Below are 144,179 nucleotides of genomic sequence, written 5' to 3' on the forward strand. Positions count from 1 at the left end.
TTCAGGTACAAATATGACTATATCGATCCTGCCATCAATAGTACGTGTTCTCTGAAGTGTGTTCTTCCTGTAGTTGAGAGGAAAGTGCGGTTGGTCTCTCATTCTAGCACCAATGGCAATATGGATAATGAAGAAGCAGGAAGCAGAGCTCAGTTTACTGGCTCATGTGAGCATCATAGAAAATAGAAATAAAACAGAGACACTGATGGGAAAAGATGAAATTATTCCTTTCACTCTATACTATGTGCTTCTTGAGGACAGGGACTGTATTTTAATTATCTCTGTGTTCCTAGAACCTGGCACAGTGTGGGGGCCTATCTTTTCCCCAAGTGTAAAGTGAGAAAGTTACATGATCTAGAAGGTCACTTTTGGTTCCAGCCTAACATCATGACTCTGCACATGTCCTCCCCTCTACTCGCAATGCCTTTTCTGTTATCACCTTCTCTATGTACCTTACCATCTCATTTTCACATCTCAAGTGTTACCTCCTCTGAGTACCTTTCCCTGACTCCTCTAGTGACACCAAAGTTCTCCTTTCCTTATACTCCAAGTATACTCCAAGTAAATATACGTCCAAATGATATAAGGGAAAGTTAACAAGTCTGAGAAACAACTGAGCGGGTTTTGAATTCTGGTTCTACAATTAACATTCAGAAAGTCTGATGTCTCTCTAGATTTCAGTCCCCTCAGCTATAAAGAAGGGGTTTGGTTTAGTTGACCTCTAAGATGCAGCACTGTCAAGCTGAGAAGGGACTGGGGTAGAACGGTCCATATCCAAGGTGAGAACCATTAGGAGTTCTGGTCAGGTGACAACTTGCATAGCGTCTTATTGGTGCACCTTTGGCCCTAGTTCTAGTTCCTTCTCATTTGACTGAGGGGTGATTCTTTTAAGGATAAAAGATTCTCATGACTCATTTCCAAGTTAGTCACTCTAACGCTTTGTTACCATCAACCCAAAGAACACTTCCAGTTCCCAAGGGGTCTAAAAATTAGTAGACAAGGTAAAGCAAACAGCCATAATGGGGGTGCTCCTTTATCTTCTATGGTCAAAAGCAGATAGCTTTAAGTAGAGGAAACCATCAGATGAATTTAGAAGACTTATAGCACTAGTAATCTTTCTCTACCTTGTCAGGCTGCCCCAGTTGCTACAGAGATTGGAGAGTTTACACTAATATTACATAACTAACTCTTTAGAATAGGTATCTGAACGCTTATCTCTCCCACTCTTGGGTGTTGCCTCCTAAATTGTAATCAGGTTTGGCAGGGCTTAGGGAGTCTCAACATTCCACAAAGAAATCTTACTTATTCATTTATTTACTTAAAAATGCCTACAGAGTACCTACCTTATCTAATATTTGTGCCAGGTACTAAGGATATAATGGTATATCCAGCATAGGCCACACTATTGAATTGCTCATACTTCCAGAAAAGAAAGTCAGCAAAGGGTTGAGAGACCCTCCAATTCTTTGTTTCTAGCTAGTCCATATAGGTTTTATCACCCCTTACTAGAGGACTCTCAGTGGTTAAAGGGTAAAAGAGCTCTCCTATATAAGTGCATGCACGCACACAGGCACACAAGTCAAAAACAACTCTCTCCTACCATTATTCTTTTTTTTTTTTTTTTTTTTTTTTGTCGTTTTTTCGTGACCGGCACTCAGCCAGTGAGTGCACTGGTCAGCCTTATATAGGATCCGAACCCGCGGCGGGAGCGTCACCGCGCTCCCAGCGCAGCACTCTACCGAGTGCGCCACGGGCTCGGCCCCTACCATTATTCTTGATACAAGCTACTTTTAGACCAAGAAGAGACTTTCCTTCAAGTTACCACACTTCATCTCTACATTTTGATGGAAGAAGAGAAAACAGTCACTACACACACAAAAAACCAATTTGGTACAAAATAATGGATTGAAATCTGTAATTTACTTTAGAGAAAACAAATAATGAGTGATGCTTCCAAATTGTACATCCGAATAATCTCCTGCCTGGCCCCTTCAGGATTCTACAAAGTTGCAGTTTTCAGCAGAGTGAAAAACCTAATAGTCCATTAGAAAAGTATGGAAGGGTTAAAGAACAATGCATAGAGAACTGAAAAGGAAATAATATTACTATTTCTATATCAGTAGCTTTTCTCAAGGTACCTATCTGTATCTGCAAGGCTGCTCTAAAAAGCGCCACAATCACAACAAACTACAGGTTTGCTCAGCCCAGTGCTGAGTATAGCATAGATGCAAAGTAAAGCAGATTCTTAATATCAGAACAAAACCTATTAGGATAGCCCCAGCCTGAATCTTGCACCATAAAAACAAGAAGAACACCAAACAAAAATCACTAATATTGAAACCAAATATTTTGAGTACTCCCATTATCAATTATTCATTAAAAAACCATTACATTTTTTTCTTTAGTAAAGCAATGTTGTAAATGGAAAAGAAAAAGGAATTTGAAATCAGACAAATATAGATTCAAATACTATTTCACCACTAAGTGGTGTGTGACCTGAAGCTAACTATTTGAATTATCTGAGCATTGATTCTTCCCTATGTTAAAGTGGATATTATAATAGTTTTGTTGCTTCACTGGGATATTATAAAATTTATATGAGATAGTGCATGTAAAAGCGGGCCACTAGTAAATATATTTGTAACTGATATTCTGTGTACATAGCTGGTACAATCAATGTGTAGTTATATAGTTCCCAAATTATATTTTTTAAAAAGTAAGCCTTATATTAGTCAGGGTTCTTCACATACACACACACACACACACACACACATATATATATATATAGGGGGGAGAGAGAGAGAGATTTATTATGACTTGGCTCACATGTCTATGGAGGCTGAGAAGTCCCATGACCTGCTGTCTGCAAGATGGAGACCCAGAAGAACTGATGGTGTAAGTTCTAGTCTGAATCTGAAGGGCTGAGAACCAGAGAGCCAACGATGTAAGTTCCAGTCCATGCCTGAAGTTCTGAAAACCAGAAGCACTGATGGTATCAGTCCCAGTCCTAGGACAAGAGAGACTGATATCCCAACTCAGTCAGGCAGAGAGAGAATTCTCCTTTACTTTGTCTTTTTGTTCTATTCAGGCTCTCAGTTGATTGGACAATACACACCCCTCAGTCTACCCTTCAAATGTTAATCTCATCCATAAACATGCTTACAGACACACCGATGGTCATATTTAACTAAATATCTGTGCACCCAGTGGTCCAGTCAATTTGACACATAAAATTAACCATTATAGGCCCCATCTAAGCTTTAAGGTTAAATGGAATTGAAGTCTTTACTGTGTGAGTGCTTTGTGGAATGTATTAATTTGGGGAAGATGATCATTTTGTTCTTATTGCATCATTTATTATGTAAACATTATAGGTCTGTTTGGCATTTGCCTAGACTCTGAAATCAGCCCACTGTAACTCACAGGAATTCCTCATACTTCTTGTCATTGATGTCCTATTTCCTCCAGGATCCGAGGCTTTGTCTCTTTATTAGTGCTTTATTCCAGGCTTTTATCTTCAAGGCTTGGCAGACTTCATACAGGAGACCGAGCCCAGCAGTCAGTGAAAGTAGAAAGCTAAGGAAAGCCGCACTGATTAAGGAATGGATCCAAGATATGAAGGTCAACAGAGATGACGGTTTCTCTGAGATTAAAAAATAAGCAGAATAAGGATTGAGAGTCAAGAGAGGAAGATAAACAGTCAATACAAGAATTTTCAAGGAACTGCATTCCATTTATGGAATACTTGTTAGGTGTAAGGATTATGGCAGACATTTATTATCATTATTGAACTTAGCAACCAACCTATGAGGGAAGTACTGTCATTATGTATCTGCAATCTTCTCATTTAGCAAATAACCTTTCATAACAGAGCACCAGTCTGTAGATAAATCAAAAGGCAGAACACAGACATAGTGTAATAAAATGCAAAGAACAATGGGCTTTTCGGGAGACCTGAGTTTTATTGCCAGTTTCATCGTGTTTGCTGCTACAGTGTTATTTTGGACAAGTCCTTAACCTCTCTGAACTTTAGGTTTCTCATCTGGAGAACCCGAATAATAAGTCCTATTTACCTCACACTGCTTCTGTGGATTCTATCAAGGTGAAATGCTGCTAGACTGGTTAAAGCTGTGGGCTCTAGGGCATGGGGCTTATCTTCCAAACATGGATAATTAATTGTGTAACCCTTCAGTCTCCTAGGTTTAGACAGAGTCTAGTTTCTACTGTTCTATGTACTCATCTTGTAGTAACTCATTTAGCTAGTAGGGAAAGAATATTTTAAAGAGGATACTACATACTGTACAGGTGTAAGGGAGTCTTCTTATTAAAAATTAAGCTACATTTTATGTATTTCATTCATGAGTGATATTCTTCTCTGTAGTATCTTATAAAGATGATTCATATACACAATAATGATTATTTGGTACACTGAGTGACCTACCTTCCCAATTTTATATGTGAAAAACACCACCCCTACCCTGGCACACACAAATATGAATTTACTCAAATGTGTCATTACATGAATGTAGTAGATACCATCGCATAGTCTTTTCTACCTAGCTGAATCCTGCCCATTCTTTGGGACTGAGTGATGTGCTAGGTAGAAGGCAAATAAGGAAAGACTAATCAGGGCCTTAAAGTCTTATCCAGAACCTGTGGAAAAGATGGTGACATAATGGCATACTGACAATACCTCTTCCCACACTGATAAAATGAACAAAATAAATAAATCTGCAAAGAGACCAGAAAAAATCACGTTTGTACTATAAACTTTAGCTAATACTGTCAGATGCAATACAATGTAGGCCAGAAGGAGAGAGGATACCACTATTCAGGCTCTCCAGCTTTTGAATGCCATGGAATACTTTTATGCAGTAAATACATGGAAGAAGTCCTTACGATTTCCACTGGTAGCCCTCAGCTTGGAGGGCTGGGGACCGGAGGCAAGAGCAAATTATAAGAGATACTGGCACAGCTCACTTGCATTTTATTCCTTGACCTCAGCTCTTTACAATGAAGGCAGAGCTAGAGGAGCAACGACATGGCTAAATGCATCACTTTTTTTTTTCACTTCTCAGCTTTCTAAATGGAAATGAAGTCTTGAGGCAACATCTTTAGAGCTACAGGTCAAAGGAAAATATGCACTGACCCATATAGAAATCGATGATTATGGGATATATGTACACACACACACACACACACACACACACACACACACACACAAATACATAAAGGGAATTCAAAAATTTGTGGGAAAATGGAATTTAATGATAAAACAAATCCTTCCATGACCTTTTTGAAGACCCCTCATGTATGTGTATATGTGTGTGTATACTTGAAAAATGATCAAAATATTTTATAAATAATTACAACTTATACAGTGTGGCCAATATCCCCAAAATTTCAAATAAAAAAATAGATTGTGGAAGAGTATGGAGGAACAAGTGTGAATAAATGTACACGGGCAGCTATTCTTTCCTCCTTTCTTCTGGCTATATTGGAGGATATGCCTCTCTAAAGTATGCACTGAATTCCTGTTGTCTTCCATCTTCTAAGAGAATTAACTTTTTAAATATCCACTCTTTTTATCTCTAGTTACATCATTGATCTGTCCCATCTACATATAATTATGTTAACCTATTTTCCATCTTAACATTTGCCTCCTTCCAAATCCCACCAGGTACTTCCCTATATCTGTCTTCTGCCTGAGCTGCAAAGCACTCCACAGCCAGCTTCACACTGTAATTGGAATTCTGTTCTTACCAATCCTCTGAAACTGTTCTCCTAAGTTCATCAATACTATTTTTATATTTCTTGGTCTTCTGATCTATGGCCACTTCTCATTGCGCTCTGAGCAAACAAAGCCACTCTGATGGATTCAACTGCCATCAGTGAAATAATTCCTCCATAAGAGTCCTTAAAGGAATTATCAGACAATCCAGAAGTGCATAGTGTGGGAGAACGTTTAGTTTGAAAACACATATTACAAATGACAATTAGTGTTTAATATAGACTATTGAATCTAAACACTAAAAAATATTGATTAGTGAGGAAACAGGGAAGATAAAGAAAACATTGCAAGAATTATATGTTTAGAAAGGGTGAAAAACACTAATATTAATGAAAAAGAATCCCAAATCTGTATCACCATTTAGACCATTCTCTTAACCTCCAGCTCTCAGACTGAACTGCCTAGTAAACATATACTTGAAAATCTCACTGGCCCTTCCAACTCAGTTGTTCAACATGAACTCGTCTTCTTCCCTGGATCTGGCTTCTTCTCCCATGTTTCTTAATACAATGAATTTCAAGACTCTACGCCCCAATTACTCAAGCCAGAACTTACCTTGGATATTATGATAGTGTTCTTACTCCCTTCTCTCACACATGAAATCACCAAATCTATCATTTCTTTACTTTTTTCTAATAAACTGTTTTCTATACTTTTTTGACTTTAACAGTTGTATTGAAGTATAATTAATATACCATAAAGTCACCAATTGTAGGTAAACAATTCAATTATATTTTGTAACTTTGTACAGTTGTGCAACAATCACAAAAATTCAGTTTTAGAACATTTTTATTACCCCCAAAAGAGTCCTTGTACCAGTTTTCAGTTAATCTCAGTTGTTTCTTTCCCCAGGCCCAAGCAAAAACTAATCTTCTTTTAATCTTTATAGATTTTTATTTTCTGTACATTTCATATAAATGGAATCATGTGATATATAATATTTTGAGTCTGGATACTTTCACTTACATTAACGTTTTTGAAGTACTTTTATGTTGTATCATGTGTCAGTCTAGCTAAAATTTTACCAATTTTTAAAATCTTTTCAAACAATCAACTTTTGGTTTCATTGATTTTCTCTGTTGTTTTTTTTTTTTTTTTTTTGGTTTGCTATTTCATTGATTTGTTTTAATCTTTATTACTTTTTCCTTTGTTTTTTACTTGATTTGGGTTTAATTTTCTTTTTCCGGTTTTGTATGGTAGAAGCTGAAATGAATGCATGTAGGAATTAATTAATAAAGAGACAAACAGGAAAATCTGACTCAGTAATATTGAAAGCAATATGTCAAATAAGGTTCTACCAAGCAAATGCAAAGTAAAAGACAATGGTGATAGGTAAAATTAAGATGAAGAATATTAAAAGATACAGAAAAGGACAATTTATAATGATAAAGGCCTCAGATTCATCATTGCAAATTTATCATTTCTTTGTGATGTAAGCATTTGAGCTCCTCTCTTCTAGCCAAATGAGAACACACAATAAATTATTGCTAATTATAGGTTACAAATACTACTGTACACCACTAGAACTAAGTTTTCATATCTGTAATTTTGTGATGAATTTGATAAATACACTGATTTGATCATTGCACATTGTATACATGTACTGAAATGTAACTGCTGTACCCCATAAATAGGTACAATCAATAGGCTTCAATTAAAAAGTAAAAAAGGATTAGAAACAGTTTGCATTCACTTGGAGCCCTCAACAATATACATTTTTAAAAAGTTTTCAGAAGAAGCAAAACCGGAATAGAGGAGCTTGAATATTATAATCACAAAGAAATGATATATGTTTGGGTGACTATTCTGGTAAGATCATTATACAATGTATGCATGTATTGAAACAACAAATTGTACACTGTAAGCAAGTACAATAACAAAAATTAAATGAAAATTTAAAAATGAGGTGATAAATGCCATAACAGTCTTATGCAAAGCAATGTTAAATCAAAATATGTGAGGTGAACCATGTTCGAAATATAATGAAAAGTGATTCAAAACAGTAGTTTAATATTTTAAGTACATCACTCATATTTTGAGATGCTAAAGTAGACACAGAATAGTTAATAATATAGGCCATCTAAATAAACAAATAATGTTTTAATTACTTGATACACACACATATGTGAGATGCTTGCACAGAGGATATACCTCCCAATCTTCCACCATGAATCAATCTATGGAACATTTAAAATATCAGCATAATTTAAGCCACAAATTACACTTAGTGCCTTTCAAAGCACTGTAGTAGAAACCATATTTTATGCCCACAATGCAATAAAACTAAAAATAGAAAGCGGCTCACAAGGGAATAGAGGAAGAAGAGCTAGGCTTTTCTTTCCTCAACAAATATAACATACTCAGAAACAATTCATGGACAAATTCTCTTTGTGAGAAACCCAAAAGCTAATTGAAAAGCTCCTTCACTTAGGGTGAATGTGAAACCAGACTTACTGAAGCTGGGATGGAGATTTGGGACAACCCCTTACCAGTATCCCTACCCCAGGCACAGTGGCATATAATCAGAAAGAGACCCCTTAGCTCCCACCCAGTGATTTATGTATCCAGTGCCCCACCTTTGCTAAGGGGGCTTCTCAGAGGACTGGTTTCTGTCTCGCTAGTCTTGGAACTCAGGCAGGACCAGCACAGTATAGCTGCTTGAGGAAGAATGGAGATTAAAATTTGGGCAGGTAGAAGCTATAGATCCTCCTTCTTGCTCTGCACAGAGCGAATTTACAAAAAATTCCAGCTGTCACCTAATACTTGAGGAGAAAAAGAGTTGATCCGTGTGTTCAGCACTCCAGCATCTCAGATGAACAATTAAATAATCTGGCCTGGAAATGATACATGTCATGTCATCTCCAGTTATAATTTATTTACTTGAAGTAATCACATGGTCCCACACAACCTCAGTAAATATAATTTTGTTACATCCCCAAGAAGTCTGAGAGCTGAAAATATTAGGCGAATAGAACTACAAGCTTGTGATTATGTGTTAAATATGTATGCATACAGTCTAAAATAAAAATAAATATACGGAAAATATTAAAATAGTGTTGTCATTGTGGGATTATGGTTAATATTTTTTCTTAAATTCCTTGAATAGTCTTTGGTATTTTGGTAATAAATTTTATGTATGCATTTTCCATTACAAATATAATGCATTCTCAGAGAAAACTTTGGGAAATTCAGTAAAGTACAAGAAGAAAATTCACACATATTCCCAACAACAGCTACTGTTAATATCTCGATCTGTGCACCTGTCTATGATTATTAAGACATTAATGATAAATATGTGTGTTAATGATGGGAAGAAATACAGAAAACAATTAAGAAATAGTTATATGGTCATAGTGGGATTACGGTTAATTATTTTTCTTAGTTTCCTTGAGTGATCTTCATCACAGCACTTGGCAGTCCAATTTTATTACATATATTTCCATTATATACACAGTACATATTCATTTATAGAAACTTTGAAGTTGTGGAAATGTAGAAGAGGAACTCACCCATGTATTTGCCATCCAAAGACTGCGGTTACAGTCTGGGTATATTTTATCTTGTTTCTGTGCACAGGTTTTGGTTTGCTAATATTGTTATTGGCCATTCTATCTATCTGTTATAGTGTCAACAATAAAAATAAGGTTAAAAATTTTTAAAAAATTAACTAAAAAATTGCGTGTGTGTAGACACCATATTCAAAATACCACTAGGCAGGACTAAAGAGGAAGTGAACAATGAAAAGGTAGGAAGGAGACTGGACTCCATTCTATCTTTAATGTCTTATTTTTGACAAAAGTAATGGGAAGCCTGAGTGAAATATGGCAACGTACTAAGATTTCTCAAACTGGATGGTAGGTACATAGGTACTCATTTTATTACTCTACATAATTGTCTGTGTGCTGGGACCACTTATAAGTTTTAATATATGAAAAGGAAATTAAAATATAAAAAATAGTTATATTAAAGAAAGAAAAAGAATATATTTAGAAAAAGAGGGACAAATTAACTTCAGGTACAGAAATCATTGAAATAATTATAGGAGGATACATTGTACAATTCCACTATGTTTTAAAACCAAATAACAAAAATCGGAAATGAAAAAGGGGATATCACAACTGATATGACAAAAATACAAAGAATCATTAGAGATTATTATGAACAACTATACACCAACAAATTTGAAAACCAGGAGGAAATGGATTAATTTCTGGACACATATAAACTACCCAGATTGAATCAAGAAGACAGAAAAACTGAACAGACCAATAATGAGCAACAAGATTGAAGCAGTAATCAGAAATATTACAACAAAGAAAAGCCCAGGACCAGATAGATTCACTGCTGAATTCGACCAAACTTTTAAAGAGGAATTAATACCATTTTTTGCCAAACTATTCCAAAAAATTGAAACAAAAACCATTCTTCCAAACTCATTCTATGAAGCTGACGTCACCCTGACACCAAAACCAGACAAAAATACAACAAAAAAAGAAAACTACAGGTCAATATCCTTCTTGAACTTAGACACAAAAATCCTCAACAAAATATTAATGAACAGCAACACATGAAAAAGATTATACACCATGATCAGGTAGGATTCATCCCTGGAGTTCAAGGATGGTCCAACATATGCAAGTCAAAAAATGTAATACACCACATCAGCAAAGTCAGTAACAAAAACCATATGATCATCTCAATAGATGCAGAAAAAGCATTTGATAGAATTCAACAGTCTTTCATGATAAAGAATCTCAACAAATGAGGTATAATAGGATGGTATCTCAACATAGCAAAAGCCATGTATGATAAACCCACTGACAATATCATCCTGAATGGTGAAAACCAGAAAATTTCCCCTTAAGATCAGGAACAAGACAAGGATGCCCACTCTCACCACTCCTATTTAACATAGTATTGGAAATACTTGCCAGAGGAATTAGACAAGAGAAAGAAATAAAGGGCATCCAAACAGGAAAAGATGAAATCAAATTGTCCTTGTTCGCAGATGACGTGATTCTATATATAGAAAACCTGAGAGACTCTACCAAAAAATCCTAGAGCTGATAAAAGAATTCAGTAAGGTTGCAAGTTACAAAATCAATATACAAAAACCAGTAGTGTTTTTATACTCCAACAACAAACTAAAAGAAAAAGAGATCAAGAAAGCAAGATCATTTACAATAGTCATTAAAAAAATAAAATACCTAGAAATAAATCTAACCAAGTAGGTGAAAGCTGTCTGATATAAGAACTACAAATTGCTACTGAAAGAAGTTAAAGAAGAAACCAAAAGATGGAAAGACATTCCTTGTTCATGGCTTGGAAGAATCAATGTAGTAAAAATGTCCATACTATCCAATGTCATCTACAGATTCAATGTGATCCTCATCAAAATATCAAGGACATTCTTCACAGAAATAGAAAAAGCAATACTAACATTCATATTGAACAACAAAAGACCCCAAATAGCCAAAGCAATCCTGAACAAAAAAAAGTAAAGCCAGAGTCATTACACTTCCGGACTTTGAACTGTTTTACAAATCTACAGTGACGAAAACAGCATGGTACTGGCATAAAAAGAGACACATGGACCAATGGGACAGAACAGATAAACAAGAAATCAACCCAACTATTTACAGCCAGCTGATCTTTGACAAAGCTACCAAGAATATACGTTGAGGAAAAGACTGCCAGTTCAATAAATGGTGCTGGAAAAACTGGATATTCATATGTAGAAGAATGAAACTTGATTCGTACTTCTCACCATATACCAAAATCACCTCAAAATAGATTATAGACTTAAATATAAGACTTGAAACTTTAAAACTCCTAGAAGAAAACATAGTGGAAACACTCCAGGATTTAGGACTGGGCAAAGACTTTATGAAAAACACTCCAAATGCACAGGCAATAAAAGAAAAAGAAATGGGATTATATCAAACTAAAGAGCTTCTGCACAGCAGAAGAAACTATTAACAGTGTGAAAAGACAACCTACAGAATGACAGAAAACGTTGGCAAACTACACATCTGACAAAGGATTAATATCCAGAATACACAAAGAACTCAAACAACTTTACAGAAAAAAACAAAACAAAACAAAAAACAAATAATCAAATTTAAAAATGGGAAAAGGAGCTAAATAGACATTTCTCAAAGGAAGACATACAAATGGCCAACAGGTATATGAAAAAAGTGTTCAACATCACTTATCATCAGGGAATTGCAAATTAAAACCACTTTAAGGTATCACCTCACCCCTATCAGACTGGCTATTATAAAAAAGATAGAAAATAACAAATGCTGGTGAGGATGTGGAGAAAGACGAACCCTTCTGCACTGTTGGTGGGACTGTAAATTCATACAGCCATTATGGAGAACAGTATGGAGGTTCCTCAAACAACTATAGATAGAACTACCATATGATCCAGCAATCCCACTACTGGTGATATACCCAGAGGATTGGAAATCATCATGTCAAAGGGATACCTACACTCCCATATTTACGGCAGCTCTATTTACAATAGCCAGGTGGTGGAACCAACCTAAATGTCCATCACGGGATGACTGGATAAAGAAATTGTGGTATATATATATATATATATATATATATATATATACACAATGGAATACTACTCAGCCATAAAAATGAATGAAATTCTACCATATGCAGCAACATGGATGAGCCTGGAGGAGATTATCCTAAGTGAAACAATCCAGGTATAGAAAGAGAAATGCTGTATATTCTCCCTCATAACCTGGAGCTGAATCCAAAATAAACAAATAAGCAATAAAGAGAGAAAGAGAGAGAGAAAGAAACAAACAACAATCACAGTAATACATTGAACTTTTAGAAAGAGAGAAAACCGTGGTTACTAGAAGTGGAAAAGGGGAGGGTTAGAGGGAGTAGGAGAGGGGCTAATGAGGAAACAGTTAATGGATATGAAGAATGATTGCGTATTGTAATGATGAATAAGCTAACTATCCTGATCTAACCATCATGTATTGTACACAATTATTGAAAATCAGCGCTGTACCCCACATGTATGTATAACAAATTATCTTTAAAAAAGTATAAAGAGTAAACAAAATAAAAAATTACCCTGGCCGAAATGGGTCCTTTTCTAAAAAAACAAATTCCCAAAATGACTCCCAGAGACAGAAAGCAAAAATTGACTAATAATGATGATAGAAATTAATAGAGATATCAAAGAGCTACATTTTCTTCTTCACCAAATTGTCAGGACCAAATGGTTTCACAGATGAAATTTTCCATACTTTGAGTACTTGATAATAAGACGTTCACTCATTCAGTACCATTGAAAGACGTATGCTAAGTTGTTTACATTCTCTTCAGACTTCTTCCAAAAAGACTATTCCATGCAATTTATTGTTATGGCCATTTTATAAATGTTGAAACAAACAGTAGGTAGAGCCAGATTTTGAATCCCTCTCTCTCTCCCACTAGATACAGAGATAATTCCTTTAACCACTATACTTGCTGTAAAACTTTTACACATTTTAAATTATTTCAGAGCATGAAATGACAAGAAAACTTCTACAATTATTCTGTTAAGGCAGGATAATACTAATACCTAAACTGAACCTGATAAAGAGTACATACAATAAAAACTACTGAAAAACATTGAAAGTCCTAACACAAAAATAGGAAATAAAATAATACAAAATGATAAAGTGGGAGATATACTAGGAATGCAAAGAGTTCAATAACAGAATTCCCATAATGAATTACATAAATATAATTCACAATATAAATAAGTATAATGGGAGTGGGGGAAGTGGCCATTCTGGTAAATGCCAATGAAAGAATTTATAAAATTCAACCTTCATTAAAACATGAATGATTCCTTAAAAAGTATAAAATATGACTCGAATGAAATGCCTTATGTATAGGTGTAAAAACAAAAATTGAAAAGATTGAAAGCAACTTCACAAACCAAATTTGGATGCTGCTTTCTTTACTGTTATTTCAAATTGCTTTAAAACTGCTATATAATGCATTTAGACAAAAGAACAAAACTAAATTTTACATATTTGATATAAAAGCGATGGTAAAATTAATATGCAATGATTAATATCTTCCTTTTATACCAACAAAAAAAGTTAAAATGTAATGGAAAAAGCCATTTACATAAGCAGTAACAAATAAAATTAAAATAAAATTTTATAAGCAATGCCTAAGTACTAAATGAAAGAAACTACCATATAAAATTTTACTGAGAGAAATTAAAAGAAAAAGATCTGAATAAAAGTAAAGAAACACAGAAAAGACAATAATTTAAAGATATAAATTCTCCTTGTGTCTAAGAAGTGGAGATTAAGATGAGATATTTTTGGCCCTTAAGGTTGATAACAAAGAAAAATATTAACAAAAAAGAAAGAACAGGAGGAAGCCCACTGTCAGGAAAAGCGTGGGATGTGGGCATATTCATGCATAATGTTGCAAATCCAAATTGTTCCCACTCTTTGGATGGGCAATCAGCACTGTGCTTTTTTAACAAATTAATTATACATATGACTCAAAGTAAAAGCTCCGTGTTTAATCATAAACATTTTTTAAAAAAATCTAAATTAATTCCAGGAACAAGAGAAGCATGCTTGCTACTATTTAAAATCCCTCTGAGGGTACTACGTAATGCTTTGGAAAAGACAACAAAATAACTTTTTTTTTTTTTTTTTTAACATATCAGAAATAAAAGTAAATGATTGCAAAATTAGTATACCGTTAATAATACCTTTCTTTTAAACAAACAAATTTTAAATATTATCGAATGGGTTTCTTTCTATGTGTGTGGATTTTGATGCAGTGATTCCAAAGTTTATCTGGAGAAAAACATGGAAGATTAGCCAGGTAAATCCTGGGTAAGAAGAGCAATTGCAGAGGACTTGCCATGCCAGATATTAAATGCTATTCTAATGCTATTGCCATGGAAATCATGTTATGGAAATACATAGACAGAAAAATGTAACAGATTAGAGGGTTTAGACATATCTAATCATATAGTGTAATTAAGTATATAATGAAAGTAGCACTTTCAACCTTTGGAAAAAGGTGGACTAATCAGTAAATCATTTTGGGGAAACTGGTTATTTACTTAGAATAGTAGTAGTAATAAGACTAAGTTCAGCTAATGTTAATTGTATGCTTACTATGTTCTAAGTTTTCTTATAAATTCTTTGAATACATTATTTAATTTTTATCACAAACTGATGAGTTATGGAGTATGATTACTGCTTTTCACAGATGAAGACATAGGCTTCAAGGAGTTAAGTGATTTTCTCAAGGTCACCTGGCTATTAAGTTGTGGAGCTCAAACCTTAATGCAAGTCTTTCTTATCATAAAGCCTAAGCACTAGCTGCTAAGCTTGACTACTAGGTCACTCCAAAGCCCTCAAATAAATTCCAGATAGATCAAATATTTAAATGTTAAAAATTAAATTGTAGCTGAAGGAGATATGTGTGAATGCTTTTTATAATCTTGATGTCGACCATGCCTTTCGTAGCCTCACTAGCACACCAAGAAGCTATTAAAAATTGATAAATATGATGACACAAAAATGTGAAGCTTCTTTTTATCTAGAAATACCATATGAAAGTTAAAAGACAATCTGGCAGGAAGTATTTGTAACACATTTGACAGACTAATTTCCTTAATATTCAGGAAGCTTGCATAAATCAAAACCAAAATGATGAACGCCATTATTTAAAAATGGCCAAAGAACATGAAAAGCCAATTCAAAAATAAGAATTGAAAATGGTTATTAAAAATGAAAGATGCTCACCTTCACAAGTTATTAAAAATATAGATTAAAATGAGATATTTTTCACCCTTTATATTAGCAATGATGGAAAATATTAACAAAAAAAGAAAGCATGAGGACTCCCACAGTTGGGAAAGGCATGTGATGTGGATGTATTCCTGCATAACATGCAAATTGTTCCAGCCTTTTGGGAAGAGCTATTAGCATTGTGGCTCAAAAGTTTGGAAATTAAATATTCTTTGACTCGGCAGATTTTCTAGGAATATTTCCTAAGATGACAGCAAAAAATGTATAAAGGTGTATACACATGCATAATCGTCACAGCATTGTTTTAAATGGGGAGCATTTGGTAACAAAATACCTAAATGTTTATCAGGAAGTACACTGTTGGTAGGAAGGCAAATTACTGCAGCCATTATAAAAAACTGTATGAAGGTATTTATTCAAAGGAAAGGAAATTAGCATTCAAAAGAGATATCTGCACCCCCATGTTTATTGCAGTGCTATTCATCATAGACAAGATATGGAATCAGCCTAGGTGCTCATCAAAAGATGATCATATGAAGAAAATGCGGTATATAGACACTGAACTTCTGGCAAGATGGCAGACTAGAGATGCCCAGAGGGCGTTCCTCCCACAGATCAAAATAGGCTCACTGCCACCACTGCTGCAGTTGTTGGTGCCATTGTCTGGTCCAAGAACTGTCCCACATCACAGAGGAGCTCCCTGCAGAGCAGCAGTTGTGAGGGTGGCCCATGACTGCAGACAAGGACTCCACAGATACAAGAGAGATGGATGGAACCACTGAAGCCATTGCCACTGATGTGACTTAACCCCACTGTCACAGGGCATCGCAGTTGTGAGGGAGACAGCTGCAGCTTCTGGCACCACTGCTGCTGCAGTGAAATAACCATACTACTACTACCATGAGATAACCCTGCTGCCACCAAGGGCACTGCAGATGCAAGGGAGGCAGTTGAAGCTGCTGGCACTGCTACTGTTACCATGAGGAAACTCCACTGCTGCTATGGACACCGCAGACGCAATAGAGGCTGTTGCAACTACTGGGACCACTGTTGCTGGCACTACTGCCACTCCCATGAGGTTATTCCACTGCTGCTGCAGACATTGCAGATGCCAGGGAGGTGGTTGCAGCCTCCAATGCCACTGCCACAACCACAAAATAACCCTGATGCTGCCAATTTCACTGTAGATACCAGGGAGGCAGTTGCAGCAACAGATGCCAATGCCACTGATGCAAGGTAATCCCACTGCTGCTGCAGACACTGTACCTGCATGGGCCACTGCTGCAGAAGCAAATGCCAAGCAAACAGCTGCTGAAACTTCCACTGCTGCAGTTGCTGCCACCACTGGTGTCACCAGGCAGCCATCATCTTTGTGCAAGCACCCAGCTACCACTGGAGCCACTGCTGCCATGTGGGCAGCCTGCCAACGCCACCACCACTGCCACCACTGCCAGAAGGGCAGCCTGCTAGTACACCAGAAGCCACAGCAGTCACTACTGCTATACAGAGGGACCATAGACCACTCAACTGTATTGACATAAGGAGGGTCACCAGTGGAGTCCAGGGAAGGAGAATAATAGAAGCAACTGCTCTACTCCATAACTAGACATCAACTTAAAAATACTAGAAATACAAAAAAAAACAGTTAATATGAATCCACCAAAGGAATACAATTACCAGACCCCATAGAGCAGGAAACCCTTGAAATGACTGAAAAGGAATTATGAGTAATAATCTTAAGGAAATGCAATGAGATAAAAGAAGATGCAGTTAGATGACACAAAAAACTGAGCAAAACAATCCAGGATGTGAAGGAGGAAATTTACAGAGATTAATACTTTAAAAAAGAATGTAGCAGAATTAATGGAACTGAAGGAGTCATTCAACGAAATTAAAAACAAACCACAAAACACATCTGAGAGTTTAAGCAGGAGGCTAGAACAAGCACAGGAAAGAATTTCCAGTCTTGAAGATAGTCTCTTTGATATAACTTGGAATACAAAAAAACAAAGAGAATTTTTTTAAGTGAAGAAAATTTAAGAGAGATGGCAAACAGGATTAAGTGTACAAACATCCAAATCATGGGTATTCCTGAAGAGGAGAAGATAGGAAAAGGCATTGAGGACATAATCAAAGAAATAATAGTGTAAAACTTCCCAGGTATAGGGAGAGACACAGATCTTCAGATTCAGGAAGCTCAAATATCTCCAAATTGATTCAATTCAAAAAGATCCTCTCTGAGTTATAGTCAAACTGGTAAAACTCACAGATAAATAACAAGAGAAAAGCATAAGTCACCCATATGGGAGTCCCCATCAGACTATTAGCAGACTACTCAACAGGAACTCTGCAGGCCAAAAGAGAATGGCATGATGTATGCAAAATACTAAAAAGAAAAAAAAAACCTGCCAGCGAAAAATAATGTATCCAGCAAGGAAGGCTATTCTTCAGAAATGAAGGAGAAATAGTGTATTTCCCAAACAAAAATTGCAGAAGTTCACCACACTACCAGCTCTTCCATGAAATCCTCAAGGGATTCCTGCATCTGGAGTCCAAAAAATGATAATCACTACCATGAATAAGCAAGAAAGAACAAACCACTGGTAGGACAAAAATGCAAATGAGAAAGAGAAAAAAAGTTTACCTTACCACCACCAAAAACCAACAAACACTGAAGACAATAGTAAAAGAAAAATAAAGAAACAAAACATATTTAAAATATCCAAATGAAAATTGATAAAATGGCAGGAGTAAGACAATACCTTTCAGTAACAACCCTAAATGTAAATGGATTAAATCCTGCACTCAAAACTATCAGATTGGCTAATTAGAATAAAAAGCTAGACCCAGCTATACACTGTCTAAAAAAGACTCATCTCACCTGTAAAGACACACATAGACTAAGAATGAAGGGATGGAAAAAGGTAAAATATGCAAATGGAAATCAAAAATGAGCAGAAGTAGCTATTCTTACATTGGATAAATAGACTTTAAACCAAAGACCATAAAAAGAGACAAAGAAGGCCATTATATAATGATAAATTGATCCATCAAGCAAGAAGACATAACAATCATTAATATATATGGACTCAACTGTGGAGCACCCAGATATACAAAACAAACACTATTAGACATAAGGAAAGAGATAGAGCCAAAAAACAATACCAGTTGGGGACCTGAACACCCCTCTCAACATTGAAAAGATCACGTAGGCAAAAACACAAAAGACGAGCATAGGATTTAAAACACACTATAGACCAAATGGATTTTGCGGATATCTACAAAACAATTCATCCAAATAATATGCATTCTTCTCATCAGTGTATGGAATGCTGTCCAGGACAGACCACATGATAGGTCACAAATTAAGTCTCAACAAATTTTTAAAAATTAAATCATTTCACAATGGATTAAAACCAGAAATCAATAATATGCTTATTATTGGAATATGGAAACTAAAGAAACCTATGGAAATTAAAAAACATGCCCTTGAACAACTTATGGTTTCAAGAAGAAATTAAACTGGAAGTCAAAAAATTCTTGAAACTAATGAAAATGAGCACACATCATACCAAAACCTGTGGGATCCAGCTAAAGCAATACTAAGAGGGAAGTTTATTGCAATAAATGCTTGTATAAAAAGAATAGAAAGAAGTCAAATAAACAACTTAATCCTAAAACTCAAAGAACTAGAAAACAAGAACAGTCCAATCCCAAAACTAGTAAATGGAAAGAAATAATTAAGATCAGAGAAAAACTAAATGAAACAGAAACCTAAAAAATGATACAAAATATAAATGAAATAAAAATTTGGCATTTTGAGAAGATAAACAAAATAAACAAACCATTAGATAGGCTAACTACAAACAGAGAGAAGATCTAAATAACGGAAATCAGAAATGAAAAAGGAGACATTACAACCAATACCACAGAAATACAAGGATCAATTACAGACTATTATAAACAACTATACTCCAACAAATTTGAAAACCTGGAGAAAATGGACAAATTTCTGGACACATACAAATTACCAAGACTGAATCAAGAAGAAATAGCCTACCTAAACAGGCTAATAATAAACAATGAGATTGAAGCAGTAATCAGCAGTCTCCCAACAAAGAAAAGCCCAGAACTAGATGGCTTTACTGCTGAATTCTATTAAGCCTTAATAGATGAATTAATACCAATTCTCCTCAAATTATTCCAAGAAATTGAAACAAGAGGTCATTCTCTCAAACACAGTCTATGAGGCCAGTATCATCCTGATACCAAAACCCAAAGATATGACAAAAAAAGAAAACTATGGGCCAATATCTTTGATTAAAAAATCCTCTATAAAATATTAGCAAATAGAATACAGTAACACATGAAGAAAAATTATACACCATCATAAAGTTGGATTCATTCCAAGGATGCAAGGATGGTTCAAACTATGCAAGTCAACATATGTGATACACCACATCAACAAAATTAAGGACAAAAAACATATGATTATATAGAGAGGCAGAGAAAGCATTTTACAAAATTCAACATCTATTCATGACAAATACTCACAGCAAATTATGTATAGAAGGAAAATATCTCAACACAATGAAACCCACATATAATAATTCCACCACCAATATCATCCTGAATGGGGAAAAGCCAGCTTTTCCCTTAAGAATAGGATCAAGACAAGGATGCCCATTCTCACCACTCCTGTTTAACATGGTTTTGGAAGTACTAGCCAGAGCAATTAGACAAGAGAAAGAAATAAAAAAGGCATCCAGATTGGAAAAGACAAAGGCAAATTGTTCATGTTTACAGATAACATTGTCCTATATATAGAAGCACCTTAAGACTCAAAAAAAATGTTAAAAACTCTTAGAGTTGACAAATGATTTCAGTAACATTGCAGGATACAAAATCAACATGCAAGACTCAGTAGCATTTTTATACTCCAACAATGATCTGGAATAAAAGAAATCAAGAAAGTTAGCTCATTTACAATAGTCACTGAAAGGAAAAGAAAAGATACCTAGTAATCAATTTAATCGAGGAGATGAAAGATCTCTACAACAAGAACTACAAATCACTGCTGAAAGAAATTAGAGACACAAAATGATTGAAAGACATTCCATGCACTTGGATAGGAATAATCAACACTGTGAAAATGTCCATACTACCCAAAGTGATCTGCAGATTCAATGTAATCCCTATCAAAATACCAATGACATTCTTCACAGAAATAGATAAAAACAATTCTGACATTCACATGGAACAACAAAAGACCCCAAGTAGCCAAATCAATCCTGAACATAAAAAATCAAGCTGGAGGCATAAAACTACCTGACTTCAAATTATACTACAAAGTTATAGTAACCAAAACAGCATGATATTAGCACAGAAACAGATACTCAGACCAATGGCACAAAATACAGAATCCAGAAATCAACCCACATACTTTACAGACAACTGATCTTTGACAAAGGCAACAAGATCATACATTGGTGTAGTGGATTGAATTATGTCCCCCAGAACTCACTGAAGCTTGAATTGTAACCCCCAAATTTTATGTATTAGAAAATTTGCCCCCACTATTACTGTTGAGAGGGTGGGAAATCCTATTATGGTAATTGAAAGGTGGAGCCTTGAAGAGGTGATTAGTTTGTAGGACTCTACAGTAGTAAATGGATTAAAAATGGTGGTCCGGGGCATGATTCTGAGGGCTTTAAATGAAGAGAGAAGAGAGTCTGTCTCTCTCTCTCTTCTCTCTCTGCTTCCACCATCTTGCCATGTGAGATCACTGGGTCACTGTTACCACCACCAGATGGACTTTGGAATTTCCTGCCTCAGAAACTGTAAGCAATAAATTTCCTTTTTCTTTATAAAGTACCCAGTTTCAGTTATTTTGTTATAAGCAACACAGAATCTGACTAATACAATTGGGGAAAAGACTTCCTCCTCAATAAATGCTGCTGGGAAATCTGGAACTCCATATGTAGAAGAATGAATCTAGACCCATACCTCTCACCATATACCAAAATCAATTCAAAATGGATTGAAGACTTAAATATATGACCTGAAACTATAAAACTACTAAAGGAAAACATAGGGGAAACACTTCAGGAAGTAAGACTGGGCAAAGACTTTATGAATTTGACCCCAAAAGGACAGGCAACAAAAGGAAAAAGTAAACAAACGGGATTATATCAAACTAAAAAGCCTCTCCATAGCACAAGGCACAATTAATAGAGTGAAAAGAAAAACTAAAAATAGTAGAAAATATTTGCAAACTGTTCTTCCAACAAAGGATTAATATGCAGAATATCGAAGGAACTCAAACAACTTAACAGCAATAAATAAATAAATAACCTAATTTAAAAATTGTCAAAGGAGCTGAATAAGCATTTCTCAAACGAAGATATACAAATGGCCAATAGGTACATGAAAAAAATGCTCAATATCACGGAAATGCAAATCAAAACCACACTGAGATATCTCACCCTGGTTAGACTATTACTAAAATGACAGAGAGTAATAAATGCTAACGAGGATGTGGAGAAAGGGGAACCCTCCTACACTGTTGGTGGGACTGTGAATTGGTGCAGCCATTATAGAAAATAGTATGGAGTTTCCTCAATAGCTACAGATAGAACTGCCATATAATCTAGCAATCTCACTGCTGGGTATATACCCAAAGAAATGGAGTTGCAGGGATAACTGCCATCCAATGTTTATCACACAGCTCTATTTACAATAGCCAAGAGCTAGAACCAATCTAAATGTCCATGGGCGGATGACTGGATAAGGAAAATGTGGTACATTTACAAAATGGAATACTACTCTCCCATATAAAAGAATGAAATTCTGCCACTCACAGCAACATGGATGAGCTTAGAGAAAATTATAAGTGAAATGATGTTAAATTGATATTCAACTCTGTATCCCACACATACGTACAAGCAACTACGTTGCAATAAAAAAAGAAAAAAGAAAAGAAAATGTGGTATGTTTACATATACATAAATTATATATTTATATAATATATAAAATATAAATTATATATAAATATATAAATTATACATATATATATATGTATAAATTGGAATTCTACTCAGCTATGAAAAAGAATTAAATCCTTTCATTTGTGACAACATGGATGGGCCTGGAAGATATCATGTGAAGTGAAATAAATCAGAAGTGAAATAAGGCACAGAAAGATAAATACCACAAGTTGTCACTCATTTATGGAAGCTAAAAGAAAATAAGTTGAACTTTCAGATGTAGAATGTACAATCGTTGTTACTATGGGCTGGGAAGGAGAGGGGGACAGTTATAGGGAGAGGTTGATTAAGGGACACAAAATTACAGCTAGACAGAAAAGGTAAGATCTAGTGGTGTATAGTAGTGCTGGGAATCTATAATTAACAATAATTTATTGAATGTTTTCAAATTGCTCGAAAAGGGGAGCTCAAATGTTCTCATCACAAAGAAATGATAAATTTTTGTGATTATGAAAATGCTAATTATCCTGATTTGATCATTACACATTGCATACACGAATTGGAATATAACTCTGTACCCCATAAATATGTACAATCAATACATTTCAATTAAAAAAAATAAATTCTTAAAAAAGTACATTTCTGGGGAAAAAAAGAAAAAGAAAAGAGTGGTTTAGTAAAGCGCTATAAAGCCATGAAAGAGTACTCAGCACTCATGAAAACTGTGACATGAATGGACACGATAAGGGATTTACAATACACTGATGAGTGAGAAAAGCAAGACAACAGATAGCATATATGCTGACCTTACTTGTATAAAAGTGTATGTAATTGTGCACACATGTGAATTATGCATATATATGAATTCTGTCTAAAAGATATTTGACCTTCTTATTGTCTCACTAAGGCCTATTTCCACAGGGTATCTCGTTCAAATAAACAACAATATATCATATCAAATAAAAATATTCAAAAAGCAACTTTAATCTTTATATCTTACTCTTGAAAATTACTGCAGTAAAAAATGCATCTATAATGCACAGAAAAATTTATTAAACACCGTCCTCTTCTGTCTTTCTTTATCTGTGTCTCCATAGAGTTCTCCAATTCTTATCCAATTTATTTCATTGGAAGCACAGCCTTAGAAATCGCTGGTGCATTGTATGTTATAGATTTAGCAGCCACAGAGAAAGAGAGAATAGATTTTCATTCTCCATGTCTTTCCCCAAATTTCCAGGGACCAAGCTCATATTGAATTAACATGACAGCTCTTCTATTACTCAAGCACGGAGTGAGGGAGAGAAATTAGAAAAAAAAAGGCTGTGGGCAGATACAACTATGAAGATAACTACAAAGATAAATATATTTTTTTAACCAAGTTTTGTGGTCATTTCTCAAGAAAAAAAAATAGATTAATTTGGGTGTATTGCAAGGCTCTCCAATTTACAATGTTCTTAATACCAAAAATTGATTCTGTACCATTAGAAAAAAGATTCTAGCACTTTATTGTAAGCTTTTCCTACATGTACTGTAAGAACTTATGGAATGTTAATGATCTGTGATTTCTTATAGAATTGCTTGAATTACATGTGGACATTTTTACATTTTACCTGCTTTTAGACTAGATGAGAATTTCTCAACATTGGCATTATTGACAACTTGGGCTGGATAATTCCTCCTCCTTGTGTGCGTGTATGTGTGTGTGGGGGGGGTGTGGGTGTGAGACCTGTTCATTGTACAGTCTTTGGCAGCATCAGTGGCCTCTACCTATTAGATGCCAGTATGATCTCTCCCCATCTCCTCTCACCTCAGGTTGTGAATATCAAAAGGTCTCCAAACATTGCCAGATCTGCCACAGGGGCAAAATCACACCTCATTGATAACCAATGGAATTGACACATTATATATATGTATAGAACTTTTGCATCATCCTTTAAATTTTGTGTTTCTAATTTGTGGCATAAAAGTGGATTATGTTAAAGGTAAGAAGAATAATGTTGAAGCTAATGTAATAAATACACATTTATTTATACATTTTTTGAAATACTGATCAGATAAAAAAAATAATGAGAAAAAATGTCATAAGAAAAAACAGCTCTGATAAAAATGTGATATAGAACTGAAAAATGCAATAATCAGGTGTGAGGAACAAATAGAGTTCAGCTAAAATCTAGAGTTATTTTACAGGGTAAATGGAGGGCTACCCGAATTTATGTTTTAATCATTTTGTTATTTCTTCCTTCAAGGCAGAATACACTTAAGCTCATACTGGGCTTGTTTCTGTATAATTTTAGAATGATGGAATGAATCAGAGAATTCCATAAACTCCCTGGTGAATTCGCCATCTGCCCATGCCCTTTGAATATTTTCTATGACTAAACTCACTGAACAAGTAAAGGTGAAGGCATAGCTGAATAAAAAGCAGCAATGAGAATATAAAAGAGAACACTCAAACATCAAAACACTTGCCAGTTTAGAAGCTCACACCACAAATTTGCCTTGAGAGAATTTGTTAATGTGTCCAAAGCTTCTTGTTGCTTTCAGAAAAATTTTTACTGTGGTGAAAATCTTTGGTGATATATTAGTATCAGATTCATCTTCAGCATTAGTTGTTACCAGAATTAAACAACTGCAAACAAACAAACAAGTCCTAGAGTCATGTTCGCATTGGTGGAAATGGCCAAACTAAGCGTAATGAAAGCTTACAGTTCACAGACCCAGAGTTAAATCTTAGTTCAAATGCTGGCTTTGACAGTGATTTTCAGGACACTTTCCTGGGACGGTTACAGAATCTAATCAAATACCTCTAACAGGACATTTGTTCCATCTACCATCTGCAGAAATGCTTGAGAACTCTTAATTCTCCTCTGCTTCCTATCCTTTGTAAAATATTTTCTTACAGGCAAGAAGTCACATTGGAGATCTCTGTGCGTTTCAGAAGAACAATATTTTTGATAACTTAAAATGTAATCCAATGCAGATTTTGATGTATGTCAATACATTGGTTGGGATGCTGTGGGTGGTATATACAATTAGTTCGTATGCTAAAGATACATTAAAATTAGAACAAATAGACAGGAGTAGGATCTTAAATCTGTCCTATTATGTAACTATTACATAACTTTTATTGATTAAAGTTTTATCTCTATCACGTTTGTATATAGTCATATATTTAAATAGCTAGTGCCGTTCTTCATAAGCTGCAGCCCAAAGCCAGCCCATTTATTTCTCCAAGTTCTCAGCTTAATCCAGACTTTTTAAAAAAGATTAAAGCACATAGAAAAAAAACAAAAACAAAGCAAACAAACAAACTCTGCTTCCGGAGACAGACATCTTTAGGCTAGGCATGCACAAATTAGTTCTTGACAATTAGTTCAAACGGGAAAGGGAAGGTTGTAGAACTGATACACACAAAATTCTTTATTGCTGCATAGAACAGGGGTCTTCAAACTAAGTTCTATGGGCCAATAGCCTGTTTTGTAAATAGAGTTTTACCTGAATGCTGCCATGCCAATTCATCTAAGTATTGTCGTCAGCTGCTTTTGCTTTGTAAAGACAAAATTGAGTAGTTGTAACGGAGACATTGTTGCCTGAAAAGTCTAAAATATTCACCATCTGGCTCTTTGCAGAAAATAGTTCCCTCGATACATAGACTATCAAAGGGAGGGTATTTTTAAAATAATCCAACTCTCTTATTTTAAGGAGGGGAAAAAAGCTGAGCCCTAGTTGGAGTACATGGCTTGTCCAAAGTCCCATGACTCATCAACAGCAGAGTAAATAGTAGAAACCAGGTTTCCTGATGCCCTTTGGGACAAATGAGTACTACCTCCAACAACTTTAACTAAGGTCCACAGTTATTCAGTGTTCATATTTCAGCTTACTAGACGTTGCAAATGTCTTTGGATTTTCTTTTTCTTTTTTTATTGAAACAATGGATTATACATATTTGTGGGGAACAGAGTTGACTATCAATACTTGTGTACAATAATTGACGGTCAAATCAGGATAACTAGCTTATTCATCATTACATTATGTAATCATTCTGTGTCCATTAACTAATTTCTCGCTTACCACCCTTCCTCTCCCCCTTTCCCACCTCTAGTAACCCTAGTTCAGTTCTATCTTTCTGAAAGTTCAGTGTATTATTGTGATCTTTCTCTTTTCTCTCTCTCTCTCTCTCATAGTAGAGTGAAGACAGATCTGTGAGCTAATGCTCTCTTGCTTTCTTTCTGGAGATTAGATGAGGCAATGTACTATATGTGTAGCCCAGCACTCAGCACAAGTTAATTTCCTTTCGGTCTTTATTTTTCCAGATGAGAAAACTGAGGTCTGACAGGTGCACTGCCTTGTTTTGAGGCCACACATTCAATGAGAGTTTAAAGTATAATTTACCTTTGGTATTTAGGATTCCAAGACTAGTCTTCATTCTATAATGCCAAATGAACAATTTAAATATGGATCAGTAGGACTTACGAATCAGTTGAGCCAATAGTTTTCGTTTTGCTGCTTATTAGTAGTTTCTTAACTAAGAAAGTGAAAAGCCATCTTCCTTTTGCACTGTAATGTCTGATGGTAACTACAGGAAGTAGAGATGTACCCATATACCTATCAGGAATGGTGAGCATCTACCTTCCTGTGCTCTGCACTTGTAGTTTCTAAACAAAATAAAGAATTCTGTCTAGAAACAATAACAAGGGGAAGTTCAAGAGGAAGAAATGATCCCAAAGAAAGCAATCCCACAAGGAAATAAGGAAGAAATGACTTCTTCCTCCATTCCCATGGCTCTGTCCAAGGATCCTCCTTCTACTTCTACATACTGCCCTATCAATTTCATGCATTTTAAAATGATGGATCACTTTGCACAAATGTGGACTATGGCTTAAATGTGGAGGGTAAGAAAACTAAAAAAGATAACACTGCAAAATTCCAATGAAGAGAGAATGATGTGCTGAATTAAATAAAAATTAATCTGTAAAAGATGACCTTTGATGATATTAACCCAGTTAAACCATAAGTTCTTTCTGGAACAACATGGTGATGGGGGAAGTGATAAACTAACAAATATTAAAGAGAAAATACCCCGCAAGACTTCTTCTGGCTACGAATTAGATAAGGATGGTGGGGAAGTAAAAATAGAAGTTAATGATGACTGTATCAGTTTCCTATTACTGCTGTAACAAATTACTACAAATTTAGTGGCTTAAGATAAAATAAATTTATTATCTTAAAATTTTGGAGGTCAGAAGTCATAAATAGGGTTCACTGGGCAGAAATCAAGGTGGAAAGAGTTCTAATTTTTTGGAATCTGTAGGGGACAATGTTTCTTTGCCTTTTTCACTTTCCATAGGCCACCCACATTCCTTGGTTCATGGCCCCATTCCTCCATCTTCAGGCCAGCAATGTTGGTCAAAGTTCTTTCACGCTGTCATCTCTATAATTTTCTCTTATTTGGCCTGCTTCTTTCACTTTTAAAGACCTTTCTGATTATTTTGGGCAAACCCAAATACACACCCAATACCTATCTGCTGATTAGCGAACTTAATTCTATCTTTAACCTTAATTCTTCTTTGCCATGTAATGTAATATATTCACAGACTACAAGGATTAGGACATAGACGTCTGCAGGTAGGGGGTTATTATTCTGCCTACCACAGTGATTTTTCAAATTATTCCTTGGGTAACTAAGATATTATTGTGGCTTAAAATATACATCTCACACTGAATAAATTCCAGAGTCCTAAAGCTGTCCTAATACTCTCTAAGCAATTAAAAACTATTGTCCTGGAGACAGACTGAATTGGATTGGAATAATTGTCATTTAATAGCTTTGTAAACTTATAAAGTATATACCTCACAACTTCAGTTTCCTCATCTGTAAAATGTGAAAAACAACTGTACCAAACAAATAGGGTTATGGTAAAGATTAAATAAGATAGTAATGATAAAATGCTTAGCATAGTATCCAGCTCAATGAATGCTAGGTACTAATTAGCACTCAAAAGAAATACAATTGAAGGAAAGTTTGAGTTTCGTTCTGGACTAATAGGTTTGAGTTATTTGAAAGACATACAATCACATTTATTTTCCTAGTACATTCTTTCTCACTCTCCTAGAGGACCACATCATACTTTCTATTCTGTTCTCCAACTTTTAATACCTCTTTGCCTATGCTCATACTCTGCAAAGTATAGAAACAGTCAGAACTTCCCAAGGCATCCACTTCTTCATCTACACAACCACCTGTGCCTGTAGCCATGCATTTTAATTTCTTTCTTGTTGCTATTGATGATGGCCCACACTCCTGAGTAAATACAGACCCTCTCCTACTTGTGCACTGGAACTCATTTCCTATTGCCTACTTAAGCAATTTCCGCTCTCTTCTGCATCATCAAGTTCCTTCCTGCTACAGTTTGAGTGTGTCCCCAAAAGTTCATGTGTTGGAAACTTGTTCCCTATTGCAAGAGGGTTGGAAGGTGGGGCCCAATGAGAAGTGACTGGGTCATGAGGACTCTGGCCTCATGAATGAATTATTATCATGGGAATAGGTTAGTTATCATGAAAAGGTTTTTATTATAAAACTGAGTTTGGCGCTCTCGCGCTCTTGTTGCTCTTCCCCTCTCTTGCCCTTTTGCCTTCTGCCATGGGTTGACACAGAACAAAGGCCCTCATAAGATGCTGTCACCATGCTCTTGGACTTCCCATCTTCCATAACCATAAGCCAAATAAATTTTTGTTTATTATAAATTACCCAGTTTGTAATATTCTGCTCTAGCAACATAAAATTTACCAAGACACTCTATCTCTCCTGGATCATTGACTTCAGCATACAAATGTTTCACTATTGCTCTCGTTATTTAAAAAAACTCTCTCTTAGCCCCATTTCCCCCTTCAACTTCTGGCCCCTTTTCTCCTTGTCTTTACAGCAAAAGTCTTTGATACAGCTGCCCACATTTCTTGTCAGAAATTTATCTCTTATGTTTTTTGTTAAACTACCCAAATAAGGTTTTTACCCCACCTCTCTACAAAAGCTGTTCTTATCACAGGACACCAAATAACATTCGTATTTCTAGACCTAGTAATTATTTCTGGCTTCAGCTTATTTGACCCATCAGCATGATTTGACATAGTTGATCACTTCTAGTTCTTTGAAATACTCTCCTCACCTAGCTTCTAGGACGTCACCCTACATTTTTTGCCAGTCCTTGCATGTCTCCTTTGCTAATTCATCCCCATACTCTGCCCTCTGAACATTGGAATACTTCAGGTTTCAGTGCTTGCATTATTTTGCTTTTCTGTTTATTTTCACTCACAGGTGATTTTACCGAATCACATGACTTTAGAGATCTATATGCTGATGAACCCCAGATTTATATGTATATTTTAAACTGAACTACACACTCTTACATACAACTGCCTAATCAACATCATCACATGGAGGTTTAATAAGCATCTTTAAATTAATGCATAAAAAACTGAGTTTCTGACGATCTCCTCAAGCCTGTTCTTTCTATAGTCTTCCCTATTGTAGTGAATGGCTACTCCACTTGTTCTATTGCTCAGACCAAAAGCCTTGGAGTGAATCTTGATTTCACTATTTCTTTCTATACATACACTTAATCCATCAGCGGTCCTGAGTATTCTAACTTCAAAATATATCCACAATCTGACAACTTCTCACTATCTTCACTCCTACCATACTAGTAGTATCCATCATAATATATGACATTGATTACTGCTAGTAGCCTCCTAAAAGGTTTATCTGCCCCCATCCTTGTCCCCTACAGTCTATTCTCAGCATAAAAGCTATGGTGATCTTGTCAAATCTTGTTAAATCATGTTATTCTGTTTTCTGAAAATACCATCAATGCCTATGCCTACTCATTTCACTACAAGTAAAATCAACAATGCAAAGCCCCAGAGGTTCTATATCAGTGGCACACTGACAAATGCTTAACAACCAGTTCTACATTAAAAAAAAAAAAAGTATATGCAGGTATGTGTGACACACAGACACATGTACACACACCCACATATATGTACTCACGTATGAAGTTTACTGATTTAAAGGATGACTAGCACACAATTTACAAATATTAAAAAGCAAAAAGCACTTTTTTGTAAAATCCATATAACCAGTTGATTACAAAATGCTTTCATTGATTTTTGACAAAATCTTGCATCCATAGCCAAACAATGGCTGCAGTTGATGAATATGTTTATTTGCAACATAAATGTTGGTTGACAGGCCTGGACTTACTCTGCTTCATCCCCCCCTGAGAGATCTTATCCTCCTTATTCTTAAGCACAAGGGGGCTGGAGGTCTGTTTCTTCTGAAACTGCTTCCTGCTGGCCATGGGCGTAGTCCCTGCCTACATTTTGGAGGTATAAAATCTCTCACTGACTGATCTAGTGATTTATAAGAACTTAGTTCCTCTTAGGAGAGATTGGGTTGAAATTCCTTGGGTTATCACCATCTTGATGTGGAACTGTAGCCTGGAAGATACAAGCTTTACAAACAGATTAAAAACATAGCACTAGAATAGAATAACAAATGTGTTAGTGTTCCCTTCTTAAAAATAATTTTCTCTCTCCATGTTGCCCAAATTTATCAAAGGAATTTATGACAAGATTAACTTATTTGCAAAATAAGTTTAGTTTTTGGCCAGATTATTTGCATAAAGTGCAGCAAGAGTAATGGCTTATCATATAAGCTCTTTTTTGAGTTGGCTTTGCTGGGACATTTATAAGGAATCTCAGATTAGACCTTTAAAAGCCTCTCCGGTGTTAGAATTCCAGGCCAAGGATTTGACTTACTTACTGTCTGATTACCTGTGTGAGTTGGGTGAATTCCTCTCTTTTGGAGGTCCCCAAAATATCAAGGTTCTGGCCTGTCAGAAAGTTACATTCTTTACTTACCAGAAGGCCAGGAACCTTGTAATCAGGTAGGCAAGGTATCAGGCCAGTCTCTCCAAGGGGCTTTTTTATTGGCTCCATAAAAGGGTCAACCTCAATTCCTTAAGGCAGCCTGGTCATGTCTGAAAACATGACATTCCAGTCAAAGCCTTGGTAAAATAACCAGTATCTCCAATTGTGTCCTGTTACAAAAAGAACAGATGCTTGTTGAATTTATGCAAATAACTGTATTGTCGTAAAATAACAATACTCGTGAATAGCTTTAAAATCTTGGAGGGATAAAGTAGAGAGAAAAGTAAATGTTTCAATTTTTGTTCATAAACATATACTTCAGCAAACTGTTATACCTTAAAAGATTTTCTTAAGTCTGGAAAACAAAACATTAAGAGAACCAGCAGTGTTTTAAAACAAAGATATTGTAAAAACCCATAACTTTTTATCAGTTAATTCAGTTTTATGTAATTAAGCTGTTTTTTTGTTTTTTTGTTTTTTACCTTGGTTAACAATTTCAAAAACCCATCAGTTTCTTTATTAAAATTTTGGAAATGCAGTCCAATTGTATGAACTCAAAGTTGTCACAAATCTGTACTTGTCAGTTTGTCCATGAAATTTTTCTGAAGACATAATACTTTTTATAATTGAACTAAGATTATGATTGATAGCATTTATATTAAGACAGATTTCAAAGAACCTTACATAATTTTGGAACATATGTCAATGTAGCTTTATAACATATCTATATAAAACAGGTTAAACATCATCTCTTGTTTTGACAATGTTTCCCATTTAATTCAGTTTATCAGACAAGTCTAGTTAGTTTTGATATCTCTCTTGTATAGATCCTTTGAGATGTTCCAGGGTCTTTGGAACATCTCAAAGCTAGTTTAAGTCAAAAAGACTTAATTTTAGAATTTGGTTTTGGGAAGTTTGTCAAACAAAGGTTTGAAACATTCAATTAGATAGGATCACAAGTCATTACAAAAATAAAACAAAAGTGACAAAGTATTACAAAGGCAGAGAGCACAAGAAATTATCGTGATAAAACATGAAATAAGTGTCCCAGGCCAGTTACCTAAAAGATAAAGAAAACTTCTTGCGATTTTCTATTAAGAGCAGTTGAGTGCTCTTAAGAAATCTGGTTGTTCCAATGCAGGTGAGAAAACTCTGACCCTGTACAGAACACTTTTGATATTAATGTTTAATTTTTTTAAAAAAAACTTATACATAATTTGCCTTTAATTTTAGCCAATTTTAAAGTTTCTTTTACAAATTAACCCATATAAACTATTATCACGAGTTACTCAGGCTTTCTGATTTTGTCCTATACTTCCCACTTCCTAAATAGCCAATCATTTTACTCTAGGACAAAAATACACTGTACAAGATGCTTTCTCACATAAAAATATTTTCTTTTCTTTTTAGCCTTCCTAACCACAATTACATCTTTATATTCACAGCTTTCTTCATAACACCTCTGTTTTTGCATACTTTTTTTTATCAACGTCAAATTGCCCTCATTTGCCTAAATATTATACATAGAAAGGTTTTTTTCTGGTTTTGGCTGGGTTCACAATTAAATAGCCTCTAGCAAAGACAAATATAGTCCTGTTTGATTAGTAAACCCAGGCAAAGATGTGTACTGATAAAAACATTTTTATATATTCAGGCTAGTAAATGGGGGTCTATTTGTGAGAGCAGATCATACAAAGTCCAGTTTGAGTCTCAGCTATTTCTATCAAATAAATATTTATGGTTTTCCAGCCAAAAACTTGGTTTATTAAGTAGTTCCAAAGGTCTCTAACAAAGGTTAAAGTTATGAGGCAGCAATCTTGAGTTTCCATGAGTTATAGAAAATATCTTCTACTATCTGTTATTAATATTACGTGAAAATTTTAAGAAGGAAACCAAATTTTATTTTTTGTACCAGTGCACTGTTAATATTACAGCTAATTTTAATAAAAACTTATAAACAGATCTAATTTCAGTTAGTTTTGACCACACGAGGTTACTATAATCTTTTTACTAGTTCTTATAAACCCTTTATTTTTAATTCAGAGAAAAATTCTAATAAAAACCATATTACATTTTAATGTTTTTAAATAACCTTTACCAAAAAAATGTTTAAAAAAAAAAAAAACATTCTGTTAAAAAAAGTCTTTATACCCAGCAGTTTGAATTATGTGTATTGGGTATAATTGACTCATTAGCTCCAATTTCCAGTTACAAACCTATGAAGCAAGCAATTTTGAATTGTTTTATTTTAATATTTGTAGATAAAAACCATTTCTAACTTCTGAAGAGACATGTTTTTAATTTTACCAGATTCAAATATATTTAGTTTTCTTTAACATCAAAATGTATAAATGTAAGCTTATATAATAACTAATGTTTTAGTATTTTATTAATATAACACAACTTTAAGATTTCAAATTACTGAGAAGAAATTTTGAAATTATGATGATTTCATTTATAAGCATTTAACCCATTTATATTTGTCTATTTTTTTTTCATGTTAAGCTACACCTTTATCAATCAATATTAACTAAGACCATTGTAATATTGGACATAGGTCTTCTTTTGTTAGGCATCCTGGGTCCCAAGTTCCCACATGGCATTTGGGTCATGTGGCGCTCAAGGCAGAGGGGAGCATTCACAAAGATAATGTCTAAATGATATTGTCTCTCCCAGCATGGCTGAGAGGCAGAGGTAAGGAGGAGACCTTATCAGGTTTTGTCTTGCGGCTGGTGGCCCATGTGCTATGGATGACACATTATGTCATTTGACCTTACCATGGCCAAAATATTTAGTGTGCAGAATTTAGAAGCTTAAAACCAAAGACAAGCTAACAACATGACTTGTGCAGGGCTTTGGGAGAAGGCCAGCAGCCAGGTACTTTTACAGCTTTTAGTCCTTAAACAAATTAAGCAAGTATCAAACGTACCACAAAATGTGTTGACCAAAAGACAAATCTAGGCAAAAGGTTTAAATTAAATTCTGAAAACACATCTATTTTATCAACAATTAAAAAAAAAAAAAACTAAGGCCAGGTGAACTTGAAAGGTATGCTTATTTACTCAATGAGCACACATTATTTATAAGCCAATTTGCTTCCACGCAGACAACACAAACACATATAGATGTAAACATGTAGACATAACATACAGCTTACATACGTGTGTGTATATATACAGATATAAATGGCAAAAACAAATAAGGATCTTATAGGTTTTGTTTACAATGTTAATGAGACAGATAAAATAGAAAACTCACTAGTTTAAAAAGGACAGTTGATTTTAAATTGCATTTCTTAAAAAATGTCAAAGCTTATCTGTAAGGCTCACCCTTTTAGAAAAAGCAAGGTAACAAATTTACATTGCAAAGCAAAGTATGCAAGACTTTTCAAGGAGATGCAGAGAAAGTTTTCTTCTTTAAAAAATGGCATAGAACTCTACCATAGGATTTTGTGAAGAAATACATAGATGAGCCTAGAAGAAAATTCAGAAGTCTGTTCAAAATAACCAGCTGGCTGCCAGAAAATTTGAGACCATCTAGTTAAACGGGTTGCTTTAGTTCATTCCAGTTACCTAAAATATACCCAAGGGGGGATTCAAACCTTTGAGGAAAAAAACTATTTACAACTTTATATAGTTCCTTCTTTAGCCAGATCAAATAGAACAAATCTTCCCAAATATTTTGCTGCAATTTAGCTGGCATTTGATTTGTTGCACCTTGGCATTGCCTTTTCCCAGTGATCTTAAGGCTAAAAGGCACAATTTGGATCTTGTAACTCATAAACAGTAGCTTGAAAAGCAGGCAGAAATAGTTGCCACATATATAGACAAAACACTCATGCATATGCAAACACATACATCCCAACAAGACGTTGCAATTAAATTGGTTGGTCTAAGTTCTAACTTACCATATTCCTTACCTATGGTACCAATCCAAACGTCCTAACAAACAGCATGGAATAGAGGGTGTCTGTGGCATGCACACCAACAATAACTTACCGACCCAAGGATTTGTCTATCCATACAAAAACGCTTCCTTCCACAACAACAAGGCAAAAACTGGCAGCCAACACCATGGTGGAGAGAACAGGAGGATCCTCAGGGTTAAAAGAACCTTGGCAGCCTCTTAAGAAAGTCTCAAAATCTCCATCATGGGGTTTGCTTAGGCCCCTTCCAACAGCACAAGACAATCTCCGAAAATGTGACTGGGTTAGCCTGGCATGCTTCCGCAGCCAACTGTTCCAGCCGTTGGGATTCAGGAGAAAGTCCAGACCACTAAGGGGAAACTCCTGGATTGGCTCGCCAAATTTGTTAACAACAGGTCAGGCTCGGCTTGCCCTCTCACCTTAAACAAATGACCTGAAAGTCCAAAAGTTTATGTAAGGATTGGAAGATTTATTCAGATAACCGGTACTCAACTAAATGTCTAACCAAACAAACAAACAAAGAGAAAAGAGTCCAGTTTAGCCTAGTCCTAATCAGAGGGGCCAACCTATTCCATTAACAGTAATTGATAAAAGCAGTTCTCCACACTGTTTTCAGCATAAAGAAGAAAAGTATCAACTAGATTTAAATCAGAAAAACAAAGCGTAGCCAGGAGCCCTCCAGGGTGCACCTATACAGAAGTGGATACAATCCAATCAAACACAAGAGGACTTGGAAAATCAGAGAAAGGTAAAGAGAATAAAGCATTGTCTTGTCAGAAGTTAGGCAAGAGACTCCAGGAGAGATCTACCAGTAGCAGACACATGGGAGCAAAATAGTCCCAGTGGCCACTTGCCTCTTGCATCTAGAGTCCTCTCTGGTGTCCAAAGCTTTCCGATTTTTGCCAATGATTAAATTAGGCTCTCGGATTCCAAAGTCATAGAAATGAACAATGTACCCAACAGTAAAGCAAGCAATGCTTTATTAAAAGAGGAGATAGACTTATGCATAAGGGGGGTAGCAACGGTAAAGCTAGACCCCAAGGGCATCTGTTCAGGGTCTTTTATAGGGAAAGGAGTTAAGGGGTATAGACCAGAATCACTGGGGGTGGTCCATTCTGTTCTTCCTGATTGCATCATGGCTGCATGCTCAGTAGGCAGTGGTGTTCATCACTGTCACCCCAGGAGGGTCATTGTAGCAGTCACCATGATGCTTTGTGCACAGGTGGGAATTCCTAAAGGAGTCTTAAGATTAGTCTGTAACTTTTACAATTATAATAAACAAGCCTTGGGGAGAGGTTTTGCAACTCAGTAAATATCTGTTTCCTCTCTTATCTCAATCTCTTTAGGCAGGGCAGCTCATGGGGTAATCATTTGCCCTGAGGGGTCTGATGACTGAGGAGTGGAAAAGTAACAAAGTGTCCTCTGCAGGGAAAATGGAGTCAGTTTTGTTCACAGGTCTAGCCTTACTCTGTTTCACTCTGGAGAGGAGGTAAGCTGCTCCCTGAAAAGGGTGGCAAGACGATAATAAGGGGTTATATATGCCATTGCAAGGTGTCAGAATCAGGCTAAGAAAAACCAATAACTTAGATTGAGAGACTTAAGCCTTATGAATATTTGCGTATCTATCACTAGAACTCAATTTCACATGCCTAGAATTTAGTCCTTTTTTTTCCCCTAAGCCTTCAATGAAGTCTTGTTAAATTTTACATACTAGCAGGAGCCTGGTGAGGACCCTATGGAGCACAAAAACCAAGTGAGGTGGTGTAGAGGAGAAAGAGTGTTACAAGCTGACATGACTGACTCCATCTTTGTCCCAGTTGTGAAAACAGCTAAATGCATTTCTGCACTCTGTAGCTCTGTGGTCATATGCGTATACCTGTGTTAGCAAGAAAACCACAGACTGCCAGCTCTTTCCTGTGCAGATGAGAAACAGAGTTGCTCTCTATAGCAGACCCCTCCTCAAGTAACCACACTTCCTGCCCTTGCACCCAGGTGTGATAAAGACCCTTACCCAAAAAGCTTCTTTACCTAGTTGTAAGTCACAACCACAGTAACCTAGTTAACCATCTGTTAGAAGGCACCCAATTTAGGAAACTCTGCCTGAAGACAGGCAGAGGAGCCAATAAAAATGGCTTAACCTGATTATTTTGGCTTCTGTAAACCAGTGTGCTTCCTCTTGCAGAACATTCTGCATGGCAAACAGGATGTGGTTTTTGCCTTTATAAACTCTTCCATAATGAGGCTGGGGTCTGCTATCTGGGGAGACAGCTGGCTGGCCGAGAAGTAAAATCCCTAATTCCTGACTTTAACAGTGAGTGTCTGTCGTTATTCACTCGGGATGTGCACCATAGAACAAGAGACACTTGGCTTCTGCCACTGCCACTTCTCCCAAACCAGGATCAGCCAGGAGGAATTCCACCTTGTGGCAGAAAGAATCTGCTCAGATGTGAGCAGTTCCCAGCAGTAAACCTCTGCCTAGTCCTGCCCCACCCAGCCCTCACCACCCCTGAGGTTGTCTGTGCCATTTTCTAGTCCCAGAGCTGTGGCCCTTCTCCCCACACAGAAATTCATCCTGTGCACCTCACCCCATCACACAGCACATGCAGCACATGCTGCCCATTCAGCCCTGCCCAGTCACCCACATAAAGCCAGCTACCCCAACTGTCCATGCTCCCATGGTGCCACCTGCACAGCTGCCATTCTCAACCTCATGCACCTGTGTGGACCTAGGCGTCTAGCTGTCCATGCAGCCCCAACTACCTGGCCACCTATAATCCCCCCTGCCCACAAGAGCCCAGCTGCCCATGTGACACCACCTGCCCATGTGGGCCCTGGCCACTCACATAGTCCCATCAGCCTACGTGGCCCAATACATCTAGCCAACTGTGAAGTTCCAGCTGCCTGCATGATCCCAGCCAACACAGCCACCAGCACAGCCCCACTCACATGCATGGGTCCGGTCAAGCCACCTGTTTGGCCCCGGCCACCCCTGCCAACCACACAGCCCCCACCTACTCCAGCTATGGATGTGGACCCAGCAACAGATGTAGCTGCTAGTGCCCCCTAAAAATACTGAGTCTACCTGGAACAAGTAAGTCTACCTAGAACTACTGAAACTACTGAGTCTATATAGAACTAAAGCTAAAACACCCCAACCAAAGGGCAATAAATAACAAATCTACAGGATGGAATCTCTCTCCTCAGAAGCCACTTACAGAGTAATAGAAGAAGCAACTGCTCTACCAGATGACTAGACATCTACATAGGAATACAACAAATAAGAATAAAAAAAAAAAAAAGAAAATATAACACCACCAAATGAATATTACAATTCTCAAATACCAGACTCTGAACAACAGGAAACCCTTGAAATGTCTGAAAAGGAATGCCAAGTAACAATCATAAGGAAACTCAGTGAGATAGAAGACTCAGACAACATAATTAGATGAGAAAATGAATCCGGGTAATGAACAAAGAAACTGACAAAGACATAAATACCTTTAAAAAGAATATTGCACAACTCCTGAAATGGAAAGACTCATTCAATGATATAAAAACTACAACTGACAGCATAAGAGGCAGGCTAGAGCAAGTGGAAGAAATAATTTCAGATATCAAAGACAGTCTTTTCTAAATAACCCAAGCAGACAAAAAGAAAAAAGCAAAAAAGAATTTTAAAAATGGAAGAAAATCTAAGGGAGCTAGCAGACAAACTTAAGTGCACAAACATTTCAATCATGGGTGTTCTGGAAGGGGAGGAGAAAGGAAAGAGCATTGAAAACATATTCAGTGAAATAATAGTGAAAAACTTCCCAGGTATTGGTAGAGATATGGACTTCCAGATCCAAGAACTCAAAGAATCCAAAACAGATTCAATCCAAAAAGGTCCTCTCTGAGACATATTGTAGTCAGACTGGCAGTACTCAAAGACGAAGAGAGAATCCTAAAAATATCAAGGGAAAAGCATCAAGTTGCCTATAAGAGAGTACCCATCAGAGTAGCAGCAACTTCTCAGCAGAAACCCTACAGGATAAATAAAATGGGATAATATTCTCAAAGTACTAAAAGAAAAATCTGCCAGCAAAGTATATTATGCACAGCAAGGCTATCCTTCAAAAATGAAGGGGAAATTGGTGTATTTCTCAGACAAACAAAAGATGCTGGAGTTTACCACCACATCAGCAACTCTACAAGAAATTCTTAAGAGAGTCCTGCACTTGGAATTCAAAAATGATAATCACTACCAGGATAAAGAACAAACACCACTGGTAGAACAGACATGCAAATAAAAAAGAGAAAAAAACTCTTCCATACTGCCTGAAAAAAATAAACAAACACCAAAGACAACAAAAGGGAAAGGAAGAAACAAAAGATGTGTAAATCAACCATAGGAAAAGCAATTAAATGCCAGGAATAAGACAATACCTTTAAATAACAGCCCTAAATGTAAATGAATGAAATTCCCCACTCAAAAGACACAGACTGACTGACTGGATTTAAAAGCTAAACCCAACTATATGCTGTCTACAAGAGACTCACCTCACCTGTAAAGATAGACACAGAATGATAGTGAAGAGATGGAAAGAGATATGCCATGCAAATGGAAAAGAAAAAAGAGCAGGAGTAGCTATTCTTATATCAAATAAAATAGACTTTAAAACAAAAACTACAAAAACAGATGAAGTAGGCCATTATATAATGAAAAAGAGATCTATCCAGCAAGAAGCCATAACAACCACAAATATATATACACCCAACATTGGAGAATGTGGATATATAAAGGAAACACTATTAGACCTAAGGAAAGAGACCCCAGTACAATAATAGTTGGGTACCTGAAAACCCCTCTCTCAACATTGGACAAATTATCCAGGCAACAAATCAACAGAGAAACACAGGATTTAAATTATGCTTTAGACCAATTGGACCTAGCAGATATCTACAGAACATTTCATCCAAAAACCATAGAATATATATTCTTCTCATCAGCACATGGAACATTCTCCAGGATAGACCACATGTTAGGTCACAAAACAAGTCTCAACAAATTTTTAAAAATTGAAATCATTTCAGTTATCTTTTCTGACCACATGGATTAAAAATAGAAATGTATAACAAGCAAAACTCTAGAAAGTATACAAACATGAGGAAATGAAGTAACATGCCCCTGAATACATATGGGTACAAGAGAAAGTTAAACAGGAAATCAAAAAATTTCTTAAAACTAGTGAAAATAAAGACACATCATATGAGAAACTGTGGGATGCTGTAAAAGCAGTACTAAGAGGGAAGTTTATTACAATAAATGCCTACATCAAAAGAAAAAAAGATTCCAAGTAGACAACCTAATGCTACACCTCAAAGAACAAGACATATGAGAACAATTCAATACCAAAATTAGAAGACAGAAATAATTAAGATCACAGCAGAACTAAATGAAATAGATACCCAAGAAATGATACAAAACATCAATGAAACAAAAAGTTGCTTTTTTGAGATGATAAACAAAATTGACAAACCATTAGATAGGCTAACTACAAAAAGGAGAGAGAAGACCCAAATAACAAAAATCAGAAATGAAAAAGGAGACATTACAACCAATACCACAGAAATACAAAGAATCATTAGAGACTATTATAAACAATTCTATGCCAACAAATGTGAAAACCTGGAGGAAATGGACAAATTTCTATGCACAAACTACCTAAACTGAACCAAGATGAAATAGAAAACAAAAATGGAACAATAAGAAGCAACATGATTTAAGGAATAATCAGCAGTCTCACAAAAGGAAAAGCCCAGGATCAGAAGGTTTTACTGCTGAATTCTACCAAGCCTTTAAAGAGAAGTTAATACTAATTCTCTTCAAACTATTCCTAAAAATTGAAACAGAAGCCCATCTCTCAAACTCATTCTGCAAAGCCAGCATCAACCCTGATACTAAACCCAGAACAAGGTTAAAAAAAAAAGTTACAGGCCAATATCTCCAATAAACAAACATACAAAAATCCTCAACAAAATATTAGCAAAGAGAATACAGCAATATACCAAAAAAATTGTACACCATGATCAAGTGGGATTCATTCAAGGATGCTAGAATAGTTCAACATATGCAAGCCAATAAGTGTGATACACCACATCAGCAAAATCAAGGACAAAAACCATATCCTTATCTCCACAGAGGCAGAATAAACATTTTAAAGTCAAGCATCTCAGCAAATTAGGTATAGAGGGAAAACATATCTCAGCACAATAAAAGCCATATATGAAAAAGCCACCACCAGTATCATCCTGATTGGGGAAAAGCTGAAAGATTTTACCTTAAGAACAGGAATAAGACAAGGATATCCACTCTCACCACTCATATATTACACAGTAGTTGAAGTACTAGCCAGAGCAATCAAACAGGAAAAAGAAATAAAGGACATCCAGATTGGAAATACAATATCAAACTGTCCCTGTTTAGAGATGACATGATCCTATGTATAGAAAAACTTAAAGACTCTAACAAAAAACTCTTAGAACTGATAAACAATTTCAGTAAAGTTTCAGGGTACAAAATTAACACTCAAAATCAGTAGCATTTTTATGCTCCATCAATGAACTAGCAGAAAAAGAAATGAAGAAAGCAAGCCCATGTACAATAGTCACCAAAAAAAAAAAAAAAAAAAAAGCCTAGGAATCGATTTAACCAAGGAGGTGAATGATCTCAACAATGTGAACTGCATATCACTGCTAAAAGAGATTAAAGAGGACACAAAATGATGGAAAGACATTCCATGCTCTTTAATTAGAATAAACGTTGCAAAAATGTCCATAATACCCAAAGCAATTTACAGATACAATTCAATCCCCATCAAAACACCCATGACATTGTTCATAGAAATAGAAAAAGAAAATCCTAATGCTTATATGGAAGAACTAAAGACCCCAAATAGCCAAAGTAATCCTGAAAATCAGTCAATCAATAAATAAACTCAGAGGCATAACACTACCTGACTTCAAATTATACTACAAAGCTGCAGTAACTGAAACAGCATGGTACTGGCATAAAAAGAGACACTTGGGCAAATGGAATAGAACAGAGAAACCAGAAATCAACCCACAAACTTATGTCCAACTGATATTTGACAAGAGCAACAGGAGCATACATTGAAGAAAGGACTGCTTCTTCAATAAGTGGTGCTGGGAAAACCAGATATCCATATGTGGAAAAATGAATCTAGAGCTATACCTCTTGCCTTATAACAAAAAATCAACTCAAAAGGAACTAAAGACAGAAATTTAAGACCTGAAACTTATAAAACTCCTAAAAGAAAACAGAGAAAACATTTCAGGAAGTAGAACTGAAGAAAGAGTTCATGAATATGACCCCAAAAGCAGAGGCAACAAAATAAAAAATAAACAAATGAGATTATATCAAACTAAAAAGCTTCTGCACAGCAAAAGAAACAATTAAAAGAGCAAGAAGGCAACCTACAGAATGTGAGAAAATATTGGCACACTATGCATCTGACAAGGAATTAATATCCAGAATATACAAAGAACTCAAACAACAGTAAGAAAACAAGTAATCCTATTAAAAAATGGGCAAGAAGTTGAACAGACAATTCTCAAAGGAGGACATACAAATAGACAACTGGTACTTGAAAATATGCTCAACAACACTAAGCATCAGAGAAATGCAAATTAAAATCACATTGAAATATCATGTCACCCCAGTTAGGCTGGCTATTATCAAAAAGCAAATAACGAATGCTGACGAGGATGCAGAGAAAGAGGAACCCTCCAACACTGTTTTCAGGACAGTAAATTAGAGCAGCCATTACAGAAAACAGTATGGAGTTTCCTCAAACATCTACAGAGAGAACTGCCATAAGATCCAGCAATTCCACTATTGGTGTATAACCAAAGGAATGGAAGTCATCGTGTCAAAGGGATACCTGCACTCCCATGCTTATCACAGCTCCATTTGCAGTAGCCAAATTATGGAATCAACCTAAATGTCCATTGACAGATGACTGGATAAGGAAAATGTGCTATATATACACCATGGAATACCACTCTGCCATAAAAAAATAATGAAATACTGCCATTCACAGTAACATGGATGAACTTATAGAAAATTATGTTAAGTGAAATAAGCCAGGCACAGAAAGGGAAATACCGCATGTTCTCACTCATAAGTGGGAGCTAAACAAATAAGTAAGAAAAAAAGAAAGATTTGATAATCACAATAATACATTGAACTTTCAAAAGGAGAGAACAGAACTGAGGTTACCAGAAGTGGGAAAGGGGGAGGGAGATGGGGTCAGTGAGAAATTGGTAACAGACCACAAAAAATGATTACATTGTGTAATACTGAATATATTAATTATCCTGATTTAAGCTTCACATATGACACACAGGTATTGATTGTCAAAGCTGTACCCCACAGATAAGTGCAATCAATTATGTTTCAACATTAAATAAGATAAGATAAGACGAGCTGAGATAAGATAAAAGAAGAGATTAGTATACAGAAACACAGGGAAGGAAGATAATGTGAAATCAGAGGGAGAAGAGGAACCTCTATAAGCCCAGGAGAGAAGCCTCAGAAGAAACAAACACAGTCAACACTTTAATTTGGACTTCGAGCATCCAGACAAGTGAAAAAATAAGTTTTTGAAGTTTGAACCACCCAGTCTGTGGTATTTTTGTTGTGATGGCCCTAACAAACTAACACAAGTATAAAAAACAAAAACAAAAACAAAAAGAAAGAATATATGTGCCTAAATAAGTGGGGATGTATGAGCAAGGGAAATTTCTGGAACGGTACAGAGTAAACTGCTGGTAATTGAAAAATCTGGAGGGTGAGGATAGAGTTCTGGTGTGGGAGGGAGACTAATTTTCTGTTGCTTAACATTTTTTCCATGTGTATGTGTTTAGAACATTTTTAAAAATTGGTGGAAAAAAAGATGAACACGCTATTAAAAATGAAACCCCATGAATAGGCCATTGATAAGAGGAAATATAAGGAATCATTGAAGATTTGATAGAAAATGAACAGCTTACAAATAATCAAGGGTCATGTAAGAATGCTACCATATTTCACCTATCAAAATGGCAATTTGTAAAACACCAAGAAACAGCAAATGTGAGGTGTGGTAAAAAGCTCAGGCTTTATAATTATACAGGCCAGAGATCTATTAATTACTAGCTGAGAAAGTTAATTGCTGAGCCTCATTTTACTTATATGTAAGTAAGAATAACAGTACTTAACTCACAAAGTTGTTTTGAGTAATAAATGCGATAAACATTTCTAGTGATTCATAGTAGTGTGTTAGCAAATATTAACTATATCATCTGGTGCTGATAAAGGTACAGAGAAATTGGTACCTTTGAAAACTGCTGGTAAGTGTATACATTCACAGGATTGTTTTGGGGGAGCAAACTGGTAACATTTATCAAGAGTTTAAAGTATTCATACCTCTGGAATCGGTAATTTCACTTGTAGAAATTTATTCCAAGAAAATATTCAGAAATATGCACAAAAATTTATGTACTATATTGCTAATAACAACGTTTTTTTATAAGTACCAAAATAGGAAAACAAGCTAAATGCCATGCAAATTAGTCTAGTCAAATATGATACGGCATATCCATATAATAAAATGACATAGGTATAAGTCTTGTTTTCAAAGCATATCTCATAGCATGGGGAATTTAGAAAAAAAATAATGTAAATTATCAAAAGTGGGACACAGAATTCCACATAGACCATGACTCTCGTTTTGTTTTAAAACAAAAAAGATAGCAGAATAATAAAATAAAATGTCAGCCCTGGCTCTAATTTGGTAGTAGAACCACAGGTGATCATTAGTTATCTTTCTGTATTTTTTCAACTGTTTCTAAAAAGAATATATATCACTGTTTTGCCATGATCATGTTTTTTAGAAATTCATATATAATATACATACAGAAAAGTGAACACATCATGACTCTTTATCTTGATGAACTTTCACAAATTGAATATGCCCTGTGTAACTTGTACCATAATCAAGAATCAGACATCACGATCATCAGTCCCTTTCATGCTCATCTGTGGTCTCTTTCACTCACTCCCCAACACACACAAACACACACATCACCTCTCACGCAGGGTAACCATTATCCTGACTCTAACAGCTTATATTAGTTTCACCTGTTTTTGTAGTTTACAAAAACAGATTCACACGGCGTGTACTGTTGTGTCTTATTGTGTCCAACAATTTAAATTGGGTGTTTCTATTTATGTTTCAATACCTGCTATGATTTGAATGTGTCTCCTCCAAAATTCAGGTGTTGCCAAGGCAACAGTATTAGGAGGTGGGGCCTTTAGGAAGTGAATAGATAAAATAAAATAATGTATTTGCTATAATAAAATACAGTGACTACTTGAAATCTGTAAACTTATATGGGATCTGGATAAATCTAAGCAGACTGCTTCTTTGTGCTCCAGGAACCTACAACAGTATATATTAAATAAAGCATAAATATTTATGCATAAAAAAAATAGAGGCGAGTAGGTCACAAAGGCTTCTCCCTCTTCAATGAAATTAGGTGCTGTTATAAAGGGGCTTAACAAAGGGAGTTCGTCCTTTCTCACCTTCCTACTTTTCACCATGTGAAGACACGGTAAGTAGGCCCTCACCAGATGCTGGCACCTTGATCTTGTACTTCCCAGCTTACAGAACTGTGATAAACAAATTTTTGTTCTTTATAAATTACCCAGTCTTAGGCATTCTGTTATAGCAGCACAAATGGACAAAGACAAGACCCTAAAACAAAGAATTCAAGTTGAAAATAGAAATTTACACTCGCCTAATTTAATGTCCTTTGTCACAGCCACACTTTCTGAAATGTCAGAATTGTGTAGTTTCTAGTCAACTCTTCTCTAAATCATTATAAGCTGAGAAATTAAAATGTGACAAACAATAATAATGAAATAATAATAGTAATAGTAAAAATAATAAACCATAAAGTCTTAAAGAAGCAAAATACAGTCTGTGGGAATTTATTTTAAACTTATGTATTAGAGACTAAGTGAAGATAAATTTGTTGAGAATACAATAAATCAATATATTTTATTTAGTATCTATCATTTGTACGTGCCTATTATATGCTAGGCATTTTACATAGGTTGTTTCATTGTTTAACCTTCACGATAAGACTGTGAAGTAGATATTATTATTCCAATAGTACAAATAAGAAAACTGGGGCTCCTGAGAAGTTTTCTGCCCAAGATTGCTGAGAGAATAAATGGAAGGTCAGTGTTATAACCCAGGTTTGTCTGATTTCAAAGCCTGAACTGTGCCTACCACATTTCCACTATACTGTTAGCTAAGTTAGGAAATTGTATTTTTGTTTCACTTTCTTTTGGGTAATAGTAGCATCTGATTTTGATTCAGGGTGTGATTAGCTCAGGGAACTTTAAAGCAGTAACAAAGAGCTGATTGCCAGGAAGGCCTGCTTATACCTTGCCCATTTTACTTGTATCAGCAACACACATTAATTATGTAGACATTATTACTGAAAATGAAATTTTAATTTCTTAATCAGCCTCGATTAAATGGAAACAATGGATTGGTTTTTCAGTTAGGTTTAGCAAAAACAATGTTCAAAATTATTTCAATGACCCTTCATTTAATCAGAAACCCCCAGTAGTCCTCATCACTTTTAATACTCAATGAATAAAACAGCTTTTCAGCTTTGTCATGCTACCTGGCAATCTGTCTTTGACATATGATCTCCTAAGTTTGAAGTAATGCTTGCATATCTAAAACTGGGAAACAGTACTGATGGAGTTTGGATGTGTTATCCCTTCCAAAACTCATGCAGAAATTTGATCCCCAATGTGGCAGTGTTGGAAACTGATTGAGCCATGGGGGCGGATCCCTTATGAATGGATTAATGCTCTCCCTGGGGGAGGGGGGAGTAATGAGTGAGTTCTCACTGTATTAGATCCCGTGAGAGCTTGTTGTTTATAGGACCCTGGCACTTCCTCTCTCTCTCTCTTGCTTCCTCTCGCCATGTGATCTGCTTGCACCTGGAAATTTTCCACCATGAGTAGAAACAGCCTGCGGCCCGTGCCAGATGCAACTATCCCAGAATTATAAGTCAAATAAACATCTTTTCCTTATAAATTACCCAGTTTCAGGTATTTCTGTTATAGCAACACAAAACAGACTAAAACAAGTACCTTCTGAATCTATCATCCAAGTACTGCATATCACCACTATTAAAATAACACACCGATTATCTTAAGACAGAGTATACTGTTTACAATATTCTATTTATTACACTAATACCTAACATTAATATTTTTGTAAACATGGGAGATTTAATCTCCTTCTGGTGGGTTGTACAATATGGAATGAAATGAGAGGAGTGATTATCAGATGGGTCAGAGCTCTCTAAGCAGAGGAACCCAGATATGTGTTCTAGGTGAGCACAGAAGGGAAACTACGAATATAGAATAGTGTTTCTCAATGTTTGGTCCAGGTACCCCTTGCCTCAGAATCACTAGGCATGCTGGGTAAACATGCAGAGTTCTCACGAATGGAATTAGAACATATAGGTGAGACAAAGAAATCTCCATGATTAAGGAGCCTTCTCAAGTCTAGAGCCGCGTTTCTCAAACTTGGCACTACTGACATTCTGGGTTGAGTAGTTCCTTGTTGTGGAGAGCTATCTGATGCATTTTTAAAAGTTTAGCAGTATTCCTAGCCTCTACTCACTACATGCCAGTAGCAAACTCTCTTCTTCCATTTGTGGCAATCAAAATTACCTCCAGATATTTCCAAATGTCCCGAAGGGTGGTGGGGAAGGTAGCCGCTAGGTGATAACCACTTCTCTAGGACAATGAGAGGTAAGTGATCAGTGAAATGATAAGTTTTCTTTGAAGACTGAATAAAGCCAGGCAACTCTCAACTACGTATGATAGAGAAAGTGCTCCAGGTGAGCCAAGGTAATAACACATGTACTGTCCATTTCCATACTTAACATCTTTGTGCTGCTCTTAAAAGAATATTGCCTTTCTTCCTGAATGAGTTTATAATTTCTAAGGTTCAGCCCTTGAAGGAGCATGTCCTCATGCAAGGGTAAAATGGGGAGGGTGTGATGCAGCTGACCCGTCGATGCTGCCTCTTCCTAAAAAGTTCCATCTTAACCTCATGGTTCTTCCACTTCAATGAGCTGCCCTAACTTGAAGACGAGTTCATGCTTAACAAACAGAATCATTAACTGTGACTATTTTGTTGGCACATGTCCAGACTACAGCCAGACTCTTACACTAAAAGAGATGAACTGTGAATAGAGTGAGGATTAAAAGTGTTACACATTTGAAGTGTTTAGCACAGTGCCTGGCTCATAGCAGGTGCTGAATAAATGCTGGTTATTGCTGAATTTTTCAAAAGGTGGTATCTGTGGCCTCTCTTCCCTTGCTTACTAGAGTAGGCCATGGCCAGGACAGCTGCACTGAAACCTTGAGTAGTCCCTGTGACACAGAAAGAAACAGAACAAGTGAGTATGCAATGGGCCCAGAAGGGATTTCCCTATGTGGTAATAGCATAGACCCCCCTGAGTGTTGAAGTGCTGATTCATCATCATACAGGCTGCCAAGACCTTCATGTTCAGATATTCAGAGGGTGCTCAGAAATAGCTATAGGTCTGGGGCCTCTTTTTTTAAAAAAAATGCTCATTATTATGTGTTCCAATCATTTTCTCCCTAGCAACAGCTTCTCATTGGCTACTATTATACCAGGTGACTGTTACTTCAGGTTTTACCACCCTCTTTCCCTGGCAGTAATATCTGAGGGAGGGAGATTCTGCTGAGTTCTTTTTCAGCCAGTCACCTTCTGCCCCTCATGGCCTTTAACCTCAGACTAATATCCCCAACTGTTCCCACTCAGGTTTCTTTGTGCCCCTTAAGACCTGAGGCTATCTGGCCTATACCTGTAACTCAACCTAAGCTAAGTTCATAAAAGTTGCAGCCTATAACAGAGTTTTCCTCAGCACTATTGACATTCGGGGTCTCATAATTCTGTGCTCTTGGGGGCTGTCCTGTGCATTGTAGGATATTCAGCAGCATCTCAGGCCTTCACATACTAATGTCAGTAGCACCCACTCCCCCAGCTATAACAACCAAAAGTTTCTTCAGACATTGACAATTGCCCCCGTGGGGGGGGTGGGCAGGGAGTACAAAATCACCACCAGGTTGAGAATCACTCGCCTACACTACTGGGAAGAGAGCAGGGATGTGATGGGAGAGCTGGTTGTTGGGCATGAGGGTCTTTTGTCCTTCCCACTCAGGGCACCAGAATCCCCTCTGTGCCAGGATGTGAGTGCACACACTGAATGCAGTGTGTCCAGAGCACTTAGCAGCAGCTGAAGCTCAGACATTGCTGAAAGGAGACTGAGTCAGGGTCTGGGAGGGCTTGACTCCCTCAGAACAAAGATGTGACATAAAGGGGAAGCTGCTGATAACCCCAAAACAGGTTGAATAGCCTTCTCTGATCTCTCCATGTTTACTAATTAATATCTGCCTGCTCTTCAAAACTATAAAATATTTTCCCTATGTGATATTCCAGCAAACAATGAAATTTGTACATTGAGTTCATTTCAGTTGACAAATTGTGTTATCCTCTTTTAGGCAAAATAGGTGCATGCCTAGATATGGATGAGCTAGAAGGCCTATTTTTCATATGGCTGTCAGATATTTTCCATTGAGTATCTCTTTGTAGAACACTAGTAGAGCTTTGGGGACTCCCGAGATTCTGCAGAGTGGAAAGAGTCAATGGGCTGGGATAGCAGGTACCTCCTTGTGCCTCAGCATTACTCTGGCTCTCTTGGTGGCAACAGAGAGGTCAGACTGTTGAGTTCACACAAACTGTCATCCTTTTTTTTGCCTGGATCCAAGACCATGATTCTAATATCCTTTCAAAGCATCCAAGCAGAATGTGAGGGCAATCTGGCTGCAACATCTGTCACTCCATTAATCACCAGGGTTGATTAAGCTGATCTGGCTAGCTAGGAGGGTATCCCCATCCTCTCTTACCATGTGTGTGTCCCTCCCAAAGCTGCACACTTGGTCAAAGAGCTCTCAAGGTCAAACCATCCAATCATCGTGTTGTACTTTAATTGACTCTCTAGCTAAACTGCCTTTGTTTGAAATTGGGGTCCATTACTTACTAGCTGCATAGCATGGGCAAGTTATTTATCCTCTCTGTACTTCAATCAGTAAATATTGAGAACTCATGTGTGCCAGGAACTGTTTCCCCAGCTTTTCTGAGAACTAAATGAGTTAATAGTTATAAAAAACTCTAATAGTGTTGGATACATATTAAGTGCAATATGAATTAGCTATTATTATTATTGTCATTATTATACCTGACTTATTTCCTTTTATCATACTCTAAATCCAATTCATCAATGAATCCTGTAGGCCCTCTTTCAAAATACTTTCAGAACTGGCCCACTTTTCACCACCTCTACCATTATAACTCTAACACAAATCATCATTATCTCTCACCTCGTTTATCGGAACAGACTCCTAATAGACATATCTGCTGCCATCCCTCTCAAGCTACAGTTAATTCTGCACACAACATACAGAATGATCTTTTAAAATATTATCATATCACTCCTGTGCTCAAAACTAGCACTGACTTTCCAGCTCACTCAAAGTAAAACCGCACTCTATATGATCTGGGAACTGTATCTCAAGTTTACAGAAAGCTGAGGTAAAGAGATGCAAAGTAACACAGCAGGTAAGTGATGAAGCCGCATTCAAACACATGAGCTCTGGCTTCAGTAATAAATAAGTCAATCAACAAATGGATATGTACAAATATGTAATAATAATATGTAATAATAATGTCCAATAGTATATATAAGGTATATCATTATTCATAGATTATATTCTGATATACCTAAGAAATCTAGGAATATCTTTTTAGAACTAATTAGTGGTTCAGTATGGGAAAAAGAGGGCACATTTACCACAGTAAATAACAAAAAAATGTATTTAAGAATAATCTAAGTGAAAATTTATAATGTACATTTCTCTAAAGTTTAATGTGTTTCAATCAAAATACCATTTCAAAATAAACTCGCATAATGATGCAGCAATATACCCAGAACAATAGGTAACAATAAATAACATACCTTGATAAAAGAAGAATGAGGAAGACTGGTCCTAACATATATCAATGACATTATAAAGATGGAAAAAACAAAACAGTTTGGTATGGACACAAAGCCATAGCTGAAATGAACACAGTACAGAGTCTGGATTTAGACTCAAGAACAGGTAATTTTGTATATGATAAGGAAGCATTTAAAATAAACAGGTAAAATGTCAATTATTCTGTTAAGTGTGTTCTGATTACTGCTTAGGCATTAAAGGAAATAAAAATGGTTTCTTAACTCATTCAAATAAATGCAAGATGTATCAAATACCTTAATCTAAATCCCTAAACCAAAGATGAAGTATAAATAAACATTGCTGACATAACTACTAATTCATTTTTAAGTAGCGAGGTTGTTTCTAAGTATATAGGGAAAGTTAAAAGCATAAAAAAGCTTAATAGAGTTAAATATAAAACATAACTTCTATTAAAAAACAGAGCAAAATGAGTCAAGATGTAAATAACTAAATGGGAGAGCGTTTGCAATACCACTAACAAAGGGTAAATATTCCCAATGTACAAAACACACTTTCTAGAAAAATCGCAAAAATAAGTTAACAGAAGAAAAATATAGATGGACAATAAATTTTGAAATAGTTTAGAATTGTAAGGTAATTAAAGATAATTTCTCATCTATGAAATAATTGTTGAGCACCTTATTATATACACTTGCTGTATTCTCTATCTGGGATGCTCTCCCCGAGATCTTCACTTGGTGGGCTCATTCTCAAGATCAAATATTATCTTCTCATTGAAGCATTCTGTGACCAAAAACCAATTTAAGTATCTTCCCCAACAGCATCCTACTTAATTTCCTTTACAGCAATCATGACCCTTTGAGCTTATATTGCTCATCTGGTTGTTTATTATTTGCACCCTACAGTTTCCCTAGGATAGGTATGCATCCTCAGTGCCTAAAATAGAGCCTGGTCCATAACAGATGCTCAATAATTATGTAAAAAATTGCCCAAGATTTCTTCCAGCTTCAAGATTTGGTGATGATAGTAATTAGAAATAGGGAAACTAGGGAAGGCAAGCTTGGGTAAGACTTGCCCAAACATCTATTATTATACACATATTATCAGAGTAACCACAAAACCAAGAGCACTGGGAATCTCTCTGCAAAAGGAACCACTTTCTCAAAATGAGGAAAATATTAGAGAAAAGGATATATTTTCAGATGATATATTTCACTTTTGTTATATACTATACCCTCTCTTCTAACTATCTAAATATACATTACCTAAGTAACAATTCCAAATATTTGGTAGATAATTTTTAGCAATATCTACAAAGTCCAACCTACTCGACAGATTAGGAAACAAAAGTTTCCATGGTTGTATATGAGATCATATGGCAGCATTTTGCAATTTAAATAAAATCGTGTCTTAGTGATAAATAGACACCTAGAGCTTTTGTCTGATGGGACTAGAATAAAATATGAAAATTTTCTATGGAAACGTCAGGGGAATGGGGGTGAGGTGGGTGATTTCGCTATGTTAGCAAATGGAAATGCACTGGAGTGATGACTAATGTTATTTTCTGTGTTCCTGGGAGATAACACAATTGCATTCCAGAGGCTTTTAATGAGTTTTCACTTGAGATACAGTGGGTGTATTTGCATGTCGACTAGCACAGACCAAAAATATATTTCATGTCATCACTGTAGGAGGAGAAATCATTTCTGTGCTGTACAAAGTAGAAGGAAAGTAGGTTTATGTTCTGCCTTCTGCATTAAAGAGAAATAACTGAGTTCAGTTTACCTGTTCTTACATAATCTGAGAAGGAAGAACTGAGTCCGGTGGCTCCCATTTTATAACAGTTTGTTTTCTCTCTAGGCCTATCTGAAACTAGGGATATGATGTTAAAGATGTATTTCATAAACTTGTGGCAAGAAAAAATGGCAAACAATTTAAATTTAGTGCCCTGCCTTGGTGTTTTTATTCAAACACATGAAAATTTATCCAGGTTTTGTTTTAAATCATGGTTTTGAAAGTCACTATGTACCTTTCCTTTTGAATGTCTTTTTAGAGTTGTGTGATTAACTGAATTTTTGCCCTCAGCTATAAAAGACTAAAAGGAAGAGGGCTATGGCTGTGTTAGAAGTAAACACAAGAAGTTATAACTTCAAAGCCAATAAGAAAAACTAAAAGATTTATATGGCATTCTGTTAGTCATTGCAATAGCTTTAGAAATTCAAGTCCCCACACCACTTTTGGAATACTAATCTCTATAAACTTTCCAAATAAAAAACACAAGGTCATCATAATTTGAATATAAACCTGATATTTGTTAATAATCTGTCATGGCACAGAATTCAGAATAAGATGGGCTCTTGGGTTTAATCTAAGAGGATTTACTTACTCAAGCATCACAAGGTCTTTTACTTGCCGTTTTCTTCCACCTGTCTGATGATCTTACAGCACGGTTCCCAAGGTCATGGCTAAAGTGAGACTCTGGTATATTGTGAGAATAAAACTGCATCATCTTTGGTTTTCTCTTCAAATATTAAACACGTCCAGCAATGCATTTTAGCTTCAATTGGCACCAGATTTACACATTTGGCCAAAACAAGTAAGTAGCAATTGGTTCAGATAATGGAAGTACTTCCGAAAAAGTATTATGATAATTTATTATAAATAGAATTATTTATATTACTTTGTACCAGGAGAGGTGTCAATTTCAGGAAACTATCTTTCCTTAAAGTGAAGTATCATGTGCCTGTGCCTCCTCCCCACCCCTGCTCCCTTAAGTCACCATCACCTGTGAGATAAAATCAGATCTCTAAGACCTTTCCTGACCTGTTAGCTGTACACCTTTCTGGTCTTATATCTTGTCACTTTCTCCCTTGAAGTTATACACATACCACACATATCAAGTTATTGCCCAGTCCTTAGGCACTCCCCAGGTGGTTTTTGCATGCCTCTCATCATTTGCACAAACTTTCTTCTCTGTTTAGAGGCCCAGCTCAAATGTCATCTCCTCAGTGAAAACCTTTCTAACCAACTGTCCACCTGCACCTTTCACCGGGCAGTACTAGCTGTTCTTCTTTCTGTTGTTTCTAAATATTTTCAGCATGTCTCTAGTACTTTATTTCTCATATTGTACTTTTAAATTGTTAACATATCTGTCTCCCCAACCAGAATATATACATCTTAAGTTTCAGGAAAGAAATATATCTAAGACATCATTTCATTCCCTAATGTGCCTGGCACACAATTGACACCTAGTAGAAGCCCACTGACTGATAAGCTAGATGAATGGATGCTGTTATGTAACCCACTTTAATCATAAGAATAGGTCCTGGGGTGGGATCAAGTGAGAAATTGCTTGTGGAAATTTAGAGATGTGATGGGTTTCATTTATCTGTTGGAACCAAGATGCAAAAAAGAAAAGAGGAGAGTGTCTCAGAAAAAAAGAAAGCATATACTCATAAATCTGCAAATTGTATGCTCCCTCTCTCCACAACAACTTCCTCACCATAGATGCAGACCTACTTTGGAAAACTATAGTGGTGATACCTTAAACCAAATGTTTTCTCAACATATCACCAAATTGCTCTCACCATTGCCAGTTTTTGTCTCTGTTTCAGTTCTATTCCATTCAGGACTAATATCATTTTCTGCATTTACAGAGCACTTTGAGATATGCTTGTTATCTTACTGCTCACATTCACCCATATATTAGAAAGAGCTGTCTCCCCTGTTACCTCCAGAGTCTGAAATCTTCTTGAATTCAGAAATCACACTTTTAATTTTTTTTTTTTTTTACAGTGACCAGGACAGAGTATTACACAATGTAGGGACTTATCACATAAATGTTTAATTACAATGAATAGTGTGATCTGATTATTATGTTAAATAATAGTTTTGTTCAACCCCTTTGTGCTAAAATCCACTCTGCTGTGTTATTACTCAGGAAAATGAGAGACTGTGTTGGTAAAGGCAAACTGTGGCTATGGGGACAACAGAAGAAGAACCTAGCTATGTAGACTGACAACAAGGAACTATCTCCTCGGAGAGCAAGTATACACAGATTACTAATGACCTTCTGGACATTTGCATGTCACTCAGGACTAAGTCAATCTACTCATCATACTCCTCTGGCCAGAGTGACTGATACAGAGTGATCATATAACCTAAGTTGATACAATCAAATGAGTCTTGGGATATTAAGCTGGGAATGCTTGAATAAACACTTTTGCTCATTTCCACTACATTAAAAATGTTAGGGTGTGTAGATGTGGGAACTGCTGGAAGCTAGTTTGCAATCACCTGATAATGGAGTCAACACAGAAGAAAAGGGCCGAGTGCTAAGAGAGAACCATAACACACACATGTAACTTTATCATCACATAATTCATTGAAGGAAGCATTACTATTAGTTTCAAGAGAACAGAAACCCAGAGAAATTAGATGACTTGTCCAAGGTCACATAGGTAGTAAATGACAAATGAAAAATTGAAATAACATCTAATTGACCTTTATCTGAAAGCTATTTTCATATTCAGGAGAACTGGATTCCATTCCTGCATCCAACTCATTAATTTTGCAAGTCGCTTCATTTCTCTGAGCCCTACTTTCTTCACAACAAAACGAAGATAATAATTCAATACATTCCCTACCTTCCAGTGGTGTTATGAGGTTCAAATGCGAAACTGGATATAAAAGTAAAGCATAATGCCCCATATACGAGGGCACTTTAAAAAGTTCATGGCAAGATTCATATTATTTTTTAGTTATATTTTTCCATGAACTTTCTGAGGTACTCTCATAAATGTAACTTGCTACGATTATCATAATTTAATAATAAAATTGGGTCCCATACTCGGATCATTAAACATATCAAATTAAGAATCATCTCTTAATAATGACATTCATTATTGTTTGGATGTCTTAATTATTTAGCTACAGATTCAATGTCAAAAACCAGAAATTTATTGGGTACATTTTTCTGTTATGGCCATGCTGTTTACAAATAGGGGAATCCTATTCCATCACTGACATTTTAGTGATGCGTGCACGTTTAAATTAGTGTTATTCAGTTTATCACAGAAGGGTGATATACTATGTCTCTTAGTGTCAATTGTTTTCCCTTTTAACATTTTTATTGCATAGTTTTCTTAACTCATCATAGCCAGCAGGTTAGAATGTACTGGAATCTGGAAGTAAGACCACTGTAAAGAACATCTCAAGCTTGAGATCACTTAGTTATATCACTTACAAGCTGTGATCTTGATCAAAGTGTAGGTAAAGTATCAGCCTGTGTTTATACTTTTAAATTTGGCAATAATGCATATTGGTAATAATGCATATTGAAGACAGACCCATTCAGCTCAGAATCCTGGATCTGACTGCATTTCTCATGGTAGAGCTAGAATTTGGCCAAAGCTCAGCTTTCATGAGAATGAGCAATACAGAATCATGAGTAGAGAGAAGATGGAGCACAAATAGTCTTGTAATAGGAATAGTCAGCTGGGCCTTCCACTGAGGACAGACTGTTGGGGTAACAGCTTTGTGGAGTGAGACAGGAAAGGAAGTCATAGAGTGAGAGTACTAAGGGGAAAAGCACATCATATATTCCCCGGCTTGTCTCTGCCTGCTATCCAATCCTTTGCTCCCTGGTCTAAGGAGGAAAAGCCTCAGAGAGGTGAACGGGAAAACAGAGAATGGGACAGGAAGCACGGGATGGGCTCAACTGCCTATGGAGTAAGTCAGAAATTTGCCAGGAATCCACATTCACTATTGGGATGACTCTTCTGGAACTGGACCAGAATTCCCTCAGTATTCACGTGGCTCACTTCTCACCTCCATCCCAAGCCTTTATTCAAATGTCACCTTTTCAAGGATGCTGACCCTGACCACCCTGCATAAAACTACTACTTTCCTCTTTATACTTACCCCACTTTCTACCCCTTTTTTCCTGTTCCATTATATTTTTCCTTTTCCATAGCATGTATCACATTTTAATATACTGTATAATTTACTTACTAAGTTTATTGGGGTTTTTTTTAAAATTTATTTTTTAATTGAAATGTATTGATTATACATATTTATGAGGTACAGAGTTATATTTTGATACATTTATACAATGTGTAGTGATCAACTTAGGGTAGTTAGCTAATTCATCATCACAAAAATTCATCATTTTTTTGTGATGGGATTTTTTCCTATCTCCTTCTCCAAGTGAGGTCAGATATACTGTCATCTGCTTTGTTCACTGATGTATTCACTTATGCACCACAAATGCCTGGCAGTGAAAAAGAAAAATGTAACCCTGACTTCAGAGAAGTAACCTGGTCCTATCAGCTTGTCCTGGGCACTGCTAGGAACTGGCTTGGCACTCACAGCAATCTCTTGGTGTTCTCCTGTTTAATATGATCAATTTCACAGAGCATCAACATGAAACAAGGCCACTCTGTGAACATGATGGATCAACACAAAAACAAGACACATTCAAACACAGACAAAACATGAACATTGTGTAAGTCACAAAAAGGACCAAGCATCCCCTATCCTGGCTAATGTAAACAATCACTACTTCCTTACCAATAACAGTTTTACCCATGCTCTAGTTTTCCCTCCTTCTCTACAAGATTTATTGAGATACTCAATCATAAAATCTTTCTTGCTTTCTGACAGCATCCAACCCAGAGCATTGCCCTGTTTCTTTAAACCCTCCCCCAAAACACCTAATATAAACTTGAATGCTATAAAATGTTCTTTCTAACCCATTTCTGAAATGCCTCATGATGTGAATTTCCCCTTCTTGCTGCAATGAGCAATAAACCCCAATTCTTCAACTACAAGTGTGTTTTTGTGGTCTTTGACTAGAGGGCATTGATAGTAGGTACACAAAAAAATTTCATTGGATGAGTATCTTGGGCTTCCTTCTTAAATACCAGGGGTCTAAAGTCATAGCTGCTCCAGATTTAGGCAGTGTCAATTCCATGGCTTTCTGCAGAAAACAAAGAGCTCCATTGCCTTGCAGATCGCGTTTTCTCATCTAGTGAATGCAGCTAATTAGTGACAATAATCTTTTCCCTTGTCTTAGAAGTATTTTTCAACTTTTCTATAGTTCATATGTAAATCTGCAAGCCAAGTTACAGTACATGCCCTCTTGACATACTGATTCTGGACATGGAGAAAGGATCCAAGCACTAAACTGTCTTATGACCTAGAATCCTTCAATGCAAATGATAAATGCTGAAGATCATTAACTCAGGAGGGCCAGGAGCAGGAAAATTGGTGGAACAGAAGAAGTATGATTAAAAAGACAAAGGCAGACAGTTGTAATGGTAAATGCTACTTGTATCTTTTTAAATAATGTTCTCTTCTATCTTCATTTTCCAAACATGGAGGGGCTGTTGTAAGGAGAATATTGTGTAATATTGTGCTAAAAGATATACTTTTTATTACTTATAAAATTATGTCAAATATTTATAAGTTGGAGTGAATGAATGAATGGATGGTTAAATGAATAAATGTGTCTCCAAAGCATTCTCTAACATTGCTATGCTCTGAATGTTAGTGTCTTCCCAAAACCCATATGTTGAAAACCTAATCATCAGTGTAATGGTATTAGGAGATGGGGTCTTTGGGGGATAAACAGGTTATGAGGGTGGTGCCCCCATGAATGGGATTAGGGCCTTTACAAAGGAGGCATCAGGGAGCTGCCTTTTCCCTTCCACCATGTGAGCACATGGTGAGAAGGCACCATCTATAAAACAGAAAGTGGTCCCTCACTAGACACTTAGTCTGCTGGCACCTTGATCTTGGACTTCCAAGCTTCTAGACTGAAAGAAATAAATTTCTGTTGCTTATAAACCACCTAGTTAGTGATATTGTGTTATATCAGCCTGAATGGATTAAGACAAACATCAACTATTAGTCCCTCAAAGAATAAAGAATAGCGTGGAATCTGGAGGCATGTGGTGAATGCCCAAATCTGAAACTTTTCTAAGGGCACACTTGATAGCAAAATCTAATGTATCACTGGGTCTGTATTATCTGCATACTCACCTAAGTTTTTCTTTTAATTTTTTTTATTATTAACTTAGAATTTTTGCTGTGTGGGGAAAGAAAAAATCTGCAAGTGGTGTGAGAACTTCCTTTCACTATTGGATTAGCTGCTTTCACAGAAGAAAAAGTACACCAGTTCTATGACATCTCAAGAGTCAGGGTTAGGACATCTTTAGAAGAGAATGGAGCCAGATGTTGGCTCATCAAAGGAAAATTTATCTCACAGACATGTCTATGTCAAGCTGGTCTAGACATCCCTCTGTATACTGTGGGCTTCTTTTCTCTGGAAGATTTCAACTAAGGTTAGATGATCACTTGGCAGGAGTGACCTAGAGGGGATTAAAACACTAGAAGGTAGCCAGTTAGCTCAGTTGGTTAGAGTGCGATGTTGTAACACCAAGGTCAAGGGTTCAGATCCCTATACAGGCCAGCTGCAAAACAAAACAAAACAAAAAAGCAAAACATAAAATAAATAAATAAATAAATAAAATAAAAAATAAAAACACTAGAACTGGAGTGTGGAAGACGGCATTTTCTGGCTCCTCAAAGGCCTGGAAATCTATAAGACTATGAAAAAGAACAAAATGAAAAGTGGCACCAATTGAACAAAAGTGAAGCTATTACACTTTACACTTGACCTCAGGCAATTAAGAAGAATGACTTCAAGCAGAACAGCTAGTTTTTCAGTTTCTCTGGCAGCTCTCAGGTGTCTAATGGCTGGAAGGTAAGGGCTATTACAATGTGTACTTCACTGTGGAGTTATAAGAAACTTCTTTAAAAGTGAGTCACCACTCTATTTTTTTTTCTTTTTTTTTTTTTTGCCTGAGAGCACAGTTGCTATTTGACAATTTTCTTCCTTACATTTCTTTGATTTCTTTGGACTTCACTCAAAACCAGCATTTTTTGGTTAGTTTTAAAATTTTAGTATAGTAGTTAAAACACAGAACCAAAAATATATGAGGAAAAACAGTCTTCAAATGAAGCAAGGAAGTATAGGTGGTGGTGGTGGTGGGTGATGATTTGGTAGGGGATGGTACTACTGTTTACTAAAGGTCTATTTTATGCCAGGCCCTGTGCTAGGCACTCTGCACACATGATCTAATTTTCATGGTATCCCTGAAATACCTTCAATAAGCTTCACCCCACTTAACATTGGGGTGATAATACTATAGCTCACATATTTTGCATTCTTATTACCTGCTAGATATCACTCTAAGCACTTTACGTGCCTTACCATTTTCGATTCTTATGGCAAGTTGGGGATGGTAAGTGCTTTTATTTATCCCATTTTATAGATGAACAGACTAAGATCCAGAGAAATTTTGGCAACTTGCTCATGATCACACAGCTCATAAGCAGTGGAACCAGGATTTAAATCCAGATATTTTGACTCAAAGAATTATTACTGGGCACTTAAAACCTCTGGAGTCAAAGGTTTAAATATTGCTATTTTAATGACAGGTGTATATGTGGTGAGGGAGGTGAGAATGTGATAACTGGGATAAAATGGTGAATGGGAACAAAAGTACAAGGGCCAGTGCTGAAGGAAAGGCATTTTCAAATACAGTGAGATCACCCAAAGGCAAAAAGCAAAGATGTGTTTGAGTATGAAAATGAATACCTTATATCTGGGTCCAAAACAAACTTGAGAAAACATTTGTGGAGAGCTCCTGAGAACTTGCAGTTTATTTTTAATACCAGCTTGTGAACTAGGGAATATTATTTGAAGGATAGAGCAAAGGGTAGATTTGAGGATGAAAAGAGACTGTAGGAAGGCCAGTTTACTCTTTGCCTCAGTATTGACTGAGGTAGGCATTAGGAAGTACTCTGTTCCCTGCCTTTGACGGTGCACACATTAGGAATGGTGAGGAAAACCTCATTCTGAAAGTTTGAAAAATATGTTATTCTGTTCTTATATCACTCTCTTAAAAATAGTCGTAAAGGAAAAATCCCTAATAATAACCTAGATCAAACAGCTGGAAGAACCGTTTGACTTTATGAATTATATGGGAAATTCTGTGCAAAGGAATCCTTACAGCAATCATAGTTACAGATGACAGGGCAGGAGAGGGCTGTTTAATAAGCAGTGATGCAGCACATGCTAGTTGGCCAGAAAGGTTCTCCCACTAGACACCATGATCACATCCTTCGGGACTGTAAGCTATCTTCAGTTAAACCGTGTAAACCACGTGGGGTTCTTGCTCCAGCACTTTCTCCACTGAGAACAAACAGGACTTCAGTATAGTTAGGGCTCCACGTAGAGCAGTTGAAATGATAAAGATTTCCATGGCTAAAGTGGCAGAATTCAAGCTGAGCTTTGATGCCCCAGCTCTCACACAGCAGGAATAGCTAGAGAAAGCAAATTGAAATTTGCAGGAGCCTTGTTGAACTGCAAATAAGCAGGCTACCAGGGAGTAGAAGAGAAAACGCAGGATAAGGCAAGACACAAAATTGAGTGAGCTACCTTGTCATTATAATCAGAAAGAGAAACAAATTGTACTAGGTGGGGTTTTGACCTCAGGCTACGCATTTCCATCTCTGGGCCTTGACTTCGTTTTCAGTAAAATGATAATAATGCCTTCCTATCTATGTTTATTGTCAGGCAAAAAACGAAAGTGTGTGTTAAAGCCTTTTAAAAATTGTAAAGTGTATTAACATGCTAATGAAAACACTTGATCCTTAAGTTTTGGTCTATTGATTTCTTCCCATAATAGTTAGCAGTCTTTCTTTTTTTTTTTTTTTCTGTAGTAATATTTACAGAAGAGCTAAAATTAATTGCTCGAATTATTTTGTTGATGTTTGCATCCCCATAAATTCAGTAGGAGAGTGGTTAAATTTGTACCTGGAAGAACACTAGGTGAAAGTTCTGTCCTTGAACGCCAAGAGAGGTTAAGGGAAGAGCTGAACCTCAGAGCAGGCACTGAGATACTCAGATGAAGGAACTGAGAAAAGTCAATGAGAGAACCCAGGAAGCCCATGAAAGAATCAAAGCAATGGGGTAGGGGAGAGGGTTATAACTGGTTAGATACATAGACATGACATAGACATTGATAGGGAATCCAATCTGTGATCTGTATACCAATCTGTTGTGGTTGTACCTAACCTAGAAGGAAGAAAGCTAAGGTCTGTGAGAAGCTATAGGTCAAAGAACATAGGATATTTTCATAGATCAGTAGAAAAGAACCAATAATTCTGGACTTATCAATTCATTCACAGATGAGCCCAGGGTCAGGATACCTGCAACAGATCCATACTAGTAATTCAGTGTGGTAGGGTCAGAAGCAAGTTGCACTATCTAATTAGCTTAAAAATCACTTCCTCAGAGAAGTCTTTCCTGAATTCTCACTCCCACCCAATCAAATTACCTTGTAATCTTTAATTGCACCCTTCACTATTGCTTCATATTGTCAACCAGTGTGTAACAATGTTTTCATGTTATTATTTAATATCTGCTCTCTTACCCCACTAACCTGTAAGCTCCTTGAAAGCAGGTATTGTGTTTGCTGAGTGAATAAATTAAACAGTAAATCAGGCCATGAACAAGGGCTATCTCTTTAAAACTGAAAGCTCACAAGGGGCTGCGATCCTCATTAGAAGATAGTTTGGAGCCTAACAATGCTTAGAGACATACCATCATCAAGTGCTAATTACTTGAATTGTAGGCATAGTTACTGGTCAGACTGAGTATCCAGTTCAGAGTTTCCTAAATTTTTCTGAAGATGAGAATCACCTACGGGTACAAATCAAACATACACATTGACAGATCCACAACTGACTCACAATCTCCAAGTGAGGGGACTAAAAAGCTATATATTTTTCAGTCATCCCAGAGTATTCTCAGCAGTAAGGAAATTTAAGCAACCCTGATCTATATCAAAGTACCTCTCAGTTTGGTCGTTGAACATTTCTTCATGGGAATCACCTGGGGCACTTGTGAAGGATACAGTCCCGAGATAAACCCCATGCTGACTAAATGAGTCTCTGGGTTGGGTGCATATGAGAAATCTACATTTTTTAAAGAAAATCTCCCACCAATAAAATTTAATGAATAAAGATCTGTATCAGAAGTTGGCAAACTTTTTCTGCAAAGACCAGACAGTAAATATTTTTAGCTTTGCAGGCCATGATTTCTATTACATTAATCAACTCTGCCACCAAAGAGCAAAGCAGCCACAGACAATACTAATTAACAGATGTGGCTGTATTCCAATAAAACTTTATTTACAAAAGCAGGCATCAGGCTGCATTTAGCCCATGGGCTATATTTTTCTGACCTCTGTTCTAAATTATTTCAAACTTATTTCATTGACAGTAATTTTTAAACTTTCTTGATTCTAAGACACCATCAATTTTAAGACACACCAACTACTTTAAAAATAGCTTTTATGAAATGTTATAAAACACATAATTGTTCATTGACTGTAATATATTCTTAAATTTACACTGCAATAGGCCCAAGACCCTCAGATCATCCCCCATCTCCATACTGTTCTAAACCCAAAGGATCTTCCCTGTATACCCTGGAACTCATTGTCTATCATGAGCAACATCTACTTTATTTTAAATCCCCTCTGTGTTTATCTTACCTGTATGCTCTAATCCAAATTTAGATAACCCTTCAGAAACATAATTCTGCAAGTGAAAATTGTTTTCTCCCTCACACTCTTCATATAAGTGAGCTCAAAGATTGGGATAGGTGTTCTATTCTCCATTGCCATTTGCAAACCATTTGTCTCTCACTTTAAAATCCCCAGATCCTGTGTAGTGCAAGTCATCAAATTATACCACCCAATTTCAATCCTTGTTTTAACCATAAATATCTCCCCAGTTTTTGTCATCATTCTTAGTGACTTCAACATCCACGTCTTAGATTCCTCAGAAAATTCTGATCTCCCTGCTCTGATTTCTTCAACTCAAATGATATTGTCATCCATCTTACCTCAGTGATAGGTGCCTATGCTCATTCCTTAGGCATGGTCATTACTTAAAATTTTACCTTTTCCATATTATTAATTTTATGTGTTATTATTTGACATCTCCTATTCTTCTAACTCACTACCTCTACTGCCCTGAAAACAACAATTCTTCAACCACAATGATACTGTCAATCCATTACTCTCTGTATTAATTGTTCACTACTAACGTCAATACCTTGCCTTTAACCCCAACTCTTGCCACATTCTTTACTCTATTCTCCCCTCCAGGCTGTTCCTCTTTAGAACGAAGCCCTTTAAAAGTGCTGTCTATATTTTCTGTCTCTAATTATCTTTTGAGTCAACTTCAGTCAGAATTTGGTTCCCACCATTTCATTTAAACAGTTCTTGATGAGGAAGCCAAAACCCCTCTCTTGCTAAATCCAGTGGTCAAGTCTCATTTCTTATCTTATTCAACTCTCACTCATATTTGATGTAACTGTTCATACCCTTTTTCTTAAAACACTTCAATCGTTTGTCTTCTGGGCCACTACTCTCTTGATTCTCCTCTTACCTCCCTGGCTAGTTCTTCTAAGATTGTTGCTGAATTCTTTTATAAACCTCATAAAAATGGAGAACCTTTGGATTTATTCCAGAGACCTCTTCTCTTTCCCTTCTACATATACTCCTTCGGTGATCTCAACAAGTCACATAGCTTTAAATACCGTCTGCATATTGGCAGTTCTCAACTTCTTAATGTACAGTTGTAGCCCAAAATTCGCTCCTAAATCTCAATGTGTATATCAAGCTTTCTGATTGACAGCTCTGTTTGGATGTCTGATAGCCTTCTGACCTAATATGTTTCAAGCCTGATCTCTCCACCACTTCTCCCTGAGACTCTGCTCTTCCCATAGCCTTCCTCATCTCATTAAATGTCAACTCCATGCTTGCAAATGTGTAGGCTAAAACTTGGAATTATCTTTTTAACTTCCCTCTTTCTCTTACACTCCACATTTGATCCATCAGCATATCCAGTCAAGCACATCTTCGAAATACATTCAAAATCTGATGACTTCCATTGCCACCCAGGTTCAAGTCATTATCATTTCTTATCTGGATTGCTTACTGTAATAACCTCCCAATTTGTCTTCTTCCTTCCACCATCACCCAGCCCCAATCTATTCCACACACACCGTAACAAGAGTTTAAATTGTAAATGATAACTGATGTTATGATCCCCCCATGCTCAAAATCAAATATCTTGTTATCTTTACCTTGAATAAAATCCAAAGCCCTCAATCTGGTCTGTAAGGCCCTGCATGATCTGGACCTTGGCTAAATCCCCTAGTTCTCATTTCCTAACACTCTCTTTGTTTGCTCACTTTGTTCCTGTAGCACTTGTCTCCTCACTGTTCATTGAACAAGCCAAATATATACCTATCTCAGAGCCCACGCACTTACTGTATCCTCTGCCTGAAACTCCATATAACCACATGGCTTGCCCGCATCATTCAAGTCTCTGCACAAATGTTTTTTTCTCAGACAAACTTTTCCTAATCGCCTTATATTAAATGATATCCCCTCAACTTCTATCTTTCTAACTGCTTTATTTTTTCTTTATAGTATATATACCCATCCAACATATTATTTCCTTATTTGCTTGTTTATTGTCTGCCAACCCTAAAAATATACAAACTCCATGAAGGCAGGAATTTTTTCCTACCTTGTTCACTGCTAGGTCCCCAGTGTTTGGCACTTAGTAGCCATTCAATAAATGTTCATTAAATGCCCGTGTGAATAATACATAAGAGGTCAAAGAAGATATCTTATAATTGAGAAAATACAGTATCACAAAAGGATTTAAACAAATAGTAAAATTATAGAATATTATAGATTTAATTAACAAATTAGTTTAAATGCATCAAAAATTTTAAAAGACTCTAAAGGTAAAATGTAAATTGTCATTGAAAGTGCTGAAACAATGACAATTGGAATCCATAAGAAGAGTTTTGGTGGGGATTTTAAAGCTAAAGACTGACAAATTTCACCTGCATATCAGGCAAGTTAGGAGAAAGCAAATATATAACTGTATTATTCAAGAAATTGTAGCATTAAAATGAAATGTGGTTTCTACAAGGAGAATCATGTTCAGCTAATCAGATTGAGTTCTTCATGGATAACTGATAATATGAACAAAATAGAACAAGCTGATATATTATTTTCATTCTCAAAGTACTTTTACATAATCTTCAATTGGAATTACCATGAAGTTTAGAAGACTATGTTTGTCATTAACAGAGATTTGCCTTACAGACAAGAAACAAAAAATAGGGGAAAAGCACTCTGGACAGAAACTACAAATGGAGAAATCTCCCAGGGTCAGCCTAATCCAACAGTTTTTATAAGTGATTTGAAAGAAAAAATGCAATTGAGGCTAAGCTCTTCTGGAGACAGTGAAATGGCAAACTGACAGAAACAAAATGCAAGAAAATTATGTGAGACTTTTTAAAAGGGAAGAAAATTATAGATAAGTTTCACCATGGACCAGGGCAAGGAAAAAAATTCACACTATATTATTAGTTACCATACTTTTACTCTAAGATTTGTGGGTCTTTGGGCCCTGTTCCCTAGAACCAAAAAATGTCTAGAAAATATTAGGCTTTATTAGGAAATGTATTGGGATAAAACAAAATCCTGCATTCACCTAACATACAGGATTGTGGTGTGTTCACACCAGGACCATTAACAAGACATAAAAGAATTAAAGAAAATCCAGAGGGAGGCATCAGAAATGATCAGTGAAAAGGAAAAATGGCCATGTGAGAAAAGAATCAAAAGATTGTGCTTTTTCAAGATAAAAATACTGAAAATATGTCACTGAAGTCTGTAAGATCTTGAAGGGGGGTGGAGAAAAAGGATGTGGCCATGTTAACTGCATTGTAGTACATCAAAACCAGCAGGACTCTCTTGAAGTGTGAAAAAAAAAAATTAGGGCTGAGAAAGGGGAATTCTATTATAGATAGCAGACAGCAAACTTATTCATCTGTTTGAAGATTTAATTAATGCCTTCCATGCATCAGATAGGCCAAGTTATGGAAAAATATTTCTCGTTGATTATGCCCAGCTGGGAGTAAAAATACAGACATGAATAAGACAAAGATTCTCCCTTCAGTTGGCGTCAGTCTGGAAGGGGAGAAAGACAAGAAAACACATAATATTACCCAACCAGATACACTTGAAAATATCTTCTCAATTTATCAATTTATATTTCTACTGCCACTACCCATTCCATGCTTGGACAACTTAAATGTACTTTAAAAATATATATATATGTACAGATGTCCATCAACTCTTTCCTCTCTCTATCTATTGTCCTTACAATACTCAGAATAATTTTAAGAATTAAATTATAGTATAACACCCTCCTATATAAAAGCTTTCAATGTCATCCCACCTCTACACCCTGGCCTGTAAGGACTTGCAAGAGCTGGACTCCTGTCCTCTCCAGCCCCATCTCATACTATCTCCCATTATTTTTGACATTGCCATTTATCTCTTTTCCAATAATATACCAATTTCCTTTCTGCCTTGGGGTATTTGCACACGTTTTTTTTCCCATTTCTTGGAAGACTCTCGCATCTGCTTTGTGAATGGCTAACTCCTTCTCATACTTTTGATCTCAGCTTAAGTGCCACCTCTTCAAGGAGTACGTCTCTATCCACCAATCTAAACTAGCTTTCTTGTCCCTGATGGTCTCTATCACAGTACTATGTTCCCTTTCTTTATTGTTCTTAATACAATCTATATGCATTTGAAATTGGACTGTAAGTTTCTTTTTTTTAAATTTTAATTTATCAATATACAATGTAGTTGATTTTCATGTACATTTACCAATTCCTCTTTCCCTCTCCCTCTTCCCCATCCCCCCATCAACATCATATCTGTTCACTTGACTTAACAAGTACAAGGAATTGTTGTGATTATTGTGTCTTCTTCCCCCCACCCACCATTTATTTGTTTGCATATTTATTTATTTCTAGCTCCGACAAATAAGTGAGAACATGTGATATTTCTCTATCTATCCCTGGCTTATTTCACTTAATAAAATTTTCTCTAAGTCCATCCATGTTGCTGCAAATAGCAGTATTTCATTCATTTTTATAGCAGAGTAGTATTCCATTGTGTAGATATGACACATCTCCTTATCCACTCATCCGATGGTGGACATTTGGGGTGATCCCAAATATTGGCTATTGTAAAAAGTGCTGCAATAAACACGGGAATACAGGTATCCCTTTGACATGATGATTTCCATTCCTCTCGGTGTATACCCAGTAGTGGAAGAGCTGGGTCATATGGTAGATCTATCTGTAATTGTAATTTCCATAAAGGCTGCACCAGTTTGCAGTGCCACCAACAGTGTATGAGGGTTCCTTTTCCTCTGCAATCTCACCAGCACTTATTGTGCTCAGTCTTTTGGATGTTAGCCATCCTAAATGGAGTGAGATGGTATCTCAAAGTGGTTTTGATTTGCATTTCCTAAATGCTGGGTGATGTTGAGCATTTTTTCATGTGTTTGTTGGCCACTTGTATATCTTCCTTTGAGAAATGCCTATTCAACTCCTTTGCCCATTTTTTAATTGGGTTACTTGTTTTTTTGTTGTAAAGTTGTTTGAATTCCTTATATGTTCTGGTTATTAATCCTTTGTCAGATGCATATTTTGCAAATGTTTTCTCCCACTCTATTGGTTGTCTTTTCACTCTGTTAATTGTTTCTTTTGTTGTGCAGAAGGTTTTTAGTTTGATATAATCCTGTTTCTTCAATTTTCCTTTGGTTGCCTGTGCATGTAAGGTCTTATTCATGAGGTCCATACCCAATCTTACTTCCTGGAGTGTTTCCCCTATGTTTTCCTTAAGGAGTTTTATTGTTTCACGATGTATATTTAGTTCTCTAATCCATTTTGAGTTGATTTTGGTATATGGTGAGAGGTACAGGTCCAGTTTCAATCTCCTACATATGAATACTCAGTTTTCCCAGCACCATTTGCTGAAGAGGCAGCCTCTTCCCCAGTGTGTAGACTTGGTGCCTTTGTCAAAGATCAGATGGCTGTAGGTGTATGGGTTGATTTCCAAATTCTCTATTCTATTGCATTTATCCATGTGTCTGTTTTTATGCCAGTACCATGCTGTTTTGGTTATTATAGCTTTGTGATATGGTTTACAGTCCTGTAGTGTTATGCCTCCAGCTTTGTTTTTTTGCTCAGGATTGCTTTGGCTATTTGTGATCTTTTGTTATTCCATGTAAATATTAGGATAGTTTTTTCCATTTCTGAGAAAAATTTCATTGGATTTCAGATGGGGATTGCATTGAATCTGTAGATCACTTTGAGTAGGATGGACATTTTCACAATGTTAATTCTTCCAATCCAAGACATGGGATATCTTTCCATCTTCTTGTGTCCTCTTTAATTTCTCTTAACAGTGATTTTTAATTCTCATCATAGAGATTTTTCACATCCTTGGTTAACTTTATTCTGAAGTTTTTTATTTTTGTGGTGGCTATAGTAAATGGGCTAGCATACTTGATTTCTTTTTCAGCATGTTCACTGTTGGAGTATAGAAATGCTACTGATTTTTGTGTATTGATTTTGTATCCTGCAACTTTACTGAAATCATTTATCAACTCTAAGATTTTTTTTGTGGAGGCTTTAGGCTGTTCAATATATAGGATCATGTCATCTGCAAACAGGGACAGTTTGGCTTCATCTTTTCCAATCTGGATGCCCTTTATTTCCTTCTTTTCTCTGATTGCTCTGGCTAGTACTTCCAACACTATGTTGAATAGGAGTGGTGAGAGTGGGCATCCTTGTCTAGTTCCTGTTCTTAAGGGGAAAATTTTCCCTGTTTGGGATGATATTGGCAGTGGGCTTATTACATATGGTTTTAATTATGTTGAGATACTTTCCATCTATACCTAACTTGTAGAGAGTCTTTATCAAGAACGACTGATAAATTTTGTCAAATACTTTTTCAGCATCTATAGAGATGATCATATATTTTCTTTGATTTTATTGATGTGGTGTTTCACATTTATTGATTTGCATGTGTTGAACCAACCTTGCATCCCTGGGATGAATACTACTTGATCATCGTGTACAATTTTGTGTATGGGTTGCTGTATTATGTTAGCTAGTATTTTTGGAGAATTTTTGCATCTATATTCATCAAGTATATTGGCCTATAGTTTTCATTTATTGTTGTATCTTTGTCTGTTTTTGGTATCAGGGTGATGTTTGCCTCATAGAATGAGTTTGGGTGAATGGCCTCTGTTTCACTCTTTTGGAATAGTTTATAGAGATTTGGTATAATTCCTCTTTGAAGGTTTCATAGAATTCTGCAGTTAACCCATCCAGTCCTGAGCTTTCCTTCATTGGGAGACTTCTGATAACACTTTCAATCTCTTTTCTTGTTATTGATCTATTCAGATTTTCTATATCTTCTTGGCTCAATTTTGGTAGTTTGCATGTGTCCAAAAATTTATCTATTTCCTCCAGATTTTCATATTTGTTGACATATAGTTGTTTATAGTAGTCTCTAATGATTCCTTGGATTTCTGAGGTATCAGTTGTAATATCAGCTTTTTCATTTCTAATTTTGTTATTTGTATCTTCTTTTATTAGTTAGCCTTGCTAATGCTTTGTCAATTTTATTTATCTTTTCAAAAAACAAACTTTTTGTTTTATTGATGTTTTGTATCAATTTGGGGGTTTTTATTCCACTAAGTTCTGCTCTGATCTTAATTTTTTCTTTCCATCTGCTACTGGTGGGTTTGGATTGTTATTGTTTTTCTAGTTCTTTAAGGTTAAGTGTTAAGTTCCTTACTTGCCATCTTTCCATTCTTCTGAGGTAAGCATTTAATGTTATACATTTCTCCCTTAGTTCTGCTTTTGCAGTATCCCACTGGTTTTGGTATGATGTATCATTATTTTCATTAGTTTCAATAAAATTTTTATTTCCTGTTCAATTTTTTCTTGGATTCATATCTCTTTAAGTAGAATGTTGTTTAATTTCCATGTCTTTGCATGCTTTCCAGAGTTTCATTTGTTATTGATTTCTAATTTTAATCCATTGTGATCTGAAAAAATACATGGAATAATTCCAGTTTTTTAAAAATTTGTTGAGACTTGATTTGTGACTTAACATGTGGTCTACCCTAGAGAATGTTCCATGTGCTGATGCGAAAAATGAATATTCTAAGGTTTTTGGATGGAATGTGTATAGATATCTGCCAAGTCCAATTGGTCTAAGGTGTTATTTAGATCTTGTGTTTCTCTGTGGATTTTTTGCCTAGATGATCTGTCCAATGTTCAGAGTGAAGTTTTCAAGCCTCTGTTATTACGGTATTAGTGTCTATCTCATTCTTTATTTCTCATAGTGTTTGCTTTATAAATCTGGCTACTCCGATGTTGGGTGTGTATGTGTCTCTTTACAGGTGAGGTGAGTCTCTTGAAGGCAGCATATTGTTGGGTTCATCTTTTTAATACAGTTAGTCAGTCTGTGTCTTTAGAGTGGGGAATTTAAACCTTCTACATTAAGAGTTGTTATTTAAAGGTGTTGATTTATTCCTAGCATTTTATTGATTTCCGTTTTGATGCCTTGTCCTTTGTTCCTTTTCTTTCTGATTTACTGTTTGTATTCTGTGTTTGTTGGTTTCTTGGGGTGGTAAACTATTTTTCTCTTTATTGTTAGCATTTTTATTTTCCTGGTGGGTTTTGTTCTTTCTTGAGTATTCATGGCAGTGATTGATGTTTTTCAGGTACCAAACCCAGTACTCCCTTGAGAATTTCTTGTAAGGCTGGTCGTGTTATAGTGAGCTCCTGCAGTTTTTGTTTGTCTGAGAAATATACTATTTGTCCTTCATTTCAGAAGGATAGCCTTGCTGGGAAAAGTATTTTTGGTTGGCAATTTTTGTGTTTTAGTATTTTGAATATATCATCCCATTCTTTTCTGGCTTTTAGGGTTTCCGATGAAAAGTCTGATGTTAGTCTGATTGGGGCTGCCTTATAGGTGACTTGACACTTCTCTCTTGCAGCTTTTAAGGTTCTCTCTTTGTCCGTGAGTTTTGCGAATTCGACTATAACATGTCTTGGAGAGGACATTTTTGGATTCAATACATGTGGATCTTTGAGCCTCCTGAATCTGAAGATCTATGTCTTTCCCTATACCTTGGAAGTTTTCTGCTATTATTTCATTAAATATGTTTTCAATGCCATTTCCTTTTTCCTTCCTTTCTGGAATACCCTTGATTTGGATATTTGAGTGCTTAAGTTGTCTGTTATCTCTCTTAGATTTTCTTCAATTTTTTAAGTTCTTTTTTCTTTTCTTTCTTTTTTTTTTTTTTTTTTTTTTTGTCCATCTGTGTTATTTTGAACAGCCAGTCTTCAAGGTCAGCAATTCTCTCTTCGGCTTGTTCTAGCCTGCTGGTTAAACTCTCTGTTGTGTTTTTTATTTCATTGAATGAATCCTTCAGCTCTACAATCTCTTCTACATTCTTTTTCAGGACATTGATTTCTTTGTGCATTTCTTCTTTCAGGTTTTGTATACTTTTTCTCATTTCATTTTGTTTTCTAACTGAGTTTTCTTGTATCTCATTTAGTGTCCTTAGAATTGTTGCTTGAAATTCATTGTCAGTCATTTCAAGGACTTTCTGTTCTGTAGGATATAGAGCTTGAGAGTTATTATTTTCCTTTGGTGGTGGTGTACTTTCTTGATTTTTCGTATTTCTGGTATCTTTACTTTGGTGTTTAGTCCTTGTGGCGGGTGGTATTATGGTCCACTCCTTCCACCCTGGTGTCTGGCTTCGATGCCACAGGGACTACCAATTTGGTGCGGCTGCCTTGTGGCTTCAGGGCTGGTGGCTTAGCCTCTCTGGGTGTCAGGGACTGGCCTGGGTTGGGGGTTCCCATGGCATGGCACCTGCCTGTTCTGTTGCAGGTGGCTCAATGCCTGCACTGTAAGTTTCATTGGGGAAGATACCCTATCTGCTTTGATGGTCTTTTTATCCCCAGTATTTAGCTCTGGTACCTGGCACATTATAAGTACTTCATAAATTGGAACAGAAAAATGAATAAATTAAAATGAAAACTTCATAAAAATGATGTAGCTCTTCTTAGATACTTAGGAAAGATAGCATAATTCATGGTCTATCTTTTATGTATTGATATTATGAATAGTGTTTTACATAAGTTAACCTTGAGGATGGGAATGCAGAAGAATGAGACAATTGGCCATCTTATAAAACTTCATTATTTTAAGAGATGATGGAAACTGAAAAAAGAGAAATGCTCAGCTAACTCCATGGATAAGTAACTATAGTGTGTTAATATAGAAACTGAGATGTTCGGAATGATGTCCTAGCCTTTGAGATCAGTACTAGGGAGACAACCATACCCTTAAACGGTATTCTTTTAATTCCCCATTGTCTGACTCAGGTGGGAAGAGATACTTTTATCATCTTATACTGTTGTCATATATGCTATCTTTTCTTTTAATTTTCCATAGTTGCTTATGCACCCTTAACGTTGACATCCACAACAGAGGGTGAGTTTATTTCAAGGTAACTGTCAAATTAAGAGGCTAAGATTTCAAAGAGTTTTAGCTCACATGATTGTTTTTAAACAATAGAGTCATACATATATTTTAAACGTTTCAATATTACATTAAAGCAAACAAGATTTCCTAAAAACTCAACCCACAATCTCTGAGCTAGAAGGAAACTCTCACTTCTTTGACTTCTCAGAACATTTGAATGTTATTCTATAATGAAGTACATTTGTTTATTCGTTCAGGATATATTTATTAAGTCTATTTACTAAATAGACTTAATATGTCTACCATGTCTAGGTCTGTCTGGCCAGGTCCAGTGCAGAGTATACCTTAGACTATTATAATGTAGAAACTATAAATCTGATGCCATTCCCCTTGATAATAGAGAATGTAATTAATTCTTTCCTGCATCTCTGCCTGACAGAACTCCTAACTCAGTGCTCGACATATATGAAATGCCTGATAAAGGAGAATTGATTGAATCAAAATAGTCTAAGGAACCTCTCATGGATTTTGAAATCTGCACATTGGTTTTATAATTAAACTCTAAAAAACACATGAAAAAACATGTAAAGCCACTACTGGTAAGCATCCAGCCTCATATTCACCTCAGTAAAATGCATCTAGAAGCAGATTTAATGATTATGGAATCCTTACACTAACACTGGAAATTGGAGATTCAGCCAAGAAAAATTTTATGATGCCTCATAAAACTGTTATTCCGGCGCAGAAAAATTTCTATTCTGAATAACTGCTCTTAACCTAGGAAACATGCTGGACCTAATTAGATGATATTAGCAAAACAAAATGGCAGGGAAAAAAGCTTTTATAGGTTCCTACTGCATATTTGTACAATAGTTGTTAATGGCTCCTAAGATACTGCTAGAGACTTTCAAATGCATATTTAATGCTTAAAATGAGCCAAAATTTGGATTTCCATGATAAACTTTAAAAGATCATGTAGGTAAATTAAAATCCTTAGGTAAGCCATGAGCAATTAAAAAAAATTCTTGTTACTTATTAATTTAAAAGCCAGACAGTCACTTCAATTACTGACATGGTGATTTGAAAAACTGTGTGCTTTTTAATAAGTACAGCTTAATTGTTCAATCTCTGCTTTTACAAAAAATATGAAGGATGATTCTCAAGGTATTTTAAAACTACTGAGTGCCCCCAGTTTGGGTAAATCAAACAATTTCCAGTTAGTCACAGGAACAATGTGTTATAAAATGAAACAGACGTGTTTTTATCCCTTTATCACTTAAAAAAATTATTATGTGTATTCGTCCATTTTCAGAAACAATTTTATGTAAATTAAGGTGACCAGATAATTAGGTATACAGAGATTTGATGCATTGATATTACATGCAGAGAGCTGTTTTTTACTTAGGTTATCTATTTCTTAATAATCTTGCCTGCTTTTCATTATCTTGAATGCTTTACCACAGCTGTAAAGTGGAATCTTCGTACTTTTCCACCTCAAAAGCTATTAGTTCTTTTTTTTTTAATAAAATCACCAAAATCCAGCTATGTAGAAAAGACAGCATACTTTATCTTATATTTTCTGTTTTAAGCATTATTATTCAAAATTTATTTTCCTACTTCAGACAACATTTACCATCAATTAACTATGGTAATGAGGTGAAACATCCTTCTGTTTTAATTACAACATCTCTTGTTACCTAATATTAAGCCATTTCAATTCATTGTGAACGAGAGCACCCAACTTTGTCTAGAGAAAGCTTGCTTAGAAATATTAAATATCCAAGAGATTTAACACATGACATGTATGTTAGAACATTCTGCTAGATTAATTCAGAGACTTCTCCATTTCTAAATTGACAGAAAATGTTTTTTCTTTTTCGTGGTAAGAAAAATTAACTGAGATCTAGCCTCTTAAATTTTTAAGCGTACAAAACAGTATTATTAACTATAGGCACAACATTGTACAGATCTCTAGAACTTATTCATCCTGAATAACTGAAACGTTATAACTAATGATTAGCAACTCCTTATTTCCCTCTCCTCTCAGCCCTTGGCAACCACCATTCTGCAGTCTTTTTGTATGAGTTCAACTATTCTGTAGTCCTCATATAAGCGGAATCATGCAGTATTTGTTCTTCTGTGACTGGATAATTTTGCTTAGCATAATGATTTTGCTTCATTTTTTTAAATACAAGTTGCACAACATATAGAATTGTTTTTCAGAATTCATTGGCCCAATAATAAGCTAGCCCAGAATTATAATTGTAGACTAGGGAAGATAGTCTTTTGTACAATGTTTACTAAGGCTGGTTAAAAGTTACTTTACCTCTCTACAGAACCTATGCAAACAAAACTCTCTTAAGCACTCAAAGAACAAATCTTCTTTAGAAAGAAAACTTAAAGACTATGGTAACCCTGAAGACATATAACTGATAAACATGCTCATTGGGCCAAAACATCCTGAGACTGTTACCAAAGCCCCAAAGGTCCATTTGCTTGCCCCTCAATAGCCAACAATTGAGAGACAAGTGTTGCTGTAAGGAATGGCAGCCTTTAATCAGGAAGCCAGCAGCCTGGGGAAATGGTGGACTCATGTCTCAAAGGCCATCTCCACTTTTCCCAGACTTGCCAAAGGGTTTTATAAGGACAGGTGGTAGGGCGGCTGATTCATGGTGATCTAAGCAGGGACATGCAGGCATAATTACAAAATTGCAGAAAAACATCAGAGAACTTCTCGGGTGGGAGCTGATTCATGGTGACCATCTTCTGTGAAGTCAAGTCACGGATTCAGTTACTGTTAACCTCGAAAAGATCTAGTTAGTAAGCTAGTAAAGAATGGCCACCTGGATTAATAATTTTTCTATAATTATTCTGTGTACAGTGTGAGCAAAAGTCATTATGTTCTAGCAATCATGTGGACAAGAATCGGTGTATTTTAATGTTTGGCTGCAAGCTATACAGTTCAGGTTACAAGAGTAAGAAAGAAAAACCTTTTTAATTTAGAAGTTTAACAAAATGCAGTCACTTCTGTTCAGCCTGTTATGAGACTACATTCCTAACCAGTCCTGATTGGTTGATAAGAACAAACTATAAATGAGATTGGCCATCACCTCATGGAAATTCATTTTCGTCTGTCTTCCCTTACATTTTCACATCCTAAGTGATGTGCTGTGGGGCACGTGGAGGCTTGTCTCCCTTCCACCTTCCATTTGTGGTATTGGTAACTGATTTCAAAATGATTTTCAAACAAATGCCTCTTTTTCCTCTTTAGCAATATCTCAGGTGTCCATTTCGTCCTACTACCTCAGTATGTCTTTTAGCCTCTTCCCTGCCCTTGCTCTGTTCAGTGCTTCTTTTCTCATGCTGATCAAAATACCTTGGATATTGAAAAGAAGTCTCTAGTCTTCCAGGCGTAGATGAAATAATCATGCTGTGAGGTGCAATAAGGAACAGTAGCACTCATGCTTCCATAAAATGCCCACACAATGCAGACATACCACACCCAAGCACTTGACTTGTGTGGCTCACCTCTTACCACAATGACAAAGGCAAACCCATATTAGAAGAGAACAATGTAATGACCTGCAAGTAGGCAGCTGCAGAACACAGAGACTCTCACAGATACAGGAAGCGAGCAAATCAAATCATTTGATAATGCACGAAATTTCTACAGAAATTATACCAGTATGAGTAGAGTGGAAGTAAAAGAACAGGGAATTCCAATGAGTGAAAATGAAAAATTACTTTTAATATACTGCATTAAAAATTACTTTAGAATCAAGTGTTGTGAAATCTTGGGCTAAATGAATACTGAATTCCCTTTCATTTTTGTCATTTTGCTGACGAGGTCCTGAGAGGTGATTTCACGAATGTTTGAGCTGTGCGATCTTGATCAAATGAGTTAATCTCTCTAGGCCTTTGGTTCCACATCCATAAATGGGGAGAACCGTGGGGAGAATTGAATATAATATTATTTCTGGAATAATATTATATTATATAATTATATTTATAACTATAATTATATAATATATTAATATTTACCTATCCTAAGAAACTGTAAAATCTAAAACAGTTGGACTCATAGAATTAGAGTATAGAATTTTGGTTATGAGGGGCTGGGGTGGGGTGAGGTTGGGGAGATGTTGGTCAAAGAATGCAAAATTCTAGTTAGATAGGAGAAATGAATTTAAGAGATCTAGTGTACAACATAGTGACTATAACTTATAACAATGTATTATATTCTTGAAAATTGCTAAAAGTCCATTTTAAGTGTTCTAACCACTAAAAAATATGTATGTGAGGTAATGTGTATATTAATTAGCTCAATTTACCCATTTTGCAATGTATATATACTTAAAACAGCATGTCTTATATGATAAATATATACAATTTTCTATTATCAATTAAAATAGATTAATTAAATAATTAAAATATATTAAAAAGAAATTAACATAATAAATTCCTGTGCTTGTCAGGTAATGTAGTAGTGTTGGTGGCTGAGTCTATAAATAGGAGGAGGTTTAATGCTTTAGTAAAATATTGCTTAGTGCATTCAAGGGCAATAGTAATCGATAAATAATTAAATGAATAAATGTATTTAAATTATGCATGCTAGTTGTCTCCTAAATGCTAGTCATTTTCCTGGATTATTGAAATATGAAAATGGATAAAATACACTCCCAGGCCTCATCTGCCTTTTTCACAGCTCTATTTTGCTGATTTACATGTTCCTTACTTTTCTTTCACCTATTTATTCTTATTTTATTGTATAGCCTTTTAGCTGTCTTGAATCCTTGATGAAATAAGGTTCAACATAAATAAATAAGGAAATTAATAATTTTTAAATTCATATATTCATGCAGAAATGCATAAACTAGCCCTTACCCTTGTAGAATGTTTTTAAGGAGGTACACCTATTAACAACAGCAACACATTGCAATAGATGTGTGTGCCTGGAAACATATAAAGGAGGATTAACTTATTTTGGAATTGGGGGTTGTACATTGGAGACTTCCCAAAAAAGGTGACACTTGAATGGAGCTTTGATGAATGAGTAAGCATTTATCAGAAGAAACAAGACATGCTACCCTCAGAAAACAAAAACAAAGAGGCAGGAAAATGCCAAGAGAATTGAAGAATTGTAACATATAGCTAAGGTAGAAAGGAGCAGGGCACTGAAGAGTGGTAGACTGATGGCTAGAGCATGGTGAGGGGTAGGGGAAGAGAATGGAGAATAAAACCATTAATCAAGGTAAAGCACACCACAGCTTCAAGACAGTCAACTCAGGCCATTTATCTTCAGTCACCATTAGGTATATTGCAGTGGTCTTCCCATATCCACCTAGAACTTTGCACTAAGCAAGTGCATTTTTATCAAAGTAATTAGCTAAAATGTCAGGTCTCTTTGCTGTTTAGGCATGAAGGACTCAGATTTCCAGCAAAAATTTAGAGATTTCCACCTGAAAATATGTTTTCATAGTAAAGTAGGTAAAAGCCTTGCTTTATTGACCTTAAATGAAGACATTTTAAAAATTCTGGGTACAGTTAGAAGCATTTTATGCTCTGACACTTCTCTGTTAGTTAAAGTACAAGGATTTCCTCTCACTACACAGAGCTGGGCAAAAGGCTGTCATTGCTGGTATGGGGAAAAGTTTTTGTTACATTTTCTTTTATTTGTTTATTTTTATGATAGTTCCTTTCTAAATTTTTCTTTACTGATTTTTTTATTGTAATATAGTTGGTTGTACATATATGTGGGGTACAGAGATGAATATCAGTACCTATGTATAATATGTGATGCTCAAATCAAGATAATTAGTATATTCAACATTATATAAAGTAATCATTTTTTATGGCCCTTAACCATTTCCTCCCTTACCCGCCCCCTGCTTCCCCACATTGGGTAACCTCAGTTCCAGTTTCTCCTTTTAAAAGTTCAGTGTATTTTAGTGATTGTTATATCTTTCTTCCTTCCCTTTTTATTTATTTGTTTATTTTTTTTAGTTCCCACTTATGAGTGAGAACATGCGCTATTTCTCTTTCTGTGCCTGGTTTATTTCACTTAACATAATTTTCTCTAAGTTCATCTATGTTTCTGTGAATGGCAGTATTTCATTCTTTTTTATAACAGAATAGTATTCCATTGCCTATGTATACCACATTTTCCTTATCCAGTCATCCATCAATGGACACTTAAGTTGGTTCTATATTTTGGCTATTGTAAAACAGAGCTGCAATTAACATGGGAGTGTAGGTATCCCTTTGACATGATTATTTCCATTGCTTTATATACCCATCATCATTGGAAGTGCTGAATCGTATGGTAGTTCTATCTGTAGTTGTTTGAGGGACCTCCATACTGTCTTCCATAACACCTGCACCAATTGACGGTCCCACCAGCAGTGTAGGGGAATTCCCCTTTCTTATCATCCTCACCAGCATTTGTTATTCTCTGTATTTTTATTATTTATTGCTGTTGTTATTATTATTTTGCATTCTAAGATGTTGTGGACCAGTTGGGGTGGAGAGGGAAAGGAGTAAGGGATAGGGTGGGAGGGTGAAGAAGGGGGAGGGAGGCGTGGTTGAGGCCTGTGGCACCCTCCCTCATTCCAGCATAGGAGCCCAGAGACTTCCAGCTGCAGCTTGCTGGGGCTCAACTGGATGTGGGCCTCCGGGGGATGTGGCTGAGGCCCTTGGCACCCACTGCCCCAGCTCAGAAGCCTGGGCCACTTCCAGTGGTAGCCTGGTGGCTTTCACTGGGCTGGATGCAGATGTTGGGGGGGCATGGCTTAGGCCCAGGGCACTTCTGGCAGTGGCCTGGTGGTCACTGCTGGGCTGGACACAGATGCCAGGGGATGTGGCTGAGGCCCTTGGCTCCACCCACCCTGGCTTAGGAGCCCAGGGGTCTTCAGGTCCTTCTAGGTTTTATAGGTGTCCTTTGGTGTTGTTAGACCTTTACTGGTTAATATCAGAACTTCATCTCTGATATGTCAATGGTTTGTGGTTTCTCTCAGTTCTGTGTTGGATTATTAGCTACCCCTACCACTTAAACTCTGCACTGGAGCTAATTTGTTGACCTTTGCTTACTTCTAAAATGGAGGAACTTCCTGTAGGGACCGGCACTTGAGCTCTGTGGTTGAGCTAAATTGCTGCTTTGTTGCCAATTCTCTGGGGAAGGCTTTTTGTGCACCTTAGGTTTTAATTGTTGACCTTGTAAGCACTTCTGGGTCTTGTGAGATCTGGTAAACCTTCGGTTGTGTGGAAACTCTGGTCTGGGTCTGAGTTTTCAGCAAACTACACCCTCTGACCAGTCTCCACTCAGTGGGACTGTGCTGATTGGAGGGCAGATCAGCTGTCCATGCTGTGCCCGTGTTCCCCCAGTGGGTCCCTCTCCACCACCACCCACACTTTAAACACTTCCAATAGGACAGGCCATGTTCTGGTCCCTTGCAATGACTCACTGGCCTTTGAGTGGCTCCTTTTCTCAGTTGTCTGTGGCCCCTCACACCTATGTGTGTCCACAGTAACCCCGTTAGTCATCTAGCTGGCCTAGGGGCCACCAAGGCCCTCTTCTCCTCTGCAGATTCCAAGCAACTTCATACGAAGGGAATAGCAGTGGCTTTTGCCAGCTCTTGCTCTGTGTGCTCATCAGGGCCAGCTTGAAGTGCTTGGGGCTCAAAACAGTCTTTCTCTCACTAGAGTTTCTCCCACCTTCATGAGCTCTGTAGGTCTCTCTTCCTCTTACTCTAGGCTCTAGAAGCCCCAGGTTGGCAGTTGTTGCTTTCTAATAGTTGTAAGTTGGTTGATTATGGGAGAGATTCATGCTGTGTAGCATCTATTCTGCCATCTTGACTGGAAGTCGATTTATCTATGTCTCTGTCTTTTTGATAATAACCAGTCTGCCTGGGGTGAGATAATATCTCAGTGTGGTTTTGATTTGCATTTCCCTAGCGATTAGTGATGTTGAACATTTTTTATATATTTGTTGACCATTTATATATTGTATTAGTCTGTTCCTGTTGCTTATAACAAAATACATGGAACTGGGTGATTTGTAAGAAAATGAAACTTATTGCTTACAGTTTCAGAGGCTGGGAAGTCCAAAGTCCAGGGAACACAGCTGGTGAAGGCCTTGGTGGTGGCAACAGTGACTCAGGGGTCTCTTATAGCGGAAAATGGTGGAGCAGAGAGAGAGACTAACCTCCTCATCCACTCTGTTTTTAAAGTCACCAGAACCACATCCATGACCACCACACTTTTAATCTATTCACTAGGCATTGTCTTCAGAATCTAATCACCTCTTCAAGGCCCCATCTTGCAATCACCAAAGTTAGATTTCCCATCCTCTTAACAGTCATAATGGGGATCAAGCTACTAATACATAAAACTTGGGGGACACAACCTATATCATATATCTTCCTTTGAGAAATGCCTATTCAGCTCCTTTGCCCATTTTTTAATTGGGTTATTTGTTTTTATACTGTTGTTTGTCCTCCTTTCATGTTCTGTTTACTAATCCTTTGTTGGACGTATAGTTAGTAAATATTTTCTCCCCCTCCCTAAGAAAGAGATTAAGAAGGCCATTATATAATGATAAAGGGATCTATCCATAGATAAGACATTACAATCACAAATATATATGCACCCAACATCAGAGCATTGAGATATATAAAACAAACACTATTAGAACTAAAGAAAGAGATAGACCCAAATATAACAATAGATGGGGACCTGATCATCCTTTGCTCAGCACTGGACAGATCATCTAGGCAACAAATCAACACAGGAACAGGATTGAAACCATACTTTATACAAATTGGACATAGCAGATGTCTACAGAACATTTCATCCAACAACTACAGAATATTCATCCTTCTCATCAGCATATGGGACATTCTCCAGGAAAAATCACATGTTAGATCACAAATCAAGTCTCAACAAATTTTAAAAATTTGAAATCATTTCAAGTATCTTTTCAGAGCACAATGGATTACAAGTAGAAACCAATAACAAGTGAAACTTTGGAAACTGTACAAAACCATAAAAATTAAACAAAATGCTCCTGAACAACCTATGGGTCCAAGAAGAAATTAAACAGGAAAACAAAAAATTTCTTGGCACTAATGAAAATAAAGACACATCATACCCAAACTGGTGAGATACAGCCAGAGCAGTACTAAGAGGAAAGTATTGCAATAAACACTTGCATCAAAAGAATAGAAATATTTCAAATAAACAACCTAATGCTACACCTCAAAGAGCTAGATAAACAATAACAACCCAATTCCAAAATTAGTAGACAGAAAAAACTAATTAAGATCAGAGCAGAACTAAATGAAATAGAGACCCATAAAATGACATGCAAGATTAATGAAACAAAAGGCTGTTTTTTATAAGAAGATAAACAAAATAGACAAACTATTAACAAGCTAACTAAAAAAAAGAGAGAAAACCCAAATAAAAAAATCAGAAATGAAAAAGGAGACATCACAACCAATAACACAGAAATACAAAGAATCATTATTGTCTGTTGTAAACATTTATACACCAACAAATTTGAAAACCTGGATGAAATGGATAAATTTATGTGCACAAAGAAACTAACTAGACTGAATGATGGAGTTTGGATGTGTTGTCTCCGCCAAAACTCATGTGGAAATTTGATCCCCAATGTGGCAGTGCTGGAAACTGATTGAGTCATGGGGGCGGATCCGTCATGAATGGATTAATGCTCTACCTGGGGGAGGAGGGATGAATGAGTGAGTTCTCCCTCTATTAGTTCCCACGAGAGCTGATTGTTTAAAGAATCCTAGTACCTTCTTTCTCTCTCTCTCTCTCTCTCTCTCTCTCTCTCTCTTGCTTCCTCTCGCCATGTGATCTGCTTGTACTCACTGGCTGCCTGCCACTTTCCACCATGAGTAGAAGCAGCCTGAGGCCCGTGCCAGATGCAGCTGTCCCAGAATCGTATGCCAAGTAAACCTCTTTTCCTTATAAATTACTCAGCCTCAGGTATTTCTGTTACAGCAACACAAAACAGACTAATACACTGAACCAAGAAAAAAATAGAAAACATGAACAGACCAATAACAAGCAAGCAAGGAGACTGAAGTAGTAGTCATCAGTCTCCCAACAAAGAAAAGCCCAGGACCAGATGGCTTTACTGCTGAATTCTACCAAACCTTTAAAGAGGAATTACAACTAATTCTCTTCAAACTATTCCGAAGAATTGAAACAGAGGCCATTCTTCCAAACTCACTCTATGAGGCCAGCATTACTTTGTCACATTTTCTTTATCCAATCATCCACTGATGGACATTTATGTTGGTTCCAAATCTTGGCTATTGTGAATAGAGGTACGATGAACACGAGAGTGCAAGTATCCCTTCAACATGCTGATATTTCCTTTCCTTTAGGTACATACCCAGTAGCGGGATGGCTGGATCGTATGGTAGTTCTAACTGTAGTTGTTTGACAAATCTCCATACTCTTTTCCATAATGGCTGTACTCATTTACAATACCACCAACAATGTATGAGTTCCCTTTTCTCCGCATCCTCAACAGCATTTGTTACTATGTGGTCTATCTACACAATGGAATGCCACTCAGCCATAAAAAAGAATGAAGTCTGCCATTCACAGCAACATCAATGAGCCCGGAAGACATTATATTAAGTGAAATAAGCCAGGCACAGAAAAAAGAAAACCACATGTTCTCACTCCTATGTGGAAGTGAAGAAGATGAAGACGAAGACAATGATGAAGAAGAAATAGTTGAACTTTTACAAGTAGAGGGCAGAACTCTTTACTAGAGGTAGAAGAGGGGAGGGGAGTGGGGATAATGAGAAGTTGGTTAATGGACGCACAATTACAGCTGGATAGGAAAGAGAAGTTCTACTGGTGTACAGTAGTGCTTGGCATCCATAATTGACAATAATTTGTTGTATGTTGTCACATGGCTAGAAGACAGGAGCTTAAATGTTCTCATCATAACGTAATGATAAGTTTTTGCAATGATAAATTGGCTAACTACCCTAATTTGATCACTACACATCATATATATGTATTAAAATATAACTGCACACCATAAATATGTACAATCAATATATTTCAATTAAATAAAAGTAAAAATAATAATTAATACACATAACATAAAATAAGCATAGATTTTAAAATGGTAGTTGAGAAAACAAACAAACAAAAGAAAACACTTTTGCTCAGTTCTGTGTAGTGGGAGCCACAATAAACTGAGGTATTTTGAACGTTATTTAATTCAATAGGTATTTACTGTTGGTTTACAATATGCAGGGACCTGTGTTAGAGACAGATTATTCAGACAACCTTTATCCCCAGAGAGCTTAAAATCTAAGGGTAAATAGAGATAAATGCATGAACAATCTGATACAACATTGTGAAGATTGCTATAGAAGATATGGAGAGGAGATTATGGGAATTTAAAAGTCACAGGGCTTGCTTCTGATGGGGGATAAGGTGTAGCACTAGAACAAACAAACATTTATTGCAAACATTCCATATATGGCTAAGAACAAGACAGACAAAATCCTTGTCCTCATGGAATGTATTTACAATAAAATTGAGAATATAGGAGGATTTGGTTTGTTGGGGGGAGACGAATTCAATTTTAAACATTTGAAGTTGAGCTTACTATGGGACATTTAGTCATTGGATCTCCAAAGAAAGATAAAGACTGTAATTTCCTTGAGTGGAGGAAATTTATCATATTTGTTGTTGTATCTCCAGAACCCAAAAAGCTTCGCCCATAGTAAGTAATGGTCAAATTTGTTGAATTAATTGATACCAAACTGGCAGACAGTCACTACTCTTCTTCTCATTATTATCATTTTATTATCATCGTTATTATTTCCCTATAATGACCAGATAAGATCATCTAGAAACAAAGACACTAAAATTTGCCTTGGTGAAATTCTGAGATTTAGTGAGATCACTGAGGGTGTTCGATGCTTTATGTACGCAAACGTATATAACTAATTGTAGATTTTCGCTGCCTTTTGTACCAAAAGTACCTAATAATAGCAATGATCCAAGGGGTACATGGGCACACATGTGCCCTAACACTACTGTTATGTAACTTGTTTACAATGGATATGCTGAATCATACCCAGCCAGATATGAGGCTAGAGGGCCTGACTAAACTAACTCCATTTTCCTTACAATGGGCATCATGGGATTTAACACAACTTGATTCCTAGTCTAAATATGGCACCTAAATTATGTGATGTCCCTATACATACAGAAACATTGCTGTTTCTTGGATTGAATTGTGTCCCCCAAGGCCCATGTATTAGAAACTTAACACCCACTGTGACAGTGTTAAGAGGGTGGGAAATGCTATTGTGCTAATTGAAAGGTGGAGTCTTGGAGAGGTGATTAGATTGTGAGGACGATGCCCTAATAAAAGGATTAATGGGTTGATGGTTTGATGGTGGTCATGGGAGTGGTTCTGAGGGCTTTAAAAGGAGAGTGAATGAGGAGCACACTCTCTCTCTCTCTCTCTCTCTCTCTCTCTTGCTTCCGCCTTTCTTGCAATGTGATATCCTGAGATGCTATGCAGTCACCACTAGAAAAAGGCACTTGCCAGGTGTGTTCCCTGGACTTTGGACTTCCCAGCATCTGACACTGTAAGCAATAAATATGGTTACTTTACAAATTACCCTGTTTCAGGTTTTTTTAAAAACCGACAGAAATGGACTAATAGAAAAATACACACATACGCACATCTTCACAGATAGTGTGATCAACCTGTCCCAGTTTGCTGGGGATGTCCTGGTTTTAAAGCTGAAATTTCCATGTCTCAGAAACTCTTCCAGTCCTGAGAAAATTGGGACAGTTGGTCACTGTACCCATGGAATACACCAGTTATGGAAATGTCAATGCTACACTAAATTGAATGTCTAGCATGCTTATGAAGTGGAAGCAGAACCAAGAGTACTATAGAAACCTAACAAAACTGCATGTGTTTATCTGCATTTTCTACTTGGGTCTCCAACATTTCAGGATTACTAGATGAACATCCCCTTCATGCTGATTCATGCTAAGACCTTGGCTTAGAGATCACTTTCTTTGGTGAACATATCAGAAGAGATGGCAAAAAAATACTTGTAGACAATCATGATCACAATTTTGCTCAACAATGCCTGACATAAAGTAAGCCTAACATGAACACTTGTTGAATGCAATAACTTAATATTCCCACTTCACAGGATTCAATTTTGGTAACTAATTTGCAAGATCACTGCATTGGTTGATCTACATAATCTGATTAATGATAAAAATGCATTTTCCCAATATCAAGCATCAAGCTTTCTGTGTTCTGATTTTCCTGGTGATTCTTGGCACTTTGGCCAATATCCATAATGATAATAATTTTCTTTAAGGACTTACCATGCTATATAATGTGTTTGAACTTTTACATACATTCTTTAATTGGTGCAGCAACTCTGGCAGGATAAGTACTGTTGTTATTCCAATTTTACAAATGAGGGAACTGAGGTACAGAAAGAAAAGTAATTTGTTCAAGTTCACTTGGAAGAGGTTAAATTTACATCAACTATATTTACCTAACTACTTAGATATACTGTCTCTCCAATATATTGCTTAGATCCATTTATTCATTTATTCAATAAATATTAGTTGTTTAGCTACTACATTCTTGGCACTTTTATAGGCAGTGGGAATATAACATCAACTCAAATAGAATAATTCTCTATTCTCATGGAGTCAGCACTCTGGTAGGGAGACAGACAATAAACAAATAATTATTCCATATATCAGCAAATGATAGGTGCCATGAAGAAAAATGGAGTGCATTAAAGTGATGGTCAGTTCTAGAAAAGGAGGGTGCCATTGTCGATTAGGTGGTCAAGGAAGGTTTCACTGTAGAGGTGATATTTGAGCTTAAGAAAGAGCTGAACAAAAAACGGGAGTTAAAAGCATCCCAGGCACAGAGAACAGCAAGTGCACAGACCCAAAATGTGAACATGCTTGGCAAGTTCAAAGAATGGCAAGAAGGCCAATGTGACTAAAGCACAGTGGGTAGGGGCAAAGTGGTAGGAGACAGAGTCAGGAAGTACATGGCAGTGCTAGAAAACAATGCTTTTTTTGGTAATGACATATTGCAGTAGAGCATATAGACACATTTTACCCAAAATGTTGATACATAATAATTTAAATAAACTAATGCTTTCATTTGAACTTTTTTATGAACACAAATGAGAATAGTAAAGGAAGGAGAAGTAAAAGGCAGTATGGAAGAAATATTTAAAAATTATTAAGATATGAATACTGTTGATTGAATGTGGACGGGACTCTACCAGCCAATGTAGATTAAAAGTTTTGCTTGGGGGTCAGCACACTTGTACTAAAAAAGGCGGGATAGTAATTTTATTTTAGCTTCATGGGCCATATAGTCCCTGTACCAACTACTCAGTTCTGCTGTTGTAGCACAAAAACAACCATACAAAATACATACATGAATGAGTGTGGCTTTGTTCCAATAAAACTTTATCAACCAAAACAGGCAGCAGGTCAGTTTGGCACATGGGCTATGATTTGCTGACCACTGCTATATTCGGAAGATATATTCTATCTGAAACTATATCCTTCTCTGCCACATCAGAACTTTACTTTTTCCGCCCCTCAACAAAAAGAAGCATGACAAGAAGATGAAGAAAATATAAAAGTGAAGGGCACCAAGACTGTCTTTTATGAGAACTTCCCAGAGGGCAGAAATGTGGTTTTACTAAGCTTTTCATCCTCCCACCCAGCATAGAGCCTGGATCCCGGTATTTACTCAGTCAATGTTAGTGGAATTTAACTGGCTGTTTCCACTTTTTATTGGTCACTTGGTGATATTTCATTCTGTCTGGATTATCCTTATTATCACCAGCCATGTCAAAAAGATTTAAAGAGAGCATATGAAGGTACTGTGTTATGTGCTGCGCCAAGCATGGTAAGCAGAGAATTCCTGCCCCAGCTATTGTACCAACGATGAGAGGACAAAGTCTCTTAATGAAATGCACTGTTGATTTTCTAGAATCTCTATCAGATAATTCTTAATCTTAATCTTGCAGATAAACAGTACTATTTTCTCTACAGCTTCAGTATGAGGAAACTGTATTTATTTAAAGAAGGTCTAGCAATTCTTCTGGGTTTGACCCAGAGCAGTGAGGCCTCCCCTTTTCTGTGGTTTATCTGAACAGCCTGAACCTTGATACAGTGGTCTTCTCACTGCCTCTATCTATTTAACACTAAGATAGTCCCTAGAAAAATCGCATCAAATGGTGTATTCCTGCATCTAAGTCCACATTCTGGTGGGAGCTAAAAATAAATAAATAAATTCACACACACACACACACACACACACACACACAAAACTGGGGGGGAGAAGAAGACATAACAATTACAATTCCTTGAAATTGACACGACAAGCAAACAGAAAGGACATTGTTGGGAGGGAGGGGAGAGAGGGAGGAGGGAGGGAGGTTTCGGTAATGGGCCACAATAATCAACCACATTGTATATCGACAAAATAAAATTTTTAAAAAATAAATAAATAAAATAAACTGACCATTTCTTGAGCATTCTAAGAAGCTAAAAGTTAAATAGCACCTTAACATTTTTTTACATAGTATAAAAACAATGTTAATTCACATTTTAAATAAACATAAATTAAACAGAAAGTATTTTAGCTAAAGATAAAAGCTTTAAGTAGTAATTTGGCTTGAAGTTAGTCTCTGTCTCTTGCTGGGGATTTGGATAAGTGACAATTCTGGTATAAATAAATAAATAAATAAATAAATAAATAAATAAATAAATAAATAAATAAATAAATCAGGAATCAGACTGAAAGAGCATTAATGCACTTCACAGTTTTGCACAAGGGCATTATTTATATTGGCAGAAATAAAAGGGGGGAGTTTTGTTTTCTTAATGCAATTTTTAAAGAGACTCTATGAAATGAAAAGTTCAGATAAGGTAAGTCAAAACACTGAGAAGTAAAAGAAGTCTCCAGTTAGTTAAACGGAAATTGGAGAGAGGTGGCTAAAATAACGACTATTTAATAACAACATCAAATTCCTTCCATTGTTTCAGAAAATCGTTCTACTCTGAATGGCCCTATTTTCTCATTATTTATTTTAAACATATTTACCACCCAAAACTGAGTAGATTGGTAATTACTCTTGAGCAAAGTGAAGTTATTGTCTCATTCTAGTCATTCTTATTTATGCAGGCTATCATAGCATCCATTCTTCTGAAAATGACACAATTTATACTGTGACTCATACTGAGTTTACCACTGACATTAAAATTAGATGACTTCTACAAGTGTTGCTACTAACTGATGTCTCCTAACACTGATGTGTGCATTGCATTTTTGACCCCAAGGGTGTAGATTTACATCAATTTTTATTAAATTTTATTTTGATTTATTTTGTCCATCATCTCAGACTGTCAGTGTGTTTTTGGATTCTGTTCACTCATCTAAACTACTTGTTTTCCCTTTCAACTTTGTATTATCCATAAATTTGATAAGCAAATACCAACTTCTATGTCTAAATCACTGATAATCATGATAAGCAGGACAAGGCTTGGGCTAGAGCCCTGTAGCATACCACTAGAAATCTCTCTCTAGTTGTATTACAGTCCAATTAGGTGCAATTCAACCAGTTAGGAACTCAGTCATGCTTGTATTTGTTCATGTTGTCTACAAAGGCATCATGAGAAATCTTTTCCAAATGAGCTGCTGAGGTCAGTACATAAGAGGGTACTTCAAAAAGTTCATGGAACAGTTGAATTACAAGATAATAAAAATGCTTCCACGAACTTTTTGAAGACCTCTCATATTTTCTTTGCTGCATAAACCTCATCCTTAAGGCTATTGAAGTATCTAATATTAATAATAACAGTAAATATACTAAAATGATAATAGTTTATGATTGTTGACTGTTTATGTGCTATGCAATATGCTAAGCATTTTATAGAAAATATTTCCTTTAATCCTCTCTAAAATCTGAAAGATAAGCATTATATTCATATTTTAAAGATGGAAAAACTGAAAGTCAGAGAAAGTAAAGCAAAAGAAATCATAATTACACTGAAATAATTGGTAAACTCAAATAACTTTTCCTTGTAAGCTAAGAACACACATACTCTTAAAGCAATAATTTTTTTCCATGTAGTGTATTTTCAAAATAATTTGAAAATCAAGATAATAATTCCTGAAACAACAGTGCCATTCACGTTTGAATATCAAATTGCTGAGGAGTAAGAGCATGAAACATACACACATTGTTAAAGGAGATACGGCGGGCGTTTCCTCATCCTGGAGGAAATTTCTTGCCACTTGTAAAAGCCCTTAAAAAATTCACCACCCAGCTACCTTGGGAGTTTTAATAAGTAATCAATAGCCCATTCTAATCTACGGTTTATGACTCTAAGAAGCAGATGTTCTCTTCACATGAGACTTTACTGTCACCAGGTCAGAATTTTTATTATTTTTTTTAATTTTTTTTAATTTATTTTTTGTTGTTGTTGTTTATTTTCGTGACCGGCACTCAGCCAGTGAGTGCACTGGTCAGTCTTATATAGGATCCGAACCCGCGGCGGGAGCGTCGCCGCGCTGCCAGCGTAGCACTCTACCAAGTGCGCCACGGGCTCGGCCCTGGGTCAGAATTTTTAAAGGGCAGCCTCTGTCTTGTCAGCTGTTACAACTGAGAGCTCTATCTATGGTTTATTAGTCCATGTGAAGCAGAAAGTAGGAACAAGCTATAGGTGGAATTTAAGAAGAACATGAGGGCTGAGCCAATGTGGAACTAAAGAGAATTGTCCTTTAAGAGCATAAAAACGGAGAAACACCGCTTTCCTAAAACCTTGTTTTATTAACCTTTATCAACGGCTGAGAAACTAGGACATTATGGAATTTTTGAACTTTCCTGTCAGCAGCAAAAGGACAATGCTCGTTGTGATTGCTGTTTGGCAAAAACACGGCCCCTCATTCCAAAAGGTCTCAAATTAATTTCATTCACAGCTGATTAGAGAGCATAGAGTTTACAAGGTTTTATTTTTTTATGTTTGCCACCTCTGTGTCATATGTAGGTGGGGAATATTTGTTGCTCTTGATACAGAATAATTTATGAATGTTGGTCAAGAGTTGGCACACTATTTACTATCATTGAGTTAATGCGGAAAGTTGCAGGGAGGTCATTGAGAATGCATTACAGTCTAAATGAAAATGATGAAATTCCAATTTTTCCCTGCTTGACTCAGTGGAAAAGAAAAGCAAAGAAGTTTTTCTTTATTAAAAGTTGCTGACATTTCTAGGATCACTTATTTTTAATAATGTCAGTCAGACCGTTATTTTTCCCACAATGATAACACACCCTAATGTGTGAAGGTGCAGGTCAACATATCTGTCTGTGGATATGTCTGAAGGAAATATTTTCTTAAGAATTTCAAAGGCAAATTTCCATTTCAGACTCTACACCTTCCCAAGCAGGAGGCTTTAGCTTTTGGCATTACAGTATGGGTTAGGCTGTGGGTTTTAGAGTCAGTCTTCCAGGATTTGAATTTTGACTCTACTGACTTTTATTTATTTAGCCTCTCTATGTCTCTACTTTTTCATCTTCAAAATGATTATGATAGTCATACAAAACCTACCTTATAAGGTTGTTACAGAATTAAATGAATTGATTCATGTCAAGTGCTTAGAACAGTGCCTATTACCTAGTAAGAATGTTTGCTGTTACTGACACTAATGAGAGGCCACAGAAAAGAGTAATCTAGATCCAGGTTCTGCTTTAGATTTACCATTTGTAACCTATATGACCTGGAGGAAAGCATTTCACCTCAGCTCACTGGATCTCACATTGCCTGTCTATAGCTTGGAATAATAATGCATATCTCACAATGTTGTTTGACAATAACATGAAATAATTCAGATCAAGTTAAATTTTAGCACTTGGCACCAAGCAAGCCAGGGGAGTCACTTACCACTAATATCCTTTATTGCATAAGAATCATTTATATATTTGCAAATATGAATGAGAAAAAATTTGCATTTCCCAAATACAAATGTGATTAACCTTTTTATGAGTTTACTAGTTATTTGTATGTATACTTTTTCCTTGAAATCCCTCTTTCTAACCTTTGTATAATTCTTTACTAGCTTGTTTCTCTTTCTGTTTTCATCTCGACTTGTAAAAACTTGTAGATATAGATACAATTATGGACTGAATGTGTCCTTCCAAAATTCATATGTTGAAATCCTAATCACTGTGGTTGTATTTGGTGATGGGGCCTCTAAGGAAGTAATTAAGGTCAATGAAGTCCTAAGGGTGGGGCCCTGATCTCATGGAATTAGTGTCTTTATAAGAAGAGCCACCAGAGAGCTTGCACTCTCTCTTTCACATGAAGATGAAGTGAGAAGGCCACTGAATATGCTAGTGTGGGGAAGATAGAATAATTTAGTCAGGCTCCTTTGGCTTAGGTCTGGTTGGGGGTCAAGCAGCACATTTCTTGTAAACAAGTTGTGTTTGGGTGGAATTAGTGCACATGTGCACCAATGTATCTTTTTAGTTTTCTGCTATTTGTGTGTTCTTGAGTTTGTGAAGCAGTGCTGGCCAGCAGAGCTCCAGCCTAAAAGTAGAGCATGTTTATTCTGCTGGCAGCTGTTCAGTTTTTCTTTGCACTTTGCCAGCAGCAGTTGAGTTTTGAGTTTTCTCTGTGGACTGCTTAGCTATTAGACATGTGTGTGCTGAATAAAGACTACTCCTACTTCAGCCAAGGTTCCAAGGACCATTTAGTCCAGTTACCTAGCTCGTAGACCTGCGTGTGAAGGGTTTGTGCACAGGCTTGAGGGGTTTCCGAGCTCCAGACCCAGCCCTAGCTCTATAGATAGGAAGAGAGCTCTCCTCAGAACCCAACCAGGCGTGAACCCTGATCTCAGATTTCCAGCCCCCAGAACTGTGAGAAAATAAATTGCTGTTCTTTAAGCCACCTAGTCTGCGGTATTGTTTTTATGACAACTCAAGCAGAATAATACAATGTTTGTAGTGGCCAAAAAACTGGAATCAACCTGAATGCCCTCAATAGGGGAATGGTATAAGAAGGTGTCTTTTATTCAAACCATCACATTTTACATAATTTAAAAAGTGTGTTAAGTCTATACTAGATGATATGGAAAGATTTTTATGAAGTGTTTCCAAGTGAGAAAAGTAAGATGCAAGACACATTAAAGAGTGAAATAGTGACCTTATAAGTTTATAGGTATGTGTATATATGTTATATTGTTATATGAACATGGGCAAAGATATGGAAAGATGCACATCAGACTTTCTTTAAACATTGGTTATCTAGTGGAGAAGGGAGTAAAGAAATGCAAAATTTCTGTAGATGTAAAGACTTTCTCAATGTTAAAAATATATATGTATATATAGTTATAAAATATGTCTCTATTTTTGTGAATTTACATATAAATGTTTAATACGAGTATCTTTAGAGCCTTGTAACAAAGGGTAGTAACCAAAATTGTGCATACTGCAAGGTGTTTTAGGTTCTTTGTGTTTTGGGTATTTTTTAACTTTCTTCCTTATATTTCGAATTTTTTTATAATAAAAATTTTAAGTAATTTTAAGTTTTAACATTTTCTAAGGAAAATATTATAGAGCAGGTTAAGGAAACGGTGTAAGGAAAGTATGTGCATCAAACACGCATTGAGCAGCCTCCATGATGTTGTGTTAGGTGTGCTAGTGTGGTTGGGATTACAAAGATGAGTGAAATACACTCCTTGCTGCTGTATATTGTATACTGGGGGGGGGGGGAGACAAACAGGTGAATGGACAATTCTAATACAATATGATAATTGCTCTAGTACAAGTATTAGTAGGACTATGGTAGCAGCTAAGTCTGCTGGGATTGGTGGTGGGGAGGCTTTGGAGAGGAGGCACCATTTGGTCTTAGCCTTGAAGAATGAGTAAGCTTTCATCACTCACCAGCCCTAGGTAAGGAAGGGAAAGGAATTCCTTTAAAGAGGAAAAAAACAACACCTTGACCTATTTCATTTGTTCATCTCATCGTGGGTGTGTAGAAGTCAGTAAACAGCTTGTTAATGATAGTTTTAAATTATCATAACGTGGAAAAATGGACATGTACCAAATAGACCAAAAAAAAGAAAATAAAAACACTGAGGGAACAAAGGATTTGGTAAGAGTTTTGACTAGGAAGTAATAAAATGAGAACCTGCTTCAGAAAATGCAGGCAGATTTTTCTGAGAGTAAAAACACAATTTTTTTTCCCCCTGAGGATTGCTTTGGCTATTTGGGGTCTTTTGTTGTTACATATGAATGTTAGGATTTCTTTTTCCCATTTCTGTGAAGAATGTCATCGGTATTTTGGTGGGGATTTCGTTGAATCTATAGATCACTTTGGGTAATATGGACATTTTCACAATATTAATTCTTCCAATCCAAGAGCATGGAATATCTTTCCATCTTCTTGTGTCCTCTTTAATTTCTCTCAGCAGTGGTTTGTAGTTCTTGTCAGAGAGAAATTTCACATTTTTGGTTAACTTTATTCTTAGGTATTTTATGTTTTTGATGATTATAATAAATGGGCTAGCTTTCCTGATTTCTTTTTCTGCTAATTCATTGTTGGAATACAAAAATGTTATTGATTTTTGTGTGTTGATTTTGTATCCTGTAAGTTTGCTGAAATTGTTTATCAACTCTAATAGTTTTTTTGCAAAGTCTTTAGCCTGTTCTGTATATATGATCATGTCATCTGCAGACAGGGATAATTTGAATTCATCTTTTCCAATCTAGGTGCCCTTTATTTCTTTCTCTTTCCTGATTGCTCTGGCTTGTTCTTCCAATACTATGTTAAATAGGAGTGTCAAGAGTGGTCATCCTTGTCTTGTTTCTGTTCTTAAGGGAAAAGCTTTCAACTTTTCCACACTCAGAATGATATTGTCAGTGAGTTTGTTGTATATGGCTTTAATTGTGTTGAGATACATTCCTTCTATACCTAATTTTCCAAAAATTTTATCATGAAGAAGTGGTGAAATTTATCAAATGCTTTTTCAGTGTCTATTGAGATAATCATAAAATATAAAGCTGGAGGCATAACACGACATCACTTCAAATTATACTACAAAGCTATAATAACCTAAACAGTATGGTACTGGCATAAAATCAGACACATGGACCAATGGAACAGAATAGAGAACCCAGAAATCAACCTACATACCTACAGCCAACTGATCTTTGACAAAGGCACCAAGAACATATATTGGGGAAAAGACTGCCTCTTTGATAAATGGCACAGGGAAAACTGGACATCCATATGTAGGAGAATGAAACTAGACTGCACCTCTCACCACATAACAAAGTCAAATCAAAATGGATTAAATAATTAGATATATGTCCTGAAACTATAAAACCCCTAAAAGAAAACACAGGGGAAACACTTCAGTAAGTAGGACTGGGCAAAGACTATGAATACAATCCCAAAAGCACAGACAACAAATGGAAAAATAAACAAATGGGATTATATCAAACTTAAAAGCTTCTGCACAGCAGAAGAAATGATTAACAAAGTAAAATGGCAAACAACAGAGTGAGAGAAAATATTTGCAAAATATGCATCTGACAAAAGATTAATATCCAGAATATACAAGGAACTCTAACAAGTTTACCATAAATATAAAACAAGCAACCAGATTTAAAAAATGGGCAAAGCAGCTGAATAGGCATTTCTCAAAGGAAGATTTACAAATGGACAAAAGACACACGAAAAAATGTTAAATATCACTCAGCATCAGGAAAATGCAAATCAAAACCAAATTGAGATATCATTTCACCCCAGTTAGACTGGCCATTATCAAAAAGACTGAGAATAACAAATGCTGGTGAGGATGCAGAGAAAGGGGAGCTCCCCTACACTGTTGGTGGGACTATCAATTGGTGCAACCTTTATGGACGGCAGTATGGATATCTCTCAAACTACTACAGATAGAACTGCCATATTACCCATCAATCTCACTGCTGGTTATATACCCAAAGGAATGGAAATCATCATCTCAAAGGGATACCTGTACTCTCAGGTTTATTGCAATAATGTTTACAATATCCAAGAATTGTAACCACCATAAATGCCCATCATCAGATGAGTTTAAGAAAAACGTGGTATATTTATATAGTGGAATGCTACTCTGTGCAAAAAAGAATGAAATACTGCCATTTGCTGCAATATGGATGAACTTAGAGAAAATTATGTTAAGTGAAATAAGCCAGGTACAGAAAGGCAAATACCCCATGTCCTTACTTAAATGTGGGAGCTTATAAAAAAATAAATAAATAAACAAATAGATATAAAAAAATACAACAATCACAAGAATACGTTGAACTCAAGAGAACAGGACTGAAGTTGCTGGGGGTGGGAAAGGGATGGGGAAAGGGAGGAATTGGTAAAGAGCCACAAAAATCAATTACATTGTATAAAGACATTGTATAATACAATCAATTACATTAACCTGATTTGAACATTACATATTTCACACTGGCATTGATATTCAATGCGGTATCCCACAGATATGTACAATCAACTATGTCCCAATTAATAAAAAACTCAAATCTGCATTTAATGGAAGGAAGCAATCATCAAAGCAATCTCACTAAACTCAGTGGGTTATGTGCACAGTTAGGTTGGAAATATAGTTTGCTCTTCATTGAGGCCCACGTGGAAGGAAGTTGGAAAGGAGAGGATAGCTGTTCAAGTGATGATTCATTATGTAGAAAGAGAGAATGTCAGAGATAAGCCACTACCGCCACTCCATTGTATAAATTAATCATAAGCCATGTACAGCAGTTTATTATGAAGCACCTAAGAGTACCAAAATACCTGACCATTGAACAAAGGTGCCCAAAGATACTTGTGTCTGCAAGAAAACCAAATAGGTGCTCAGTCATCATGGGTTAACAGTAGCTTACACAAGGCACACTAGTTCTTGGAGAATGGGAGAGAAATAAGAAAAAAAGAAGCTTGCTCTTATTTATGCATTTATTTATTTTATGGATGATGATAATGTTCAAATGTCAACTCCTCAGAAAAGATTTCCCCACATCCCCTAGCTAAAAGCACTGTCTTCTGCCTCACCACCATGACTCTCAACCACCCCTTCATGCATTTAAATGTAAATTATCTAGTTGGACACTTTATGTTCTTCACTTTAAGCTGAGGAACTAGAAGAATGTTTGACACATAAGAGGCACTCAAGAAGACATTGGTTTTCTGAAATATTCCTCATAAAATGCCATACCCATATACTTACAAATGCATGTGTGTGTGTATAGTATTTGTTTGTCTTCTGATGCTTATAACAGAATACCTGAAACTGGGTAATGTCCAAAGAAAATGAAATTTATTTCTTACAGTTGCAGACTGGGGAGTGCAGGGTCCAGGAAAAACATCTGGTAAGAACTCTTTACAGGTCCTGTGGCAACCAGGTTATCACATGGTGAGGATGGCATGAACTCTTCAACATGCTCACTTGCTCTCCTTATGAAGCCATGAGTGCCACTGCCATGACAGCCCACTAAACCATTAACCCATCAGTCCATGAACGGATCGATCCATTCACCAGGGTGTAGTCCTCACGATCCAATCACCTCTTAAAGATTGCACATTTCAACACTGCCATAGTCTGATGTCCCATTCTCTTAACACTGTTACAAAGGGGATAAAGCTTCAATGACTTCAGAGGTGACATTCAGTGTGGATTCAATGTGTTACAATGGAGATAAAGCTTCAATGAGTTTTTTTTTTTATGCTATGACTGCAAAGTGTTTATTAGTTTCTTATCAAATGGAATCACTAATTTCAATAATGTGAGTATGGAGGCTTGATGGGTTGGACCATGACTTTAAGGTTATAATAATCTTCACTGAAGCACCATTAATTTTTTCCAGGCTTAACAAGCCAAATTTGGCTACTTAATGCATAAGCAATGACGATAAACATGGCTTCTCTAAATAGGTGTTGTTTAAAAGGTTTCAATCACTGAAGTTTATATTTTCATTTAGATTATGCTATTTCTTTTTAACTAGGAAAGAAGGTGTTAATTATTAACTATTTTAACTAGGAAAGAAGGTCCATAGGGTCCTATTTTTTCAAGCTCATTGTAAGTGTCAAAGACTTAATGAGTCAGATTGCTAACGCTCAGTAGGAAATATTTTAGAACAATGAATGCTTTGGCTATGAAAAATTTAGGAAAAGTAATAGTTCCAATGGTTGATGTTAAGCATATCTATTTGTGTGTATTTTATGTTCAGTCACTCCAGCTGTTTTTATCAGCTTGCCCAGATGTGGGTCAGAAGAGGAAGAGGAAGGGATAAAGTTTAAAAGCTGTCAACAGTCAAATATCAAAAAATGGAATCAGACTCATTGTAAATCACCAACCTACACACACCACACCTCTTCCCATCTGTACCCCGACTCCATCCTGCCACATATAAGTACCAAGTCATTTTTCTCTTCACCAGTGGGATAAAGTGCTAAGGAGGAAATTCATCTTCAGTGCTCAGTCCTCACCTAGTCCTTATTCCTGATGTCTGGCTAACTGTGGACCTGAAGGTCTGGCCCCAACCCTTGCATGTCCCCACCTCCTTCCCTACTTACTCATACACCTTCATACACCTGCCCTTTCCCTTCCTTCCCTCTCTACCCACCATCAGAGAACACTGCAGAGATTCTCGCACAACTTCTTTTCAGAAGTGTTTGATTTTAAACATTGAAGTCCAAGTACCAAAAGATTGGTGGTCTCTGCAGAAACTATTCATCCATAGTTTCCTTGAAAAATTAAAAAAAAATTCCTCTTGGACCTCTTCTGGGCATACGGCACCACTTGATGTGGGAAGAGTTTCTGCATCTTCTTGAAGAGTTTCTGCATCTTCTTGGCCTTTTTTGGCCTGATTTTGAGTCTTTTTTTCACTCAGTCTCTGATAGGAAAAGAACATTTGTTACTTTTCCTCTCCTTCATATTTTTCTGAATTCTGTTGAAAAGTTAGCTTCACCTTTTTAACTCTCTTCATAACCTGGTAGAGAAACATGGTAAGCCAAGAAAGACACTGACATAAGGAAGAGGATGGAGAATGGAATGAAAGTGGGGCTTTATATAATCAGTGCAGGTTGAAGAAGGGTTTGTGTCAGATAAGGACAGGGTACACGTCTTGGGTTGAGTATTAATAGGGAAGAAGAGGAGGTACATAAGTAGGGTTATCTGACCTTTAATTCTTTCATTATCCTTATCATGAGACATCTTCTTCCCTTCGGTGCCTGGGGTTTGATATTCATATGTGAAAGTGACTTCCAAATCTTCTACTGGCTCTTGCAGTTTCTGAGTACTATTCCCCATTTTCCCACAGCTTGTAGCCTTCTCAGGGCTCCTGACTACTCTATATATACCCTCCCTAGAACAATGGGGAGCCACACCCCTAGGTTTGATTGGACAGCAAGAAACTCCTGTAGCCAATGGTAGCCCTGGGTAGCTTAGACATCACAAAGCACCATGCCTGACAGTTTTATGGGGGAGGGGAAGAATTATAAATGCTGTGGTTATAGAAATGGGGAAATTTCTCAATACCTTCTAAAGTGCCATCCCAAAATGATGTCTCATTTTTTCTCATTTCTCCTGGTTTACTTATGGTGGATCATAAGACAGAGGAGGGTTCTTTCTCCAAGCCATTCTCCATGGCTATCCCATTCAGAGTTAACTACTGTCTCTCAGCCCTCAATAGTACCTAAAGTTTTGGATATCTTATCTAAATTCCTTCCAAGCTAATGTGCCCGTATTTAAGTCTTAGTAGGGATGTGTTATCTCATTTCCCTCCAGCACTTGGCTCTGCAAGGCAACTTTCCCAACTGTGTGTGTGTGTTTTTGTGTGTGTGGTTGCTGGTTATACTTTAGGGAGGTTCCTCTCTACTCTGTTCATAGTGATAAGTTTTTCTTTTAGCGAACCTTATATCAAATCAATATCATCAGGTTTATGGGCCTCCCCCATGGTAATGGTTGAATTAATACCTTGGCTTTGCCACAAGGGTGTCATGGATGTTTCTCCCTAAAGTTTAAGGATTAGGATTTTTTTTTTAGCAACAGAGGCATAGGCAGAATCAGCAGAAGCATTTTTCTAAGTTCCTAGTGAGTTATCCACTTTTAGGAGTGTGACCTCTACATTTCACATGGTAACTACTCTTCCTCCACATAAGTGACCACCCAATGGGCTTCTATATTGAACAAACTGTCAGTCTTTCTCCTGAGCTCTCTAAAGAAAGGGGGTTAACACCTGGTTGAGACAAAATCAATGGTAACAAGGAAAAAGTTGTTCCTTTGAGCCTAGTGTCAGTCACGTCTTATGTTCGAATTGAGACACATGATTCAATCTGAGCCTCACAGGTTCAGGCTGAGACACAAGATCCAGGGCTGCTTTAAGAAGGGCTACAACCCAATACTCCTGTCATTAAATGCCTATTATTTAAACTTCTGACTTGTGTTGGTTAAATCTTTAGCAGAGGCTTGGTAGGATTCCACTGATGTGGCACAGAGCAGTACAGTTCAAAGCACAAGCTACCCAGCAGGAAGTAGCTAGGAAGTTAAAGCAAGAGAAAAAAGACTCCTAATGGTAGTGGGTGGTGCCTAAATATCCTGTTCACAGGATCAACTGTGTGATAAATCCACAGAGACAAGATGGCCCCTATACCCCAAATTTGGCTTGAATGTTAAGACTGATAATGCATGCACCAGGAGGGTATGAAAAAGCTTATTACTCACATAATGAGGCTTTCCCAGGAGATTGGTACAGGCTTCCAATCAGGTAGAAGAATGGCTTGAGAGAACAGAGAAAGGAGACTGCCTTGGCTTTTATGGTAGTCAGCAGGTGAAGGAGTGGGGAGAGTGTTTCCACACATAGGCCAGGGTTTGCATGGTTTAAACTTTACACTGGCCCTAGAGAAGAGGTCATCTGGGCTTTCCTATCAAATACAGATATGAAGGTAAAAAAAAATGATGGAACTTGAAAGTTGTCAATAGTCAAATGTAAAAAATGTAGTCAGACTCTTTACTACAGAACTCTCTTAGAGAACAGTATTGTGTAAATGCTAAATGTTCTACTACAATTTAGAATTTTCATACCCACTATAACCAAGCTTCCCATATTATTTTGGATTTCATCTGAGTTTTACTAGATTCGCATTTCCTCAGTTATGGTGCTTTAAATATTCTTTAAGGTAGCTTAGAATTATCTTGGTTCATCAACAGAGAAATTGTGCAGAAAGATAAAGACTGTTACCATCAGCAAGTCTGACACTGAGTCTACAGGAATGTGGACCTAAGTGCACAATCTGCTTAATTTTGTGGGGTTTCTTACATTTTTTCCATCTCAGATGATAACTGAAACATTCAAAGACTGTAATAATAACTATAGAAACTAACACGTATTGACCACTAAGTATATGTAGAAACTATGCTAAACAATTGTTTTAGTCCATTTATGCTGTTATAACAAAATGCCTAAGACTGGGTAATTTGTGAAGAAGGGAAATTTATTTTCTCATAGTTTTAAAGGCTGGGAAGGCCACGATCCAGGCAGTGGGAAGTATGGCTGTCTGATGAGGCCTGTTTTCTGATTCCAAAATGGCACCTGTTGCTGCATTTTCTGGAGGTGTGGAATGCTATGTTCTCACATGCCAGAAGGCAGAAGGGCAAGTCAGTTTAGCACTGTGTGAAGCCTTTTTTGTAAGAGCCTTGATCCCATTTTCAAGGGAGGAGCCCTTGTGGCCTAATCACCTCTTAAAGGCTCTATCTCTTAGTACTATAACACTGGGAACACCTGAATTTTGGAGGGTACACATTCAAACCATAGCAGTAATGATATCCATATTTAATCTTTGTCACAACTCTATTGAGGTAAGTGGTAAAATAGCACTTTTGGCCACTTCAGCTGGGATTCCTGATGCCATCTCCATTCCAATTGCAGATGCAGAAAAGAGCACGGAGGACACATGGAAATATTTACCAGGAGCATGCATCACTCATACTCACATTCCTTTGACAAAAATTCATCTCACTATAACTACAAGAGAGAAGGAGAAATGAAGGCTAATCAAAAGAAGAGGATAACTGGAATGTGTGAGATCAGTTGGCAATTTCTGCCACAATGTCCTGTTCCATCACTTTCTCCCTACTTAGAGTAGGGCCTGGTACATAGTAAGTGGTCACAAATATATCTGTTGAACGCATGGATTTGACTTTCTTGTTACAGTTCTAGAGATAAGAAACATATAGAACTTGGGTAAACAATTTTTTTTAAACACCAGCAGTAGCACAACCAACAAAGTAAGAGTAATTGGACTATATCGAAATTGGAAAAAAAACACACAAAAAAACCAAACTTTTCTTCTGCAAAAAATTACCACCAAGAAAGTAAAATGGCAAACCAAAGAAAGGGAGAAAAATAATTTCAAAGTATATGTTAAATAAAAGTCGAGTAGTCTAGTATTCAGAATACATAGAGGACTCTTACAACTCAACAAGCAAAAGATAACCCAATTAAAAGTTAGGTAAAGGACATGAATAGACATTTTTCTAAAGAAGATATATAAATAGCCAACAATAAAAAATGCTTAACATTATTAGTCATTAGAGAAATACAAATCAAAACCACAAGAGATAGCACTTCACGCCTCTAGGATTGTTATAATAACAATTTCAGCAAAAAACCAAACAATCCAATTAAAATAGGCAAAGGAGCTGAATAGACATTTCTCAAAGGAAGACATGCAAATGACCAACAGCTTTATGAACAAATGCTCAACATTACTAATTATCAGGGAAATGCAAATCAAAACCACTATGAGGTATCACCTCACCCCAATCAGACTGGCTACTATAAAAATGTCAGAGAATAACACATGCTGGCAAGGACATGGAGAGAGAGGAACCCTTGTGCACTATCGGTGGGACTGTAAATTAGTACAGCCATTATGGAAAACAGTATGGAGTTTCCTTGAACAACTACAGATAGAACTTCCATATGATCCAGCAATCCCACTCCTGGGGATATATCCAGAGGATTGGAAAACATCAGGTTGAAGGCATACCTGCACTCCCATGTTCATTGCAGCTTTATTTACAATACCCAGGTGATGGTGCCAACATAAATGTCCACTGATGGATGACAGGATAAGGAAATTGTGGTATATATACAGAATAGAATACTACTCAGCCACAAAAAAGAATGAAATTCTACCATTTGCAGCAATGTGGATGAGCCTGGAGAAAATTATCCTAAGTGAAACAACCCAGGAACAGAAAGAGAAATACTGCATGTTCTCACTCATAGCTGGTAGCTGAATCCATAAATAAGCAAATGAACAATAAAGAGAGCCAGAGAGAAAAAAAGAAAGAAAGAACAATCACAGTAATACATTGAACTTTTAGAAAACAAGAGGTTGAAAAGGGGAGAGTAGGGGAGAAGGAGGGGGGCTAATCAGGAACTGGTCAACGAACACAAAGAATGATTGTGTATTGTACTGATGAATAGGCTAAATAAACTGATCTAACCACCACACATTGTACACAGTTATTGAAAATCAACATTGTACCCCACGTGTATGTATGATAAATTATCTAAAAAAAAATTAAAAAGTAAAAAAATTAAAAAGTAAAATTAAAAATTGTCCTTTTACTTTTCAGTGTCTGCTATTAGACTAAAATTTTCTAGGACTGTGGTTATGTTTGGTTTTATCAATGTCTGGCATTTAGTATGAAGTCAGTAAATGACTGTTGAATTACTCCCTTATTGATTGTCCAACTTAAGAAATGGATTTATGAAAGATATGACTATGAATTGGATATGATAATGAGAAAATGTCTCTTCTGCCTCCTAGAAATGAAAGTCAATTAAAATATACATCTGATTGACAATTCCTGTTTCTTCTCGCTATTATTAAAAAATTGCAAAACTCAAAGTACTGAAATTGAATGCGAAGCAATAAAAAATAGACAACATTTAGAGAGAACATAATTGTAGCCTAAAAGAGAGAGACCAAAGGAGAACGACAGAGAGAGAGAAGATGGCAAGCAATTTCCAGTTTAGAGGGAATGAAAATGGAAGGAGACATGGAAAGAGAACAAAAATAGCTATAACCCCATTAATTTTAATAGTTGTTGAATTATCATTTGAAATTTGTTGATATCTTTCACATATCTCGGTTTTAACAGTTTAATCTTAAATGTGTCAGAATTAGTTAAAATTTAGATGTTTTATCTATTGACAAAAAATCTGGGAAAGATGTGATGAACAGGAGTTAATAGTGAGACGTCTTGAGTAAATGTTCCCAGTTCTCTTAGCTGTGTCACATTTATTAATGTGTAATTTTAAAACATCTCATTATCTTTTACCCTTAATTCATTCTGCAACTTAAAACAGGGGAATTTTTGGCTCCAAAACAAGAGAGGAAAAGCTAGTCTGGTTTTTCTCCTTGAGGAAATTTTTCCTCAAGCCTAGTTTTATTGTATCACTCTTGTGTACTAATAGTCCATATGACTCTGGAAGTTTAATGTATCCCTACTAAAATCTATGTAAAAGCTCTTACATTCTAAGAAATTGGTTGGAGGGGGAAAAGAGGATAAACGTGGGTACTAAATGGCAAAATAATTATTATGAGATGCATTTTCTAAACTGAAATAGTATGGATTTAACAAAACTAATAATTACGACTGATGTCCAGACTACATGCATGTACCCATGTGTGCACACTTTTGTGGATGTATCAGGTAGGAGTATGAAGCAGGGCCTCTATACTAGGCATCCAATGGGAAAGAAACAAATATAATTTATAATTTGTAATTTGCTCTGCCTAGCATCAAGTTCCTTACCCTCTCGTGGAAATGTGAGACAAACATTAAAATGACAATGCCAGAAGTGGCAGAATATGATGTGTGTCAGGATAAAGGTATAGAGTACAATATGTGGTCCAAACAGACAGGAATACAGCATCTCTATGGGGACAGAGAAGAATCCTAATGAAAGACAGTGCATTGCACTTGGTGTTGGGCAGTGTGAAATGGCCCCATCTGAGCATTTTTATGACTTTGTCTACCAAAGTCCATCAGCCCCAAGTGCTCTACCACAGTATTAAGTTTCTTCTGTTTGGAACCATTTTTTTTTCAAATAAGATATCAAAAATTGTCCTTTAACCCCCTCATAGATTTCTGTAAAATACTGAGTAGGCTTAGGTGGGAATAGCTTTGCGACTACTCTTTGCCATCTACCATATAAGGATCTGAACCCATTTAACTGTAAAACCCCCCAATACATTTGGCTTCTGTCGTAGCGCTTGTATATGAATGACCAGGGATCTCCCCCATGTAATTCTATTCTTGAAAGATTGTTTGGTTGACATGTTATTCTTCTTTCCCTCCCCTCAGAGTTCTTGTGAATTTCTGAAATAGAAGACAAGTGTTCTTGACACAGTTAAATCTGTATTCTACTTAGTCACTTGGTAGGGTCAGTGGGAGGTCTTCTGGGGAACTGGTAATATTTTGCGTGCTGATCTGTTTGTTGGTTACATGGTGTCAGGCTGGGTCACAGACCCCTCTGCTCCATCCTGTGCAGGTCCTGAGTTAGGTAAGCGAAAGAAAAATTGAGTAGCCACTGGCGAAGTTGACGTGCTTTATTCCAGATGCAAGCTCCACCAGCCAGCAGTTCAGAGCCACTGTCTTATATACGGAAAGTACACAATAGAGGCAACAAGCCAAGGGGTACATGGGCGCACATGCGCACTAACACTACTCTTATGTAACTTGTTTACAATGGATGTGCTGAATCATACCCAGCCGGATATGAGGCGAGAGGACCTGACTAAACTAACTCTATTTTCCTTACACATGGGTATGTTTATTTTGTGAAAAATCATTGAGATCATTTATGATATGTGCACTTCTCTGTATATAAATTATATTTCAATCAAAAATTAAAAAGGGAAGTTTATTAACAAGAAAAAAAGAAAAAACATAGTTAACTTCATTCAGTCTTACCTCAGTGTTGCCATATAAAGTTGAAAACCCTGTGTTTCAATTCTGCCAAACTTCAGATACAGAGGGTCAGTTAGTGAATAAACAACAGCTGAATCCTTGAGAAGCATGTACGATGAAGCTTCTCTGATTCTGTGGCTTATTCTTGAGAAGAGTAACATGGATCATATAATGTATGGAATTTGGCAGTAAGGACAATGTCTAAGCTTTGTACAGACAATGCCCCCCATACTCCTGCCACCCCATATACACACTTACCTATTCTGGCCTATTCTTCCAAAGATTTGGAAAAATTCTTCCTTTTCATTGTTAGCAACACCTTCCTCTGACCCCATCTTGGTTCCACCCCTTCTTAGATGCCTCTAGTTGAATCCTTATTGAAAGCAAAATCTTTACTTTGAGATCTCTCCACCAAAGCAATTCCCCTGTGACTCATTTCATAACAGAGAGTTGTAGTCTTTGTCTACCCTCTATTGTAATATTAAGTTAAGAAACAGATTTTATACCAATTTATGATATTTTGCTTTCAGTTTACATAGCTCCAACCTCTTTGACGCACTTCATACAATTCTTTTTATCCTATTATTTTTGAGAGATCAGGACCTGCAGATGTCAAGTTTGATGATTCACAGTTAGTTGAATATTTCATGATCCAATGATCTCAGGAATATTTTCTTTTATTATTATTTTCATAAATCTCAGTTTATATTAAACTTTAAGCAAATCATCCTTAAAGCAGCTGTACTAATAACAGCAAAATCTAGGTTTACCTTGGACTTTGAACTGAGACTGTTGCCTGCCTTCCCCAAAGCATAGTGACTGCACATAGTAAGCCCTCAACAAATGCCTGCTAAAAGCATGAATGCTGCTTCTACCATTTATTTATTCCTCTAATTCACTTTTTTCTAGTTCAAATGGCCCTGAGAATTAAGAAAGCTAAACAACCATATCAATGCACTAGGAAGAGACCTGAGTGCAAATAAGTGAGAATATCATATTTTAATTCGTGGAGATTCCTGGAAAAGAGCTTGCATTACGGAAGGGATAGAAGTGAGGAGTCACAAAGGATATTTCGTTCCAGCCTCTTTTGTTCTATTTCATCATTCCTGTTTTGCCTTTAGTTCTGGTAACTAGGCTGCCAAATGTAAAGATACTCCTTACTGCTTAGCATTCACATCTGTGCCTTCATTTCAATGTTACCAATATTTTATCATTAAATATATTTGAGTGTGTGATTTTAGAAGCTTTGCTGGATTTTAAACTATAATTTTATTTTCCTTAGGAATACATATCGCCTGAAAAATAGTTTTGCATAATCCAATGAAAGTCATTAGACAAAAAGAGTCTTTTGAGAAGAAAGATATGAACTTAAATCCTTGTATTCAGACAAAATTCCTTCCAGGGTTTTGTAACACATTCACTACTTTGCTTTGATCTTTACACACTTTAACTTATCTGCAACATTTTGCATTATGACCATCTTTTCCCTGTCAGCTACCTTCCCATGGATTTCAAGACACTTCATTCTCTTATCCCTCCTCCTACCTCTCTGATAGTGTCTTCTCAGGATCCATCCACAGCTTCCTATTCCTCAAAACCTGAAATTTCCCCGAAGTTATGTCTTTGCATTCCCTCTTTATCTCTATGGGCATGTACCTTATCACATGTGGGCAAGTGTGGGTTATATGTGAATACCCTAAAATACATTTCTATAGTGATTTTCCTGACAAAAAACAGCAAGTTTCAGGGTTGATAAAATCTGAGGGATGATCCTGGGAGATGGTGACTAAAGAAGTGTAAGTATAGTAGACGTTGACAGTAAAGAAATTAAGGCACTGAGAAGTGTGTTTGGATTATTCTAAAGCCATAAAAGAGGATGGCAGGGCTTGATAAGGGAAAAACTATGAGAATGTGCCAAATACTTTGAAATCCATGCATTCTTCTCATTGTTTCTTGAACATAATTCAAAGTCAGGTGAATTCTGTTTCTACTTTTTTTTTTTTTATAACTTTGCAAAGATCTTCATATTAAGACTCACACAAGATGAATTTGGTTGTCATCATTTGTTTATGTTCATATATATGCATTAACACCGCATCCCTTGGATATTGGTAAAAGGTGTCAGCTTCAGGATGGATGTCACAAACTCAGGCTCTAGATCCACCAAAAGCTCCAGGCCCACCCCACTCTTAGGCTAGCCCCAGCAGTTCCAGACCCCAGACTACCACCACCGCCAGTTTGGCCCCCAAGCATCCAGCTTGTAGGCATGCTCCAGGACCAGGTTGGCCCCTTCAACCACAGATATCAGTTAGGGAGCCACAGAACCAGCTTCCAGGTCCTCCCCAGAGCCATGCCAGCACCTGCAGACCTTAGCTGTAAGTTGGCCACTGCTGATGCAGGATCTAGTCCACCTCACCATCAGGCCCAACTTTGTGGCCCCAGGATTTAGGCACACTACAGTTCCAGGTCAAACCAATGAAGACCAGCTTCAGGCCAACCCCCATGACCTCATGGACCAGACTGGCACCCATAGACCCAGCCACTAGGCCTACCTCTGTGGAACCAGGATTTAGGCCAGAAATCATAGTTTCAGGATCCAAGCCAGATTTTGTGGCTTCATCCATAGACCCAGATTCTAGACTGACCCTGTGAACCCAGTCATCAGGTCTGTTCCAGCAAAAGGCTGGCCACAGGCACCTGTCTGGTATCTGCAGCCCCACACTCCAGTGGACCCAGAGTCCAGGCCTGCTCAAGCAGATCCAGAGTCTAGGCCCACCCAAGTGGACATTGGCACCAGGCCAGCTCCTTTGAACCCAGAACTCAAGCCTACCCCCATGAACCCAAGCTTGCCTACCTGATGACCCAGGCACCAGGCAAGCCTACCCAAGGACTCCAGGAGCAAGCCCACCTGTGGACCAAGCCAGACAGCCAGCTTAGAATCTCTGTATAGGTCAACTTGTGAAGAGCTTTCCTTGCTGAAGCCAGTCTGTAAAGACTGTAATGAGTGCCTACTTCTTCAAATGCACAGATACCAAGGAAGGCCACAAGATCACAATCAGGGAAACATGACATCAACAAATGAACAAAATAAAACACTAGCAATTCAATTAAATTTAAGGAAATTAAGATTTACTATTTGTTTGACAAAGACTTCAAAATAATGTATTCTAAAAATGCTCAGTATGCTACAAGAAAATACAGGTAGACAACTAAAGAAAAATCAGGAAAATAATACAAGAAATTAAAATTCAACAGAGAGATTAAACTATTAAAAAGAAGCAAAAAAAATTGAAGCTAAAGAACACAATGATTAAACTGAAAATTTTCAAAAAGAGCTTCAACAGAAGACTTGATGAAGAGGGGAGAAGAATCAATGAGCTTGAAAGCAGGTCATTTGAAATTACCCATTAAGAGAAACAAAAAGAAAAAAAAGTATTAAAAAAAAGAGTAATAAAATCCTATAGGAATTATGGGACATAATTAAGAAAACCAATGTACACATTATGGTTGTTCCAGAAAGATCAGACAAGGGGAAAGAAGAAGCAAGCTTATTTAAAGTAATAATGACAGAAAACTTCCCAAATCTGGACAGATAAATCAACATCCAGATCCACAGAGCTCAAACAACCTAAAAAGAAACAAAGAAAAAAACACTATGCACATAGATTGGAAAAATAATTATCATTAAAATGTCCATACTGCCTGAAGTGATTTACTGATTCAGTGCAATCTGTATCAATTTTATTACATTTTTTTAACAGAAATAGAAAAAAAAATCTAAAATTAATATGGAACCACAAAAGAGCCTGAATAGCCAAAGCAATCTTGAGCAAAATGAACAATATTGACACCATCATACTACCTGATTTTAACATATAATACAAAGCTATAGTAATCAAAACAGCATGGCTTTGGCATAAAACAGACAAAGAGATAAACAGAACAGAATACAAAACTCAGATATAAATCTATTCACTTATAGTCAGTTGAATTTTGACAAAGATGGCAAGAACACAAAATGGGGAAAGGCCAGTCTTTTCAATAAATAGTGTTAGAAAGACTGAATATCTATATGTCAAAGAATAAAATTAGACACTTATCTCATGTGATATACAAAAATAAACTCAAAATGGATTAATGACTTAAACATAAGACCTGAAAATGTAAAACTGTTAGAAAAATACTCAAAGGAAAAGCTCCTTGATGTAGTCTTGGCAAGGATTTTTTAAATATGACCTCAAAAGCACATGCAATAAAAGTAAAAATAAACAAGTGGGACTACCTTAAAAAACTTCTGCACAGCAAAGGTAACTATCACCAAGATAAAAAGGCATTCTATGAAATGGGAAAATATTTGCAAATTATTTATCTGATAAGACGTTAAAATCCAAAATATACGTGAAACTCAGATAACTCAATAGCAAATGATAATTATAAAAAACACCATAAGTAACCTCATGAAAAACAGGCAAAAAACATGAACTGATGTCTTCAAAGAAGACATCCAAATGGCTAACAGGTATGTAAAAATGTGCTTGACACCAAAAATCATCAGAGAAATGCAAATGAAAACCTTAATGTGATATTACTTCACATATGTTAGGATGAAAATTTTAAAAATGTCAAAAGATACAAAATGTTGGTGAGAAGTTGGAGAAAGGGGAACCCTTATACACTGTTGGATGGAATGTAAATTTTACAGTTACTGTATAAAACAGTATGACAATTTCTCAAAAAATTCAGAATAGAACTACTGAATGATCCACTAATCACACTACTGGAAATACATCCAAAGGAAATGAAATTAATATGTCAAAGAGATATCTGCATTCCCACATTCATTGCAGCATTATTCAGCATAGCTAAGATATGGAAACAACCAGTGTCCATCAACAACTGAATGAATAAAGAAAATGTGGTGTGTATATATATGTACACATACATACACACAATGTAATATTATTCAGCCAAAGAAAGAAGATAATCCTGTCATTCGTGACAATATAGATGAACCCAGAGGACATTATGCTAAGTGAAATAAGCCAGACACACAGAAAGACAAATTTTGCATGAACTCACTTAAATGTGGATCTAAAAATGTCAAGCTTATAGAAACATTTCTGATTTTTCACTAGGGCGGAGGATGGGAGAAATGGGGAGATGAGAGTCAAAGGGTACAAACTTTTAACTATAAGATGAATAAGTTTTGAAGAACTAATATACAGCATGATGACTTAATAATAATGTATTTTATACATAGATTTGCTAAGGGAGTAAATCTCAAGTGTTCTCCCCACAGAAATAAAATGGTAACTGTGTGAAGTTATTGAGATGTTAATTAGCTTGATTTTGGGAATTATTTTACAATGTATACACTTATCAAAACATCATGCTGAACATTAAATATATATAATTCTTATTTGTCGCTCATACCTCAACAGGGTCTGAAAAAATTGACATTTTGAAGGAAAAAAAATGTACAAACATACCCTTTCACACCCACTATAATTAATTATAATATTAAAAAAGCTGGTGATACCAAGTGTTGGCAAGAGTGTGGAGTAAATGGAACACTCAAACTTTACTGATAGGAATGCAATTGGTATGGCCACTTTGGAAAACAGTTTGGTAGTGTCTTATAAAGTTAAATATACATTAAACTAGCAATTCAACTCTGAGTTATTTACCCAAGAAAAATGAAAACTTACATCTTTACAAAAATATGTTCTCAAATGTTCTTAGCAGCTTTTTACAAATACTATTAGTGGTTTTTTTTTGTATGTTTGTTTTCTGGCTGGCAAGTATTGGGATCAGAACTCTTGACCTTGGTGTTATAACACAGTGCTCTAAACAACTGAGCTAACTGGTCAGACCACTTTAGTCCCAAACTGGAGACTACTCAAATGTTTATCAACTGGTGCATAAATAAACAAATTGTGATATATCTATAAATAGAATACTACTCAGCAAAAAGAGGAACAAGCTATTGATATATGTAATAACATGAATAAATCTCAAAAGCATTGTCCAGAGTGACCGAAGCCGAAATAAAAGTATATAAAGTGTATGATTTCATTACACGAAATGCTAGAAAAGGCAAAAATATAGTAATAGAAAGGAAATCAATCTTTGCCATAAGAGGAAAGGATTGACTGAAAGGGGCAGTGTTAGGAAAATATAGAAAAATTGTCAGGGCCCCTCAGATGTTCAGAATCTTGCCAGGTGTTTTGGGTTATGTATGGACTTAAGTATAAAGGACTAATGGTTCTGATACATAGCGCTTCTCGGGAGGCTCCAGGAAGCCACTAGGGTGGCTGCTCCTAGCTCTGAATAAAGCCTATTAATTTTTTTTTACCCGTGGCTCCCAGGACCTTTTCCTATTACCTAGCTGGTAGGCCTGCTTGTGGAGGGTTTGTGACCCAGTCTGTACAATGGGCTCGAGGGGTCTGTGAGCCCTAGCACTAGCTTTACAGGCAGGAGAGAAATTTTTAGAGTGATGGAAATGTTCTCTGTTTTGATCGTAGTGATGATCACATGACTATATGAATCTGTCAAGTTGGTGAATGTTATTATATGTAGATTATACCTCATAAAAGCTAACATAAGGGAAAATGATTGTCCATTTTGGAGGAAAGTTTGGCAATATCTGGTCAAGTTAAACATATTCATACCCTGAGTACCCTATGATTTACCAATTTCACTCTTACATACCAATTAATAAAGGAATGGTTTCATAAATTATGATAAATTCATATAATAAAATTCTAAGAGCAGTTAAAATGAAAAAAAAAGGCTTTCTATCATAAGGAAACATTTGAAAATAAGATATAAGTGGGTATGTATGGTGTGGTTTCATTTATATAAAATTTAAACACAAAACTTTATTATATTGATCATCGTTGTATGCATTATGATGGAAAAGAATAAAAATATATAGGAAGTATAAGCAATAACTTCAAGATAGTGATTGGGAAAAAGAGAAAGAGATTGAAAGAGGTTCACTGTATCTTTATTTGTTAATTCTGGATCATAAATACATGAGTGTTTGCTATAATTATTGTGGTACTTTTGAATAATGAATATGGTTCATAATTAAAATAGAGAGAATATGAGGTAAAGCAGTGGTGACAGTTTGCATGCATTCTTGAAAAGATGTGAAAATATTGGTAGATATAGGAGTTGAACGTGGTGGATAAGGAGCGAGTGAAGGCACAAGAGAGAAAACATAATGGGAACGAGGTCTTTGAGGACTAACGAAATAACAGAATTCACCGAACAATGGAGAGAAGAACTTATTCACAAAGAAAAGCACCTTTTCCTTGGAGATTGAAAGCAATAAGGTAAGGCTGGGCAAATGGTGGGATAGGGAGGAGGTAGTGCATCTTAGTTAACAGGTGGAAGAATTGGTGGTTGAAGGACTTATTTCTTGACAGGCAAAGCTAATAGCTGTTAAAACTATAAGGTTTTTTTTTTTTTTTTTTTTTTAAAGAAAGAAGTGAGAGAATAAAGGGATGAATGTAGTGCACGGCAGAAAAAGATCTTGCATAGCTGATAACATGTCAGTCATCATGTTTATTTCTTACATAGTACTTTTTAAAACATGATTAATTTATTTTTGAATGTGTTACTTGTTTATTGTCCATTTTCCCCTTCAACTCATCATTTCTATGAGTATATGGACTATGTCTGTCTTACTCAACACATTATCCTGTAGGTCCTACCACAGTATTAGGATTTCAACGAATATTTATTTAATGAGTTAATATATACCAATTTTTTGTCTCAAGACCCCTTTGTATTTTAAAAAATTATTGAGACCCACACAGAGAGCTATTATTCATGTGGGTTATCTCTACCAAAATTTATAATATTAGAAATTAAAACTGAGAACTTAAAAAATTTATTTATTAATTCATTTAAAAACAATAATAAATCCATTACATGTTAACATAGGTAACATATTTTATGAAAAACACCACTATTGTGCAAAACCAGAAGTATTTATTGAGAAAAGTAAAATTCTCATTGATGCAAGTGCATTCAAACATTTGTAATATGTTGTTTTAATTGAAGTATATGGAGATAATCTGACATCACACAGATATGGAGTTGGAAAAGTAAAATGTATTAGTCTTTTAAGGTATTGTAGATATTCTTTTAGATATTACACTCAAATTGAAGGAGTAATAGTATATAGGTTGGTTATAACATAAAATTTGAAACCCTATTGATAACTTTTTGTATGCTATTACATTAAAATCCATTGCTTTATATTGCAATTTAAGAGTCTTTTACCCACACATAATTTTGTAACATCGCCATTTGGTTATTTGGGAAATCCTGGTTCACTGAGTTATATAGATGAGTATGTCAACACATTTAATTATATAATATAATATAATATATAATATAATATAATTTAATTATATAATATCAAAATCATCTCATTTGTTAATATCACTACCAATCAGTAATCTTTAAGAATAAGCTGTCAAGTTTATAGGGGCAGTTAGAAATCATCCAAAATTGTATTTTTTTCATAAAAGTCTAAATAGTATCATTAGCAACAAATACAATTAGTTGTTTCTCTTGACACGATAGGCTTACTTCTTTCAATTAAAAAAAAAACGTCTGCCAACTACACAGTCTGAAAACAATAGTTTGTCAGTCAGTTGTCTGTCAAGTAAAAATGGTGTTCCATAAAAATATGCACATAGTTTAGCTTTCGGCTTGAACAATCCCACAAGTATTTTTCCTGGGGACAACCATTTTACTCCATTATTTGGCAGAAGTTTTTTATGCATACTTCTCATTTTGTTATACAGAGTGTGTACTCAATTGTTTATATTTAACAAAAGTAATAATTTTTAGTGCTTCATTACGGATGAGTGAAAGTGGCAATTTTTTTTTTTTCTGTGAGTGTAGTGGTGAAGAATCCAAAGATAATCCAGTTTGATGCTACTGCCTTTGTTCATGTTAAGGTTCCAACAGATTTTCTCACTATTGCTTTTGTACCATGATTGGAAATGTCAACATAATGAAAAAGAAAATAGTGTCCTTATATAATTATGAAAATAATTTTGACCCCACAGACTACTGAAAGAATTTTGGAAACTTCCAAAGGTGCAATGATGACACTATGAGAAACACTGACCTACGCAATTCAATTCTATTTACAATAAAATGAACTTTACACATATTGCATACATGTTGTATTTCCAGCTAACATTTGAAGAAATGTGATTTAGGACAATACACAGTTCAAATATATGAGATGTTGTACAGTTAAACTCAAAAGCTGAAATATATATATATTATATATGAAATATATATATATGAAATATATTATATATATATATTAAATATATATATATATTATTTTTGATATGAAGAAAATTAAAACAAGCTTAGAACTTGCTGTACAATCATAATGCCAAATCTAAATTGTTATTGAAAAGTGCAGCTATGTTTCTATTTATTTAGTAGATGTGGTATATAAAAGTTGTGTGCACATCAATCTTCTTATGAAATATAATCCTATTTTGTATACACTAGAGGAGTTCACTAAGGGAAAATTGTCGGGCCTTAAAAACTAACGCCACCTTAAGTGACATTACAAGCAGCTCCATTATGGGCCCACAAGGGCATATTAACGTGGCAGCCGAAGACGGCACCGGGAGGAAGTAGGGTGGGAGTGTCTGCGGGAACCTTGCCTTAGCCTTATTGGCCAAATATGCGCTTCCGCGCTCGTGGGTGCAATAGCTAGGCATTGAGACAGGATACATGCCCTTGACCTTTAAGCTGATAAGATTAAGTAAAAAACCTCCCTTCCCCATTTGCCTTTAAAAGCAAGTGCTTGTGTGATAATAAACGGAACTGCTTGACAGAACCCCCGCCGCGTCTGAGTGTCCTTTAACCAGGCTGGTTTGGGGCCGGCGGTGTGCTCACCTCTCTTCACGGCTCTGTTCCCCCGTCTCCTTCCAAAGGGGACAGGAGGGAAACTGGCCCACCAAAAGCAACGAGGCTAGGGCTGTTCCGGTCAGCTGGCGGCGGACCATACAAAACTGAAGTGAATTATTTGAAAGGAGAACTACTTTTATCATAATATTTACAGTGATCACTTTAATAATTGTTGCACTTTTGGAGGTTCTAAAGGATTACCGTTTTTATGTCTTAACATTACTCTTTGTCAACCATTTTCCTGTAGTGTAATATCAATACACAGACTCAGTGGAAGTATAGGCTGCCCATGAGCAAAACATGGCCTGCTCAACATTTAAATGAATAAAAATTTGTTTCATTAGTCATCAAGAGGTATCACGTAATTATTTGCATTCTGCTTCTATTCTCTGATTATTCTGTCCATTGTTTCAATATATCTTCCATTTTTTCTTCTTATTCATTTACTTCCTTATTTATCATTAGTCTTGTTCAGCATGGTGGGGGATATAGTTGTTGCCCTCAGGAGCTCACAGTAAAATAGATGAGATGGACATACATTTATACATGTAATTCAGTGTGATAAATGCAGTAATTGAGGTAAGTGCTAGGTACAGTGGTAGAATAAGGAGGAAGTGATGGCATCCACTTTAGCAATTCAAAAATGTTTTTACCAAATAGGAGACTTCTAAGCTGTCATTTGAAGGATAAGGAGTATTTTCCCAGAAAGGTAAATCGGGACAAGGAATTCCAAGAAGAGATAAAGGAGATAAGTAAACCATGTTGGCATTTAATAGCATGGCATATTTAGAGAACAGTAGGAAGTTTAGTATGTCTGAGGCATGAATTCTCAGTAGAGATGAAGCAAGAGCAGATGCCAGACTGTAGAAGCCCTCGTATGGCATGTTGAAGCAACAGTGAATGTTTTGTAGGAAGGGAAACTGCATGGCCAAACTCATGTTTTAGAAAAGATGACGCTGGCAGCAGTGTTAAGGTAACCTAGAGAATGACTTACTCCTATCTCCCTGTTCCTCACGCCTTCAGACACAAATGATAAAATTAGGTGTACCTCAGAGATTTATTTTCTTTCACACGGTTAATAGGCTCTTCAGACACGACTGATAGGTCCAACAGAGCATTAGGCCCAAATCCTTCAGACTTGCCTGTTGGATTTTGCTTTACTAATGCTAACTCTCCAGTTTCTGCTGAACACTTGGACAACCTATTTATCCAAATACTTGACCCTATTTACCACTGCTGAAACATTGCATTCAATCTGGTCAGTGGTACTACCCAGATTGGGTGCTAGCTCTACCCAAACCATTTTATCTGGGAGAGTAAAGTTTTGTTGTGACTCTGGGTCATTTGTTGTGAATAAAATGACATGCTCTTCCTGCTAAGCTGTAGGTACAGCTTTCAAATGGCACGTGTTTTTCCAAGCTGTTTTACCTGCATTTGGCATCACTCAACATTAAGCTTTCTGTTACTCCCACAGATCTTGTATCTTTTTCAATTAAAGAAAAACAAGTTTTCAAAGGTTGTGCTGTTGGAAACTGCACACACAACTGTTGGCATTTGAGCTTGACAAGATGACATTTAGATTTATTTATCTAAATCCAAAACACACAATATCTCTAGTATGATAATTATTTGGCTAAGTGCATTTAAAGTCTGATCTAGAGAAAATCTAATTATACTTTTAAATGGCTTCAAAACGGTAATGATCCTTTTTGTCACCAAATGTAACACAAAAATTAAGGGTTGGTTGACATACATGAAAGAATAGCAATACTGTTAGGATAAAGGCGTTTGGAGTCAGACAGGTCTGGATTGTGTCTTAGGTCAACTGCATTTGCTTACTAGCTGTGTGATGTTGACCAAGTTACTTGACTTCATTGAACCTCAGTTATGTCATCTGAAAAGTGGGAATGACAATATTGCATACTACGTGGAGTTGGTGTGAGTATTCAGTGAGATCATGCATGTGGAGTTCTTGACACATAATAACCTCCGTAATTTATATTATTTGTAGACAAAAATTACATTAATCACACAAAATGATACTTGTTGAGACAAGATTTTTGCTTAAAAATAAGATGGTGTATTAGGGACTGGACTTATCCTTCCTTCTGAAAAAAGAAATAGAAACATATGTGAAACAATGTTTTCAGGACATTGCACATCAGGCAATGAAGGATAAGAATCACTTAGAGATGAAGAATGAATAGGTGAATTGTACAGTTATGCCACCTCCCTTCTTTGTGAGAGTTTTCAGCCTGCAGTAGAGTGAGTGGTAACTCAAGAGGAGACATGTTATTAATCATAAAGTTGAGTAGATTGTGTTGAGGGTCTGGCAAAATCAAGGCAGTTAGTGTTCATAGAACTGAATACCAGAGAGGAGAGAGCTGAGCAGAGAGAGGGCTGAGCTCTGCAGAGGATTTTCCTCAAGTATTTAGGAGATTACTAATTAAAGCACACATGTGAGAAAATGAGAAAAATCAGAAAGGAGAAGAGAATCATTAACTGATGCTCACATAAGGGCAGAAATAGTGCCTGTTCCAACCAGCCAGACTGGAAAACTTCATAATTCATGGAGCATTGTGTTGTTTACAGAAAAGGATCTTGCCTCAGTAGTGAAGAATAATCAACCATAGATTGAATTCAGTTCTAGTTCCACCTAGAAAATCCTAAAAGCAAGATATGAAAGGATTAAACTGGTTCCAGGTAACTTTACTACATTATAGAGCAAAACTAATAATAAGAGTATAAAAATAATAGCACCCAATGGGATAAAATTCACGACATCTGGCATTGAGTATAAAATTATTAGACGTGCAAAGGAGCAGAATAATATGAACAATTATGAGGGAAAAAAGTTCATCAATTCAAAATCAACTCAGAATGTACATAGATGTTAGAATTACTAGATAAGAACACTAGGACACTTATTATAACTATTCCATGTGTGCTAAAAGGTAAGTAGAGACATAATTGAAAATATACTCAAATCAAACTTCCAGAAATAAAAATTACAATGTATGAGATAAAATACATTGAATAGGATTAACAGTAAATTAGATATCGCAGAAGGAAAAATTAGTGGACTTGATGTCATAGTAAGAGAAATGACTCAAAATTAAACAAAAAAGATAAAAAGTGTAAAACACTGAATAGAAAAGCAGTGAACAATGGAACACATTTAAGCAGCTTAATATATGTATAATTATAGTCTCTGAAGGATAAGAAGGGGTGGCAGAAGAAAAATATCTGAGCAGCATATTTCTCATCAGAATCAACATAAATATGAAGAGAGTAGATCTAATTGACCTAGTTGCTACTTATAAAGCACTCCAGTCAACAATAGCAGAATATGAACTCTTCAACTGCACAAAGAGCATTTACTTAAAAAGATTTTAAAACAAATCCTACTAAATATAAAATTAAGTCATACAAAATTGGTATTTAGATCACAATGGAGTCAAATTTAAAATCAATAAGAGAAAGATCTCTAGAAAGTTCTTAAATATTTGCAAACTAAATAACACATTTTAAACTAAAACAGAGGTCAAAGAAGAAATCAAAAGGAGAAGTGAAATCTATTTCCATTGAATGAAAATAAAAACACAATCTATTAAAATTTCTGGGATGTAGCTATAGCAGCAATTATAGGGAATTTCATCTCACCAAATTCCTATGTTAGAAAAGATGAAAGCTCCAAAAATCAATTATTTTAGCTTCAAACCCTAAGAAACCAGAACAATAAGGATAAATGAAATCAAAAGTAAGAAGAAAAAATGAAAATAAGCAAGAACATAGTGGAAATCAATAAAATAAAAAAGCATAATTTGTGGAGAAAAATTAATGAAACTACTAGTTCTTTGATAAGATTGATAAAATTGATAAGCCTCTAGACAGACTGGACAGAAAAAAAGTGACACAGTTTGTCAATATCAAAAATTAAAGAAGTAACATCACTACAGTTTCTACAGATTTAAAAAAAAAGTTTATTAATAAAATTAGATGAACTTGACACTTTGCTTATAAAACACAAATTCCCAAAATTTATTCAAAAAGAAGTAACTTGAATAGCCATATTTATTTAAGGAAACAACTTTTAGGTATAAACTTTTAGACAAAGAAAACTACAGGTCCAGATGGGTTCACTGGCGAATTGTGTCAAACATTTAAAGAATAAATAACCCTGATAATATCAATTTTACATAAATTCTTCTATTAAATTGAAGGGGAGGGAATACTTTCCAATTCATTCTGTAAGGCAAGCATTACCCTGCAACAAATACTAGACAAAGACAGTACAAAAAAGTTAAAAATTAATATCTGTTAGAATCCCTTAGACAGAAAGTTTCTTTGGAAAATTTTAGCAAATCAAATCCAAAAATATACTAAAAACTATTATATAATCAAGATAAAAATCAATTGTAGATAGGTAGGTAGATAGACTGATATTGGATGATCAGAATTTGAAATAAAAACCAATATCATTTGTAATAGTATAAAAAATATAAAATATTTAGGGATATACCTGACTAAAGATGAAAGGCTTCTTCACTAATAACTACAAAACATTGCTGAGAGAAACTAAAGACCTAAATAGATGTAGATCCATACTTTATTTATGGTTTTTAAGCCTTATTATTGATCCCCACAATTTATCTCTAGACTAAACATAGTGTCAATCAAAATCCCAGCAGGATTGCCACAGAAATTAAAACATTCATTCTAAAATTTATGTGGAAATACACAGAATCTAGAACAGCCAAAACAACATCAGAGAATTTATCTTGTTCTAAGACTTATTATAAAACAACAATACCTACGACAGTATATAATTGGCTTGAGAGTAGAAAAATATATCAATGGGATGGAATAGAGACTACGGAAATAGACCCACAGACTGTGGAAAATAGATTTTGACAAAATTTACAAACACAATTTACTGAAGAGAGAATATTCTTTTTAATAAATGATCTTAAAACCATTGGCTATCCATCTGCAAACAAAACAAAACAAAATTTTGGTATATACCTTACACTATATGCAAAAATTTAACAAAAAGTTGATTACAGGTCTAAATTGAATACCTAAATCTATAAAATTTTCTGAAACAAAATATAGGAGAATAAATTATTGTCAGGGACAACAAAAAACATACAATCCATTAATAAAAAAATGATAAATTGTACTTCATTCAAATTAAGATCTTCAGCTCTTTAAAAGAAAATTAGAGTGAAAATGTGCTACAGACTGGGATGAAATATTTGCAAAAACATACATGTGATAAAGGATTGACACCTTTATATAAGAAAATCTTTGTAACCTCAATAATGAGCAAACAACCCTACAAAAATGGGCAAAACAGTTGAACAGATGCATCCCTATAAAAGATATACAGATGTCAAATAATCATGAATAGGTGTTCAACATTGTTAGTCATTAAGGAAATGCATATTAGAAACAGCAATGAAATACCAGTACATGCTTATTAGAATACCTAAAATAGAGGACTGATTATACCAAGTGCTGACAAAGATGTGGAACACTGGAATTTTTATACATTGCTGGTAAAAATGTAACATATTGTAACAATTTCCAAAAATAATTTGGCAGTTTCTTTTTCTTTTTTTTTAGTATTTATGTTCATTATCTTTTCTCCGTGTGTTATTCTTTTTTATATGATTTGTTTATTTATTTATATTTTAATTTATCAGTATACAATACAGTTGATTTTCATGTCTTTTTACCAATTCCTCCTTTTCCTCCCTCTCTCTCCCCTCCCCCATCAACATCATATCTGTTCACTTGTCTTAACAAAATCGAGGAATTCTTGTGATTGTGTCTTCTGTCCCCCCGACTCTCTCAATTCATTTGTATATTTACTTATTTATTTTTATTAGCTCCCACAAATAAGTGAGAACATGTGGTATTTCTCTTTCTGTGCCTGGCTTAGCAGTTTCTTTTTTAAAAAGTTGAAAATAAAACTCCCTTATGAATCAGGCATCCTACACCTAGATAATTTCCCCCAAAAAAATGAAAGAAAAAAAAGAAATCAGATGCTCATACAAACAATTGCACATGAATATTTATAGCAGTTTTACTTGTGAATGCCAAAAATCAGAAATAATACAAATATCCATCAAAAAGTATATGGATAAGCAAATTGTTGTATCTGTACAATGGAAAACTACTTTACCATAAAAAGAAATGGACTATAGATAGATGTAGCATGTATATTAATCATCAAACCGCTATGCTGAGTAAAAAGAAAAGGCAAAAGAAGAAGTACACACCTTATGATTTCATTTCTATAAAACTTTTTTAAAAGGCCAACTAATATATAGTTGCTTGGCAATGGGGATGCTGATAGGGGCATGAGGGACAGATTCTGAAGAGGAAGAAGGAAACTTCTGTGGATGATGATATGCTCACTCTTTGTGATGATGGCTTCAAGGGCATATACATGTGTCAAAACTAACCAAATTGAACACTTTGTCCTGTTTATTGTATGTTGATTTTACCTCAATATTTATTATTGGTTTTAAAAATGTTATTTTGTGAAGAAAAAGAGAAAACATTTGAAGAATATTAAAGATAAAGTGTTTTGGGGGTGAGAGAGAATAGTTTATCACTGGCATTATTAAGAAATGCTGGAGTATGAAGGTAACAGTGAAAAGAAGATTAGCTATCACTCAGCTTTATTCTTGTATTAAAATTCTCTGTAGACCATGTTCCTCTTTGCTGCCTGCATGTGGGATAGACTACTTCCACTGCCCTGCCTTTGGTAAGCCACTGATCAACTTCAGGTTTCCTAGCAAGAAACTGGTCTAATTAGTGCTTGGTTTATGGCCTCCAAACACCATTATTTTAGTGCATAGTACTTTCAGTAGGATAAAGTTTTTGGTCCTGCTGAGAGACTTCAGCTGCTTATAGCATCAGGTGACGTCAACAAACACCACTATTGTGTATGTGGTCTGGAGGTGGTTTCTTTGTTTGCCATTTTTGTAGGTGGCACTGGTTCCCACACACATCGTACCTCTCTGCACTAGAGTCTACCTCCCATCCCTCCAAATACACGTGTAGAAACACCAAGCCCTTTTTCTCCTTGTCTGTATGATAAAGTGTTAGGAAGGGAAATTTACCATCAGTGCTCAGTCCTCACCAAATCCTTATCCCCATTGTCTGTTTAATGGTAACCTGATGGTCTGGCCTTCAACCCTGTAAGATCCCACCTTCTTACCTTCATACACATTTGCCTTTTCCTATCCTTTCCTCCCTCCCCACCATCAGAGAACTCGTACACACACACACACACACACACACACACATACATGCACACCTCCTTTTCACATCCTGTTGATATAATTTTAATCATCATCATCAGTGTACCCTGTTGGTGCAAGATTCTGTTTCTCTGCAATTGGCCATATCTCCACAGGTCTCACAGAGATGCAGCAGATAGAGATAGATCTAGGTCTCTGGGTTTTGCTATGCATGGGGCATTACTTGGATTGGTGGAATTCTCCAGTCTTCTTTGTTCATTGTCTGCTGACATATTGAGCCTGTGGTGGCATACTGTTGGTATTATTACTCTCTTAGGTTTTCTTGAACGGGTGGTAATTGCTTGAACACAATTTTTCCTTGAATTTCTTTAAAGGGGTCTTTTTAACAACATTGTCTTCTGCACCTGGTAGGGAAATAGAATGATGGGTACTGGGTGGGAAGGGGGCTTTATGAGAAGTGCTTGGTGAAGAGGGGATTTGTGCCAGGAAAGGAAAGGTAAGAGCTGTGGGTGGGATTTGTGGGAAAGATAGAGGAAAAGCTTGGGTGAGATCTTCTCACATTTCCACTGCCTTTGGACCTACATTCATAGGTGGTCTTCATCTTCCTTCCTTTAGTGCTTGTTGTTGGTTGTCCCATAACTGTTCTAGGCTCCAGTAGTTTCCTGATCACTTTAGCCATGTTGGAGTCAACAGTAGTCTACCTTAAGGTTTTTACTCTCCCTCTATGTATTCTTCTCAGGTCAATGAGGGAGCCACACCCTTCAACTTTTTTTTTTTTTTTAATTTCCAGTCAGTGCGATTCTACACCAGGTAATGTTAGTCCAGGAGTGCTCAGATATGTGAAAGCACCACTTCTGACTGGGAGGGCAACATGCTCTGGTTTGAGAGAGGGGACTTTTATTTAGAACCATCTAATAAGCCTCCCTCACCTGATCTGCCACCTATTCTCATTTCCCCAGATTCAATTCTAGTAATACACACTGGGGAGAGAGCATTTCTTACAAACCATTCCCCATGGCCACCACAGTTCAGTGGTTCATTCTGCTGTCCCTCACATTTCAACATTATCTAGAACTTTGCATATTTTACCAAAAATTTATTCAAGATAATGTGGCCATATTTAGGTCTCAGTAGAGATGTAAATCATCCCATTTCCTTCCAACAATTTTTCCTCCTGCATCTTTCATTTCCCGGATATTACTGGGCAACTTTCTCATCCTACCTCCTTTGTTTTTTCTTTTTTATTAATTATTTTTATTTATACATATTTATGGGGCACAGATTTGACTATTAGTATTTGTGTAGAGTATGTGACAATTAAATCAATATTATTAGCATGTTCATCATTACATATCATAATTAGTTTTTATGTCCCTTACACAATTACTCCTTATCTCCCCTTCCTCTGCCTATGTCCCACCTCTTGTAAAAATGTGTCTGTTCTCTGCTTCTTTTCTTTCCTTCTTTGTTTGTTAACTCCCACTTATGAGTGAGGATATGTGGTATATCTCTTTCTGTGCCTGGCTTATTTAACTTAACATAATTTTCTCCAAGCTCATCCAAGTTGCTGTGAAAGGCAGAATTTCACTCTTTTTTTTATGGCTGAATACTATTGCATAGTGTATAAGTACCACATTTTCCTTATCCAGTTGTCTGTTGATGAACATTTAGGTTGTTCATCAAGTGTCCTAACTTCTAATTTCAACTTTACCACTGTGGTAGACAGAATAAAAGCCTCCCAGGCATTCTCTTATTCCAATCACAGAACCTGTGAATAAGTTACCTTACATGGCAAAAAAGAATTTGCACATTGAATTAAGGTTAAATTATTATTATTTGTTTTTTAATTTTATTTTGTCGATATACATTGTGGCTGATTATTGCTCCCAATCCCCAAAACCTCCCTCCCTTCTCCCTCCCCCTCCCCCCAACAATGTCCTTTCTGTTTGCTTGTCGTATCAACTTCAAATAATTGTGGTTGTTATATCTTCTTCCCCCCCCCCCCAGTTTGTGTGTGTGTGTGTGTGTGTGTGTGTGTGAATTTATATATTAATTTTTAGCTCCCACCAATAAGTGAGAACATGTGGTATTTCTCTTTCTGTGCCTGACTTGTTTCACTTAATATAATTCTCTCAAGGTCCATCCATGTTGTTGCAAATGGCAGTATTTCATTCGTTTTTATAGCTGAGTAGTATTCCATTGTGTAGATGTACCACATTTTCCGTATCCACTCCTCTGATGATGGACATTTGGGCTGGTTCCAACTCTTGGCTATTGTAAAGAGTGCTGCGATGAACATTGGGGAACAGGTATACCTTCGACTTGATGATTTCCATTCCTCTGGGTATATTCCCAACAGTGGGATAGCTGGGTCGTATGGTAGATCTATCTGCAATTGTTTGAGGAACCTCCATACCATTTTCCATAGAGGCTGCACCATTTTGCAGTCCCACCAACAATGTATGAGAGTTCCTTTTTCTCCGCAACCTCGCCAGCATTTATCGTTCAGGGTCTTTTGGATTTTAGCCATCCTAACTGGGGTTAGGTGGTATCTCAATGTGGTTTTGATTTGCATTTCCCGGATGCTGAGTGATGTTGAGCATTTTTTCATATGTCTGTTGGCCATTTGGATATCTTCCTTAGAGAAATGCCTACTTAGCTCTTTTGCCCATTTTTTAATTGGGTTGCTTGTTTTCTTCTTTTAAAGTTGTTTGAGTTCCTTATATATTCTGGATATTAATCCTTTGTCAGATGTATATTTTGCAAATATTTTCTCCCACTCTGCTGGTTGTCTTTTAACTCTTTTAATTGTTTCTTTTGCTGTGCAGAAGCTTTATACTTTGATATAATCCCATTTGTTTATTTTTCCTTTGGTTGCCCGTGCTTTTGGGGTCGTATTCATGAAGTCTGTGCCCAGTCCTATTTCCTGAAGTGTTTCTCCTATGTTTTCTTTAAGAAGTTTTATTGTTTCAGGGTGTATATTTAAATCCTTAATCCATTTTGAGTTGATTTTAGTATACGGTGAGAGGTATGGATCTAGTTTCATTCTCCTGCATATGGATATCCAGTTATCCCAGCACCATTTGCTGAAGAGGCAGTCCCTTCCCCAGTGAATAGGCTTGGTGCCTTTGTCAAAGATCAGCTGACAGTAAGTGTGTGGGTTGATTTCTGGATTCTCTATTCTATTCCATTGGTCAGTGTGTCTGTTTTTATGCCAGTACCATACTGTTTTGGTTATTATAGCTTTGTAGTATAGCTTAAAGTCAGGTAGTGTTATGCCTCCAGCTTTATTTTTTTTGCTCAGCATTGCTTTGGCTATGCAGGGTCTTTTATTGTTCCATATAAATGTCTGGATAGTTTTTTCCATTTCTGAGAAAAATGTCTTTGGAATTTTGATGGGGATTGCATTGAATTTGTATATCACTTTGGGTAGTATGGACATTTTCACTATGTTGATTCTTCCAATCCAAGAGCATGGGATATCTTTCCATCTTCTTGTATCCTCTCTAATTTCTCTCAGCAGTGGTTTGTAGTTCTCATGATAGAGATTTTTCACCTCCTTGGTTAACTCAATTCCTAAGTATTTTATTTTTTTGGTGGCTATTGTAAATGGGCAGGCTTTCTTGATTTCTCTTTCTGCATGTTCACTATTGGAGAAAAGAAATGCTACTGATTTTGTGTGTTGATTTTGTATCCTGCTACTGTGCTGAAATCATTTATCAATTCCAAGAGTTTTTTTGTAGAGGTTTTAGGCTGTTCGATATATAGGATCATGTCATCTGCAAACAGGGACAGTTTGACTTATCTTTTCCAATCTGGATGCCCTTTATTTCCTTCTCTTCTCTGATTGCTCTGGCTAGTACTTCCAACACTATGTTGAATAGGAGAGGTGAGAGTGGGCATCCTTGTCTAGTTCCTGTTCTTAAAGGAAAAGCTTTCAGTTTTTCCCCATTCAGGATGATATTGGCAGTGGTTTATCATATATGGCTTTAATTATGTTGAGATACTTTCCCTCTATACCTAACTTATAGAGGGTCTTTGTCATGAATGAGTGCTGAACTTTATCAAATGCTTTTTCAGCATCTATAGAGATGATCATATGGTCCTTGTGTTTGAGTTTATTAATATGGTGTATCACATTTATTGATTTGCGTATGTTGAACCAACCTTGCATCCCTGGGATGAATCCCACTTGATCGTGATGAATAATTTTACGTATGTGTTGCTGTATTCTGTTTGCTAGTATTTTAGTGAGGATTTTTGCATCTATATTCATCAAGGATATTGGCCTGTAGTTTTCCTTTTTGGTTATATCTTTACCTGGTTTTGGTATCAGGATGATGTTTGCTTCATAGAATGAGTTTGGGAGATTTGCGTCCATTTCAATCTTTTGGAATAGTTTGTAAAGAATTGGTGTCTATTCCTCTTTGAATGTTTGGTAAAATTCTGCTGTGAATCCATCTGTTCCTGGGCTTTTTTTTGTTGGGAGCCTTCTGATAACAGCTTCAATCTCCTTTATTGTTATTGGTCTGTTCAAATTTTCTACGTCTTCATGGTTCAGTTTTGGGAGTTTGTGTGTGTCCAGAAATTTATCCATTTCCTCCAGATTTTCAAATTTGTTGGTGTGTAGTTGTTTATAGTAGTCTCGAATGATTCCTTGTAATATCGCCTTTTCATTTCTAATTTTGGTTATTTGAGTCTTCTCTCTTCTTTTTTTTGTTAGCCATGCTAATGGTTTGTCAATTTTATTTATCTTTTCAAAAAACCAACTTTTTGATTCGTTGATCTTTTGAATTGTTTTTTGGTTTTCAATTTCATTCAGTTCTGCTCTGATCTTAATGATTTCTTTCCATCTGCTAACTTTAGGTTTGGATTGTTCTTGTTTTTCTAGTTCTTTAAGGTGAAGTGTTAGGTTGTTCACTTGCCATCTTTCCATTCTTCTGAAGTGAGCGTTTAATGCAATAAATTTCCCCCTCAATACTGCTTTTGCAGTATCCCACAGGTTTTGGTATGATGTATCATTATTTTCATTAGTTTCAAGAAATTTTTTGATTTCCTGCTTGATTTCTTCTTGGACCCATATGTCATTAAGTAGAATGCTGTTTAATTTCCATGTGTTTGTATAGTTTCCAGAGTTTCGTTTATTATTAATTTCTAGTTTTAATCCATTGTGGTCTGAGAAGATACATGGGATAATTGCAATTTTTTTGAATTTATTGAGACTTGATTTGTGACCTAATATGTGATCTCTCCTGGAGAATGATCCACGTGCTGATGAGAAGAATGAATATTCTGAGGTTGTTGGGTGGAATGTTCTGTAGATATCTGCCAATTCCAATTGGTCTAGAGTCTTGTTTAGATCTTGTGTTTCTCTACTGATTCTTTGCCTAGATGATCTGTCTAATATTGACAGTGGGGTGTTCAGGTCCCCTGCTATTATGGTATTGGTGTCTATTTCCTTCTTTATGTCTAATAGAGTTTGTTTTATAAATCTGGCTACTCCAACATTGGGTGCGTACGTATTTATGATTGTTATGTCTTCTTGATGGATCAGTCCTTTTATCATTAAGTAGTGTCCCTCATTGTCTCTTTTTATGGTTTTTAGTTTAAAGTCTATTTTGTCAGATATAAGAATAGCTACTCCAGCTCGTTTTTCTTTTCTGTTTGCATCGTAAATCTTTTTCCATCCTTTCACTCTTAGTCTTTGTGAATCTTTATGGGTGACATGGGTCTCCTGTAGGCAGCATATAGTGGGTCCTCCTTTTTGATCCAGTCAGCCAATCTGCCTCTTTTGATTGGGGAATTTAAGCCTTTTACATTAAGAGTTGTTATTGAAAGGTGTTGATTTATTCCTAGCATTTTATTGGTTGTTTGGTTGTCTTAGGTGTCTTTTGTTCCTTGCTTTCTGATTTACTGTTTGGTTTCTGTGTTTTTTGGTTCCTTAGGTTGTAGATAGTGTTTTTGTTTCTTTGTTTTCTCTTCATGGATGCCATTTTTATTATACTAGTGGGTATTGATTTTTCTTGGGTTTTTATGGCAGTGGTAGTTATTTTTCAGGATCCAAACCCAATACTCCCTTGAGAATTTCTTGTAAGGGTGGTCGTGTGGTAGTGAACTCCCACAGTTTTTGTTTGTCTGAGAAATATACTATTTGCCCTTCATTTCGGAAGGATAGCCTTTCAGGGTAGAGTATTCTTGCCTGGCAATCTTTGTCTTTTAGTATTTTGAAAATATCATCCCATTCCTTTCTAGCTTTTAGGGTTTGTGATGAGAAGTCTGATGTTAGCCTGATTGGGGCTCCCTTATAGGTGATTTGACACTTCTCTCTTGCAGCTTTTAAGATTCTCTCTTTGTCTCTGAGTTTTGCCAATTTGACTATGACATGTCTTGGAGAAGGCCTTTTTGGGTTGAATACGTTTGGAGATCGTTGAGCTTCCTGGATCTGAAGATCTGTGATTTTTCCTATACCTGGGAAGTTTTCTGCCACTATTTTGTTGAATATGTTTTCAATGGAATCTCCATTTTCCTCCCCTTCTGGAATACCCATGACTCGGATATTTGAGCGCTTGAGGTTGTCTGATATCTCTCTCAGATTTTCTTCAATGTCCTTGATTCTTTTTTCTTTCTTCTTGTCTGCTTGTGTTATTTCAAACAGCCCATCTTCAAGTTCAGAGGTTCTCTCTTCAACTTCGACAAGCCTGCTGGTTAAACTCTCCGTTGTGTTTTTTATTTCGTTGAATAACTTCTTCAGTTCAGCAAGTTCTGCTACATTTTTTTTCAGGACATTGATTTCCTTGTACATTTCCTCTTTCAGATCCTGTATACTTTTCCTCGTTTCATCATGATGTCTAGCTGAGTTTTCTTGTATCTCATTCAGTTTCCTTAGAATTATCACTCGAATTTCCTTGTCAGTCATTTCAAGGGCTTCTTGTTCTATAGGATCTAGAGTTTGAGATTTATTAACTTTTGGTGGTGTACTTTCTTGATTTTTTGTATTTCTGGTATCTTTTTTTTGGTGTTTATTCATTGTGGCAGGGGGTTTCACAGACCACTGGTTTGAGACTGATGATTAACTAGGATGTTGCTGTGGTTGCCAATTTGGTATGGCTCCCTCCGTGACTGCTCAGTTGGCCTCTAGTGCCTTGTGTGTGTGGTTGCCTCGGGTCTTGGGCTTCTCCAGGGAGCCACCTTTCTGGTCAGCTTAGACTCTGCTGGGCTGGTGGATCACGTACCACAGGGTGTGTGATCTCTGTTGAGCTTTCACTTCTTGTGCAGGACTTCTCCCTGTTCCCTGTGCTCTGCCCTAGGCTGTTGGATAGTGCAGTGGCGCCCCCACCGGGTGTGTGGTTCCTGTCAAGTCTCCGCCTCCCAGATCGCATGTCTCCCCACTCTGTGCACACTGTGCTGGGCTGGGGCGTGTCTTCTGCAACCCTCATCTATCAGCTGGGCCTTCAAGACCCTGCTCGGCACCACCTCGCCCAGGAAGTCTACCAGGTTTTTGCTAGGCACAGACGACCGGTCTCTCTGGGTGCCTTTGTAGCACTGTGTAGATCTCTCTCGGGCTTGTTCACCTTTGTATCCCCCCAGCATAGACCAAATCTAGCGCCCATCTGCAGCCTGCTCTCCGGCAGGTTCAAGTGGACCTGGGAACTCTCCTACCATGCTATTCCCAACCAGAAATTGGTTAGGCTTTTTTCCGACCTGGTGGCTGCAGAGATGGCATCTGCCTCCCAGTAACAGGAAGTTTACTGGGGGCTGGAGTCCAGGGTGTGGTGGAGTGACAGTCGGCCTGCCCGTACTTCCTTGCCCTCCCGACACTGGCCGGGGACCAGCCACCAGCCCCGCCAGAGAACCGCGGAGCGAGTGGGAGGGGAGGCCGGCCCGCAGGCTCCGGAAAGCCCCACACCAGGCCAAGCAAGTGGGAAGGCTCAGTGATGGCCGAACCGGGCGGAGCTTCCAGCACCTGGGAAAATGGAGGCAGTCCCGGGGCGGTGAGTGGCCTGGTGATGCAGGTGGGAGCCAGGTGGGCGTCAGCCCCCTGAACAGAGCTGGGCCAGGGGTCACTCACAGGGCTGTGCCAGGTCGGGTGCTCACTCTCTGCCTCTGGTTTGTTGCCTTCCCTGTTCTCGGCCACTGCCGCCTCGGGCTGTTCAGTCGCGGCACGGCTCGGGCGTTCCAAGGTTAAATTATTTTAAATGGGGATATTATTCTTGATTATCCAGGTTGGACCACTCTAATCATATGATTTCTTAAAAGCTGAAAATCTTTCCTGACTGTAGGTCAAAGGGAGATGTGACTACAGAATAATGGTCAGAGAGATGCAATGCTTCTGGCTTTGAATTTGGAGAAAAGGCTCTGTGAGCTAAGAAATATGGACAACCTTTGGATACCTTGTCAACATTTTGATTTTAATTCTGTGAGAGCCATGTTGGACTTCTGACCCACAGAATTGTCAGATAAATTTGTGTTGTTTTAAGCCACTAAATGTGTGGCAAATTATAACAGCAGCAACAAGATGCTAATATTACCACATACCTACTTATAGATCTTAAGACCACAGACAAACCAAGGGAATAACAATGCCAGTCCTACCTGTACAAAGATTTGTTGAAAATATTTTGTACTAAACTGATTGAAACACTGCCAGGAAACTGATCTCAAAATTTGGTATAAAAAGTGGAACTCCTCAACAAAATAAAGGCCATGTATGACAAACCCACAGCTAATATAATGCTGAATGGACAAAAATTGAAGCCTTTTCATCTAAAATCTAGAACAAGACAAGGATGCCCACTTTCCCCACTCTCATTCAACATAGTACTGGAAGTTCTAGGCAGCACAATAAGGGAAGAGAAAGCAATAAAGTGCCTCCAAATTGGAAAGGAGGAAGTCAAACTGTCCTTATTTGCAGATGGCATGAACCTATACATAGAAGACCCCAAAGACGCCACCAAAAAATTACTAGAACTCCTAAATGAATTCAAATTCAGCATAGTGGCAGGAGACAAAATCAGCACATGAGAAACAATAGCCTTCCTATAGACCAATAATGAAATATCTGAAGAAGAAATCAAGACAGTAATCCCATTCACAATAGCTACCAAAAATGTGAAAGTCCTAGGAATAAACTTAACCAATTAGGTGAAAGACCTCAATAATAAAAACTATCAAACATTGGTGAAAGAAATTAAAGAGGATACAAATAGAAATATATCCCCTGTTCATGCATTGGAAGAATTAATATCATCAAAATGTCCACATTTCATTTAATAAAATTTTCTGTAAGTTCATCCATGTTGCTGCAAATGGCAGTATTTCATTCTTTTTATGGCAGGGTAGTATTCCATTATGTAAATATACCACATTTATGCTAAGTGAAATAAGCCAGGCACAGAAAGTGAAATACCACATGTCCTTTCTTATAAGTGGGACCTATAAACAAACGAACAAATAAATAAATGAAGATACAACAATTACAATAATACATTGAGCTTTCAAAAGGAGAGAACAGAATTGGGGTTACCAGAGGTAGGAAAGGGGAGGGGGATTAGTTAGGAATTGGTAAAGGGCTACAAGCACCAATTACATTGTATAATGTTGAATATACCATTTATCATGATTTGAGCATCACATATTTCACACAGGTATCAATATTAGTGTATTACCACACAGATATGTACTATCAACTATGTACAATAAAAAACTCTGAACCACACAGATATGTACAATCAACTATACTGCAATAAAAAATTCCATATTATCCAAGTCAATCTACAGATTCAACATAATTCTCAAAATACCAGTGACGTCCTTAACAAAAATAGAACAAACAAACTTAAAATTTGTATGGAAGCACAAAAGACTCCATATAGCCAAAGAAATCTTAAGCAAAAAGAATAAAGTCAAAGGCATCACATTGCCTGACTTTAAAATATCCTCTAAAGCTATAGTAACCAAAACAGCAAGATACTGGCATAAGAACAGACAGTTTTAGGTGCCTCATATAAGCAGAATCATGCAGTATTTGTCCTTCTGTGAGTGATTTATTTCACTTAGCATAATATCTTCCATGCTCATCCATATTATCCATCAATGGATAAATAGTTAAAAAATAATGTGGTATGTGCATGCAATGGAATATTATTCGGCCTTAAAAAATAAAATCCTACCATTTGGCTAAAATTCTGTAGGTAAATGTTTTTTTCTGTCTTGCCTGAGCATAAGTGAAAGGATGTCTCTTGGTAGACTTGGAAGATGTTTGATTAAAGTCTGAAGAAATGTGCCTCAAGCAAGTTGTTTAAATCTATAGTTATGTCATTACAGGTATGATTGAATTAAACTGAACCATGACATTTGGCAAGTACTAATTGCAATGTTTTATTAAAATGATGATGCCATGTAATAGGATAAAATACCTGAGATTGACATTGCATGAAATGGGTGTCATGGAATAGTGGAAAAAACACTGGGTTCATGGCCAGAATTTTTGTACAAGTCTCAACATCATTCATTAATTGTACCTCTAAATCAGTTAAACTTTTTTGGCCTCAAGTTTTTTATCTGTAAATGGCTGTAATTCTAGTTTTCCACCATACCTATTGTGTTATTGTGGAGGTAAAAATAAACTAACACATGTAAAAGTAACATGAAAATGGTAATATATTATCTGCCTCAGATTTTATAGTATTTTTCATAATTTTCGTATTAAAAGCATTCAGACAAAGTAATTATTTTTATCCCATTTAACACAGTTGGGAAAGACTGACTCAGTATTTAATTGGCTATTAACAGTCTCACAAATGTCAGAGTCAGAATTATGGCTTGAACCCAGAATCTCTTGTTTCAAATCCTGTATTCTCAAACATTATTATACAAACCACTCTTCAAACTATTGGCTTTTTTTATTCGTTCGTTGAAATCAGGTTTTAGGAATGGAGCAATGTAAGAAATATGCAAAAGATGTTAACAGGGCTTATTGCTAGAGTTTAATCTTTCTCTTCAAACACAACAGACTAAAAAAATATATAGCGTCACTCAGGATCCTGAACAACTTTCAAATCTGAGTAGAATTCATGTCTACAGACTCAGTATTGAAATTAAATTTTGGAAGAATTTATAATCTTATGACTTGCAACTAATTTTAAATGGGGCTAATTTTGAGCCATTCACTTTTAGTTGAAGCAGTTTGATTTGATATGTCTGCCCCCCTTAAATAATCTTTTAAGGGAGTCTTTGTGATATGATGAAGTGGAGTGCTTTTCACAATGTGCTTCATCATCGATATGTGATCACATATTGAGTACATTTGTGATAACACTATGTTTTCACATTCAGAGTTATATGCTAGCCTCTAATTAGAAGTCTGTTACAGATAACATTGGTTTTAAAAAAATTAAAATTTTTTTTCCTCATTATTGAAAAGAAAGGAGCTAAATAGACATTTCTTAAAGGAAGACATATGAATGTCCAACAAATATATGAAAAAATGGTCAGCATCACTACTCATCAGGGAAATGCAAATAAAAACCACTTTGAGATATCACCTCACTCCAATTAGACTGGCTATTATAAAAAAGAGAATAACAAATGTTGGCGAGGATGTGGAGAGAGAGGAACCCTTCTGCACTGCTGGTGGGACTGTAAATTAGTACAGCCATTATAGAGAACAGTATGGAGTTTCCTTAAACAACTACAGATAGAACTTCCATATGATGCAGCAATCCCACTGCTGGGGATATATCCAGAGGATTGGAAAACATCAGGTTGAAGGCATACCTGCACTCCTAGGTTCATTACAGCTCTATTTACAATAGCCGATGCCAAGAACTCAGAAATGATCCTTGTTGGATTTCATTTTTGTCTTTCCAGCATAATAAAGTTTCTTGGAATGAGATTTGTGCTTTCTCTCCTCTGTGTGTGTGTGTGTTGGGCCATGTCCTGAAACACGCATTAGAAACGTTACATTTTATTATCACATGAATGAAATCATGTCTGCTTATAGTAAGTGTGAAAATTTTGTGAATAAAGAGCTCATAAAACAGCACAAATTGTGCAGTTGGATCTGAATATTAAGGCAAAACTTTCCCTTGATTTCACCTAAAAATAAAATTGAGAAATAAGGAATCTCCTAAGTACATATTAAATATTTTATTAACATAAAGTCTCTTTCAGTAAGACTGCCTGCTTTAGCAGGTGTCTGTTTTTCACAGCATGATCCTTTTCCTAGGCACAAGATGAATAGCTGTTTATTTCAAAGTGTCCACTTCTAAATGTGCTTGAATAGTTAAACTTCAGCAGTGTTTGCCAGTTCAAAAGTGAAGCAGACATATCTACAAATACTTTTCTTACTGCTGGCAGCAGAAATACCTGTGACTGTCTAGATTATGTTATCATGAGACTCTTGTGCTGCAAGAGAAAGGGACAAATAGAGTTAAATGTGCTCTGCACATATTCAACTAAGTGTCATGAGCTAAGACTGGAATTGTCAGTAGATACCTTAATTGACTGGAGCGCATTAAGATTTCATATTTTTTTGTTCTGACTGATAGCAGATAACTGGATCTAAGGTCCCAGAATCACAGTGTATGATTATACTAAGAGCTACCATGTTTGGAGCAAAAAGTCATAGTCTCTTGAAGTTAGAAACGGAGATTACAAGAAAATGAACTGTAAGAAAATAAATTGTGTTGATAACTTCAAAGAAGGAATTACATTATTTTATGGACTGCATTATGACCCTTTTATGTATATGTATCATGTAGAGAGAGCTATATTGTACGGGTTCCCTTTTCATTTGTTAGTTTGCTTTTATTTCCTTTAAGGGATAGATTTCCCAAGTGCTATTGGGCTTAAATAAATTTTATGTATTATGTAAAATAATACTCTATAAAATTGAAAATTTGAGCTAATGAAGCTTTTCCACAACACTGAAGACATGCTTATTTGCAAAGGACTGTGTTTCAGATCAGGTGTTATGCTCTATAGACAGAAAACTAGGCTCCAAGACAACATACTTGCCAAGAGAAAAACATGATTTCTCAGACAGCAGTGTCAGAATTCAAATCAGTATTTTTATAATCCAGAGGAAATAACTGTGGCCCACTAGTCAGCATATCATTATGAGGATGCAAGTGTGTATATTTTTTAAGTGATTTTAAATCAGTTTTAAATCATCACTCCAAGAACGTTTCCAAAATATATCATGTTAAGTTAATTGTATATGGCAGCAACTTGATTTACATATTCGTGTAGTCACCTTTCCATGTGCTGCATCAATTTTATTATATGCATTTGAAATTGAGAGTAGAGGGACAGAGATTGAGTGACCTTGAGTATTGCCCTGCAGTGGTTATCTGTTGGAGATAGAATAGGAATTAATAGAAGTACATATACATGTGTTTGATGGGGTCTTGTTAGCTTTTATTTCTAATACAACATGTGATATACATAGTCTAAACAGTCCTAAAAGTTATACAAGTTTTTTACAACAATTTTTAAATTATTTAAGCACTAGCCCACTCCCTCCGCGGTTCTCTGGTGGGGCTGGTGGCGGGGGGCGTTCCCGGCCAGTGTCGGGAGGGCAAGGAAGTACGGGCGGGCCGACTGTCACTCCACCACACCCTGGACTCCGGCCCCAGGTAAACTCCCTGTTACTGGGAGGCAGATACCATCTCTGCGGCCACCAGTTTGGAAAAAAGCCTAACGAATTTCTGGTTGGGAATAGTGTGGTAGGAGAGTTCCCAGGCCTGCTTGAACCTGCCGGAGACCAGGCTGCAGGTGGGCACTAGACTCGGTTTATACTGGGGGGATACAAAGGTGAACAAGACCCGAGAAAGATCTACACAGTGCTATAAAGGCACCCAGAGAGACTGGTCGTCTGTGCCCAGCAGAAACCTGGTAGACTTCCTGGGCGAGGCGGTGCCGAGCAGGGTCTTGAAGGCCCAGCTGATAGACGAGGGGTGCAGAAGACACGCCCCAGCCCAGCACAGTGCGCACAGAGTGGGGAGACGTGTGGCCAGGGAGGCAGAGACTCGACAGAAACCACACACCCGGTGAGGTCGCCACTGCACGATCTAACAGCCTGGGCCAGAGCACACGGAACAGGGAGAAGTCCTGCACGGGAAGTGAAAGCTCAACAGAGATCACACACCCTGTGGTACGTGATCCACCAGCCCAGCAGAGTCCAAGCTGACCAGAAAGGTGGCTCCCCGGAGAAGCCCAAGACCCAAGGCAACCACACACACAAGGCACTAGAGGCCAACTGAGCAGTCACGGAGGGAGCCATACAAAATTGGCAACCACAGCAACATCCTAGTTAGTCATTAGTCTCAAACCGGTGGACTGTGAAACCCCCTGCCACAATGAATAAACACCAAAAAAAAGATACCAGAAATACAAAAAATCAAGAAAGTACACCACCAAAAGTTAATAAATCTCAAACTCTTGATCCTATAGAACAAGAAGCCCTTGAAATAACTGATAAGGAATTTCGAGTGATAACTCTAAGGAAACGGAATGAGATACAAGAAAACTCAGCTAGACATCATGATGAAATGAGGAAAAGTATACAGGATCTGAAAGAGGAAATGTACAAGGAAATCAATGTCCTGAAAAAAAATGTAGCAGAACTTGCTGAACTGAAGAAGTTATTCAGCGAAATAAAAAATAAAAAACACAACGGAGAGTTTAACCAGCAGGCTTGTCGAAGTTGAAGAGAGAACCTCTGAACTTGAAGATGGGCTGTTTGAAATAACACAAGCAGACAAAAAGAAAGAAAAAAGAATCAAGGACATTGAAGAAAATCTGAGAGAGATATCAGACAACCATAAGCACTCAAATATCCGAGTCATAGGTATTCCAGAAGGGGAGGAAAATGGAGATTCCATTGAAAACATATTCAACAAAATAGTGGCAGAAAACTTCCCAGGTATAGGAAAAATCACAGATCTTCAGATCCAGGAAGCTCAACGATCTCCAAACGTATTCAACCCAAAAAGACTTTCTCCAAGACATGTCATAGTCAAATTGGCAAAACTCAGAGACAAAGAGAGAATCTTAAAAGCTGCAAGAGAGAAGTGTCAAATCACCTATAAGGGAGCCCCAATGAGGTTAACATCAGACTTTTCATCACAAACCCTAAAAGCTAGAAAGGAATGGGATGATATTTTCAAAATACTAAAAGAGAAAGATTGCCAGCCAAGAGTACTCTACCCTGCAAGGCTATCCTTCCGAAATAAGGGGCAAATAGTATATTTCTCAGACAAACAAAAACTGTGGGAGTTCACTACCACATGACCACCCTTACAAGAAATCCTCAAGGGAGTACTGGGTTTGGTTCCTGATAAATAACTACCACTGCCATAAAAACCCAAGAAAAATCTAAACCCACTAGTATAATAAAAATGGCATTCATGAAGAGACAACAAGCTAACAAAAACACTATCTACAACCTAAGGAACCAACAAACACAGAAACCAAACAGTAAATCAGAAAGCAAGGAACAAAAGACACCTAAGACAACCAAACAACCAATAAAATGCTAGGAATAAATCAACACCTTTCAATAACAACTCTTAATGTAAAAGGCTTAAATTCCCCAATTAAAAGACACAGACTGGCTGACTGGATCAAAAAGCAGGACCCAACTATATGCTGCCTACAAGAGACCCATCTCACCCATAAAGATTCACACAGACTAAGAGTGAAAGGATGGAAAAAGATTTACCATGCAAACAGAAAAGAAAAACGAGCTGGAGTAGCTATTCTTATATCTGACAAAATAGACTTTAAACTAAAAACCATAAAAAGAGACAATGAGGGACACTACTTAATGATAAAAGGACTGATCCATCAAGAAGACATAACAATCATGAATATGTATGCACCCAATGTTGGAGCAGCCAGATTTATGAAACAAAGTCTATTAGACCTAAAGAAGGAAATAGACACTAATACCATAATAGCAGGGGACCTGAACACCCCACTGTCAATATTAGACAGATCATCTAGGCAAAGAATCAGTAGAGAAACACAAGATCTCAACAAGACTCTAGACCAATTGGAATTGGCAGATATCTAGAGAACATTCCACCCAACAACCTCAGAATATTCATTCTTCTCATCAGCACATGGATCATTCTCCAGGATAGATCACATATTAGGTCACGAATCAAGTCTCAATAAATTCAAAAAAATTGGAATTATCCCATGTATCTTCTCAGACCACAATGGATTAAAACTAGAAATTAATAACAAACGAAACTCTGGAAATTATACAAACACATGGAAATTAAACAGCATTCTACTTAATGACATATGGGTCCAAGAAGAAATCAAGCAGGAAATCAAAAAATTTATTGAAACTAATGAAAACAATGATACATCATACCAAAACCTGTGGGATACTGCAAAAGCAGTATTGAGGGGGAAATTTATTGCATTAAACCCTCACTTCAGAAGAATGGAAAGATGGCAAGTGAACAAGCTAACACTTCACCTTAAAGAACTAGAGAAGCAAGAACAATCCAAACCTAAAGTTAGCAGGCGGAAAGAAATCATTAAGATCAGAGCAGAACTGAATGAAATTGAAAACCAAAAAACAATTCAAAAGATCAACGAATCAAAAAGTTGGTTTTTTGAAAAGATAAATAAAATTGACAAACCATTAGCATGGCTAACAAAAAAAAAGAAGAGAGAAGACTCAAATAACAAAAATTAGAAATGAAAAAGGCGATATTACAACTGATTCATCTGAAATACAAGGAATCATTCAAGACTACTATAAACAACTATACGCCAACAAATTTGAAAATCTGGAGGAAATGGATAAATTTCTGGGCACACACAATCTCCCAAAACTGAGCCATGAAGACGTAGAGAATTTGAACAGACCAATAACAATAAAGGAGATTGAAGCTGTTATCAGAAGGCTCCCAACAAAGAAAAGCCCAGGACCAGATGGATTCACAGCAGAATTTTACCAAACATTCAAAGAGGAATTGACACCGATTCTTTACAAACTATTCCAAAAGATTGAAACAGACGCAAATCTCCCAAACTCATTCTATGAAGCAAACATCATCCTGATACCAAAACCAGGTAAAGATATAACCAAAAAAGAAAACTACAGGTCAATATCCTTGATGAATATAGATGCAAAAATCCTCACTAAAATACTAGCAAACAGAATACAGCAACACATACGTAAAATTATTCATCACGATCAAGTGGGATTCATCCCAGGGATGCAAGGTTGGTTCAACATATGCAAATCAACAAATGTGATACACCATATTAATAAACTCAAACACAATGACCATATGATCATCTCTATAGATGCTGAAAAAGCATTTGATAAAGTTCAGCACTCATTCATGACAAAGACCCTCTATAAGTTAGGTATAGAGGGAAAGTATCTCAACATAATTAAAGCCATATATGCCAAACCCACTGCCAATATCATCCTGAATGGGCAAAAGCTGAAAGCTTTTCCTTTAAGAACAGGAACTAGACAAGGATGCCCACTCTCACCTCTCCTATTCAACATAGTGTTGGAAGTACTAGCCAGAGCAATCAGAGAAGAGAAGGAAATAAAGGGCATCCAGATTGGAAAAGATGAAGTCAAACTGTCCCTGTTTGCAGATGACATGATCCTATATATCGAACAGCCTAAAACCTCTACCAAAAAACTCTTGGAATTGATAAATGATTTCAGCACAGTAGCAGGATACAAAATCAACAGACAAAAATCAGTAGCATTTCTTTTCTCCAATAGTGAACATGCAGAAAGAGAAATCAAGAAAGCCTGCCCATTCACAATAGCCACCAAAAAAATAAAATACTTAGGAATTGAGTTAACCAAGGAGGTGAAAAATCTCTATCATGAGAACTACAAACCACTGCTGAGAGAAATTAGAGAGGATACAAGAAGATGGAAAGATATCCCATGCTCTTGGATTGGAAGAATCAACATAGTGAAAATGTCCATACAACCCAAAGTGATATACAAATTCAATGCAATCCCCATCAAAATTCCAAAGACATTTTTCTCAGAAATGGAAAAAACTATTCAGACATTTATTTGGAACAATAAAAGACCACGCATAGCCAAAGCTATGCTGAGCAAAAAAAATAAAGCTGGAGGCATAACACTACCTGACTTTAAGCTATACTACAAAGCTATAATAACCAAAACAGTATGGTACTGGCATAAAAACAGACACACTGACCAATGGAATAGAATAGAGAATCCAGAAATCAACCCACACACTTACTGCCATCTGATCTTTGACAAAGGCACCAAGCCTATTCACTGGGGAAGGGACTGCCTCTTCAGCAAATGGTGCTGGGATAACTGGATATCCATATGCAGGAGAATGAAACTAGATCCATACCTCTCACCATATACTAAAATCAACTCAAAATGGATTAAGGATTTAAATATACACCCTGAAACAATAAAACTTCTTAAAGAAAACATAGGAGAAACACTTCAGGAAATAGGACTGGGCCCAGACTTCATGAATACGACCCCAAAAGCACGGGCAACCAAAGGAAAAATAAACAAATGGGATTATATCAAACTAAAAAGCTTCTGCACAGCAAAAGAAACAATTAAAAGAGTTAAAAGACAACCAACAGAGTGGGAGAAAATATTTGCAAAATATATATCTACAAAGGATTAATATCCAGAATATATAAGGAACTCAAACAACTTTACAAGAAGAAAACAAGCAACCCAATTAAAAAATGGGCAAAAGAGCTAAGTAGGCATTTCTCTAAGGAAGATATCCAAATGGCCAACAGACATATGAAAAAATGCTCAACATCACTCAGCATCCGGGAATTGCAAATCAAAACCACATTGAGATACCATCTAACCCCATTAGGATGGCTAAAATCCAAAAGACTCTGAACGATAAATGCTGGCGAGGTTGCGGAGAAAAAGGAACTCTCATACATTGTTGGTGGGACTGCAAAATGGTGCAGCCTCTATGGAAAATGGTATGGAGGTTCCTCAAACAATTGCAGATAGATCTACCATACGACCCAGCTATCCCACTGTTGGGAATATACCCAGAGGAATGGAAATCATCAAGTCGAAGTTATATCTGTTTCCCAATGTTTATCACAGCACTCTTTACAATAGCCAAGAGTTGGAACCAGCCCAAATGCCCATCATCTGATGAATGGATACAGAAAATGTGGTACATCTACACAATGGAATACTACTCAGCTATAAAAACGAATGAAATACTGCCATTTGCAACAACATGGATGGACCTTGAGAGAATTATATTAAGTGAAACAAGTCAGGCACAGAAAGAGAAATACCACATGTTCTCACTTATTGGTGGGAGCTAAAAATTAATATATAAATTCACACACACACACACACACACACACACACACACACACACACACAAACTGGGGGGGGGGAGACGTTATAACAACCACAATTATTTGAAGTTGATACGACAAGCAAACAGAAAGGACATTGTTGGGGGGGAGGGGGGGAGGGAGAAGGTAGGGAGGTTTTGGTGATGGGGAGCAATAATCAGCCACAATGTATATCGACAAAATAAAATTAAAAAAAAAAAAAAGAAAAGAAAAGAAACCATTCATGATACCACCCAAAAAGAAAAAAAAAA

This window comes from Cynocephalus volans, chromosome X, assembly GCF_027409185.1.
Source record: "Cynocephalus volans isolate mCynVol1 chromosome X, mCynVol1.pri, whole genome shotgun sequence".
NCBI classification, from domain to species: Eukaryota; Metazoa; Chordata; class Mammalia; order Dermoptera; family Cynocephalidae; genus Cynocephalus; species Cynocephalus volans.